This window comes from Stegastes partitus, unplaced genomic scaffold (genome assembly GCF_000690725.1).
Source record: "Stegastes partitus isolate 25-593 unplaced genomic scaffold, Stegastes_partitus-1.0.2 Scaffold66, whole genome shotgun sequence".
NCBI classification, from domain to species: domain Eukaryota; kingdom Metazoa; phylum Chordata; class Actinopteri; family Pomacentridae; genus Stegastes; species Stegastes partitus.
The window spans coordinates 1-144,179 of NW_007577797.1; the positions used below are offsets into that span (position 1 = coordinate 1).

The 144,179-nt window shown below is 39.4% G+C and overlaps 4 protein-coding genes across 9 annotated transcripts in view; 1 reads left to right on the forward strand and 3 right to left on the reverse strand.

Annotated features, from left to right (window-relative positions):
- Positions 1-19,738: 19,738 nt before the first annotated feature.
- Positions 19,739-66,490, reverse strand: LOC103353291 (microtubule-associated serine/threonine-protein kinase 4). Its single transcript, XM_008276190.1, has 4 exons — positions 65,947-66,490; positions 39,165-39,318; positions 29,836-29,969; positions 19,739-19,921 (listed from the first exon to the last, which is right to left on the reverse strand). The coding sequence occupies exons 1-4, from the start codon at positions 66,199-66,201 to the stop codon at positions 19,739-19,741; spliced, it is 726 nt and encodes a 241-aa protein (XP_008274412.1). The 5' UTR covers positions 66,202-66,490.
- A 12,493-nt stretch (positions 66,491-78,983) lies between these two features.
- LOC103353259 (interleukin-31 receptor subunit alpha) lies at positions 78,984-87,122 on the forward strand. The gene is made up of 16 exons (XM_008276138.1): positions 78,984-79,159; positions 79,308-79,361; positions 79,642-79,698; positions 79,796-79,913; positions 80,004-80,155; positions 80,278-80,423; positions 82,291-82,432; positions 82,607-82,695; positions 82,804-83,005; positions 83,115-83,300; positions 84,041-84,172; positions 84,282-84,443; positions 85,677-85,820; positions 85,915-85,996; positions 86,076-86,157; positions 86,335-87,122. The coding sequence occupies exons 1-16, from the start codon at positions 79,078-79,080 to the stop codon at positions 86,791-86,793; spliced, it is 2,289 nt and encodes a 762-aa protein (XP_008274360.1). The 5' UTR covers positions 78,984-79,077; the 3' UTR covers positions 86,794-87,122.
- A 1,477-nt stretch (positions 87,123-88,599) lies between these two features.
- Positions 88,600-102,689, reverse strand: srek1 (splicing regulatory glutamine/lysine-rich protein 1). 4 transcript variants are annotated; one of them, XR_519995.1, is made up of 12 exons: positions 102,417-102,689; positions 102,151-102,284; positions 99,880-99,995; positions 99,636-99,776; positions 96,406-96,584; positions 96,159-96,289; positions 95,964-96,063; positions 95,768-95,872; positions 94,174-94,245; positions 93,959-94,073; positions 91,716-91,942; positions 88,600-91,440 (listed from the first exon to the last, which is right to left on the reverse strand). XR_519995.1 is itself a non-coding variant. In XM_008276139.1 (11 exons), the coding sequence occupies exons 1-11, from the start codon at positions 102,551-102,553 to the stop codon at positions 91,775-91,777; spliced, it is 1,398 nt and encodes a 465-aa protein (XP_008274361.1). In that variant the 5' UTR covers positions 102,554-102,689; the 3' UTR covers positions 88,600-91,774. The 4 variants fall into 4 exon arrangements, 3 of the variants coding, with proteins under 3 accessions (XP_008274361.1, XP_008274363.1, XP_008274362.1); XM_008276139.1 differs by having other exon boundaries at positions 88,600-91,942; XM_008276141.1 differs by lacking the exons at positions 102,151-102,284; positions 102,417-102,689 and adding exons at positions 100,381-100,502; positions 101,002-101,497 and having other exon boundaries at positions 88,600-91,942.
- A 1,624-nt stretch (positions 102,690-104,313) lies between these two features.
- The window catches only part of erbin (erbb2 interacting protein), a 57,859-nt gene continuing 17,993 nt past the window's right edge, over positions 104,314-144,179 (reverse strand). Inside the window, exons 3-27 of one of the 3 annotated variants that reach the window (XM_008276143.1) lie at positions 134,596-134,790; positions 134,280-134,397; positions 131,155-131,233; positions 130,906-130,995; positions 129,413-129,469; positions 127,019-127,082; positions 126,062-126,136; positions 125,140-125,284; positions 124,268-124,340; positions 121,889-122,018; positions 121,672-121,787; positions 120,798-120,867; positions 117,864-117,963; positions 116,129-116,250; positions 115,341-115,514; positions 114,994-115,176; positions 114,761-114,863; positions 114,472-114,655; positions 112,831-114,358; positions 111,036-111,179; positions 109,069-109,125; positions 108,730-108,897; positions 107,722-107,814; positions 107,537-107,611; positions 104,314-107,445 (exon numbers count right to left, since the gene is read on the reverse strand). In XM_008276143.1, the coding sequence (XP_008274365.1) occupies positions 107,338-107,445; positions 107,537-107,611; positions 107,722-107,814; positions 108,730-108,897; positions 109,069-109,125; positions 111,036-111,179; positions 112,831-114,358; positions 114,472-114,655; positions 114,761-114,863; positions 114,994-115,176; positions 115,341-115,514; positions 116,129-116,250; positions 117,864-117,963; positions 120,798-120,867; positions 121,672-121,787; positions 121,889-122,018; positions 124,268-124,340; positions 125,140-125,284; positions 126,062-126,136; positions 127,019-127,082; positions 129,413-129,469; positions 130,906-130,995; positions 131,155-131,233; positions 134,280-134,397; positions 134,596-134,781 (4,242 nt within the window). In that variant the 5' untranslated portion in view covers positions 134,782-134,790 and the 3' untranslated portion in view covers positions 104,314-107,337. Of the gene's footprint in view, positions 107,446-107,536; positions 107,612-107,721; positions 107,815-108,729; positions 108,898-109,068; positions 109,126-111,035; positions 111,180-112,830; positions 114,359-114,471; positions 114,656-114,745; positions 114,864-114,993; positions 115,177-115,340; positions 115,515-116,128; positions 116,251-117,863; positions 117,964-120,797; positions 120,868-121,671; positions 121,788-121,888; positions 122,019-124,267; positions 124,341-125,139; positions 125,285-126,061; positions 126,137-127,018; positions 127,083-129,412; positions 129,470-130,905; positions 130,996-131,154; positions 131,234-134,279; positions 134,398-134,595; positions 134,791-144,179 lie in introns of all 3 variants that reach the window. The other 2 variants (XM_008276142.1, XM_008276144.1) reach the window with 2 other exon arrangements.

A 144,179-nucleotide genomic window follows, 5' to 3' on the forward strand; every position in this document is an offset into this window, starting at 1 on the left:
AGGTTTGACCTTACAAAAATACACATGAAAAACCCCAAAAATTCAAGGACTCCCTGGATCCCCTATGAGCTTTGTTTTAATTTTTACTTTATGGGATTGTTTTGTGTAATGAAAGGAATTAAAACTGATTATATGATTTGCGCATTGTTGTTTTCATCTTTTTAAAACTCTCACTGGTACAGAAATAAAGTGAAATGATTAATTGTTGTTTACTAGATTTATGCAAATGTATGGAAAGGCCTTTTGTTCTGTATTGAAGCAGGGATGTCATGAGAACCAATGCTTTGGCACCCAGTTGATGCTAAAATTCTGAACACTTTATGGTACTTGTTCTTCTATGGTGTTGTAGGTACTGTAGATGCAGCAAGCACTGGACATCAACAACAACATGGAGTGCCATCAGCAGCGCAGGTACAGTAACAGGTGCATGGGTCAAGAGTGTTGTGTGGACCTGAACTGCATTTGAGTTGGATGATGGAGGAAAATTATATTTGACCAAAAGCCAGTATGCAAACTGTGTCATGGTGCATTTAGAATGGAGCTAAGACACTTCAACACCTGTTTAGGCATCTAGATCTGTGCACAGAATTCAAAGTAAGAAAGTTTCCATGTTTAACTGTATATTAACAACGTTACAGTTTGTGAGTTGAGACAGCTGCATCTGCTGCAGCAGTGCTCAACAAAAGACATTCACAAAGGCTCCGGTCATCTTGTTGGGCTAACATAGCAGAACTCAAAACAGGAGCTGGTGCAATTCGTGTTGATACATGAATACATTAATTTAATTGATTCATTACATGTGGATTTGAATTTGGTAATAAGAGGGACATTTAAGTGGTATTGTTGTGGTATGGTGACATGTGACATCCCTGGACTGACCCCTGCTGTTAACCCTCTGAACACCCAAACGTTTTGAAAGGCAGGTTGTCATTAAACAAAAGTTCAAAATCACAAAATTTACCAAAGCCAAAAACGGAACAAAAACAGAAAGAATCACGATTGACCTTCAAACTGTTATCGAACTCCTAAAGATTCTGTAAATCAAACCACAAGGCTGAACTGCAGGCTGTGTCATTTTTTTTCCAGTATTGGTAAAACCTATGGACAAATGTTGTTTTTGCAATTTTTGTACAGAAATTGTCAACAAAATGCAACTTTGTTTTTTCCTTTTTGTGATTTATGGCGTTATAACTGTATCATACAGCACAAACAACAGTTTTGACTCCTCCTTTCTATAGAGGTGCAGGACTTTATGCTGCAGTGGAAAATGAGCCACAGTGAGAAAAATTTGCTGGGTCAAAAAACACCCAGAACCTGCTCGAGGATCAGAGGTTAAATCGAACCTTCGTCTAGACAGACTGAAACTAAACTAAGAAATAAAGCATACATGCAAGATACAGCCGACTATTGCTTGTAATTTTTATCTCTTGTTCAGTTCAGAAACCTTTTGACTTTGGTTGACTTGTGCTGCAAGCTATGAGACTCAGGTTACACTATTAGCACTCAGTAATTTGATGAATATAACTATATTCATAGAGAGAGTGAAACTGGGTAAGAAGTGCTTGTGTTGTTGCGCCTAACATCACCTTTACTGTATGAATCTGTAGTACATTCAGTCCCTACAAATGCATTGTTCAGCTTTTTCTTTACAGACATGAAATGACATATTTCATTATAATGCTCCACAGAGCATATTTCTCTGAGAGCTGCCAGGAACAAATAAGTAAAACACATCAGACCACAAATGATGCCGCTGCTGCTACAGCATCTGTTGATGTGCCAGCGCCACATGAATAGCCATGCAAGTCAAGGACTAACATCAGCCACAATGACAGACGAGCACACTGCGTACAGATCACTATAGCCTCCTTAGACTCAACAGTACTCTTTGTTTAATTACATTCGACTCTTGAGGAAGTGTTTTTCACATTCAGAACAGTTCCCTGTGCTCAGTGTTGTGAGACAAATAAAAAAAATAAAAAAACAACAACTCTGCAGCTCTGATTATTTCAAATCCCTCCCTACTGATCAGTCCTTCTGCCGTACAACAGCCCTGATGAATAACCAGGCTTTGGATCCGTATTGTTTTGTGACTACAAATCCCACCAATCTGATCATTACATGTTTCATTGTCTAATAATTACCTGATAAGAGCAAGGCCCTTTGTCTCAAACAGTGTAGGACACAGAGTTGATGTGTATTGGCTGCTACAGTCAGCAGAAAAAGTGCTAAGCCCCACTCCCCCTTAGCTATCAATTAGGGCTTAATGTCTGGCTTCCCGTGCTGCCTACAGAAGACCAAGGGCACAGAGTTTCCTTGAGAGACATGACCGCAGCTAACACAACACTAATTACCAAGCAGCGAATGACTTACGCTGATGGAATATCCACCAATCACAGCACACCAAATCACAGTGTGAAATCTATAGTATAAATACACGTATCCATGGGAAACCAATTCACACCTCACACAAATATTTACATCAAGTGACATAAATGTCTTCTGACGACTTGTCTATTCATGCTTTTGCTGCTTGATGCTTTTGACACATTTCTGAGTAAGCAAAGCCTGTGCAGAGAGAGAGAGAGAGAGGTCTTTTACTGACAGCAAAGGTATTCAGATTGCACTGCGTGACATGATTTTAATGAAACCGAGTGGTGAGAAACATGCAGCTCTACCTCTAACTAATGTTTGGTTTTGTCTTTGTCTCAAAATTAGGTTTCCTTGTGTAAATAAAGCAGTCCTGACCTAACACACACTGGGAAAACAAATGAAGGCACTTATTCCGCAAACAATGCTCTCTTTCAGAAGATTATGCAAAACCGTAACACCAGAAACTCTGAGCTTACAAGAAATAATCACAATTTCCTAATAAGGTAAAAAGAATTCAACATATAGGGAAGATAACTCCAGTTAACAACCACCCACCACTGTACTTGCTGCTGTTACTCTCAAACTCTTTAAATTGCAATTCTAAGCTTTTTATTACATCAAATACCAATTTTCCGACGGTTTATGTTTAACATTTTTCAGCAATAGTAATTGTATCCAAATGAGACGCTGTATACGAGTTTTATTAAGATACTGCTTGCAAATGCAAACAAAACAAGTCCCACTGCTGTTATCTCACATTAAATGCGTTAAACTGTGGAAACACGGAATGCAGAAGCATGCAGGAAACACAATGTACTGCTCACTTTGTGACAATGGATCAGGTTTAATACATCAGTGTTGTGATAGAATCTGAAGAAGAAGAAGCTAAAGTGAGTTGCTGGATGAAAAGTTGCAGGTGACAAACTCTTCAGCAAAGGAACTAATTCCTCATACTGTGTGTCCTGCTGTTGTGTAGGAAACCAACTGCAGTATGTGTAGCATGAAACCACGTTGCTCATCTCATGATGGGACAAGACCAATTACTGCCTTGCTTGTTTGTTCAAACTATGGAACATTATTTGGGCTCACGGCAAACATACATACTGTACAGTTACTGTTTTGTTGTATTTCTTTGCTTCTTGGGGAATAATATATTGATAGTATTAAGCCACACTGCATTTTCTCATCCAGACTTGTTCAGTCTTGTGGGGGTTTTTCCCACTGAATCTCACACAAAAGTCTTAGAGCTACAGCAAGTTGTTGCACCGCAGTCTTCATTATTTTTCCATGTGCTTATCTATAGGATCATGTTAGGTGTTGCCCTGCTCCCTGACTGCTCCTTCTGGCCTCATAATCCTAATAATGTCCTGTTGAGTGTTCTTGTGAATCTTGTAGTATGCATGTATATTTGGGAAGTTTCTCCCTGGAAATGTGACACAGCTAGATTCAAAAAATTTGAAAACTATATTGTGGGTCTTGCTTTACGTTTTGTCCAACTACATATCATAAACGACCCATCAAATGTTTCAAACAGCAGAGTTACATTCACTACAGCAGAAAATAGAGGAAAGACTTTTGCAATTACAACAGTGTTTTCCTGAGAAAATGGAAGAGAAAACTATTAACTACTTAAAGGGTAGCGGCGGTCAGTTCTCTTTTGCTTTTACACTGTATTTTACAAACTGGGAAGGATCAGATGTACATAACTGAAAATGCAAAACGAACAGCAAAAAGTCCCCTTGATGGACACACAGAAGTGAAGTGTTGATTATGGCTCCAATGGAAACAAAACCTTTAGTTCCTTTAGGACTATTCATTCCTAATGTGTTAAAGCTCAGCACTTCTGCTAAAACATCCATCACACTATAACTATGTACAACAGGTTACTGCAGTCTCTCAGAATTCTTTCTTGTTCTCCGCAACAAACCTCAAATTATGAATCATGTTTTTCTCTTTGTTGTCATTTGTACCACTGGTGAGCAGATGTCAGTGATGGTTACCATGGGAACTGGCTCTTTGTTTAGCCTGAGGGCAACTTGGGTAACTTGTTTGGATTAAAATTAGTCATTTTTTAAACACATCTAAGGGGCAAAATTAAGACTGGACTAAGTCCAAGGCGGTCTAACATAATCAAGCTTGGAATACTAAGGATTGATGCTTTAGAAGAAAATTGGAAACATTTTTCTTTTCTTACTTTATCACAGTGTCAGTGGACTTGACCTCTTGGTTCACTTTGCCTTACAGACATTTCTCTTGATGTGGTCAGAGTCAGACGGGAGCCTGAGCTGTGTCTTAATGTCACGGTCAAACAGTGCTTCAGACGCACACTGCTGCAAAATAAACAGCTCCAAGATCAGGCAGGAGGAATGAATGCACGGAGACACTGTCAGGGGAACTGCATTTCCAGGAGCTATTGCACTTTCATATGGTTCGCATATAAATTTACAAGAAACATTTTCACTTACAATTTTAATGCTGTTAACACTCCATCTTACTTTATAATCTCTGACTAGTTATAAACGTTGTGTGAAATATGACTTACAGCTTGATAACTTCACATTACAAATTTATGAGAGCCACTTCTAAAGCTTTGAGTGATTTTTTTTTCTCTTCAGCTAAAGTACTTCATTGGGTTATTGTTGGTTCAGCAAGTCCTCAGAGAATTCTGACTCTGTTTAAGCAAAACACAAACTTCACATTGATCTTTTAATTTAAATCTCACAGTTACGGTTCAATTGTTTTCGATATTATCTGCAGTATAGCTTTGAGACGTGTTTTGTACACAAACAACAATATAAAACCTAATTTGAAACTTTTTATTAATACTAAACATCTGATTTGGGAAAGCTATAGCCTTGGCATGTCTTTTCAGAAACCTTAACATAAATACAAGTATTTCCATTATATTTTATGATCCTTTATTGGTTGTGGAGCTGTCAAATGGGCAATTCAAACAGAGAGTAATTACATAAAAACCTTTCATCTTTCTAAGTGTCAGTCGGGGTAACAAACCAGCGATGAAAGTAAATCTTGTACATTTAATCATTTGTTTATCCAGTAATCTTTTCAGTGCTTGAGAGATAACAATTGTGACATGATGAACCTGAGAGTGTGTTTTGTTCCACGGGGTAAATGTCAATGAATGCCTTCTAGCAACAACATTTCATCTCCGAGACACTACATCAAAGCGGTGGTATTGCTCTTGTAAAAAGGCCTATGTGTACTGCTTCATTAATAATTCCCCTTGATTTATTTTGGATTTTCCTACATCTTAAGATCAAAAGTGCACTTAGTTTAACTGTAGTTTGCTGCTGACTGGCAAGGAAATTCCCGTTCTCGTGTTAAATCATAATGCCATGAAGCCAGCACCTTGAGTGACATCAGAGAAAGAGAAGGTAGATTCTTCTTATCGTACCTGGATGCTATTATCATTAATTTAGTGTGTGATTACAGAGAAACAATCACTTGACAAGATCTAGTTTGTAATCAACGGCAGTGCTGATTCAGTGTAAGAACACTCAGCAAATTGTGGCCCTAAGCTACAAATTATTTGGGTAATGATGGAGATTGTAAACTAACACTGAAAATGTGAAGGTTGCCTGTAAAAAGTGCTCATGGACGAAGCTGCCATTTTCTATGACTGGCTTGCAACCCTGTTATCAGGAGACAGTGGCAGCATGCACTTTCTTTATTCTTGAAAACAATGAAAGTCTAGAGCCATGCTAGTAGTGGCATGAGGCGGCACTCAGGCACAGCAGTGCTTTGAGCTGAATGCTAATGCAGCGTGCTAATGTAGTCACAGCGACAATGCTACCAGCTGGTGATACGAAGGTGTGACATTAACATTTGCTAAGTAGCACTAAGCACAAAGTGTAACTGATGCTGATGGGAGGTTTTGCAGGTATCTGGTCATTAGCTAAAGCAGTGGACAAATTAAAACCTTAAACCTAATGATGGTGCAAGATCAAAGTCAAGGGATCACAAATCATTACAGCTCATCTTGAAGAAAAGTCAGAGCAAAGGAAAGTAAGTCAGTGAACTCATTAAGATTTTTACTCTTTGCACCATGAATGCCTCTCCAAGATGTAAGGATGTTCCATCAAACATAGAGACAGAACACATCGTCTTCACTGTGTGGCTTGTGCAACAGATCTGCTGCTTTCTGTCGTCACTGTCTCACTCTGCTCACCTAAAATAAACTCTACTGGATGAAATGCAACTTCATGATGTTATAGGGATAGACTGATATCAGTTTGGGAAAATAATGGACCCAATATTCAGTAATTTTTTGATTATCTGTAGCTTCAAGTTGTTGTTTTTAACCTACTCCTGATAAAATTAATTTTCAAATGCTTTGTTGTCTGTCACAACACTATGTGCTTAGCTCCACATCACATTTAACACTTTAACACAGAAGGAATGAATGTTGAAAAGTGTTCTTTTAATTAAACACATGCAAAGTAAAACTAAAATATGGCTGTTTAGCAAACTGCCTTGTTTTGCAGGTTGTGTTTTTTCTAAATTCTGACACTAAAATTGTATTTTTCCTGCAAACATGCATTGGTTTTATCTGTCAGTTGTCGGTCTCCTTGATTTCTAAGGACATTACTGTTGGCACTGGGGGAAAAAAAAACATGTCTCATGGCATTCTATTTTCAGTTTCTATATTTTTTCTCTTTTTGTCTTTTTCACAGTGTACATCAGGGCTCAGAACGGGCCTTTGGGAGGGCAAGCATGACTGGTCCACATACAGTAGAGTCAATGAGTCTGTGCCACCATATCTGACAGAAATCCATTCATTTTCCTTGTTATTTGTGACCAGCGGAGAAACAATATTTTGATAGGTTAAGAGACCTTTATTATATCTTTATTTTTTCGCTTTATTGTACTTTTTGTGATTCTTGTCCTACATCTTTCATACCTGTAACCAGCTGCTGTAATATTTATATTTCCCCAGTAAGGGATCAATAAAGTTAATCTTATCTTAGGTGATTCATTTTTTGAGTTATTTTTAATGCAAAAACAATCTGAACTATCTGCTGGTGTAATATGTAACATCTATCGCTTGTCTTACACTAGTTTTGCAATGTTGGTTGAACAAACCAGTCAGATTGAGGATGCCACTTTGGGCTCTTGGAAGTGTTCTTTTAATATTTAAAAATCTTTGAGGGTAAATCTATGTAATCAGTTGCAGGCTGAGAGCGTGGCCACTCACTCGTCAGTGCCTTAAAAACAACAAACGTTCAAAGAAAACAATAAAACTCTAAGATTGATTGTTATTGTTAAGTGGGGCCATTATTTGGTCAGTGGAGCTGTTTGTGGGTACATCACACAAAAGTTATCAGATATATGACTGAATTAGTCTTTAGAATGAGACAAGAAAAAGACTTCATCTCACCTAAACACTGTTAAAGTCAGAGACGCCAAGTGTATGTGGAGATTAGGGAAGGTCAAAGTGATCAATGAAGCCAGTTATCTGCTCCAACCACATGTGTAGTTTAGGAAGCAGACTACACATTATATAGAACCGATGGAAGATCGTCTTAAAGTGCATACATTGACCTTAGGTAGCAAACAAAGTAGACTGGACAATTCAGTGAGCTGAATTTTGATTATATAGAAAGAAACGTGTGAGCGGTTGACTTTTATTAACGACGACAGCTTCATCGGTAAACCCAAACCTACTGTCTGAAGTGATCTTTTCCACCATTATGCCCAGCTCAATCTGAAAGATATTGATTTCTGCACCAGCAGGAAGAGATTCAAACAGCTAGGCACACAGACACAGTTAGAAAGCTTTGCTGATTAAATCTGTCGGCATCCTCACTTTTCTGCTTGTAGCAGGATGTTAGGCGTCATAAATGCTTAATCCACTGCCTCGTCCAGTGTTGTCGGAGGGAAACGATTTATTACAAGACCGGCACCGAGCACAATGTTCTTCTAATTTGATGGTCTCTCTTCTTTCATGAGAAGCTACTGTTGATTTTATGCTGATGGCACCTTAAACACCAAAATGACGACATTTAATGATATATATGTAACTGGAGTTCCAACTTTGCTGGAAGGAGGCGCCGCTACAGCACTGACAGGCCGACTCTGGTAAAACACACACTGTGAGAAAGTGGAGGAAAGTTTTATTTCACCTGGAGGAATAAAGAAAACAAACAGCTGATACTTGGCTGGTTTTCAGTGACTATGTTGAAACAGTCAATTGATCTGCACTGTAATAAAAAAAAAAAAAAAAAACATTCCGTTAAAAAAATCTGAAAAAATTTGGCAGGACGGGTGCCAGAATTATTTTTTACAAAAAGGTAAATACTATAAAGTCTTAAAACTATAAAAACTGTGAAAAATAAATGGAAAATAATAATATATTTTGCTAATTTAAATACATTAAAAAATTGTGTGATTTTACTGTTAAACACTGTAAAAGAACAAATAACCATTTATAAAAACATACATTATTGACACGAATATTATTTACAGTTTGGCCTGTTTTTTTTTTGTTGTTGTTTTATAATGTCAACATCCATCATCCATACACCGCTTAATCCTCACTAGGGTCATGGGGGGCTGGAGTCTATCCCAGCCGACTTAGGGTGAAGGCAGGGGACACCCTGGACAGGTCACCAGTCTATCACAGGGCTACACTTAGAGACAGACAACCAAGCACACTCACATTCACACCTACGGACAATTTAGAATCACCAATTAACCTCAACATGTTTTTGGACTGTGTGGGAGGAAGCTCAGCACTCTTACATTTGCTTTGCAGTAAAAATGTAAGAGTGCTGAGTAAGTCGCCAATATCGCAGATATACAACTTTATTTAAGGTGTATATCTGTCTAAGTAAAAGTACATAGCACGGACCAACACCACATACCACAGCATTTTTCATTTAATTTAAATTAATTTTATTCTATTTTATAGCAATGTATTAATTGTTTTAGTATTATTTACTATTTATTGTAATTGCTGCATTTTATTGATTGCTTTGCTGTAATGTGTACAGCACCTTGGTGAACCCTGGTTGTTTTAAATGTGCTCTATAAATAAAGTTTGAGTTGAGTTGAGCATTTACAGCCTGAGCTACTTTACAATCCCTGTCTGTAGATGGCTTTAAAATCTCGACAAACTGCACAAAACACACACAATGCATAAAGTGAAACAATAAAATTAGCATAAAGCACAAAATCATTCAGGACTGCATGACTGATCCCACTTCAAAAACTGTTTCAGCTTGAATTTAAATTGATGTCAGTCAGACGTTTCATTTTGTGCGGGTAAAGACGAACACGTATCGATCCCAGAAAGAGCTGGTCCACACAAGGATTTGCAGAAGGGCACCTTACACTTTCCAGTGGATGCATCTGAGTTACTGAACTAGAAAAGCTGAGAGGTTTTAGCCGGGAACAAGAGAAACACATCAGAGTGTCTACAAGTGGGAAATGTTGAGAAAAATGTTACTGGTTTATCATCATAAGGCGACTCTGACCGTCGCTTTTATTGCTTAAAATGACAAATGTTGCAGGCGTTGTATCAGCTGTAGCTCATTATCTTTAGTTCTGTTATGACTAAACAGAAGCTTTTGGCTGTTTTCTGGGTAATATGTGCTCTGCAAATGACTGTCTGAGTGAAAAGACATCACTTTGTGAGGAGGCGATGAACAGTTTTATATCCTCAGCTGCTCATCTCATTTTTAGTTTGTAGTTACACTCTGCAAACAGAAAATAGACTGGAACTAAAACCTATAGTGTTCAGTGTAGGTGTTACACATGTTAGGTTTCCTAGTTTTTTTATAGTTCAGTTCTAAACATATTCCACACACAAAATTGCTGGTTGGTGGTCAATTGAACATTAAACATTTTCAGGGTTTTGCTGGCCCTGATGGGCCTTTAGGAGGGCGACTACAGACGGCAGTGAAAGCAGTAAAAGCAACGAGTCTGTGCTACTTCATCAGACAGAATATGGGGATTGTCCATATATCTCTGACCATTTGCCATATGAAAACTTCTGTTACTTAATGCTTAATTACATAAAACCTCAATTTAAAAAAATGTGATTAAAAATAAATAAATAGTGAATTGCTATTTTATTACTTATAATTTTGCTGTGCTGCCTGAAACCAGTTTGGATGATGAAAAAAAAAATCCTCTTTGCAGAAAAGCTCTAACTTGAAAACTTTCAGAACCAACTTTACTTATAAAAGTTGACAAAGACATTCACCCGTCCAACAATATGGAGATCTGTTTTTGTCACAATGTGTTGTTTACAGCCTAATTGTATAACGTACACAACTGTATGGTGATATATGACTATTTCTGTGTTTCCACAGTTGCTGCTGAACATCATGTTGCTATTTGATAATTACCATTGTTAATGAGGTTCTGTTGATTAATATGCCAAATGTGTTGATGTCATGGCATATTAGTAACTGGCATTTGCATTTAACTGACGGCTTCACTCATTGTTTAATGTGGACTGGTGTCTGTTGATGTTTGACAGGAGCAAATGCGAATGACAGAAGTGATGTACGAACTCAGGCAACAGACGGCATGAACAGCTGGAGATGACAGAGGACTGGCAAACAAAGATGACAAAAGACATCAGCCCAGTTGGAACAGTAGGTACTGTAAGGACATAGGAAGGATGTTAACGCCGGTAAAAAGCGGTGCGATGGCAAGGAAGGCAAGCCATCAATGAATAATGCTACAAAATCCTAAAAACCAACTTCTCTGACAAATGTTGCCATGAAAAATTCACTTTGAATAATCCAAGTTTGTCAGATGGGCATTTTTACATTCCTGGGATACAATGAAAACTTGTAGTTTACCAGGAGAAAAATAAATTATCTTGTTAAATTACTGTACAGTATTCTGACTGCAGCAATAAGCCTGAATAGCAAACATTTAAAATGGCCAATAACACGGTCAGAAGTGTACAAAGGGGAACAGAAATGGAGATTGTTCGATTGAGAATCAAAATGTACACAAAAAGATTACTGTGATGTCGACAGAAAACAAATAACCTTTACAGGCAGCCAACTGTAAGTACACTCCTTTTGCAGGTCACAACAAACACAGATGAATCAATATTCGTTCTACAACTTCAGACGAGGGGCAGCTCCGGGGACGCTCACCAGAGGCTGCTATTGTATTCAGTCGTACCCACAATTACTAACACTTTAGTTCATGTTCTGTAATAAATTTTAATCATGCTGAGATATTTACTGCAGCAAATAAAATTCCTCAACCATTTATTCAAATTACATACAAATATCAAATTCAAAATATGCAGAAATGTTCACTTGAACTTGTCCTTTTGTAATCCTCAAAATCCCAAAAGAAATACTATACTTTGATCAGTGTGTTCGACTGCTGTATCTGGTACGTACCAATTCAATTTCCCAGTGATGACAAATGCTTTCTTTTGTGATTATTCTTCCTCAAGGAGAAATTTACCAATTAATCTGGCCCCTTTCAAAGCACCAAGGAAGGACCGCTGGAGTTGATAGAAACTCAGTGTCTGGCACAAGGACACTTGAGCGGAGAAGCTGTTGGCCTCTTCTAGCTAAAGAAAGCTTGTCCTATTCATTTGTCCCTCCCAGACGAGAGCTTTTCTTGGGTGCTTCAGTAAAGTAGCTTTTCTGTTGTCAAATTAGCACAAAAAACAAAACCTCAATGGCTGCCACCCTCATGAGAATATAATTCCTACCTTCTGTTGTGTTTATATAAACAGGATTTATGGGTCAGCTCTAGAAAAAAATGCTCAAATGAAAAAGCAAATGGCCTTTCTGGTGCTGCACCATCATGTTTTCCCAGCCAGGCTGCATCTCACCAGCTGGCTCACACCACTTCACACAAACGGCTCTTTGGAGGCGCACAATGTCACCGCACTCGTTTGGAAACCTACCTTTCATTATGAGGCGGTGTCAGATGGATGTCAAAAGTACAGTAAAGCTCGCATTGCAATGCGGTAGCTTCTGACAGGCTGCTCCTAATTAAGATGAAGGACACGTGTGGCTGCTATAGGCATCATTAAAATCTATATAAATCCCACAAATTTTATGTAATGAGGGAACATGGCAGCTATACACCCAGACTGCGAACCTCGTGAGAGTAGAGACGCAACGACAAAAGCTCAAACTAAAACGGGAACAGAGGTGCTTGTTACACGGCGAGTAAAATGCCCTCACACATGACAGCATCGTTAATTGCTGTAGATGTACTGAGACATGTCGAAGTTAAAGTGACTTCAAAAGAACACAAGCATGCATAACTGGACAAATCTGAAATACAAAACGGTGATAATCTTTAAAATGATTTTAGATTACAAATAACAATAATGTCTGCAAATCCAGCAACACCAACATATAAGACATACTGCAAAATGAAACCATGAAAGTATTCTCTTGTAAGTTTTAAAGTTATTCCTTTGTTTTATAAAGAAACCGACTGCACCCTGCTAGTGCGCCACTCATTCTTCTTTAGCAGAACTACGTATAAATTTAAAGTGAACTGCACAAAAGACACTTAGGGATCAGCATTCTGCAGTATTCATTAACGCCATAAAGACCATATAACCTCACTTTATCTTTACTAGTCTAGACACAAACAAACAATATATTCACAGACATTCATGCTGAACTGAGCTGAACAACACACTTTGGATGAGCAATTTATTTAGAGAACTCATTAATGGGTCTGATAGTGGGAAACAGTAATCCTCCTGCGTATTGTTGCTTAGTCGCGGTTGTTTTCAAAAAGCCTAAAAATAAATGCTGATAAACACGGTCATATTCATTAGGCACCAACATGCACATGGAAGCTTTCTCCTGTTGTTCTTCATCACTGAAGATCAAGTCAAAAAATAATAATGTACACAGTGGTAAACTGAGCTCCTTTTCATTCCTTTCAGTAGCAGCTAAGGTGATGAATGGTAATTGCAGGTGTGTTTTGAACCTCCCTTCTACCTTCAAGGTCACCACACACAAATAGAGAACGGCCTAATGTCTTCTCGGACAGGGAAAAACGCAGCAGAGGAAAAAACTACACTGTTAAAAAACAAACCAAAAAAAAATCCATCTCATTAAAATACAATAATTTTCCACAATTAAAACACATTTTCAAGCCCAGATTTTTGGCTTTGTGTCTAATGAAGGATTCTGACATGAATAAAAACATCTAAATTACACATGTTAATAGATAGATACATAGATAGAAATATTACATAATGACAAATATTTTGACTTATCACTGTTTCTTATTGACAAAATAAAGCAATGAAAATGCATTCAACATTTTGTGTTTGTTGTGACAACTTCTGCAAATCATAAGCTACACTCATTCAACAAACAAATCTATGTAAAATTACAAAGCCAGTACTTTACAGTATTTAACTTGAATTGTACAGTTTTATATTTTAAATACAAAGAAAATATTTGTAAGATAACAATAAATCTGCAAGTGAATTTTATTTTATTTTTTAAAAACACATTTTATGACTAACTTCAAAGTTTCAGGTTATTCATGTTAGTCTACATTAGACATGTGAATTGTAATTTAACTGATAGTTTAGTGTATTTCAAAATTATGGCCAGATCCATTAGGTGGAAAAAGAAAAAAGTCTTAAATTACCAACAAAAAAATCTTTAAAAAAAAAAAAAACTTTTTACAGTGGTGGACCACGCGTCCACAAGCTAACCAGATGCATTATTTTTACCAGACAAATAAGAGATTGGTAGGAATCTTCCCATCTAACTCCCTGCAGGAAAAGAAGTGAAGACTTGAATTTGTACAAGTGAAGAAAATGAGCAGAAATAACACTCAAGCCTTCAGTGCAGAACTTCTGTCTGCCCCCTCTGGCAGTAAGCGTAATTATACAAATACTATTCACATTCACACTTTGTTTTTTTAGAGTGTAATCCTTCCTCTGAATGCTGAGTTTGCTCATCTGGAGAACCAGAAACCTTTCTTTGATGACTTTTTTTTGTTGTTTTTCGGCAACATGTTCTGTAATATTCCTAGTTGCTACAGTCTGCTCTGATTTCGTTGTAGGTCTCTTCTGCACCTGGTTGATGCAGAATGCATCCCTACCGGTGCACCAGTATGGGACACTAGATTTAAAATTTAGTTTACTGCAAAATACAGAGAGATTTAACTGTCATTGATAGACTTAATACTAGGGATGCACGATATATCGGCGACCACATTGGTATCAGCCAATATTTTTTTAAATGTTTTTTCCCATATATCGGTATCGGTCCAATAAACAGATTTAGCCGATGTAAAAAATCGATGATTGTCTAACATTAGCACCTTCGTCTCTACATTTGATATTGCTGCTATTTCACAGATGTCTTAATTTAAATGGTCCTGGACTTGAACGTTGAATATGTTTAAATATGTTTTACTTTTGTTATGTAATAAAGAAGACTATGTGCTCTAACTTGGTATGGGCTTCTTTTGAATAGTTTTCACGTTCTCACAGTGCCTACTTAGACCCATTTTTCGGTGTGAACAAAAATTGAATATCAACATCGGTAATACTGATTATCAGTGATATCAGAAATCTTAATATCGGATATATGATATCGGCCAAAAATTTTAATATCATGCATCACTACTTAATACCAGTGTTCCTACTCACTTAGTCAGGGCTGTAATTTACCAGATGTTAAAAATAAAAGTTAATGTTTTGATTTTAATCCAAAAAAAAAAAAAAAAACTATAATGAATTATTTTGTGGACCAACAAGTTTGACTGAGACTAAGTTGAAGCTATTACATGCTGTTCCTCCGAATAACTTTAAAACTGTACATATTTTATATACTGACTGTAGTACGAAAGCAGTAAGTTTGCTGAGATAAATGTGACATCTGACACCCTCCATACTGTAAATAGCTCAGTTGTAACAGCCACTCAACAAAAACAAGGTCTGACACGAATGATGTCATCCCTTCCTGTTCTGGGAATGAATGGGAAACTGTGGAGCTGAACCAGTTATATTCATTTGCCTGTCAAAGTAACTTCCGTGTTTCCTTTTGAATGTGAAAGTTAGAGCGCCACGGCAGCCCAACCACAGGAGCGTCCGTTGTGTTTGGTTTGGGGAACATAAAGAGGTCTTGTGTGGAAGAAGGCGAGGAAGGGAGGAGGTGGTGCTCAACAAAGGAATGGAGAGATTAAGGCAACTGTGCACAAAATTACTATTTGGAAGCTTTTGATAAATGCAATTACAAAAAAGAGGTTATTGGTTCCCCCAGAAAAAAAAAAAGTCATTAAGACCATCAAGAAAAAAATTCCAGGAGCATAAATTAAATGTCAGCATTTCTGCCGTCTAATTTTCACAAAGATTCCTAATCACAGAGGAACACATTGACACCAAATTTGTGAACATGAAAGTCAAATGTTACCGCTTCATTCTAAAATGTGCTCAACAGCTGAATAAATAAAACACGACAGTAGGAAAATAAGTTCTCAAACAAGCCAATCTTACCTTTGTTGAAATGAACGTGAGAAAAGCAGCTTTATTGGCTTAATTCCACAGCCACAGTGCAGCCTAATTACAATGGATCGCAGGGAGTTTGTAAATCAAAACACACGCAGGAGTTTGAGCTGAATTTAAAAGAGGCTTCCTTTTAAACACGTTTATCAATTACTCTGCGCGTGGCCCTAACTAGAGTAAGCAAAATTATAAATCAAGTCTAATTTATGCTTTGCAATAGCAGCTACTGCGGAGTGTGGGCTCGGCTGGAGAAAATGATTAATGTCTGAAGGGTCTTGGATTAAAAATGATATGACGTGTGCTATAAAATACACGCAATTTCATATTTCAGGACACTCTGTCCTCCCTTTACACTTTCATTTATAGCATGTGTTGTGGCAGAGTGACGGCAACGATAATTTGATTAAGTACATCGTTTGTTATGACTTGTCCTAAACTCCGCTCATATCTCAATCATGATATCTGACAGAAAGGAAAAAGCCTCACTATGCCCTCAGTTATCATAAAAAGTCAATAAAGCACAAGAAAGCCCTTCTCTCAACATACAGTAATCAATCTTGCCCCATGAATACAGAGCTCTGGTTCCCCCTGCCAGCAGCTAACATAAATGAAATGTGAAAAATGACTGGATCTGCCGTTTAAAAAGTAACACTGGACACAAATCTATGGCCATGTGAACTATTATTTACAAATCTTTGCAGAGAAAAAAAAAAAAAAAAGTACAAAGGATTTCTAACTGTTACTGCCAGCACAGTTCTGCCAAGAGATTGTCTCACATGCGGGACACAAGCACACATCAATACACTGTGCTGCCAAGTAACACAGAAAGGTCTCAAAGTCCTCACTGTGCTCTGTTACAAGAGCAGTCAATGCAGGAGCCTCTCCGACCACGCATGCACACAGCACAGAGTCACCCTGCAGACACAGCTCCAAACACGGCTGTATTTGCTTTCCTACCTGTAGCCCTCGTCTCCTCAGAATGCTGGACTCGTCCATGGTACAGAGCCCCGACTTATCATGCCTCCTCACCGGTGCAGAGCCATGCTGCACTGCCTCGCTCCTGCCTCCTGCTCCCTCCCTCCCTCAGGCTAAATCTGATCTTAGCAGCTGCTAAACACTTCCATCAGAACTTATCTGATTGGAGGGGGGCAGTCAGCTGACGCCTCCTCTTGTTCCTCTCCTCTGTAACTTCAGGAGTGAAGGAGAGAGATGGAACGGGGGAGAGCGAGAGCGAGAAGATAGGCAGTTCTAATTTAGCGTAGCAACGGGTGGGGATGAATGGGAGGTGTGGTGGGGGGGAGCCGGGGACAAGTGGGAGCCCCAAGACTCATTTCTCTGAGCAGCCACGCTTTTTGGACACCCTAGATGACCATGAAAATGAGAGGATATCCTTTCCAGCATTGTTCTGCTCCAACCTCAACAATGAATCTGGCATCCTGTCTGCGGCAGGCAGAGCTAACAGACCTCAGTGGTCTTATTGCAGTCAATGAGTCACATGAAGACTACAAAATACGCTCCTGAAGGTTGGGCCACTGACAGAAATGTGATGGCTGAGACTCCAAAAAAAAAAAAAAAAGTGTAGGAGAATGGGAGAGAAATGCATTGCATACAGAAGCAAAAGAAAAAAAAAAAAAAAAAGGAAAATAGCAAGACTTGCCGTTAATATATAAACTGTTGTTACTCAAGACCTTTCAAACCTGCTGTGAAAATGTCACATGAGCTGTCGTGAGCCAATTTATACGTAGGAGACGCTTCCCTCATTCCAAACACCGCGACCCTGAACCTTTATCGTGCTGAAATCAACCAGCACAACCTGTTATGTATATCCTGTGTCAATTTCCAACAATTTCATGCACCGCTACAGCGCCACAGAAATGAGTTTTGAGGCGATCCACAGATCTTCACACTTACTAACTCAATGTCCCCACACCACATGAATTATTAGCATTTGTAAAATAAGTTGTTTCCATGTGCCATGCTGCCAATTCCATCCTGCAATTTCGCATTCTGTTTCAGTCTGTGTTTTTCTTTGCCCCCCCCCCACCCTCCACCCCCTTCTCTTTTTTCACCCTCTCTCACTCATTTCCATTCACTGTGGTACTGCTCTGTGAATATTAAGTGGGCCCCTTCCATTCTCCTCATCTCCAACCAAGCTCAAATGATTTCTCCTGCTAACCGCTACTACGGCTGGTGGAGGAGGTGTGCACGATTGTCAGACAGGTGACCGCTACATCAACTTCTCTCATTTTGAAACCTGTACAACAAAAAGCTGATGGAGGGTTGCAGTGGCTGGGGCCACAGCCATTTGTGTTGCTGTGCTGATAAGAGGGCTGAGAGGAGAAAGCCCAGGTCTGTGCTCGGGTAATCTGGCTGTTTTTGAATAAACCCCTTAAAACCTCAGAGGACAAGGATTACAGTAGTCAACTTTTTCAGCTTGAACAATGCCCTCCAGATTACCTGAGGGAATTAAAGAATCCTGTTATGTTCTACTGACTGGTCTCGAGCCACTGCTCCGTCTGTGGCTGCTTAAAGAACAATTAAGAAAATTCCGCACCGGACAGACAATGAAGATGAAGAGCTGCAGAAACACAAGGGAGGCGTCATTTGTCTTCTTTAATACAGAAAGTCCCCATTTCTCTATGGTGCACTGTGGTTGTAACAAGCACCACAGCTAATGTTAAAACAATGAGTGGAGTAATTGATTAGCTGAAAGACAATCAATTGGAAACAATTACGGTTGTCACATAATTGTCTAAATCATTTATCCAGCAAAAGCACCACACATCTACTGACTCAAGAAGTAATCGAAAATTAATCACAATTTTCGTTTCTCACAAATAAAGGAACATGATCAAGTCCAACACTGACGTTTTAAAATGTGAGTTCTGCTTTAAACTTGGATTTGATCAACCAAAGGGGGACATCATTGGAACATTGAATATCCAGTGATTCATCTTATGCTGCCAGGTTTTTGCCATTCAGAAGTCTTATTAATCAAAATAATTATGCAACATAACCCTACTAAATAGTTCTCTTGAGTAGGGGGAAAACACAAAGGGATTTACTGACATTTTATATAGCAGAAATAATTAGGAGTGATGAGTATTTCCTCGATTCATCAATTTATTACTTTGTTTATAAAATGTCAACAACTCGTAAAAGATGTCTGAAATAATATCCCACAACCTAAAGTGATGCATCCAGTTTGCTTCTGTTTTAAGAAAAACAGTCCGAACACAAATATGTTCAGCTGGACAACAAGGAGAAAAGATCCTCACAATTCAGAAGCCAGAACAGTGAATGTTTAGAATTTTATTATTTATTATAATTAGAAATAGAATTTTTATTAGAACTTTTCTATCAGTTATTTCAGTAATCTATCCATTGCTGTACCTGACAGTTCAGCATATATAAAATATATATTTGACCAACGCCAAAGGAAATGACCAGCTGTGAAATAATGAAAACTGAGAATAGACATAAAGTTTTGTTTACTCAAGCATAACTACCACTTTTTTTGGTAGATTTCTATGAAATAAGGTAGCACAGACTCATTAGCTTTAGTGTACATGGGCTAATGAAGCTTACTTTTATGCCTTGTTGCCCCCAAAGGTCCATTCTGAGCAGAAAAAAACCCTGAAATGATCAGAAGCACTTAGCTGTTTAAACTTTCATTGTTGGAAAAAAAAATAAAAAATAAAAAACTGTTTTTAGAGAGATGTTTTTAGAAAGAAAACAGACAGCATAGAGCTGCTTTGAGGTGGGTTTTGGGGCAGCCATGAAGGCAGACAGTTTGAGCCAATGGCCTTGGAGCTGGGCCACAGAAAAGCCTCTGGGAAAAGTCCAGGGGTTGTCTGTGACTCATTTCCTCCTGGCAGGTGGGCAGCTGAGGTTGTTTCCACAGCCTTTGGAGAAAAAAGGGAGCGCTGGAACAGAAAGCATGCAGAGAGTGTTGATTGAGTGACCCACAGCCTCTGCTCTGCCTGAGCTTATCAGACCAAGAGGTAACCTGCAGATGTGAGGCAGGCAGAGGAGGGACACGGCCTGTGAAGAGAGCAGTAAGGAAAGAAAGAGTCAATTCCCTCCATACAAAGCAGTGCAAAAATCCATCTATCCAAAGCCAAAGGAGTGAGAATATCCATCCATGATAAAGCCCTGTAGAGCCAACCTCCCAACGGACGAGGCCAGTCTTAAACCTTGACAACAAGTGCAAAGATAGTAACGGAGAAGGACCAATAGCTGCAACGCATCACTCTCAACTCCTCTCTGGTTTTGAGTAAATTGGAGCAGGCATGTAAATATATGCATTCATAAGATGAAAATGATGTGAGCTTGAGTCCACTTGGAAAATCCACAAGGCTTTCTTCTCAATTCATTTTTGTCAGTCTCAAAGAAACACAAAGTCACTTTGTGCATAACACTGCCACATTTGAATTTCACAACAGAGAAAATTGTATCTCAAACAGAGCAGATGACAGGGGTTGAATGTCTCAGCTGCAACTACTTCATCTAGAGTGACAGTTTCATTTATATCACACCCAGATGTTTGCAGTAACACGCTGCACGGTTTGTAATTTGTGGATGTGTGGGGTCAATGTATTCCCACAGATATTCTGTGAAACATAAACAGGGCACGTGAAAAAAAAAACAGAGATGAAAGCAGCGCATGAACACGACACGGAAAGTCTTCATGTGGTAAACTTGTATTCTTTTCCTTCGTGTTGAAAAATACCAATATACAGTCTCTTCTACCTGAATACCTCCCGCAGTGAGGGTGTTCACAGGTTATATATCTGTTTGACGGGCTAAATCATCCAAACAGACTTTCTTTTTTTGTGTGTGTGTGACATCCATCTCTGTGAGGACCAATTTGAGTTTTACACCTTTGGAGTGAGAACTGCTGCTCTGTACTTTTAAACATCCATATCTTTGTGTAATATACACAGCGGAGACTATTTACCTTGTTAAGAGGTTTGTGATATACTTGGATTTCCTTTGGAGCAGTTTGTACTACTCACTTAATAACATTCGCTTTCCTCTCATGAAAAGTTTTTTTTTTTCTTTATTGTGTTTTGGTTTCCAGTTTAACCATTTTGCTATTTAATATGTGAACATTTGTTTACATTCCATACTATCCTGCATTATCCAATGGCAGTTTGTCAAAATAAAATAAATTTAAAAAAATATATATTTTGAATATAAAAAGTCATTTTGGTTTTCAGGGAACTTAATTATTTAGATTAACTGAGTTATCGATAAAATGGTATGATGTGAACTGTTTTGCTTTCATCAAAAAATTGAATTACATACGTGGATTACGACGCAGCCGTACAATAAATACACATTTTTGGCAGGAAGCCGGTAACACTAATTACTCGTGAAATTTAAAACTCTAGAAAGATCTGCTCATGAAGTAATTAAAATATAATACCAAAACAATATGCTGCATATGCAAATTATGGGTTTACATTTAAGAAAGGTCTATGCAATCAAAGTGAAGCTCACATAGCCATACAGGCAGTGGAGGACAAAGACAGACAGCGCAGACAAACGGATCAATAAGGTGCACCTTGCCAACTTATTTTTTACTTTTTTTCTTTTGTGAGTGAGTTGCTATTGTGGCTTGATAATAGCATTTTTTTCCATTAGAGGTGGGCTTTATTAAAAATGAGACGGGTTGTTCAGTGTTGACTGAAAAATCTATGGCATTTGTGAAAAGGTTTATGGCACCACTATACGTTGTGTTTCTCCACAGACGGCAGTTCCTTCCTTTGCAAACAGAAGCTACTCCAACAACAACGATATCAGTAAAGGACATCACTGACTGACAATTACGAGGAAAAATGAGAGTCCACAAAGGCACAACATCAGGATTATGACAGTCTTATCTCCATATCACACCAGAAGTGAAGTATTGATTTTCTGCCAAAGAGCATCACAGTCAAGAGAGATGTGCCATGCTAGTCAAGGAGCCATGCACACCCAGGGGCATGATGGAGGAGCACAGAGGAGGGAGGGGGGGGAGGCAAAAAGCAATAACAGGAGTCCGGTGAGGCAAACATGAGGGTAAAACACTGCTGAAAGAAGCAGCACTTAAACCTGCAGTAAAGGTTCAGGCGAGTAGAAGGAAAGTGAGGGGTAAAAAGAAATACAGCAACATTCATGTGGTCAGATTTCTGACCCGAAGCCAATTCTTAAGGATTTTATGAAAGTTATATTAGGAGTGTCTCTTGTGAATATTCAGGAATATTTAGGATGTACTTTTGCACCTCGTCCTAAATTTAGGATATCAATAACAGACAAAACCATCTTTAAAAATAAAAGACTCAAACTATGTAAATGGTAAATGGATAGCGCTTTCTACCTCAGTGGCACTCAAAGCACTTTACACTGTTTTCTCATTCACCCATTCACACACCAATGACGACAGAGGTGCTGCCCGCCATTGGGAGCAACTTCAGGTTCACTGTTTTGCCCAAGGACACTTCAAATGTGGGGGATCGAACCACCAACCTTACGATCAGAGGACAACCGCTGTACCACCTGAGCCACAGCCGCCCTCGTCCAAACCATGAGCTTTCACCTTACAAGTTGTCATTGTTTTGAAAAAGTATCTGTCCGTACTTACACACCTGAAAATGCAACTCCAGGTCTATGAACACGCAGGAAAATGAGTTATTTTAGTCTATATGGTGAATTCTATGTGGTTGATGGGATTGTTTGAGATGCGAAGACTGCTACTAGACGATTACATCAAGAGTGCAAAAAATGAAAATAAAAAAGGCACTTGTCCTCTCCAAATGCAACTAACAGCATTAAGCCCCACACAGCAGATCTTTCAGGGACACTGAGAAGTACCTCCCCTGGAGTAAACGTTGTTTTTTTCCTTCCCTGAAAACAGCCTTGAAAGAAGTTCTACAGGCAGTTTTTGCAGAATTAACATGCACAAAGGTTAGGGACACCTTACAATCACCTGCAAGTTCCTGCAGTGGAAAACAACCTGCAGTAACTACATAATAATTTGCACGAGTCTCTATTTCAGGGGTCCTAAAACACAGGAGAAGTGCATGCTAGTTAGCAGAGGTTTCAAAATGAAAGCGTATTATTGTGGACGCAGCCCAGAGTCCACAGCCTTGCTCAAGGCTCTGTGAAGCTGCTCTTAGGCTCGGCAGGGTTTTTTTGCCGTCATAAACATGCTCAAAATAACAACGCTAACAAGCTGATGTTTTGCAGGTATAATGTTCAACATGCTCCTCATCTTAATTTAGCATGTCGGCATACTAGTATTTGGCAACTTAAAAGATACACTTACAGTGCAAGACTGAACATGCTGTTGAATATCTGCACATTTGTTTAAAAGAGAGGAGGAACATCTGTGCTAAAATTGGAGTCATTTTAGAAGAGATGTCCCTCCTACATTGTCTGAATGCACATATTACTAATTGAAGCATGTGCCAAATTCCACAGCGATTCGTCCAGCAGTTGCTGCAGTCAAACAACAAATATCATCCTGCTGCTGGTTGTAATGAAAAGCCAGAAGATCACCAAAATCCTGATCCTCTGGAGATTATAATGTTGATACAAAATGCCATGACAATCCATGTATTTAAAGTAAATCCAACAAAGACATTTACTAAAACAAACGATCATTCCGTGCTGTCATTGAGCTTCCTTGGGAGCAGGAGTCTATTTTTCAGCAGCTCACTAAATAAAAAACATTTAACCAGGAGCAGCTTTGAGAAACACATTTTCTACAGTTCATTTAACTACAGAACCCTTCTGGCTTCTTAAGCAAAAGTGTGAAAAAATGTAAAGGGAAATATGAAAATAAGAGCAGAATTAAGCTTTATGTTCTCCTGGAAGCCTTTGCAATCCATCATTTTAAAATATTGTCAATTTTGCTAGCCTTTCTTTAAAAATAATAATAAAAACGTCACACAGCTTGCGCCTTAACCGACTACATTTCAGAGCTGCCCATTTGAAACTGAATGAGGAGTAAACCAAATCCAACAGCCAATTACAGTAAATCTATTCAGACATGAATACAGCCGCCAAATCTGACTGGTTAGAAGTGACAACAATAACATGCTGTAACACAGTCTGCATGCTGGCAGACCTCCATTCAGTCATAGTCACTGAGGCCAGGCGCTGGTGTGCTTCCCAGTCATATAGCCATCATTATGACAAATGCCAGCTCGCCTGTACAAGTGACAGGCATCATCTTTCCTTGTTTAAGTACACGGTTGATGATGACGCCTGGATTTTATAGTACAAAATAATCCCTCCAAAACAGAAAGCAATTTTCAAACCAATAATTAAAACTCTAAAAGGGAAAACAAAGAAAAGCATCACGTTTCATTCAGCGGCTGGAAACTGTGGTGCTCGTCTCTTTTGCTCCCCTCCCAAGGTCAGCCAATTCACCATCCGTTCTGAGCTCATTCTGAAGGCGGGATAATACGGTGGCTGTGGACGAACCCCTGAGGTGTCGGTGCAGCCGACTCCAAAAGATACCATTAAGATGTAGCAACGCATCAGCCATTCAGCCTGTGTCTACAAGACAGTATCTGAGCAGCAGTCACAAACACTTCATTTTCTCATGGTGTTGACCACAGAGTCACCGGGGACATGCAAATATGGTTAAGAATAAGAATAGGCAGATGATTACATTAGAGTTGCAGCCTGAGGAAACGTCAAGCTGATATCCTGTCGTGTATTGTATACATAAGAAAGACCGGTGGGCTGTTAGGAGGCACTTTATTCAATGAAAATTCTATGTTAGAAATGGTGAGTTAGAAAATAGCGCTCTGGTTTAACACAGTTATTAAAATATTCGTCTGAACTTGAACATTTTAGGATTGAAAGCTTTAATTACCCCTCTTAACCCCCAAAACCTACCAGCAGGTTCAAAATAGTTTATTTTATTTATTTATTTTTCTTCTTTTAAACAATCACCAAACTTCTGCAACTTTTTGGCTGAACTGCAGGCTGTGTTTACATGACTCGTAGAGAAGGAAGTATGGAAAAAAAATAAAAATGTTTTGTAGAGGCATTTGAAATATGTTGCAATTGTCAGTTTTTTTCCAATTTTGACAAATAAACAAGCTAAGAAATTCAACGTTAGTATTTCTTTTCTCTTCTTTTACTATTAGGGAAATGTAAGCGTGACATATTGCACAAATGCATATCTGAGTTCTTTATGCTTCTAGCCATGTCTGTGTTGTTTCCATACAAGCGCAGGACTTTATATTGCAGTGAAAAAATGTGCCCACAGTAAGTAAAAATATAACAGGAGCAAAGAAACACCTAAAAGCTGTTTGGGGTTCAGAGAGTGAATCGGTAAACATGAAATCTCCATTTTATTTCATGATATTGTGCAAATAAACCTGAAACATTACAACTGTGTCGTAGTCGTTCTGTGCAAAACACTTTGACAATGACATCATGAAGTCTGTAGTAGACTGATTACTGGACGTATAACAAGTAAAATTGACAACATTCCTTAATATTCCCAATGATGGATGCACCCCTCACTGAACTGTTCAGTCCAGTCTCCTACAAAGTCTGTTCGTCAGAGACTGATGTTTATGTAGCGTACAGAAGTCATGGGGAACAGGATGTGGTGGATGTTTTGCGTATAAAGCACACGGCTTTGACACCAGATGCCAGGATTTGCATCCAGATTCCCGTCTATGGTTAGATTTAGGCAGCAAAACTGTGTTTGATTACAGGTTGGAAAGATGGTAGTTTTCATTAAATGTTAATAAACATTTAATCTGTAAAATATTAGAAAAAGTTACTTTGCAATATTTGATTTTTTACGGGATATATATTGGGAAAAAAATAAAACAGGAAAGGACTATTTGGGAATGCATCTGCGTTAACTGATGTTGCGTGTCTTTTTTAAACTTCCTTGTCAGTGTTTCTCTCCTCTTCGTCCCTCATTTGCTGCACAAACAAGGAAGCTACACGTCACTCTGCAACTTGTGAACAAAGTTTGAAAATACCTTTGCATAGCCCTAATAAACATGCGTCTATTGCCAGAAGTTTCGCAGACTGTTTCTGTCTGTCTTTCACTAACTGTAGTCCTGTGAGTGCCTAAACATAGCAAAAAGTTCAATCATGCTACAGTTGCTCCCAGCGGATACTGTTTTGTAGTGCCTAACTAGAATCCCACATGGGCGCTCTCTGGCCCTCACTGTTCTCCCCCAGCAGCAGGTTGAATTTCAACCATGTACCTGTGCTCTCTTTTACAGAGACTGATGAAAAAAATGTATTTGAGGCTCCTGGGACCTCATGATCTCACAGACTCACCTGTGAGGCAACTGCTCAGTCCTCTCCATTAACTTTTCACTTAATCTGCACTCCGATATCCACAACTCAACTTTTACATAAAATAATGCAAACAGTCCTCTGCCTCTATCACAGTTTATTCTTTCTTTTGCAGGTGGAGAAATTGTGACAGTCTAACGTCTTTCCTGCTGCAGTGTTCTTAAGCAAATATCTGATCTCCTGCCCCAACCTTTCTGTGATGTTTGTCAGAGAATAAAGCATATCTTAGAATTCTGGCAAAGTCAGTGGTGTTAAAGATTCTCTCAGGTCATCAAGCTGTAAAACTTAAATTGAATCAACACCAGAGCTGAAGGACTTAACCACTGGAGGACAATTATGTTAAAGCAAATCATGTGGCCATTCACACTGCAGGGCACAAGAACCAAAGGGATTAATTTGTGCCTAATACAAGCACAGGGAGGCATGTGTTTAGGTTCTGACTACTGAAAAGGCTCTAGCGCCCCCAAGTGTAGGGAATTAGTCCAGATATTACTGTAGTGTATGAGACTAAATGAATTTGATATACACATTAAAGCAGCAGACAATTTATGGTCTGAGTTTAAGTAGCTGCAATGCTATAAGGGTACTTTTCATAAATTCTGCATCTCTGAATCAGTCACCACGATGACGTACTGTCGCAGCAGCATTATGTAAACAGTGTAATCAGGTTCACCATGATGTCATGAATCATGTGAAAAACAGCTAGACCCCTTCTAGTTTAGGTTACAGTGCCTTTTTCTAGGCCGGCCCACACAGATCACTGAGGATGGAAGTGTCAGTTAGCCAACACATTCTCTCACAGTTACTCTGAAAGCACCCACATATCTATTTGTGTGCACACACAAACACAAACCTCACATGCTTTTTATTACATTAACCTTCTCTAAAAACCGATACCGAGCGAGCAGGGAATGACTCATAGCTTAACAGCATTGGATTAGCCTCTGCTTTTGATTGCATCTCACTCCTGAGACAATAAGATCACGATGGAGCACACGGTATCTGTCAATCTGAAAGAACTGAGCAAAACCACACTGAAGGTCATTTCTGTCCTTGTGACAGAGTCTGGTTCAGCGCAGAAATGCGCTTGGACCTCTACAAAACAGGTCATTTTATTTTTTTATTCGTTGTCTGTTTTAATAATTTCTACTTTCAATTTTTAAGCACTTCGATTTGTAATCATGCAAGAATTTAAAATGGTCTTTCTGAAAATAGCCAATTATCCTTGATAAGTGTGAACACCGGTGTTACACGGCCTGTCATGTTTTGTATCTACAGAAATATTTATAGAACATTTTTTAACAGGTTTTTACCTAAAGGCAGAAGTGCCAGATAAGAGACATTCATTAACCCTCTGATCCTCAAGCAGTTCCTGCCTGCTTTTTGTTCCTGTCACATTTCCATTTACTGTAGGCTTATTTTTTTGTACTAAATATATAAAGTTTTGCACCTCTATGGAAACAGCCCAACCATGACTAGACGTAAAAGAGAGGAAGCAAACATGCCTCTTGATCAGTAAGACAAAGCTATAAACCATTAATCATTAAGAAAGAGAAAAAAAACTCAATTTGAATTTCTTTTAAAAATATTATTAAAACCTGGAGTTCATATCTGCAACGTTTTCCCAACATCACACAGATGTTACCAACACTGGAAAATACTGGTCAATCTTCATACTATATTTAATGTACTCCTTACATTTTTTTTTGATTTCTTTCCACACTTGTCTCCTGTCTGCTCTTTGGAAACACAGCCTGCAGTTCAGCCTATGGACTTTTGTCACATGACTGTTGGTCATACAAACAGCTTCAGGTTGTTGCTGTTTAAACCAGAAATGTCCCATTAAGTGACTTTAATGTACCGTAATTTCCAGACTATACGCAGCTACTTTTTACGCACGCTTTGAACACTGCGGTCTAAACAATGATGCGTCTAATTTATGGATTTTTACAAATTTGCCGCAAGACAAAAGTAACATTGAGAGCAACAACGAAAGAGAGACTGAGGAAGTGTGAGATGAAACAATTCTGAGGCTGTTCAATTCTGACACTGAAGAAGACGACTTTAGTGGTTTTGTGAGCAGGAGGAAGATGAAGATAGCGATCAATGACTTTTCCTGGTAGGCTATTGTATTTTTTTTTTTTTTTACCAGCCGTGTTACAGGCCCTGTTCGGAAAAAAGCATTTAGGGTACATATTTGTGTCTGTCACCGGTACGTATTTAATTAAAAGCTGTGTAACATCTTTCTGTGTTAATATCTCAGTTACAACTTGGACACCTGCAGCTTACTGACAAGTACAGCCTATATATGTACAAATTTGTTTTTCTTTTTAAAGTTAGTGGGTGCAGCTTATATTCAGGTGCCCTCAATAGTCCGAAAATTACGTTAATATTTTAAATTTAAACTTAGACTTGATCCATTTTCACTTTAGAACCGCATGTTACACTTGATTAGTTCAAGAATCATTTGAAAGCTGTGAATNTTGATTAGTTCAAGAATCATTTGAAAGCTGTGAATCTGGCTCTGATAAATGGTGCTACTTTGGTGCTATTTCAAAGATAACATTCCTTTCAGTCCCACCAGCAGGTCTTTGGGTGTGGGGACCAATTTCAAATAGTCTTTCTGAATACAGTAAAATATCTTTGACAAATGTGAACACTGATGTGGCATGGCTTGGCATGTTTTATCCCCATAGAAATAAAGTAATTACAAAACACAACCGCCAGCACTGACAGATAAGATCCATTAACAAAACATACTGGTCATTCATTATTCAGTTACTGCAGAGACTACACAGCATGAGCCAGTGGATGCAGCAGATTGGTCTGAATATATATGTGCATGATTGATTTAACTTATTTATATGTTGATGAACTTGTGCTATAAAATACATTTTTTATTTTTTTTTAATTAACTATATGTTTGTATTATGATCTCAATGATCAATAAACTAACAATCTAACTAGTAGTTTGCTCGCTTTAGTATTAACAGCCATAGTGTTTGATTATTGTTATTTGGTTATTTCATCTACAATTGTTCAATTAAATCAGAAAACTTCCCAGAATTGTCCTGACCTTGCAGAGGCTTCATGTGTAATTCAGAAACTGTTTCACTATAATGAGCTGATGTGCTTGGTGTCATTTTTCAAAAATTTTCAAGAAAAATTTGGCACAATTAGAATATTATTGTAACTAATGCCTAGTCCCTTGATTTGTTTTTCATTTTTTTAAGCAATTTCAGCATTGCCACAGATACATTTTATATTCCACCAAAATGCAAAATTTAGGTTCAAATAACCTTTAATACTTTTTTCAACAGTAGTTTACGTTAAGTCTTTTTAACAATGCACACTGTACTTAAAGTAGGATTTAAGTAGGGTTGGTTCATAGAAATATCTAATGAAAAGAATACGTACACGTACTGTATTTAAGTATGTTACATTTATTTCACATTCATTTAAATCCTTTTGTGGAAAATGATCTGTCAGGAAAAGTCCCATATTATTAAACGTAGGTGGTTATGTGAAATTCACATCTAGCTTCTTTTATTTTGATCAAACTCTGAGATGATTATGTCTCTACCTGGGTGCATGATATCGCAGTGTTGTAAAAGTTAGGAATTACTCACCGGGCTGGAGGTGAGCGAAGGGTCCGACTTTCCAAGATTCAGCGAACGCATGCGGACCAGGTTGGAGTTCTCAGATGACGGCTGCCATGCTGTCTGGGCCTGCTGGAGGTTGGTGGGCAGCAGGAGGTACTTTCCTGCAGAAAAACAGTAAAAACACAAAACAGTGTTAAAAAAAAAATAAAAGCACTGGTTTGACTAGCAATGTGTTTCAGTAATGTTTTTAGACTTTTAATGGACTTTTTTTCAGTTTACTTAATGGAAATACATTTTCAAGGTGAAATTTGAGGCGAAATGATTCATTCTTTTGATACAAACTTGAAAGATTACGGGATGTGCAATGGACGAACAGTCGGGGCACGTACCACATGGCACAAGTTGCTCATTCGACTACCAGCTGGGGAGCATTTGCTGCATGTCATTACATACTTTGAAATAAAGACATACACATAAAGACATCTTTTCTTTAAACAATAATCATGACATGACTTCAAAGATTTCTCCTTGCTGCCTGTTGAAGGTAGTGGAGAGTCACCATGAAACGCCAAATTGTGTAAAAGTAGTTCGAACAAGCTCCATCTAAACCACCTGAATCAGTTTTACCGATCAAACGATGAGGTACACAATAATATATCAGTCACTTTTCAGCATTGTAAGTATTTTAACTTGTAATACATGAACCCTCTCAATGTCAAAACCTGGTGGCAGGTTTGAAAGGCATGTTATCTTTAAAAGAATAATAATACTAAATTACACAAATTATCAGCAAGAAACTGTACAAACAGAAAGGATCACTAGAATTTCAAACATTTACCTGTAATGCATTGCTTCATTAGGAAAACTCTAAGTTTAAAAACGTGATATTTTATCAAATTCCCTTTATTCTACATGCCTTGTCTAAAAATGTAGGAAAAATAAACCATTGACTGAATCAGTCAAAGAATCCTGCACTCTTCAGTGCGACTGGGAAGCCACCAGTGACTCACTTGCAACCAGTCACATGAGAAAAACTGAGTTTGAGAAAAGACGAGTTTTTGGCTGAACTGGGCTGAACTGCAGGCTGTGTTTCCACAGAGCAGAGAGGAGACAAGTGTGGAAACAAATTAAAAAATCCAAACAGTTCAATGTAGATAGCATGTAGAGCCACCGCTCTTTCCCCTCGATTTGTTAGCACTATTAGCTACTTGGAAAAATGCTGTACATTCCAGGGTTTTTCAATTTTTGTCAAATAAATAATCGACAAACAACTAGATTTTGATTGTTTTTTCCCCCCCCATTTTTAATTGTTAGGGTTACAAAAAACATATTTGAGTTCTCTCTACTTCTACTATGGTTGTGTTTTTTCAGTAGAAAAATGAGCCCACAGACAGTAAACCGTGACCAGAGCAGAGAACGCCAAGAAACTGGTTTGGGTTCAGACGGTTAAGTACATACTACATGCATACATAGTACTTATGTAATTTGACGTAGGTAGGAGTTTGACAGCAGTCCTTTCATATACTAAACATATATATATTTTTACATTCATGTGATGGTACTTTTATGTAAGTTGTTAACAAGCTTTGAAGCACAACTGTGAATTCAAACTACTGAGTGTCATAACAGCCTCTCAGTCAGCAAACACAGGGAGCCAGTGTTGAGACAGTTGAGGTCAATTGACATACCAGTAACATGAGAAAATCCAAGCTGTCTGCTCTCGTTAGGAGTGTTAAGTTGAAGCTCCTCACACTGTGCAGCCAGGCAGGATGTCAAAGGGTTAAACTGGGCCAGAAGGGGGGAAAAGCCCATTAAGAGATCACTGACAATCCTGACGTTACATAACCACAGCAGCACACTCTGCTGTAAGGAAGCACACGGGTGCACCTACAGGTTTTAATAACAACAGGAGATTTATATAAGAATATTTAATGCAAAAATCCACTTCTGTCTCCCAGAGCTGGCAGCTAGATGGCACTAACCGCTGCTTCTACTATTCATCACCTTTTATCTGCCCTTTAATATCTGTAAACCTCAACACACAAAGGCAGAGAAAAGATTAAAACATAAACAGCCTCTGTATCTGAATTTTACTGTCCCGCTTGCTGTCCATGAATTGAAAAATTATCTGTAAACATCGTTTTTCATCTACATGATGTGTATGTTTCTGTCACCTGTATCAGTAAACACACCAGGACAAACTGTGGAGGGTTCACTGTTCTGTCATTGAGAAGGAAGGAAAGATAAGGAGGCTGTGCTCAAAACAGAAAAAGGATATCTCAAGTTCATGTGGTCTGAAGCATTTACCTCCTTTTATCAGATATGTGGAGCCTTGATAAGCTGCAGAAGGCAGCTTTATAAATTCACTGACCTGCCAACAGAAACTCAACTGTGCAAAGACAAATTTCAAACATCATGCTGTTTCAGACTCATGTTAGTCTATCATCAATGCATTTTGCTGACAGTGGATGATTTAAAAAGGATGGTGGTGACAAAGCCAGTCTACTTAACCTATACAGTATTTTACATGGGCCCTTTCACTGCGCCAGTATGTTCTAGCTTCGATGTAAACGGTTACTTTGGGTGTTTCGTTATGTAAAGTGTCCGTCCCATCAGTGTGACTTCCAGTTAACATGAAATCAACAACAAAAAACATTTAGAAGTTTTGTTCAGTTTAGAGTTGTTTCGATCGGCAATAACTGGTCAACTGATTGTTCGATATTAGTCGAATTACAATAACCATCCTATCCAGAATTGACCGTTGACTTTCAGGACATAAAATGTCATCACTTCATTATTTTATTCTCTTAGGCATTTGTCTGTAATTGTACCATATTTAGTATATTAATTCAGTTATGCGACAACCAAAGACAAATAAGTTCATCTCAGAGTCAAAGTAAATGTTTGTGGTAAATTCCCTTCATGCATTTCTATTATATTGTTCCTGGAAAAGACATGAGTCACAGTAGTCTTGACCTTTGATAACCAAAATCAGTTCATCCTGAGTCCAAGTGCCTCCCTGCCCACTTCCACTCAGTCTGCTTGTTGTTGAACGGAGCGTTCGCCACATTAAGTGTCATTCCAGACCAACTAACAGGGGAAGTGGCTCATAAAACCCTCCGACAGCAAGTCTGCATCGATGCCGACTTACTTAAAATAATGGAATGCCGTAATTACACTATTTTGTAATGTAATGGAAAACACTCAATGAAATGTACGACTGTGTGTAAGTTACTTGTTCATATATATTTATAAAAATCCAACAGCTTAACAGAATCAAACCAGAAAATGGCCCAAAATGCTCCCCCAACAGTAACAATTAAACACTTAATAGCTGCAGCAGTTTTCATATGTAATTTTAAAAAAAAACCTGTTATGAATTTAGCAATTATCCATAAAACATACTTTGTTCTACAACATTGTCAAAGTGTCTGAAAACACGTAACAATTGAAGCCTGTTTGTATTGATACAAGTATTGATTGCAATAAGGCAATACGCTTTGCATTAAAAGCATTTTATCTGATGTGCAATTAAAAAACATTATTCCTCCTAAACAATTATCAAATGTCCATTTATTTTAAAGACTAACTGATCAAATAAGTATTTCTATTTCATTTACCATCAAATATCTGCACATTAAATTACTGTTGAACATTTTCAAAGCATTGCATTGTGCTTCAGATCTCTGAATGTCTTTTCCTGCCATTTACCAGCTTCCCTGTAGATCTCACTGTGAAGGTCAATCTGCTGACTTCATACTTTCCTTACAGTAGATACAGCGTCACGTTGAGTTTTGATGTTGTTAAACAATAAAGATACTGAGCCTCACATCACCGTTATCTTATCTGGCGATTTTTATCTGAATTAAAACGCTCTGTTTATTTGTCTTGTGTTCTTTCTCACAACTTCTTTCTTGCACGTGTACATCACAGAAATGCAATAACATCTCATGAAAAAGTTATCTGAGCTACTGTTTTGTAGTTTCAGTTTTCATTTCCACTGCAGACAAATGATGATAATTAGTTTTGGGCCTAAGCCAGACAACCTCAACGTGATAAATAATTCTATTTGCACATTTCTGCCTGCTCTGCTGCAGCTATCCTCAAAGTTGCACTGTGATCACTGCAGTGAAACCAAGAGAAGTGAAGGGAGACCAAACAGGATGTGGAGGGAAAACTGAGGTCCTTCCTTCCTTACCGGCAAACGTTTTCATCACTAGAGCCCATCACATCCCAGCATAAAGGAAATCTTTCGTCACACATTAGTCAACACTTTTAGAAAGGGGGGCATCAGGAGACATGGGCAGGTTTTACATTTAGCACAGGTATTTGCAAGGTCAGTTCCCAACTTTCAGCAGATGTTACCCTGTTGCAAGCTCCCCTCTCTTACACAAATGATGAAATGAAAGGTTGTAATTTTAAAAAAATCTCCACACACACTGTGCAACTGTTTAGTGGGACATTCTGTTGAAGCATCTGCACCTGACGCATTTTTTGGCTGTTAATTGTTCCTGTCACATTTCTCACTGCAATATAAAGCCCTGCACCTCTATGGAAACAACACAACCATGACCCGAAGAAGACAGAACTCACAAATGTCTTCTAGTGCAGCATAGCAAAGTTATAATGCCACAATTTAAAAATAATAATGTCGTTTTTTTTGTTGTTTTTTTTTTTTTTTTTTTTTTTTTAATAAAGCAAAAGCAGAAATTCTTATGTTTTTCAAAAAAGTCCTAAGAGTAGAATGAACATGTCCCACAGTTGTTACCAACACTGGGGAAGAATGGCAGCTCAATATGCCAGAGACATTATAATACTTAACTCCTATCAGCTCTGTGTAAACACAGCCTGCCGTTCAGCCGAGTTCAGCCATAAAGTCCCTGAATTTTTAACTGCATGTATCTTGGTCACAACTGAGTCACTAATGGCTTCTGGGTTGTGCTGAGGATTGTAATTTTTTGTATTGATTGTAATTTTAGCAGAATTTTTAAAGGAGACACGTAAATGAAAATGATTTTTAAGAAATATCACAATTTCAAGCTTAGACTTTGTTCATCTTCCAAACGATGGCAAAAGTTATACATGACAAGTTCAAAGACTGTTGGAAAGTTGAAAAAAAGGTCATTTATAAAATGTTTTTGCAGCTTCTGGCTGAGAAACTATGTAATTTTGGTTAGTTAAAAAAAAAAAAAAGACTTAAATGCATAAATGTAAAGCTCTATCTTTCAAAGAAGGTAGTGTTTACTTTTATGTTGTCACACAATTATCCTATTACAGAGAGAGAAACACTCCTCATTCCTCAGGGGATATGAAACAGAAGCGCTCTTGTATTAAGTTTATTTAAAGGAAGTTTATTGTTGTAACATAAAGATTTGACTATATTGGCCTGCGTCATCTGGATTTTTCCTGAGGACCACAATTTGAAAGGAACAGAGCTTTATGTCCTAACCACAGAATATTAGGTCTGGAGTTATACTGCACTTTTCTGGTGCATGAGCAAGTTTATTTATAGAGCACCTAATCATACAGAGAGGTCATTCAAAGTGCTTCAGCTCCGAAGGTGTTTAAAGACATTGAAAAAACATGTAAAAGATAAAATAAAAATGCAGAAGAATAAAATGTTTAGTTTTCGAATTTTAAGTTTTATATTTGAATAATGAATCTGTCATACACAACACTAGAGCTTATGTAAAGGTATCAGCAGAAGTTTGCACAAAGCACTAATGTGCTCGCTGTAAATAAAAACTAGCTACAGGCTTAGAACATATTCAGCAACTGGAAGAAACTCAATCTCTAAGAAACAAAGACATCGCACTCATATTGATTTAACGGCACAATCAATTCAGTCAGAGCTGACGTGCTTTAGGTTAATGCTTATTTATCCATCATGGTTTTATGTGGACCAGTTAGTAAAGGGCAGTGCATTCAGTCAAAGCTGCGCTTGGTGAAACCACAATCTTTCATTGACTGGAAAGGTCAACATTTTAATCAGTGAGGTGAAGTCCTCCATATCTCGCAAGGGAAAAACATAAGCTGTTCGAAGCCATGAAACAGACCATCAGTCTGAGGTCTTCCAATTTACTGAATGAAAGCAAACAAGGCCAGCAGGCACAAACAAAGCGCCGCATATCAGCAACTGTCCAGAGGGAGGAATGTATCTGTGCTCATGTGAGGCCGACTGAAACTTGTGCTGTTATATCTTAAAATCAGCAACGCTCTTCTCTTTCCCAATTTGTCCTGCCGATAGAAATTCATTCTTACTGGAAACTGGGTATAAACTGGATGTACTGTGTGATTTTTTTTAGAAATCCTATTCAACTGGATTTTACATTTCCAAGACGACAGCTCTCTGAATCTACACATTACAGCAACACGTCATGTTATAACACAGGAGCAAACACAAAACGCAGCACAGCAAAACCAAGTCAAATATAAGCTTGAGAGTGCAGCTCTGTGCAGGACGGTTTTCTGCATGCAGCTCCCGCCCGCTCCCACTGGATTTCTGACCATTCACCGCCCGCTCCCACAATGTGAGTCCACTCCCACCTACACCCACAGACATTCTGAGCAATCACGCCTGCACAATATAGAGAGATCACTGGTTTTGTGTCCTGCAGGGAAAATATGTTCTTTTAATGTGTAGTATGAATAAAGAGACATATTCTGCATTCAACAGAATTATAGTTATTGTAGTGCAGTAAGTACACGTTTCACATATATATCAATAGTATCCTGTTTAACCCTCTGAACTCCAAGCAGTTTAAGGGCGTTTTTCTTGCTCATGTCACATTTTCACTCACTGTGCGCTCATTTTTCACTACAGTTTTAAAAACCTGGGATCAATCAAGTGCCCACAGGTGGGACTACTTATGTTTTTGTTTCTATACTTGGCTTCTACCTACATCCTGCAGTTCAGCTGAAAAGTCTCTGAATCTTTTGTCGCATGGCTGTTGGCTGCATCTGAGTTAGTCAAAGTTTCAGAATCTGGTGGTTTACTTTTAACAAATGGCTTAAAGAAAACATAGGTTTGGTCAATTTTGCAGTGAAACTGAACGTTGGCTGAAGTGTCAGAAAGTTTAAAAAATCCCAGAATTTTTAAATCTTTCTTACACAACAGATTGTGGCTTTGATAAATAAAAAAAGTATTTTTGGTCATTTCAAAGACAGCATGTTTTTTTAAACCTTCCAGCAGGTTTTATGGTTCAGAGCATTCATATGTGCTGAAAGAAAAGCTTTATCTTTGAGGACGAGCTTTTTTGACCTGGCAGATCAGAGCCGGTAAGTTGCCTCGACCCAGCGATGTCAGATTTGCACCCCTGAATCATAACACTGTGCGGTTGTCAAAACTAACAAAGTCAGACTCTTTTCAGTGTTTGTCAGTACCAACATAGAAATCTGACCTCATGTCAGACTTGCCTTGCTTTGCTTTTGTAACTGTAAAATCCTCTTCAATCTTTTTTTCAACTCTATTTGTTGACCCCATTCGTGTGATTAGCTCTGATTCTGCAGTTTATTTTTGGAACACCAAAAACCGACAAGTTAAAACCATCAGTTCATGCAGGAGTTCCGTTGGGTTCCGTCCGACTCACAGGATTCAAGTCAACCCAATGCAGTCCTCTACTTGTGAGCACATGTATTATTCTGTGTTTATGACTCAGCTTGAAAACCTAATGGAAATTTTCAACCACTCTTCACGCTTCAGTCATTCATGTATCGACCACAGTAAATAGCTGCAAGACTTTTTAAAAGAGCATAGAGGGGGCACCAACTAAAACCACTGGGCGATGCTGTACAGATAAACATCGACTACGCCGAGTGTTGCTGTGGGAGTTCACTGCTCTGAACTGCCTTGTGAAATTCTTTTCTTGGATCTTGTGAAAACTTTTTTTTTTTTTAAGTTTATCATCGTTCAAAACAGATCTGAATAAAAAGCACTTTAAGTTTGGGAAACATCTTAAGGTATTATGTATTGGGAGTTGCAACCAACGTGCGTGCTGAAACTCCCCAACTGTCAGAGTTAATTTTTTAAATCCTGATGGGTGCTCTGAAGTTTGTGACGTCACCCTTTTCCCCTGCTGTGCCCCACCCTTCTGCAAACCAGAGAGAGGAGCAAAGGCAGAACAGCATGAAAATACCCCACTGTTCATAGTGAGAAGCTGAAAATATCTTTTTCAGGGTCTTTTAATCCATAGCTGATATGTATAATCTTTAAATGACACTTTGACATTTCAAACATTTGGAGAGTGTCCAGTCTGGAGACATTTGGGTCACCTCTGTGCTGTCTGCAGATGGTGATGTAATCATTTTGGCTTCAGCAACTCACTTCTGATGCACTTTTAAATGGTTTCCTGCCAAGTGTGACACCGTCATTGTTGAATTCCTTTAACAAACCTCTCATTTCAGAGCCAACTTTAAGTGACAGATGGCCACTGTTTATCACTACTTGCTGCATCTGAAAACAGTCATACATTTAAAGTCAAGTTTTCACTTTAAAGCATTTCTTTGAGAACTAGTCTCTCCCAGCAAAGCCAGGTCACACTGAAAACTGTTCACAGCTGGATCTGTGGATAATCCTGATTAGCAGCTTTTGGAAATACATTTCTAAAGTCATTTTTCAATGCTCTTAAATCCATAAATGAAATTCCACTGGCCTGTACTGAGAAGTCCTTGAGATCTCAAAGTCATGAGTAAATAAAAGCAGAAATTTCTCCAGAGCTGGTAATCTCTGAATATAAGAGGTAAAACATGGTTGTGATTCATATGAAATGACACTTTAGACCTATTAAGGAACATTAATTCCCATTACGAAGCAGCCACGTGTATCTAAAATGATAGATGGTGATAGGTTTGTGGGCATTAATGTGATAACGATTAACATAAATTGTTCCTCTCCCTCTGGGGTCGACCGCTACAAATACATTTTCAAGCTGTGGGAGGCAGTGAAAATAACGTGTGAAGAAGAGTGAGCTTCAGGAGGGAGGGGAACATGATGAAGTGATTTCATGGTTGTTTATTCAGCATTTGTTTTCTTAATGTCTTAGTGTCTGTCTTACATAGAGGCAGATTAGCAACAGTAAAGAGAAACCGGGCTGCATAGAAATACACAAGTGGTTTCATAAACACTGTGTCATACATTTTGTCATGTCTGTGCCAAGACTCTGAGTCATAATTTCATGGGAAATTAGGACACATGGACCAAGAAAAAAGGCAGCTGTTAAACTAACAACTTTTCAAACCTCCCACTAAACAAATACATGCTGTTGTGTGGTAGGAGTTTTGTCAATCTGGCTTTTAACCAGACTTGTATCAGCCTAAAATGAAAAACCATAAACAAAAAAAAAAAGAAATAAATGTACCTGTGAGGCCACCACCCAGGCTCCTTCTGCGAACATGTTTTCCATCCTCGCTGAGGTGTCGTTTAAGTTTGAGAGCAGGACTTAATCCATGAGTCAGCTCAGGGTTGCTGGACTTTCTGAGGTAAGTGGCTGGTGGGTAGAGGATGTTGTCCAACTAGGGAAAAAGGAAAAACATGGGTAAGATACACATTAAGAGTTGAAAGAAGCCACATTCCTCATATAAAACGTTTCTTCAAAAAGCATGTTATAGTATGTAGAGCCACTTTTTGTTTTTCCAGTGTTGTTAACGCTTGTGGACAAGGAAAAATGCTGTACATGCTATATAAGTTTAATCTGTTCACTGTTTCAGCTGTAGGCACATTCACTCACTTCTTTCTAGAAATTCAAACTATTATCATATATTGTCATATGTACGAGTTTTTAGACAAATGGATAACATCCATACTAAAAACATTTGTTTACAAGTGATCAGGAAAACTCACAAAGACATTTACAGGAGCTCATCTTGAAGGGGGCATGCACAGAAGCATGAGAAATATAAAGCTGCAAATTTAAAACATTCAGGCAACCCTTAGAGCAAAATTCCACTTCTCAAATGACCTAAGAAGGGGATTCCCAGGGCGTTCTCCAAATGATCTCAGCATAAGGAACAAAATGTAGCTGAATCTGAGTCAGTTCCACAGGCCAAGACTTTTGAGTGTGAATTAGACACAGGCTAGAGGACAGGTTAAGTAACAGGCCAGTACGAAGAGGGATTTTATTGTCACTGTCTGAGATGTAAAAACCACATTGGCTAATAATTCACATGGGATAAGTAAATAAAATCAAAATTAAAAGAAAACATACGGAACTGCCTAAATGAAGGACAATGATGGGTTAGAAATCCATTAGAAATGATTCACTGTACACCACAACACGCTATACCGGCCTATTGTATTCTAAGAAGATAATACCTTGCATAAAGCTCAGACCACATAACAAAGCTCAGTGTGAGGAAGAGGCCCTCCCTGAGAATACAAAGATATACATGGCTGAGAGCAGTCTGTGGAAAGGAAATGCCCTCTGCCTCTCGGTGGGATGATTCATGATCCCAGCACTATTAAGTATAACTAAACCCAGACCTGTGTAGGGTGGCTTGACCTTACAATGAATGCAGACATCCAGAGGAAGAGTGAAATAGTACAGACTCAGAACAAAAAGTACAAGTCAAGGAAAGGACTGCATCAGTCAGTCCGTACACGAGCAACACTGTTACAGCATGGCTTTAATATTACAGGAGATGTGTATTTGTTTGGCTTTTAAAGATTTAATGAAGGATAAGTGTCACTAATTGTATCTTTAATTTTAGAATAGCTGTTTTATCTGGTAAATAAAAAAGAAAAAAAATTGCAGATGCATTTTAACTTTCTTTTTATTGTCAAAAAATGTCATTTAAATAAAAATTGTAATGTCATGGCTATCTATGATTACAGATCATTATTTACAGCATACATGTAAATTCAGCCTGTTTTGATGATTTTATTGACATTTTACGCATTAAAAATACAAAAAAAAAAAACATTCAGATCTATAAAATAAAAATTATAAATGTAAAAACACAGATGTGTTGTTTTTTTTACAGTGAATAACGAGCATCACTCAAATGGTCAACTGATGCCTTTCAGTTCAATCATAAGCACAAACAAATACTGCAGTAACATCTCATGACCCTGATATGCCAGAGCTCTACAACAGCGATGTTCAATGTCTGAAACTTACTCTACATTCATGCCCAGGGCAGATCACTGTGCACATCTGCAACAGCGAGCCGCTAGCAGCACAGTGGAACATGCATTACTTCTCATCCCCATCTAAACACACATCAACTGTATTTACACTGTATGTGTACACTGAGGCGGTACATACAGTCCAGTTCATGGTCACATTGTATGTGGAACGGAGGGTTTAAATGCAACACATATATTAACGAAATACATTTGTTCTGTTATATAATCGCATGCTGTGCTCAAGGTACAAGAAAACAGAAAACTAACAAAGACTTTCCATCTGTGTAGATGTGCTCCAATATTGTCAGAAACCATGAGGGCACCAAAAAAACTTTTCAGTGAGAAGGAAGTGAAAAGGCCATTTTTAAATCGGTTGCTTCCTCTGTAGTAGACTTTTTTTAAAATACAGACAGCATTGCAAGATTCTCGTACAGCATAGAAAACTGGACACCATTGTAAGCTGTGCTGTTAGTCCCTGACATTGACCCTTATACATATTCACTACATGTCTACTGAAATGTTATATTTTTCCCTTTGTATGTGAAAAACAACAACAAACAGAAGCTCGACTAGAATAGGTTTACATGCTTTCATGTTCAAAAACACAGAATTTTTAAGCGCCTCCAGTTATCTTCTGTCTGAAACACTCTGTTATAGGTCTTCTCTCTTTAAGGCCGGCAGCCTAAAAAGCCCAGTCTGCTCTGACTGCAAGGCAGGGCCTAACCAGCCAAAAGGCAGCTGTTATGCAAATAGATTGATAGATAGAAGTTTATTGTAAATGTGTTACACGGTGACACTGATAAGGAATTGAGGAAAAGTCTGGTCTTCACACGAGACATTTCAGGCAGGTAAGGAGCAGTTGTTTCTGTGGGAGAGAATCAGGCCTGTTTACAAGTAGCAAAAACAGTGATATTTCAATGCGTTTGGGCCTTTGGTTTACACGTAAACTAAGCTACAAGTCACAGAAAACGATCATATCTGAAAACTCCAGCCACAGCGGAGATTTGGAAAAACTCCGTCTTCACGTTTGCATGTAGACAGGAGGAGACGGAGTTGGACATCACAGTATGCAACAAAAGCGTCATCAGTGTCATATGTGTGCGACCATGTTTACAGTTTGGCTACTGTCATAGAAATGGACGCTGTTAAAGCAGTGCCTGTTTCTATGTTTATGCAAATGCTTTTGGCCTGTTTGCATTTTAACACCACATTTAGGAGTAGGTACACTTCTCTGTCAGTCCAAACAAACCACCGTCCCACCATTATCGTTGAATTAACAGGAAGTAATTTGTGCCATTCGTTGTTGTGTTTTTTCCAGGATTCTGATTGGCTGGCATGGCTTAATGCTTCCCGTTAAACTGCCCCCTACAGGTTTGGCATGCTCATAGCAGCTCTTAACGGCGTGTTGATGCGGGTTTGTGTAAACAAAGATTTTTTTGAAAACAATCTGGTGTGAACAACGTTATTTTTAAAAACGTAGATCCATTTTTGTAAATACTCAGTTATGTGTAAAAATGGCCTCAGTCTCTTTGGCGTACGCAGTGGGCTTTTCAAGTTTGGAGACTTTTTACATAGATAAAAAAGCAGCTATAGAACTCACTGAAGGAAAGTGAAAATCCCTCCTGAACTAAAAAACATAACAAATAAAACACAAAACGACAATAATCACGACCTATATCAGGTCATGATGGGATGTACTTAGTCATCACCATAACATTCCTACTTGCAAAAACCCCACTCTGACTATGAGATTGAATTCATCGTGTAACAGCAATGCACTCTTTCTTGAATGCTGCACTGTATCTAGTTAAGCCCAATAAAAACAAACACCACCATACACCCACCACCTAATATCCAGCCAGTAAACACTGCTCAGGCAGAGATGAAGAGCTGTGATATCTTTTATTACAGATTCTCAGCTTGAATCTGAGTCTTCAGAAAAGAAACTTTAACTCCATAAATGTCTGCACTACATCGCAAAACATATGAACATTTAGGAATCATGTCGCTGCCTTGGCTGCCTCAGTGTTTATCTACAGGTGTAACTACATAACCATTTAATCCTCTGCGGTGCAAATGCTTTCATGTGATCTGTTTGCTGAAACCATTGGTTTCCTGTTATCCAAAGAGTGAGAGCAGACATTCAGTCATATGTAGGGCACAGGATTTGGTTGCACCTGGTTGGGTTATAAAACCTTTGTTAGGTTCTTAGAAAGTTCAAGCTATATCATACGAAAAACAAAAGAAATGCCTTAAGTGATGTGCAAATCATTTGCTAAGAAACCATCTGCTTCTCAATGGGAAGCACCGTGCAATCAAAAGCAATCAGCCCAAGCAAACAGGAACTATTAGTGTATACTGTGCAGAGTTTTTAGTTTTTTTAACATCTGGTGATTGCAAGTGGTTTTTTAGTGAATATCACAATGAGATACAACTATTTTAAGATTATATTTGGATAATTTCGCAGAAGAAACATCACATCACAGATGAGCAATTCAAGGACCGCCAGAAAGTTGAAAATTTGCCATTTTTTCTGTTTTTACAGTTTCTAGCTCTAATAAAAGCTGTAATTTTGGTAATTTATTCAAAGTTAACATGCCACTGAAACCAGTCAGCAGGAGTTGGGTTTTATTGATTTAAAATATTTGCTTTGTTTCAATTGATTTGAAGTTTGACTAACGCTCTTTTGCTTACATCATCTTCTTGAGAATTGTCTCCATTCACCACAATAGTGACGTTTCTAATTTTGTGAGAATTTTGTTCAAATTTAAGACACATTTGGATGGAAACCTGACAATCGAACTTAGCCAGCTGGCTCAGTTAGTTGTGTAACATTCCCACCCAGCAGTTTGTGTGTGGAAATACTTAATTAAACCTAATCTTTGTCGGAGCTCGGTTGTGCGATGCAACCGATGCTAATGTGTCAATCTCCAGTATTGTGTAAAACTCACGCGATGAGTAAGCAAAGCTCGACCTTCCAAACAGCTGGTGCAATGGTGTCCAGGTGTTTAAAGGCAAATATATTCAAGATTAATCACAAATGAAACAAGGAATAGACAGACAGTTATGTAATTTTAAAGCAAACAGATGATAACCAAACATCGTCTCTAAGCAGCTTAGAGTTCTGCTGTGAAACAATCAGCGGTGAACTCCTGCAGCACTTAGTCACATTATGAAGAGCCACAAGTATCTGAAAAGGTCAGGATGACTTTAATGTGATGATAAGTGGTGCATGTGCGATGACTTCATGGAAGCCCCTCACTCTAATGCATGACCATATGACTGCAGTGTTTCAACTTTCTACATCTAAAAGGAAGTCATTTTGTAGAAGTAGTATGTTTCTCAACACTTCTTAGCTTCCGGTGCTTTTCATCATCCTCTTTCCTTCAGGGCTGTTTTTTCTTTTTCCAATTAAAGTCTTTTGAATTTGAATTACGGCACACTTGTAGCAATGACATAAGGCAAAGAAGCAATGTAATGTTTCTCCTTTGTTGGTTTGTTTATTTTACAGGCAGATAAAACCATATAACCATCACCAGCAGATTACCTTAAAGTCATAAAAGAAGGTATGATTATCTACGCTGTGTTTTATTATCTGTGCACTGGGTCAAAGTCTAAAGTTGAGAGGCAATATATTTGAGTCTGACAGCTGCTTTTATAGCTTCACTATGCAAACGTAAAGAAAAACAGGGCTATATGAGGAGAAGCCTATTTGAGGAGAAGAATATTCCTACTGTCTGCTTAGACTGCAGCATATTGTACAATCTGACAATTTCAAACCCAACACACAGCAAGAAAAGCTTAACTATATGACTTGTACTTCTCTCAACCTTTTGCCTTCATGTTCCTGATGCACCATAACAGAAAACTGAGCCAGTGAAAACTGTGGAGGGCTGCCAATGCCGGCCAGAGTTTCATCTGAGTTTTTGTTCGGCTGAGCTTGGACATAATTATCGGCCAATCATGCCAATCATGACTCATCTGGGTAATCAGTAAACCCAGATTTGCATTCCAAGCATATCTGAATTTAAGCAACTGACAGTAAGCTCTCTTATTAACGTATGTTAGTGAAATATCTCTCTTTCCAAAACATCTGCATTGATTTTAAGAGTGGGTGTCAGCCTTTTAAATGCCTATTCGATTACACAGAAAGCACAGCAGTCGGTTTAGTTTGTGTGTGCACAGCAAGTAGCACGCAGGCTTCAGTTTTGGCAGCAGCCGGTGCCCTTTCACCCACCATTCCTCTGTACCTGCAGCAGAGAGCCACACAGAGCGCCGAGAGCAAGATCAAACCTGACCTGCCCCTCCTTCCTCCATCCTCTTTTCCACCCTCAGCCTCACACACAGTGGACAGTACCAACAACCCTTTGTTGCCAAAGCAGACAGCAAACAGCTGAAACAAAGGAGGTGGGCTGCACAACACACAAAGACAGTTGTGTTTACCAACTGAAAAATGAGGTAATCTTAACCTGCATGCACGGAGACTTTATTTCTACTGTATATTAGCATGTTTTCATATATCTGCTGTCATATCCTCGTTTCTATTTAAAATACTGACTAACATTTACAAAACAACCTTGTAGCTTTGGTGGAACAAGACATTGCACGATGCAGCATTCTGATGCCCCTATGAGCTACAGCACCACGTTAACCACAGCATCCGTTTAACTCAAAACCAACACCATCCCTCTCTTTTAATATTTCCTGTCAGTCAAAAGCACATGAAAATATTATGTCACACAAATCACTAACAGATGCATTAATTGTAAAGTTGTAAACACTGCACACTGGCATTTTCAAATTAAATGGTGAACTTCATAGTAAACTGATCTACTCACACATGGTGCACTTGCAGACCAGCGGGAGAATTCATTTAGACTTTGTTTTCTGACCACCTGGTGAATTTAAGCCCATTATTTACTTTCTTTTAGCTCTGTTTGTTGGTCCGTATCAACTCCTGGAGGACATATCAGGCTCTATAGCTGCTAAATGCTCCACTATGTTCACCAGCTAGTCCCTAACTGAGTCGGTCTGCAGTTCTGAGCTGAGCCAGGAGGGTACAGAGTATTGTCAGGGCTTAAGAGTTCAACGAAAAAGCAAAGCTGTGGGTTGTACAGCTAAACAATGAGTGGAAACTTGCTATAAAACTCTGATCATTTTTTACATTGTCAACATACAGTCATTGTAATAATTTTGATTATAGCCACATTAATAATCAATGCCTTGTAGAGCTGCTGCGATTGGTTTGGGAAATTATTTTTGAATTTTTATCAAAAGTCTTTAATTCATAGTAACAAATGAGTCATTTTTGGCTAAAAATCACTGGTCTGCAGTAGTCAGCGCTGCACTTTGAGATAATTGCTGTGGCAGAGTCCAACTCAGTTCAGTCTAATAGCTTCCAAAGACCAAAGACTTCAACAGCATAGAAGTAATGATCGCAGAAGAAAAAGATGATTTGTAAACTGTTCAGAGTTTCAATTGCTGACAACAGCAGCGCAACATAATGCACAAATACTTCACATCCATTTGCTTCTCTCTTGCTCCCTGTGCTCACATATACTGTGTTTTAATACACCTAAATTCCTAATAAAGCTTTTCGCATTTACATATGTTTCTGTTGCTATTGTCAGACAATGAAATGATTATGAAGTAGTGACTGAAACATGGCTCATGAAGACGACATGTTAACCAGCAGTTACTTCCAAGCAGCTGCTCTGCACCGTTAAAGTTCTGATTCTAAACCAAGATGTCGTCTGACAAACTAATCCTACACATGAGTTAAAGCTAATGGCTGTGCTGTGAATTGCTTTTTCACATTCTTATGTGGTTTTACAAAAACTTTGATTTCTTTTGATGTTGCGTTACGAACATATAGTAAGCACTCTTTTTTAATACATTTTTATCATGTTAGAGTTTTCAGTTCAATGCAACGGTTTTGCCCTATTATGTAAACCTCTGCTTGCATTTCATACTCTGCTGCATTATACATTGACATACAATTTGTCAGCTTAAGTGAAGTAGTGGAAAAAGAATCATTGAGATTATTCTGCAAAATAGTTGAAAGATTAATTGACAGAAGAACAGTAATGAGTGGTCGCCCTACCACCTTGACATAAGCTTAGCTGCCCAGTGAGCCACCAAATGCTTCAAAGACAACAAAAGGCTGTTAAAAATCAGTGGAAAAAAGGGAAAGGTTAAAAGCCAAGGACAGAAAAAAATTAATTAAGTCACGAAATGTGTAAACAAACAGTCAGGAATCCCCATGCAACCAGTGAGGAGATAGAACAGTTCCAGCATACAGTACATATGGCTGACAGAGCAGAAAGCAGAGCAAACACTGAGTAGAGCTTCTTCGCCTGGTGTCGACCTTTACCAGCCGAGAGTACAAAGAAGGTGAAGGAGACACTCAGCTACAAAGAGAGACACTTTTTCTATACACAAACACACACAGCTACCCAAACAAACGGACAGAGTGGCAGGAAAAGGTGCATATACTGCACGGACAAACGCAAGGATGTCAGAACAAGGCTGTACACAGGAACACTGTCCCTGAGGTTGAGTAATAAATACCCCAACAGTCCAGGCCAAGGAAAGCTCTGTGGTCTTCACGTGCTTGTATGTGGTCTGCTGCGAGACCACAAGGCTTAGCTACAAAAACAAGGCAAAGCAAATAAGCACCACTTTGAGTGTTTTTCCTGCTACTCTTCTCAACAGCTCATTAGACGTTTTCTAGCACGTTTCTGCATTACAAAGGTGTCGTGGGTTCAGTCATGTTTTCCACATTAAGAATTATCTAGAGCAGTTGTACAAAGAGAGGATTGGCAAACATATTCACACCACAGGATATTACTTCCCTTTGAAGGCTTTGTGGTGAAGTGTTGTTTATCATTTCACTGAGATGGATGAAAGGAACCTTTTAAAAGTGGGAACAAATTGTTATTGGTGTCCTCCATTGGTTGCTAAGACACAACGAGTGCACCTTTACAGTAAAGCAGGAAAAGAGACCCCATACATCAGGAGGCATTACACCGTACCACTTTCCAGTCATCGCCATCCTTTGTTTCGCTCATCGCTCTGCCTGCTATTGTTTATCCATCATATCCTTTTCTAGGCAGCAGCTGAGAACAAAGTACATCACTAATGATCAAATCTAATGCTGCAGTTAAACACACATTTAGCGGAGCACTGCTGCTGGGGAACAGCTTGAAGAAGAATTTCCTTTTCCATCAGTTAGTGTTGGTTTTATTGAGAAATATAATTTTGCAGAAACTATGTGTTCATTTTTTACTGCAATATAAAGTCTTGCACCTCTGTGGAACTGGCACAACCATGACTAGAAGTAGAGTGAACAGAATATCTGTTGTACATTGCAGCAAAGATATAATGCCATAAAGCTTAAAAAAATTATTATTATTATTATTTTACAAAAATTTTATATGTATGCCGTTTTTTCCAAGTGTCCACATGGATTACCAATACGGAAAATATGGTGGCTTTAAATACTGTAAGATAAGTAACTACTTATTTTTTAATTTGTTTCCATACTTGTCTACTATCTGCTTTGTGTAAACACTGCCTGCAGTTCAGTCCAGCTGAACACCTTGAATTTTTGTCACACGACTGTTGATCACAGATGAGTCACCAGATGGCTTCATGAATGCAACAAGCAGTGCAGAACTTTTAGTGTTTTAACAGATTACGGCGAGTGCAAACCGTTGATTTTTTGCAAATTTTTGTATAGAATAGAATAGAACTTTATTGATATGGGACAGTGATTGGGATGAAATATCACGTTAGGATTGGATTTGTTCAGGCTGCCTGATAAAACACCACATCACTGATGAGTGAGACCATCTACAAGTTGAAAATCCAACTATTTTTTCTGTTTTTACAACTGGTAGTTCTAATGAACGGTGTCATTTGGAGGATTTTTTTTTTTAGAGTTTACATGGCTTTCAGATGCAGTGACGGGTAATGGGGCACAGACGGTTAAAAGCACTTCTCTGTATTTCCGACAAAAGTAATGAGTCTCACAATAAATTTTAATTATGCTCCAGTCTACAATAACATTATCTTGTGAAGCCTTTGTCCTTACAAAGTTGTTTCTTTAGATTTGTAGCAGTGCCCATTAATAATGATTCATGCAAATCCTTTTAATTAGTTACTGTGAAATTACAATAAGCTTGCAGAAGATTAAAGGACCTGGTGTTACTTTATGGTTCACAGAAGAGAATCTCTGTCTAAATAGCTGGCCTCGCCACCACTGATGAATTTGACACAAACTATTTTGAAATCCATCATTTTGTGCGACACAATAGTCTGTCCAAAGCAGTTTTTGTACTAAGTTTTATTTGGTGAAACGAAGAGAGAGTGAGAGAAAGATTCTGATCACAACTCTCTGAGTGCATCAAAAGGGAAAAATACAAAATGTGCCAAGAACAAGAAAACGCAACTAAATTTGAAAAAAATCCATTCAGGCCAATGGAGACAAAAGCAGGTCTCTCATTTTGAGCTGGCGATCATCAGAATGACAGCTGTTAGACACGAGTTACATGGACTGTTTGGAGGCTCTATCTCTGCTGTTTTGGCTTCACTTATGGAGAGCTGTCCTGCAGCTGCAAACACAATATGCAGCAGCAGTAAATGCAAAAATTTCCTGGATTTTGTGACTTTATTCCAGAGTAGAAGAATGATATGCAGCAGAGAGAAACCAAAAGTCTGAAGCAAAAGGTAAAGAACTAGTATTTTCAATTTAGAGGAAGTGATGCTAAGAAAGAACGAGTTATATACAAAGAGAGCACAAAACCTAAAGTCTGTGCTGCAGCACAATTAATTTGTCCAGCCACCGAAAAACACAACAAACTGCAGTCCAATGAACGCATGAGGGCCAAACAAAAAGAACAATGTCGCTAATGTTGCCGTACTGAACCCACATCCTTGTCTGGCATTAACTCAGATAACAGCGATGTAGTAGAGTGACTCCCCATATTGCACAATGTGAAAGTGAAAGCAGCTCTGCTGATATAGTTTAGTGTACCTTTAGTTAGGTACAATTGTTTATAATATTTTGATCCAGGAGATGCATTACTAAGTAGGAACAGTCTTAATTGAATGTGAAAGTGCAATAAAGATATTCTGTCCCTTAAATCAATCGTGATAAATAATCATTGATATTGATCAAAATAATTGTGATGATCATTTTATCTACAATCATGCAGCACCCGCTACACACACCCACTGCTTAGCCAAACATCCTGTTTTCAGATGTGTTATCACTTTTGAAATCACAAAAAAAAAAAGTCTTAAAGGTCAGAACTAAACAACGTGTCTTACAAATGTAACAGTATCTCAGTAATGAGTTTGGCTGTGGTTGTATGATGTAAACATCTCAAATCCAATAAGGAGCGGGACAGAACTACCCACCTAAACTCACAGAGCTGCCAAGACTCACTTTCACAGTAGAGAAATACTACACAGAAGACGTGACGAGTTAACATTTGCAGCTTACCCAAGAGAAAATAAGACAGCGGTAAATCTATTCCTTACACTTCACATTGTGTCTCTTTGCTTTTGGAAAAGCAAAGCAAATGACTATCCTGTAACTCTTGACATGCTGCTCCTACTACACCCCCAAGCTCCTGAAGCGAGTTTTGGATGATAAAGGACAAACACAGCTTGGGGGAACTGTTTAGTACATTGAAGAAACGTATAAGAGCAGGATTGCTGTTGTTGTTTATGCAAACAGAAAACCACGACCTCTTTTCCTCTCCTGTTTTCAGTAGCCTACACGACTCCTGGAAAAAACACATGCTCTAATTATATAATTCAGTGTTCATGCAATGCGTACATGTGAACTTTACTCTTGAACATGTACATCTGCCTTTTTTCTCAGGGTCAACTGCAGTAGAGCCAACTCTGCTCTGGTCGACCTTGTCACCCAACATCTGTCATATTCAACTCTCCCCGAATTCCAGTCCTGCCCGACTCTTTCTTCCCTTCTCTGCACTGAGGATCTTTGTGTTTACTTTTGAGATTAACAGCTCTGTAAAGTCTTGCAGCTAAAATCTAAATAACCGTGTGATAGACACTCTTCACATTTCAGTCACCCGACGAACACTACAGTGACACTCTGTCCCTTCATTAGCTAAAAAAAGCTAGAGTATTTGAACTTTGTATGCGCTCACATGGGAATTCAGTTTCCTGTGTTGACAAGATCTAAAGTTAGAAAGCTGCAGCAGTCCATTCCTTCTCCCATTTCATACAATCATAAATGTTAAGATTTATTACCGTCAGAACTGTGAACGGTAAACTGTATTAAACCCATGCATTACTTCTTCCACCAAGGAAGTCATGCTGTCCTGCAGAGTTCCTCAGAAACTCACTGTATGCATTCCATAAAATCTGGTGTACCGAGAAACTGATTATGTTTGATCATGATGTGCAACTGGGATTTCCTCCACTAGAAGTTGAGTGACCAACAGAAATCCCTAAAGAGCTGCATGACAATAACTGTTCATATGCACACAATGTTCCGGTCTTTGCCCTTATTCTGAAATATTCCGATATTAAGCTGTTTCCCTATTATTTGTTTACATGCAATCACATGTGCTCACATTAGTATAAGTAACATGCTGAAAAAGTGAAACTGGGGCTGTCAGGACTAGCCAGCACAATCAATGATGCTGCCAGTGAAAATGCACAGAGGTTCACGTTAGTTAAGAAAGGCACGGAGTCAGGGCGTCACAAGGCCCTTTCTGTCCAATCATTCATTGCTTAAGTCCAGCCCACCCACTTAGCATGCTTTATAACTGAGGCAGCGTTCATTCATTCTGCTCGCTCCACACTCACCACATTGCTGCTACACCAGCCTCTGCAGATTGACAAATCTCCTCCTCCTCCCCAACCACCACAGTTCAATTTAATAACCATCTATTAAATAACCAATCATTCTCACCCAACTGGTTGAGGCAGATGGATGCCTTTCCTGAGCCTGGTTCTGCCAGAGGTGTTTTTTTCTTACCCCCTCCCTTTGAGGGGGGGGCTTTTTGGTTCTTTCTCACCGTTGCCAACCGCTTGCTCAAAGGCAACTTTGGACTGCTGGGTTCTCTGGTTAAATTTGTAAGGTCTTCATCTTACCATGTTAAGTGCTATGTGATGACATATGTTGTAAACAGCGCTATAAAAATAAAATTGAATTGAATTTCATTGAATAACCCTGGTTGTTTCCCATATCGTGGCAATGTCGGATGCAGATGGTTCATTATTGTACCCTGGAACTATGTAATCTGGATTCTGTAAAGTGAGGACCATTTAGTTGGTCTCCTTGTTCTTGTGTTTATACTGTATAGTGTATTTGAATATTGTACATTTAAGGCTCTGCCGGGGGGTTGTGATCTCAGGGACTGTCTGTGTCATGCTTGCTCAGATTGTTCCAGAGCATCACTCGAGCAGAGTCCTCGCCAAACTCAAATGCATGTGATCCCAAATAAATGCACCCAATATTCTTATTTCGTATTACTCTTTTCCAAAGATCCAAGGTTTCAAAAACTATGGAAGTACTTCAAATGATCACAGTGCAAAAAGGTGGCATTCACACTGTAAAGATCTGAAGACAGACTACGGCAGCAGCACGGCGCAAACACAAGCACCTGATGAGAAAACACCCAAGAGCTATTGTGGAAGATGCACCTCTAGTTACTGCAGTCCTGCAAAGTGTCGGCTAGTTGGCTTAAGTATAACACAAACTGCGGTTAAGAGCTGTGATGCACACTCTGAATGCAAAGAATGCACACAACACCCAAATCATATTGGCATGTCTTACATGTCTAAACTGAAAAAATGCTACATTCTAAACAAGGCCTAACTTGGAACGTCCAAGCAGAATATCCAGTTTCCATGAACCCTAACAAATACTGAATACTGTCACATTCAGAGTGATCGTAGTGTGCATGTAAACGTAGGGAATGTGACCACTAGGTCTGATCGTAAGCAGGGTTTCCAGAAGCTTAAATTTGTCACTAACGTGCATCTTGAAGCAGCGGAGAGTACTTTCTCTTTTAGTAACAGGAATATTTGCAGGAAAGAGCGAAAGGTTTTGCTGTTTTGTATATTTGTAAGAAAAGCCTCTGCTTTTCTGGTGACAATGTGTGACTGGAAGTCTGTATAATAGACTGGCAGTTTAAACTTGGTTTCATCATCGTCACGTTTTACTTTTGCTTTAGTGCCAAGAGTTTTACACAGTGCTGCAGATTAACACTTTACCAGAACTATAAACACTGATAAAATGTTTATAACACAATATAACAGCTGAAAGCACATGCAAGAACATTTAGATACATCACATCATAGAATTACAATTGTGTTAAAGTCTATTGTTGTTTGTCATGTGTTTATACACCAACCGTGGCAGCATGATAGTCATTGACACATCCAATAATAAAAACTTACATCTGCTTACAGATAGAGTGTCACAAACCATTTGAAACAGGATTGCATAATGTATTGTTTAGCGTAGTTTGGATCAGTTTAATAGATACCACGGGCTTCAGAGTTGATTCGTTGAAAGAGGGTATCTTAGGTTAAAGGGATAAAATCAATATCACAAAGGTGACTAAGATAAAACAAACAAACAAAAAACATTACAGGATGCATTAGAGGAACTATACATGTATCCTTCCTAATCTAATCTGCATTGTCAGCTCTTGGAGTTTCTTACCTTGCTTCCCTCTGATGATGTACACGGACATGCAGGTAAAATCCGACCCAAAGACATTTTGTTTGGACACCAACAAACTTGAGCGTTGTCAGTTATCACCAACAACGTGGATTAAATCAGACACACGCGCGTACAAAGGTCAAGAAAGAGGATTCAAAAATCAAAAATGGACCCTGAAAAGATTCTGCCCATCGAAGAGTGAAAAGCGTCTTAACCAGATTGTGTTAATCCTCTTAGTCTGTGAGCATGGAATGACACTGGATGTCCCTCTAATAGCCCTGACTGGTTGCCTGCTTAGATAAATGGCTGCTTACTTAGGGGCACACCACCGGGTTCGATCCGTTGCACAGAGAGTTAAACATTGTCAAACAGAAGCAAATACTGATACACGAGCAAGACCTGATGCAATGTCTGACATTTGCCCCTTCAGCTTCAGGGAAGAGGCCCTAACAGAAGAAACTGATAACCCAAACAGATTATGTCAGAACAAGATGGTACGGTAGAAAGAGATGAAGATGAAGACTCTCAAAATTGGGAATTAAATTAGAATTTCCAGTGTATTAATGATTTGACATCATTAATTTAAATGGGTATGTCGCATGTATTCTTCCACTGCTGCTACATCAGTGTGCAAAGAAGACTGCAAGACACAACCTTAAGATGAAAACACACAACAAGAATCGACATCAGTGTGTTCCAGCTGAATCATTGATTTCTTATAGTGAGCAACCTAACCCAGCTCCAAGTACAGCTCATCCAAATGTTTGTACATGTCTGTTCTTGTCCATAAAATACTCTAAATGTCTCCAATAAATCCCAAGTTTGAACGCGCTCTCAGCAGCGCAGAAACATTTTACCAAAGGAAACAATAATGCGACCAGTCAACAAGTGCTTTAGTCTTTACAGACAATTTTAGCACCCTTAAAATGTGCTAGCTGTTTAAAATGTGTGACTTGTTGCAGGCTAATGTTCCATCATTACATCAATAAAACCATAAATTCCTTTGAGAGTCTGGTAAAGCCACAGACATTATCAGTTTATATCATCAGTCTGTTATTGTTGCACAATCTGTTGCACAAGATTAACGAAGCAGCCGCATCTGACCTTGAAACTCTTTACTATGTCCAATGAGGCAATCTGGAGCAGAATAAGACTGATCTGATCCTAAAAGTAGAGGGTGCAATCCTGGAAAAAGACTGATGACATTCAGCCAGTTTGAATATTTAGATAGTTAGCATTTGCCAGATTTAGCATCCACCTTGCTCCAACTGGGCGGCTGTGGCTCAGGTGGCAGAGCAGATGTCCTCTGATCGTAAGGTTGCCGCCCCTCCACAGTCAAAGTGTCCTTGGGCAAGACACTGAACCCAAAGTTGCTCCCAATGGCAGGCAGCACCTTGCATGTCAGCTGCCTGCCATTGGTGTATGAATGTGTGCGAGTGGGTGAATGAGAAAACATTGTAAAGCGCTTTGAATGCCGCTAAGGTAGAAGAGTGCTATATAAGTGCAGTCCATTTACCATAACTGCCCTCAGCACTTCTTTTTCCACTTGTTGCTGGAACTGTGTTGTGTGGATCAGTCCAAGCCACTTTGTTTCCCATTTACAGAGGCCAGGCTACATAAAAACACAGACAGCTAATGATCTTCCGAAGATATTTGAAGAATACGACAAAAAAAAAGGTAGGTGAGACAGAAGGTCAGGCAGCACAAAATAAGATTGTATCCCCAAAAACCTTGCTTATATGCTGCTTCGTAGCATCTCTAATTAGACCCCAATCACTCAATAACCATCAACATTTTTTAAACTCCACGCCTCCAGTTTGCAACAAAGGATTTCTGTTGGAAGTTTGAAGTCCAAGTGAGACACCTTAAATAACCTAATTAAATTTTGGAAAGTTTCCTCCAAAGACACATAAAAAAAATTACCCACAGACAGATAACACAGCCTAAAAGACACTCCTCATGATGGAGAGCAGTGTTCCGTTAACAGCCTCTTTTTGAACAAGCCAGTTAACAACAGAAACAAATGGCTGGAAACACTTACGTAGTCCTATGTGGACCTTAAACACACATCTTAGCTCACACAAAAACAGGATTTCAGCATCAGTGTGCATGAAAAACGATCATATGCATGTTCCAGCACAGAAAGAAACATTTCATTCATCTCTACACCAGAAAGCTTTCTCCACTCAAAGTGTGTAAGAAGAACTGGACTTTTCAGTCATGATGATTCAAATCTTGGCAAGCTGCTGTCTTAAACCAGCACTGCAAAGAATCACTGTTCCAACATAAAAAAAAAAAAAAGTGGAGGAGTTTGGCAGTGTGGCTCCTTCCTGTGATGCTCCATAACAAATCTGTACAAGCTTGTCACGAACCTGACTCTGAACTCCAGAATCTGCCGGCAGAGAACTGAGAAATAGATGAAGGAAGACAGAGGATTGAATTGAACTAGAGCTGCAACTAATTATTTTCATCACTGAGTAATTTGACAATTATGTTTCCTTCTTAATTAAGTTATGCGGCTGATAAAATGTCAGTAACCTGTGAAAAATGCTCATCAGAGCTCCTGAAAACACAAACTGAATATATCACACTACAACTCTAGAGCACAATATCAGTAAATATCCCTCTGCTTAAAGTAGCAAATTGTCATAAAGTAGAGACTGTAAAAATAAAAATAATAATCTGTAAAAAAAAAAAATTTTTTAATTGAAAAGTTGTGACAATCTGGCAGCAGGAGTGTTAAAAAAAAAAAACAGTATACTGTAATGTTAAAAAAAAAAAAAAGGTAAAACCTATGAAAAATAGCTGCAAATATCTTTAAAATTATTATATTTTTGCTAATTTATATACAATAAAACTGTGTAGTTTATGGTCACACATTGTAAAAAAAAAACTATAATTTGACATTTATAAAAATACTGATTTTATATTAGAGATTATTTATAATTTGATGAAACAGGGAAAATCTATAAAATTACAGTACGCTGTTAAATATTACAGCTATAACAGCTAATTTTACATTAGTTTTAAATGCTATATATATATATTTTTTTTTTTCTTCTTATCTTTACGGTGTAGGAAAAACTTAGCATTTAAGTTCAAGAATGACTTAATCACTTACAAAAGTCGCTGCAGATTGATTTTTTTGCTAAATTTTTAGCACTAAAATGACTTCATCAGACTGTAACGCCCCTGCAGGAGGAAGTTACATTAGTAGACAGACGTACAGCAGAAAATACGTCACACAGAGAGAGTGAGCTCAAACTCTGAACAGATCATAAAGTATAACAAGTATTCCACACATGCCTGAATGTTTGCCATCCTTTACTTACAACATTTTTTCTTTATCATTCAGACATTTTTCACTCTCTCTCCAGAAGCGACCCCTGTAAACTAAACAGAGTCTAAATGATCTCTGCATGAGATGAATGGGTGTCCTGCAAACCTAAACAAAGCAAAACTCTCAAGTCTCACACGTGGCTAGTCCTCGTTTGAACCCATTGCTGAATGCAAAAAAGTGGAAACTGCTGCACAGCGAAGAGCTGAGGACTTTTTATTGTAGTAGAGACATTTTCTTTTTTCTCATCTCAATATGTGAGTGGTTTGTTTTTTTATGGACGTCTAACAATGTTGACTTTACTTTTAGGGAAGTAATTTCTATTTGGCCAGTGCAATCCAAACTATATGACTGGTACCCAACAATACATCAGTCAGCGTAACCAACATGTATGGACAAACATGGCACTGAATCTGTTAGCCGTCTGCTGGGTGACAGATGAACATTTATGAATGTAAAATTGGTTTAACAAATTCAGTGTTACTGAAGGGAAAACAAGAAGTTACCTTATGAGGCAGCTGGATTCTGGCGAGATTCACAAATTTACTATCAGCGTCCTATGAGAAACAACTTGCAGCTATCGTGGCAACACTTAATCAGTTGGGTAATCAGTGAATTGTTTTTTGAGGGAAAAAAGACCATGTTCCTGATTTCAGCTTCTTCAGTGTGAATGTTTTCTAGTGTCTGTACTCGTCTATGACAGTACACTGAATATCGTGGCTTGTGGACAAAACAAGACATTTGATAAGGTTGTTGTAGGTATTTTCTGTCATTTTTCAGACAAAATAACAAAACGATTAATGGAGAAAACAGCTGAGAAAGTGTCAATGAAAATGATTGTTAGTTGCAGCCCTCCTGGCAGCAGTTTTAGGTGTGAGTTCAGCCATTATAGACTGTGACAGATGGTTCAGCCAATCACCTGCCCAGTTTTATTTGAAAGTGTGTCCGTCTTTCCGAGCAGTTTCCAAGGATGATTTTCAAATGGTTCTGGGTAGCAAACCATCTGTCATGGGCATACACATCTTAGGTTATAGGAAAAGAGGGTCAAACAATTTTAGTAGGGATGCACGATATATCAGCAACCACATCGGTATTGGCCAGTACCAGTGTTTTTTCCCCAGATATCGGTATCGGTCCAATGAGCCAATGTGTGCCTTCGTCTCTACATTTGATATTGCTGCTATTTCACAGATGTTTTTACTTAAATGGTCCTGGACTTGAACATTAAATATGTTAAAATGTTGAAATATGTTTTGCTTTTGTTACATAATAAAGAAGACTATGTGGTCTAGTTTGGTATGGGCTTCTTCTGAATAGTTTTCACGTTCTCACAGTGCTTAATTACACACATTTTTCAGTGTGAACAAAAATTGAATATCAACATCGGTAATAACGGCTATCTGTGATATCAGAAATCTTAATATCCGTATCAGCCAAAAATTTTAATATCGTACATCACTACATTTTAATATACAATAAATTCAATGGAAAGACCTTGTTACATGTTGAAAATTTGTTTTAACCCTCAGAAGCCCAAAAACCGCCAAGGGTTTGAAAAGAACATGGCATCTTAAAGTGCCATTTATCTTAAAGTAAATAAATAAGCTTACACCATTGATCAGAGCCAGAAACTGCAAAAACACAGAGAATCTTTGGATGTTCAACTTTCCCACTTGCCTTTTTTCAATTTTATTAAGTAAACATAAAAAAAAATCAACTGTTTTTTTTGTCTTCTTTTTTTTAATGACTTATGGGATTTTAACTGTGTGATATTGCACAGAAAACAAGTTTGAGTTCTCCCCTTCTAACTATGGTTGTAATGTTTCCACAGAGGTGCAGGACTTCACATTGTCGTGAAAAAAGAGCCCACAGCGAGGGACAGGAGTAAACAAACAAACACCTAAAAACTGCTTCAGAGTTCAGAGGGTTAATGTCAACATATGCTGGAAGTTAGTTCTGGATAAAACATTGACATATCTTTTCCTTCCAGGCTAATATGGAGCTCTTGTTAGCAAACATTTGCTTATTTCCTTATCCATCAGTTACATAACTAACATTATCAGTTTTTGGTTTCCCGAGGGCTCTACAGCTGCTAAATGGTCTGTTCACCGGCTAGTTATTTAAAGCTGAACAGGTACAATACAGTGCATTTTTACCAATCAAAACATCTGCATGCTGTGGGGAAAAAAACAACACTATTAAAGCAATGAGAGTGAAACCAGAATAGCTCAGCTCCAGGCTAGTCAGCTGAATAATGACCTGAAATTTGCTATAAAAGTCTAGATACAGATTGCCAAAGTGGGGCTACAGATTCAGCGATAACTGTCTGTGCAGCAGCTTTCACAATGTCACATTGTTTTCACACTGTCACTTCACATATCGTTCTTCTGAAACAAATCGATGATAGCCACTCTGCTTAACCACTAAGTAGAACTGTTTTCTTTAATGGAGCTGGAAGGCAGTGCATGACGCATCTCACCCCGCTACTGAGGAAGCCGTTCGGTTTATGTTGGTGCTCACTCTGTGTGCTGAAGATAATCCGCCTAATTGTCAAGTTACTGCTACAAAAACATCTGCAGTCATTATCAAGATAGAAAGTGCAGACCTGGTGTGTGGGAAGAATAGGAAACACTCCTCTCTTGAGAATAACAGAATCATAACAAGAAGAAGAATCATTTTTGTTGTTCATGTATCCACACCATGGTGATCTACCTACATCAGACATGAGGGAATACTGGTTGCAAGTATCATAGATTGCTTAAAGTATTACATTAAAGGGCTGAACTCCACAGGATAAGAAATCCTTAGTGATCCTCTGCAGGATTTTCCTTGCAGAAGCAAATAAACATTTAAGAAAATCAAATAGGAAATGGTGGGATTAAGCATTAAACGACTGGAAATACCCATACTCTGCTGTCTAAGCATAACGGGCAGAAATGAGAAAGTGCCGGACACGGGGTTTATGATTATGAAGGGATATAAAAGCAGGAGGATATATAAAGACAATGATTAACAAGCGGACAGATTGTGTACTTTGGAAAGCAGCGTGTCAGAACAGTGTGGACAGTAGCATTGGGTATCTATGATTTGTGACAGCTCTACACGCAGCTAAAGTGCAGACATTTTTCAGAATTTCCAGATATTTTATAGACCAAACAACTGACCAAATGAGAAAATAATGAAGTGATTAATCAACAATGAAAATAGTTGCTAGTCCCAGCCCTCCTTAAATGGGTGTTATAATTCACAGTTAAGCATTTTTGATTAAATCTGTCTATGTTAGGCTGTGCTGCAACAGTTAGTCAACGCAGTCATCAAACAAAAGAGAATAAATTCACCAGTATGGATTAATGCTTCCTTAGATAATAGATAATTTAAATATTAGCAGGATTTTTCCTACACAGAGGAAACCCCAAAGAAGTTTTATGTGTTCTCCCTTACTGTTTGTACCAAGAAGTAAAGGAACTCACCTGGGCCTAAGAATTGAGAGCCAGTTTAGTCAAATGGGTTTTACTCACTTAAGCAAACTAGATATTTATAAAATGGTCAGAACTAACAGGAAAATGCATAGATTCCTGTCAGATAAAGAAAGACAGATTTCATTGTCTTTACTGTCTGCACAGCAACAATAATTACTGCTGTTCATAACCCCCTTAAGGCTCATTCTAAGTCAGGAAAAACCCTAAATAGTGCGATGTAGCCCTAAAGCAAAGTGATGGGAACCTAAAAAGGCAATGCTGACAGCAGCACACTTCTGATAAACAGGTCAACATGCAGCGGAACTGACCATATAACATACAGAATGACACAGATATTTAAGTCAAATGTAATATCCTGATAGATATATAAATATATCCTGATGTGTACCCTGATATTATGACAGTGAAAAGCAGGTGCAGCTACAACTGACACTCCTAATCTCAAACTTACTGACAGTAATTGACACTGACAGGTCACATTCAGTACGCCTGAGACTAAATCTGTTTATAAATCTAAACTGTATGCCACCAGTTTTAATCTATTTTGGTTATCTTGTCTTGTGCATGAAAGAAAGGATTATGCGTGGGATAATCTCGTCCTGACTGGAGATAATGTTCTCTGTCACTGCCCACAACTCTGGACAGATTTAGATGTCTGGAATGGACAAAGATGCACAGATTTTTTAAAGACAGGCCTCATAGAAACACTGGGAAAAAAACTCAGTGACGAACCGCCATAGTTAGCGTGCCGCACAGCGCTGCGAGTGGAAACTGAGGAGCAACTGAGCTGCTCAGCATGAAGCAATGATGTCATGAGTTCTCAGAAGACTTTCCTTCTTTAACTCCACAGCAGCGAGGCACAGGTCGGAGGTCAGGGCTCTCTGATTAACTCTACGCTAATACCACTGGAAGGCTTCTCTGTACCGGCAGGTTATCCGACCTGTTTGTAGTGTTTTGGTCAGTGACGTGTCTATTTGGATCAGTATGACAGCTCAAATTACAGAGCTCTCTTCTTCGGTGGCCTGCACAGGAGAGGTCACTGGTTTTAAATGAACCTCAAACTGGCATTTCAAAGGGAGCAGGAGAGAAGGGCGCAGGGTTCACACTGCTCTGGTTCAAAATTAGGGCAGATTGTTTCTATACTGTAAATGTGGTTTAACCATCTTAACTCAAAGTAGTTTCTGGGTGTTTTCAGCTCCTTTAACATGTTTATCCACTGTGGGTTCAGTTTTCACTGCAATATAAATTTCTGCACTTCTATGGTAATATCATAAACCACAGCTAGAAGTAGAGTGAATTTATTTTTAGAAAAATGAAAAAATAAAAAACTGAAATCAACATGTGTATGATTGTTTTTAGTGCCCGCAGGTGTTACAGGTAAAACAACGGTGACTCTACGTGCTATAGATATTTTACTGACTACATTTTTTATTTGTTTCAATACTTGTCTCCTCTCTGTTGGGTAGAAACACTACCTGTAGTTCAAGAGGTTCCCAAATTCTGTTACTCAACTGTTGGTCACAACTGAGTCACTAATAGCTTTACAGTTGTGCCAAAAAGCAAACTTTTCTTTGTGTATTTTTGGCAAATTCCTATATGAAACACGTAGAATAAAGTGATCTTGATAACACATCAAAGTTAGATTTGGTCAAATTTCCCAATCGAATGGTACACCACAGATGAGCAGTTTTAAGTCTAAAATCCATTCTCTCTGTTTTTACAACTTCTTGCTCTATCACATGGTGTAATTGTGGCATTTTCTTTTAAAACAAAACACCTTTCAAAGCCGTGGTCTGGTTTTGGGTTCAACGTAGTAAAGATGAATTTGGGAAAAATAGAACATTCAACACTGGAACTATATCGCAACATCTTTCCAAAAAACATTTAGTAGCGGTGAACAGCTCACATTGCTAGAAAATGAAACAAGAGACCAGTCTCAGTCTTGCCCTTCGTCTGCGATATCTCAGCTCTATTAGGATAATGGATTGTCAAACTGTTATTAAGCCAAATTAAATTAGCTGAGCAGCACTGTTAGCAAACATGACACCACCCTGGGGGTGTATCATCCAGGAGATGTCGGTGTGTGTGTGAGTCGGTTGTGCTGACAAATACTGATTCAAGAGTTTTAAAAACAAAGGCATGAGTGTTAATAAAAGCACAGTCACGTTCTACAGTACACAATAAAAACAATTTGAATGCCGTCTGACTATCTGTTCATTTCCTGCTTCCTGCACAGCCATGAGAAATTGTCTCCAAAACTTTTTAAGGCCAAAAACGTGGAGCAACAGATGGAGAGTGTTGCACAATTTGTACATTTCCCCATCACTAATGTTGGTCATCACAAGGGGTGACAGTGAGCCACACCTATGGCCTGAAGACGTGTAGCATGATATGATTTAAAAAAGGTTTATAGGTCAGGCGAGAGCTTGAAATCTGACACACACCCATCAGGCTGCCGAGTTCATTAGATCCAGTCAAACCAGTCTGCAGCAGTGTCCCTGTAAAATGTTGTGTATGTTTAAAAGGCTGAGACAAGAAATTTGCCTTCCTCATTTTCCCCATCTGTTTCCTGAATAAACACCACAAAAACTACGTTCTCCTCTAAAGACATTATTGTTAGGCTAGTCTCAGTTTTTGCCTGTGTCAAGTGTTGCCATCACATTCGATATACAGAGCGACGCATTGGATTTTCCAAAACAACATTCTACAATCCCTGAAATCTGTCCTAAAGACATTTCTCAACCGCATTTCCTAATCCAGGCAGCCACAAATGACAAATGTCAAAAAAAACTTTATTAATTACACATATTTAAAGTAATGCAGCCTATAATGACATCCCTGTAATTATCTATGTGTTCATATAGATTGTAATGTTTAGTTTTTGTTAAAAATGTGTCAGAGAGGTGCTGAATCAAAGGCATGATCACTTTAGAGGACACAGATTGTGGTGCTGCTGAACTCCACATCATTATAACAAAAGTGTTTCTGTTGAGTAGCCGTCCCTCAGTGATAAACACCAACCAGCCACAACACAAAAACAACAGACAGGTTAAGTGAGTTACATTGATCATCTCGTTACGATGCAGTGTTTCAAGACAGTGTGGAGCATAGTAAAGGACATCTAGGATTTGTAGCAGCTCATATGTGCTTTTTTAAAAAGCTTTCATGTACAGCTGCAATGATTAATTAGAAGAAGGAAAAAAAGGTCTAAATCCTCTGATTCCAGTTTCTTAAATGTGAATATTTTCTGGTTTCTTGCCTCCTCTATGACAATAAACTGAATATCTTTGGGTTGTGGACAAAACAAGACATTTGTCCTTCTGGTCTTTGAGAAACAGTGAAAGATATTCTCACCATTTTCTGACATTTTTGAGTCCAAACAACTAATCAGTTAATGAAGAAAATAATCAAGAGATTACCGGACTAGCCGTGTGTGAAACTTTTCCCCCAGCACGACTTTTCCTCACTGCAAAAACTTTCAGGAACAGCTCAAGGAACAAGACAAAAAGCCCAAAGTGTTCATGCAGTCTGCAAACCCCAGACTCCAGTCTGACTGAGCATCCACAGGATGCACCGAAACAGACCCAAGGGACCACACAACACACAGGATGCGCTGCCAGCCCCTCAGCACCAGAAACCACAAACACCCCCAGAGGTCCTGTGTCCAGAACGACAAAGGTCAGAGCTGTTTAAGCAGCATAAGAGGGACCCACACAGTATAATTAGGCAGCTGGTTTGAGTGGTTTGAGTGTTGTGGCTGACAGCATAAAACATTTCCAGCTACCAACTTTAGGAAATGAAGTGTAACTTGGGACAGCTGATGACGAGAATTGTCTTTGAGGATTGTGAAAACACCTTCAGAACAGTGGTGGGAGCTGTTCAATAAACTTGTGAGCTTTTCAAAGATTGAAAGGCCAACTAGACAGGACTCATACTTAAAACATGGTCAAATCACATACAGCGTGGAAGAATGCACGATGACTATGACTTGTAAATGCAGGCAATGAAGTCAAAGAAGCTCACAGCATGAAATATACTTAGACCTTGTGCTGCCTGCTGACTTCATAACAACCCAACAAACATGAGCTCGGCCAAGAAGTGGCTGTTTGCAAATATTTTGACAGCAGGGACAAAATTAATCAGTTTACTGACTTCACAAGTGTTTTGCTTTCTGCCTGCGGGTGTTAAAGGGATTACTGACACACCTCAACTTAACTCTGCGTAGCCTAGATGTGTGCTCTCTTCATTCATCACAGTGTTGGCTTGTGTGTATTCAATTGACATGCTGCTGAGTCTGTTCTTGAATCACTGATTACTTCCTTTTATATGTAAAAAAACGAAGAAAAAGACTCAAGGTAATATCTCCAGTTGGTTTGTTTAGTCTGATCAATAGTCCAAAATCCAAATACTTGCGTTTCACTGTCATGTATGGGAAAGCATAAAATCCTCACATTTTTCCAAATGTTTTGGCGTTTAGCCTTAGCCAGAGTTTGTCTTTGAACATTGCTGAAATAAAATGAATGAAATGCAAAATGCTCATTTGCACCTTCACAGCACTGCAAAAAATCCTGTAACAATATGGAACACTGTGATGTTTAAAAATTGTAAAAAATAGTGGCAAATATCTGCAAAAATAATGACATTTATCTGCTTTAAATACAATAAAACAATTTTACATAACACAGTGAAGAGCAATTTAATGCTTGTAAAAATACTGACTTTTGACGTAGACATTCTGTACACCTTTGTCCTGTTTTTCTTGCCGATTTTTTAATATTCAGAATGTAAATTAACACCATGTAGATATGATATACACTTTACCAAAACAGGAAAAAAAGAAAAATAGAAGAAAAGAAGAAGAAAAAAAGTAAAGTAACAGTTTAAAAACGTGGTTGCTCTTTATCAATCCTGAATATAAACCTTTCTTTTTCTTTCAAATAACACCAAATACTTGTTAATTTTTTGCTGATTTAAATACGATAAAAAAAAATGAAAAAAGAGTTTTAAAAAGAATTTTATGATCAATGGAAAATGTTATGTAAAAGAAGAAATGACTGTTTATAAAAAGATTTTTTCATAATGTTAATTATAGTTTTGGCCTGTGTTTTTTTTTTTTTGCTTTTTTAGCAACAAAAAGACTTTTTTGTTTCCACAGTTTGTGTGCTTTCTTTATTTACTACAGTCTTCGGTGGTTTGTAGCCAGTTATCCTGTTAATTATTTTTATGATGACGTGTTTTTATGTGCCAAAAACGGAGAGAAAAGCTCAAGGTAGCATCCTCAGATGACTTGTTGAGTCTGATCAATAGTCCAAAACCCATGGACTTTAGTCATTTGTGGCAAAGCAAAGCATAAGATCCTCACATTTCTGCAAACATTTCTAACATTTATGCTTTGAAAACTGCTGAAACTGAAGGACAGTTTGCTCATTTGCATATTCACTGTGCAGCGTCACCTCAGGTTACTTCAGGTGATGAGTGTGTTTACCTTGTCGTCCTCTTCATCATCTTCATCATCATCATCTTCTTCGTGTCCTGGCGTCTCCTTGTCGTATCCTGCGCTTCTCTCGTCCTCAGCTTCGTCCACACATGTAAACTCCAGGCTGCAACCAGGCTCCTCTCCATCCCCGCAAACTTTCCCGTCCAGCGCAGCCGTCGTTTCTTCTCCCTCGGACAAGGTGTGTGAACCCGACGACGACTGACTGCGTCCGCTTCCAGACGTCGCACACCGTCGGTGCTCCATGACGGACACAACAGAGGCTAATGAACAGAGCCGCTAATTAACCTGCCAGCACACCTGTCCTGCTCATGGTCCCCCCGAGCCGCCGCACCGACACACGGCGACTCTTCTTCTTCTGGGGGTTTGGGTTGTTTTTGTTTTTTTCCTTGTCCAACTAAAAACAAAAAGTCACGACGCCGCCGAAAGTTACTGCTACCGGTTGAAAACGTGTACCGACCGTGTTTGTTGTGAAGGTGACCGGCGGGCAGAGGGCTCGGCTGCGGTAAAAGTTGCCCGTGTGCGGGTTCAGCGTCTCCGGACTGAGTCCATGCTGCCGTCAGTCTGCGGCCCCAGCGAAGCCCCGCCCACAACGTGCGAGGGCGACCAATCAGCGCAGAGCAGAGACCAAACCCAGCTCAGAGGTTCAGGCTCTGCAGGCTGCTGGGTCCAGATAAGCGTCTGCTCTGAGCTGATGTGGTGGGCACAGTCATTTGGTTCTGTGAGAGCCTGCTGCAGAGAAGGCTGCTGTTTCAGGACACTTGTTTACACCAAAGGAGAGTTTGCTTGTCTAATCCACAGACACTGGCAATAAAATGTACATTTTTGAGTGGAATAGACCTTTAAACCCATACCTGTTGGTTAGAGACTAATATTTTGGTGGAATAAACCCTTAAAACTAAAATAATTTTGACAGAAAGTAGCACTTTTGGGTGGGAAAAAAATTCAAAAACAAAAAGAGTACTTTCAGTGGAATAAATCTTTAAAACTATGAATAGTATATTAAGCAGAATAAACCTTAAAACCACAAGTTGTTAGCTAGGGACTACTTTTTGGATGGAATAAACCCTTAAAATTATACGAATTTGAACAGAAAGTAGGACTTTTGGGTGGAATAAAATTTCCAAAATAAAAATTGTATTTTGGGTGAAAAAAATCTTTAAAACTATGAATAATATTTTTTAGATGGAATTAACCTTTAAAATCAAAAATTCTTAGTTAGAAATATTTTTTGGTTGGAATAAACCTTTAAAACTATAAGTACTTGGACCAAAAGCAGTATTGTGTGTGGAATAAAATTTCAAAAACAAAAATAGTGCTTTGGGTGGAATAAATCTTTAAACGTATGAATAGTATTTTAGGTGGAATAAACCTTTAAAAGCATGGGTTGGTAGTTAGACAATACTACATAGGTGAAATAAACTTTTAAAACCATAAGTTGTCAGATAGAGACTATTTTTGGGTGGAATGAACCTTTAAATCTATAAGAATTTGAACAGAACATGCTACTTGGGGGGGATAAAATTTAAAAAAATAAAAATTGTATTCCTTGGTGGAAAAAATCCTTTAAACTAAGAATAATATTTTAGGTGGAATTAACCTTTAAAACCATAACTTCTCAGTTAGAAAGTCTTTTTTGGGTGGAATAAACCTTTAAAACTAAGTAGTATTTTGTGTGGAACAAGCCTTGGTAAGTCATGTACTTTAACATTCATCCAGTTCAGCAGGTGGCGCTGTCAGTACAGACAAGGGTCCTAGAAGTGGAGGCCTGAAACAGCAGCTCCTCTGCTGCAGACATATAATGGATTATTTGGGAGTCCCCCAGGAAATGATGAGTATCAAACCCCAGAGTTCTTGCATGGTGAAGTTTTGTGCCTTTCTGGATGATTTCATGATGGAAATGTCTTTATCTGTGCAAAGACAGACACAGTTCTGGCTCATCAAGTCAGGTCAAGTCAGGTCAAGCCAGGTGGCCATTTTTTATACAGCACCCTATCGTGTTATTTTATCTAATTCATTTACTTATTAGAATTAAACCCTACAAAAATTACATAAAATACAACTTTACTTGACTATCATACATAATAAGGTCTTATTAATTACACAGCTTGACCGAACTATTTTAAATCTTAAGGCTAAGACCCTACAGTAGAAATGATTATAGATAACCTGACAAATTTAGAACTGAAGTTGTGACTCCTCAAAAATATACACGAAAACTCATGTACATTGTTTACTTATTTACTTTTTTTTGTTGTTTGTTCTATTTAAATTTTTTATTGCATTGTATTGTATATTATTATTTTAATGTTTTTTGTTTGCAACAGTGGAGAGGAACGACTTCCTTCAGCAAAAGACCTTCATATTTGTTTAGTCGTAGTGTACTGTTTTTCCAAATTACAGGACAAAACAAACAAACAAATGAAAATCAAATGCATTTTTACCCCAAAACAAGAATGACTGTTAATAGCAGGCTATTGTGAAAACTGACAGTGTGAAGTGAACAAAACATTTTTAGTGTAGAGATGTGATTTAGGCAGGCAAGAATAATGATGAGAACTTGACACTAATGCCTTGAGTTGAGCCAACTTACATGATCTTTCCTTGAAAATATATTTAATATGCTAGAATTTGGCGCATATTGCTTCCTATCCTTCACTGTTTTAGGTGTTTTAGTGCTATACGCACTTTGAAATTTAAACAGAGCTTATAGATTCTAGATTATAACCATTAAAGACACATTTTTATTCATGGTTTATGTCTGCTGTTTAGTGTGTTGTTATTTAAAGGTAAAAACAGTTTCAGTTGATTACAGTCACAACATTGTCGGAATACAGTATATTATGGGGAAGTCTGGTGACAGCACCAACCAGTAAACCTCAGATTCTACTGCATCCATTATAAAATAATTAACTCTTTAAACAAATTACAATTAACACTGTAAAAATACAGTAAAATAGAGCTGCCAGTAATTTACTGTAATGCTACACGGACATTTATTACAATATAAAGGTGAAAGCCCTAATTTCAAATTTTGCATCAGTTAGACAGATAACAAATGGGAACCCAACCAACCAAAAAAATGTCTCTGCAGAACAAAAACACAACTACAGGTCAGAAAAAAAACAATTTTAGGCTCTAAATTAGTCCATTTAATTCTCTTTTAAAACTTCAAAGTCAACATTTTCATCTAAAAGATTTTCTTCAAACAAGTATCAAATTTAAAAAACTGTATTTCTTGTAAAGTCAGCTCGAGTTATAATCACCTATGAGGCTGTAATAGACCAATTTAATACAGAAAACATACATCAAACATTGACTGCAACAATAGTTTTAAATAAATTCTCTCACAATGAATAAAGACACAGAGATCAAAAGCCAGGATGTAGCAGGATATTCCACATACACGTCGTATTGTCCTCTCAAGCAGCTGAGGTGACCTTGAACAAAACAATCAAGCTCCTGGGAAGCAGCTCCAAGAGTCATGAGCCACTTCCAGAGATGGATGTGTAACACTGTACAGATGTAGAAAACCGTATCCAGGTGCAAAAATAAAATGTGGTGTGTCAGTCAGAACAGATCATTCTCTGACCTGTTTCCTACCAGAGACTTTTCTTTATTTGTGGTAAAGTCCTAACTGTTATTAACTAGAATAGAAACAGCTCTGACATATTTGTTTAACTATTTGGTGTTTTTACTGCATCCCTCTGCATTCTGTGCTGTCTCTGTATACCACAGCTTTATTTATTTACCCACATGCAGCAGCAGCAGCAGATGGGCAGCAGGGGCCACTAGAGGGCCTACTTACACAAATATCTGCAAATACTGCAAATAAAAATGAATATTGTTCAATCATATTGGGGTTATTTCAAACAACAGCATAACCGACCTTTAAACCATAGGTCACAAAGATCATGCATGCCAAACACAGGGTGAAGCAACAAGAGAAAAAATCTTAATCTGCTTTAATCTCCTTTCAATCAAAATTTACAATTTCACAAAGTCATACTTTACCAATCTCCTCTTTCTGGACTCTGAGGCTTGACATGGTTTGGCCTAAATAATCAAAATTTTTACTTTTTTACAATTTTTAGTTTCTCTAAAAAAGAAAGTACTATTGAGCATCATTCTAAGATGAAGGAAAGAAATTTTATGCACCAACTTGTACCTTTTCTGCATCAATTTATTGCATAAATGTCTTTATTTGTGGAAGGAAAGACACACATTTTATGCACCAGTGTACATTTTAAAATATATAGGATTATAATGGTAGGAAGATACCAGATACCTTCAGTCCTCTTTTGAGTCTTCTGTCTTAGAAGCAACCTCTTTACGTGTGGTACCTTTTCATGTCAGCGATCAATTAATTAATTTGTATTATATCATAAAACTCTTTGACATTAATTGTGGGGATGTGTTTCAGCAAGATTTCTGCCCATGTTCAAAGTTTTTTCATATCCCCTGCATCCCTTCAATTATAAAACCTATAATGCACTTCCAGTCAGAGTTTTATTTGGTTTTGCTGCTTTGATGGATGTACAGTCGTCCTCAGATGTGTTCATATCCTTCCATTAAAGAAAAGGAAAAATTCACAACAGTCACTCAAATAACTAGAAACTGAAAAAAGTAATAATAAATGTTTAAAAAATTGCTAAATTATAATTTCGTGAAATAAGACATTGCTTTTGAATTGTGGTTGAAAAGAATAATAAAAAAAAAAAAACAAATCAGTCCTGGACAAATTAGAGCACTTTACTGATGAGCAGTGGGCCAAAATTTAAAATACCTGTCAACAGGTGAAGAAGTCTGATTGAGAGTTATAGAAAACACTTGATTGCAGTGATTGGCTCAAAGGGTTGTTCAACAAAATATTAGTTTACAGGCTCCATCATGCTTGTTTTTTTTGTTTTTTGTTTTCTGTTTTTTAATATTTCCATTGAACCACAATTCAAAAGCAATGTCATGATTTTCATTATTTTTTTTATTTATTATTACTTTTGTCAATTTCAACTTATTTCAGTGACAGCAGTTGTTTTCCTTCTTTAATGGGAGGGTATAAATACATTTGTGGACGACTGTATGTAGTCATCGTGTCACACACTCTTCTGAAAGACAAGCACACAGTAGAGCTGAAAATCCAAAACTGTCCCATTCACACACACGTTGCCTAAACTGATCCACATTTAAACAGATCAACTTTACAGTCACCAGCTCATGCTGCCCTCTAGCTTCACAGTAAAGCCTGAGCTTCCCATGCAGTGAACCTAACCACGTTTCCTTCTTCATAATCCTCATCTCCTGCATTATGTCACGGTACACTGAGCTCCACAGAGTAAACACACTTGGGAGTGTTGAGCCATTAAACCCTGTGAGTTGTTGATCCAGCGCTGACGGAGTGACATGTCAACACCAGAGAAAGTGTTGACATTCACACAGATCTGGTGTAAATTGCCGGCCAGCGTGTCTGCTCACTGTTCTTAACAACGCTGCAATCTGAATGGCCAAATTTCTTGGAACTGACAGCATCTGTCCAAGTATTTCTGTTCCCTATCACACAAACAAGGCTTTTGAGGATCCATGAAATCAGGATGAGTGGTGTAATTATACGTCCCATTGAATAAACCAGCCCTGTGTGTTTAAACCATCAGAGGAGCTCAGGGGATGGACGTGTTCACAGTGAAACTTGGTTCAGATGATCTCAAGAGGATAAATGCAAATGAGAGTGGTGATCCCCTGACTTTTTTTTTAAAGTGTCATCAGGTCAAAGGTTTCAGTTAATATGTGAAATATGTCAGCATTTACTGGATTTATCAGGACAGACTTTTGGTTCCCAGCATATAAATCCTCCTGACTTTTCCTGTAGGGCCACTATCTTAGTGTTTTTGATTGTAAAGTCAAGTCATCACTATTAATATAGCACATTACATATAATGGATGCTGAGCCAAAGAGCTCAAAATAATTATAATAATAATAGTTCTAAATTTAACTAACAAGTTTAAATAAAATGTTGTTTATTGTGCACATTTACTTGAATAATTGAAATATGAAGGTTAGGAATCTTCACTCTCAACTTATTTAAAAGCATGGCTACAAGATAAAACAATCAAAAAAACAAATGTATTGATTAGATAAACCTTTTAAGTTGCAAACATTATTTTGATAGATTGAAAGTTAAGTTGATGATGAAATTAGTTTAAAAACTTAATTTCCTTCACCTTGAGTTCTGGATTTTAAGTCCTCTTCTCTATGTTAACATGCCTGGACAGTTTCAGAGGGTTCAGACCCGTATGTGAAAATACCCTTTTGACTGGAGGGGAAAGGCTCATTTGTTTATTGGTTGAACATGATTGCATTAAAAATTGTCTTAACTCAAAATGATTGATCCTTTTTATTCGTTGAGGCCAAAAATCATGTGTTTTTGAGCATACAATATTATATACTAAAGCAAATCAGCTGACTAATTTAAACCTTGTTGTTTAGACCCTTCAGAGATTATACAAAAACCTAATAAAGCCGCAGATTCCCGTCAAGCAACACCTGAAGACAAGCACTGGACAGAATATCATACACTGCAAAAAAAAGTCAACTTGTATTTTTTGGCCTAAAACAGTCATTTTTGTTGGTAAAACTTGAAAACATAAATTAGTGCTGCTTGGAGGAGCTGGAGAGCTGCTGCCTCGGGCTGAAGTCTGCACGGGTACGTTTTAAACAACCTTTAATTTAACTTATTTTAACATTAAACCATATGGGAATTTTATTTTGAGTTGTGTCATAATGGTGAAAGCAACCTACACATTTTCAACATTTAAACACAAGGTTTTTTTCCGTCCTTAGCGGTTAGCGGCTAATTGATGCTAGCAGGGCTGCAGCAGTTAAGCCAGTAACATTAGCGTGTCTGGGCCAATCCTATTGAAACATGACAACATGTTGTCTTCTCACTTGTTGGTGTTGTATTACAGTAATTCATGCTCAACTCAAAATTGTGGTCGCAACGTTAGCCGACATTTTATTTAATCAACAATACCAATTAAAAGTTGTTACAATGTAAAATGATAAGTTAGTCCAACTTAGGAGAAAGTTAGCTGAAGTAAGGATTAACAGGTTCACAAGTTAGTGGAACTTGCCACTGAGTTGATAAAAATCAAAATTCAGAGTTGAGCAAACCTTAGAAGCAAAACTTAAAATATTTAGTTTAATTGTCCAACTCAAAATTTTATCGAAATTTGTTGCCTTGAAATTTTGAGTTGACCCAACTTTTCTTTTTTTGCAGTGTAGCTTACACAGAATGAACTGAACAATCATCGCAAAGGCAAAATTTGAATGTGTCCAATTCTTATTTTATCCCCAAATGCCTGCAAAACTAATGACATCGCCGTCAGCCTCAGCTTTACTTTGTGTTTAGCGATTATGTGAAAATGTCCTCTAAGAAGTTGAACACGGTAAACATCTACTGAACATCAGTACATGAAAAGGTTTCACATCCCTTATTGTGGTCTGGTACAGCTCGGCAGGTTTCTTCCTCGGTCAGAAGCCTCGTCAATGGAGATAATTAGTTTGCAGTTGACTGGATCAACTGAATGACTGATGAGTAAAGTCTGGCAGTGAAATTCCTCCAGTGAATCAGACTTTCTTTCTTTCTTTCTTTCTCTGGCACCTGTTTGAAATAAATCAGCTTGACGTTTAGAAGATGGCGAAGTGGCGTTCATTTAAAAGGTAAAGTACAGAAACGTATGCCGTCCCACTTGGTATTTTCTGCACTAATGCGTTGCTGTAAGCTGACTTTGAGAGGCTAAAACTGGATGATGCAAATATAATCTCATCAGCGTGACAACCACAGGTCACCTCTGCCTTTACTAACTTTGAGTACAAAAAATACTGCACTCATCCATCATCACCACAACATCTATTTGTGTTTCCTTGTTGATGCTTCCAAGTACCTGCAAGACTAACATAATTATCCTTATCTTTTCTGTTTGGGGCCACTAAAAAGTCAGCATGCTCGTATGAGGTGTAAATGGTAAAGGCTATGTAGGTTAAACTCTCTGACGTGAGGATTTAGCTCAAAGTGTCGATGTACAGTTACACAGAGATACTAATCACGTAACATCACTGAAATATCTACTTGCAAACTTTTATATGACCTCATTATTTTTTCAGTTTTACAAACGATGCATGCTTTAGTTAAATTATTCGCTTTGTTTTAAAGACTATATCTGATATAAATAAATAAAAATTAAACTTTTTTCCCCCTTTATTAAGCTGCACTAAGCAGAATTCTGGAAGAGGCAAAAAAAAATTACTAATTTTTAAAAATGTTTCCAGTCTCCGGCTTGATTTTCTTAAATTTTTGCCAAATGATGCCAAACAAATAGAGCCAGCCTCATCTTTAATGTGTCATATGTCCTTCTTCTGCATTAAGGAGGACGTATCGTGAGCGAATTAAGCAGTCGACGACACGGCTGAGCATTTCCACCAACTGCAGTGCATCGATGACGGTCTCAAAATAAGAACCCAGACTTCCAGGGTGTCACAGATAACAAACATAAGAAACACATCATGTCATCTAGCAGGGTGAAGCTTTCTGTATTAAGATTTGGTGTCATTTGTGGCTCCAGTTAGTTTGTCCCAGTTAGTTCGTTTGTTGGAGATAAAGTGAGGGATGCCATTTTTTAGTTTAGATTAGCTTTTAAGAACTTATTCCGTGATTGGAAAGCGGCTTCCAGGAATAAGAGGATCACGCCACTACACAGATTCTCACACCGCTATTGTCATCAGCAAACTTTTGTTGTGATTATCTTGAGTTTCAATCACACTTTTCAAGGAAGACAGGCGATGTGAACTGCTGCTCCAGGTATGACTGCTGCTGTTGTGTCAAGACCAGTTCATGAAAATCTTCCTTGAAATAAACAGAGGCACAGTGTAAATGTACTGCTGCTCGTGTGTCACTGTCCTCTCTCCAATAACGTTTCTTACCAGTCAGTTGACACAGCGTCACCACAGGAGGGACCTGTTTGCTGATGCTGATGAAACGAGCAGGAATAGCAGCTGACTTCATGAGCAACCGCTAGTGAAAACACAACATGAAAAATGTCCACAGCTGCTGACATTATGAAGTTGATGAATCCCTTGAAACACGAGGCCAGAAAGTCACACAACAGACTCCAAGTGGTTACTATTATTAACCCCTGGTTTCTTCTGAGAGGAAACTCATGGGAGTTCACTTCATAAAAGCTTGAAATAGATACAGATAATAGATAGGGTGATACTGAAAATGCAAAACACAAACTACAAACTGGTCTATGTTAGAGCTATGTTTAGTGTGCAGCCATTACAAAATGAGTAGTGCTTGTCTAGTGGGCAAAAGTGGAACTTTTAAATGATTTGCACAGATGTAAGGACACTTTCTGCATTCAAACAATGCACAGTCTGTGAAAGATTCATCTCCTATCCAGTGCATATATATATAATCAAAAAGCAAACAGTGTCATTTTTATGCAGATTAAACCATCAGGAATAAACCAGCTTATGGAAAACCCCTCAACAGACGTCTATATTGTTTTTGTGCTTGTGGAAACTACAAAGTTATTCATAAACATTGTACAGATGCATTCCAAAACATAACATTTCATCGGCCTTGCATGAAAACAAATACCAACAAGTTTACTGGAGAAGTGACAACTAAATCCCATACTGACTGGTAGGATGCTCAAAGTCAGAACAGAAAAACACTAAAGGATTGTGATCAAAGCAAACGCTGTGAACCCACACGGTGTTTCAGCTTCTGTAGCCCACAAGTAAGTTACAGCACATCGCTGATCTTAGAGGAGATAAGAGTCAAGGTGGGGAAATTTACATACAAAAAAACACATGAGTAGGCAGACATTGACATGTTAAGCAGAAATAAATTTCCTGTGAAGGAGATCTTTCAATGTCCTTTTCTAGTTTTAATCATTTGATTCAGAAACTTCATGCAATCAGTTTTGACTTCAGCGCAGCTTCGGTTAAAAACACAGACAGACACCCTGCAGGGCTGAACCCTGCACACAACAACAACCATGTTTCAGACTTTGCTCTGCAACACCTTAACACTCAGATTAGGATCACACTGCTGACGTTCTCTCTACGCACTAAATTAAGTCAGTGAAGTGTGAAGTGTGCACTTCCTGCACGATTACAGTTCAGCTCTGAAGGAGGAACATGCAGCAAAAAGTACATCAGTTTTGTCTTTTTCTGCATTTCTGCTTTCTAAAGCATTCAGATGAAAACACAAGAAGGCACTCGTACATATTTCGCTCCTGAAGCAGCAGCCATTTCTCACCTTCCTCCTTATGAAATGAATGAAATGAAATGAAAAATACTTTATTTATCCCAGAAGGGAAATTCAATTATGCATCAAATGGAAAAATACTCATTCACGATGACATTAAAAATACCCCTTTAACCAATATTGAAGAAAATTTCAGTTATGTGACACAGTTATGTAAAATAAGGAACTTGAATTCAGTTCAAAATTTACTGAAAAGGTTTGCAATAGAGGAACTAACACCAAGTTTTTATTATATTTACAATTAGACACACTTTGACAGGAATAACCATTTTACAGCAACTTTAGAATTTGTAGAAAATCATCTGCTCCTTCACTTTCATTCAATAATCTTTGAGCATGAAAATATTTTTTGCTTAAGCATGAAAAAATAAGTTTGCCTCGTTAAACGAGGAGCAGCACGTTAAACAACATTCAGTTATGTGACACTCTTTTAAAACAAGGAACTTGGATTGAGTTCCAAACGTATTGACAATGTTTGCAATAGAAGAACTAAGTAGAAAAAAAGTGTAATAGGTTTTAATAGCTAGACTTTATTTATAAGTTATTAAAGTTTTCTACTGAGGCAGCCCTGTAGATATGTTTTAGATCATGACTGAACAGACTGAACAACTGCTCCAGTGAATCGCTCAACACGACTCAGCAGCTCACCTGCATCTGAAGGACACAAGACCACATTTAGTGACAGCAATGTTCACAATCTGCAGAGAGAAGACAGATGCTTTGAGAAAAGACTCAAGAAGGCATTTGTGTTAAACTACAACAGCCATCTTGAGATTGACAGTTTAGACCCTGACAGGTTGACCACCCATTCACACCTCGAGGCATGTGAGTCCCTAACAGGCCACTAGAAACGTGATTTGGGTTGAGAATAAATATCTGGGACTCCCCATCAGTCAGTTAGAGCTGAGGAAGCCTCTTGGATTAGAGATGAAGCATCAAGAGTCTTAAAAATTCCTCTAGTCCTACTAAAATAACAAATCTTTGAATATGCAAATATTGTTTGTTTTAAACCTTTAACAGCTGGAGAAAAGATGCCTCCTACTTCCCTAAAGAGTCCGGGTGTATGTATATGAGAATGTACACATCTGCCTTGTTCGTGTTACAAGCCGAACAACATCAGCTACCGTCCAAACCAGTTGTGATGTTACAGGTTAAACTGAGGTTTAAGGTGAGGACAGACAGGCGTTCTACCTTCCTCAGATCAATGTGAAAACAGACCTTGTGGGAAACAACAATAACATCTATGAGCAGTGAAGGGCTTCAGATTTCCTCAAATTGGGTTTCCTGAATCTTTCAATAAAACGTGTTTCAAATAAGTGCTACCAGTTTGAGACGAAACCATGTGGAGAGGAAACATCTCCACAGGAAAACTGACTAATTGAGGCTCTTTTCATGAGTTGCTTTCTCACTGTAAACACTTAGGTGAGCTTTCAGAATGTCAGCAAGCAGAGGGAATGTTTGAGTCAGCAGACGTCTCACGTGGTGCGTGGCACTGATCAGATGCGGCATCATTTTTACACACTAATCTACGTTGTTCATCTCTTGTCATTTAACATATGACTTGAATAAAATCCCCCGCCACATAAAAATGTGTCCTTCTTACTTCTTTTAGACGTTTAAGCTTTACTGTGCAGACCGACGAACTTTAAACTTTTACAACAGCAGATATTTCCATGGGAGGGCGAAGAAGTCGTTGGACTTTCTGGTAACCTTCATCCTCAATGTGTCATTTTCATTCGATTTCAGGGACAATCCTCATTTTACAAGCACATGCAAAAGATGGAGAAACACAAAGTCAAACAGCGATAGAAGGCGAATACATGACATCACATAAATAAACAAAAAAAACACAGCAATGCTAAAAATTGCTGGAATTGACATTTAGACAAACAAATGGAACAAAAATAATGAAAAGTATTCAAAAATATAAAGCAGTGACCGTTAAAATCAATAAAAGATGCCGTAAAATCTTGGAATTGTCTATTAAAGAGGCCAACGTATTCTTTTTAATTTGAATTTTTTTCATTTACGATTTTAAAAAAGTAAAAATATAAAGAGAAAAGCACAAAAGTTTGGCTGTTTAAAAGCCTACTGACTGTGTATGTGTTGCATTATGTGCAGCTCTTTAACTCACATTTACATTTTCCTGCTATAGTTCCTTAAAACTGATGGCAGCAGGTCTCATCTCAAAAATGAAACACTCAGACTAACTGTCCTTTTAGTTAGAATGACAAACATAGTGAGTTGCAGATGCGTAATCTGAGTTTTTTTTTTTCACTGAAAATCGCATTCAGTTCTTTGAAAGCAAAATGAGCGCCAAGAGCTCCTGAAGTCACAACATGCAAAGTCAGTTGTGTTCCTATTTTGAGTCACAATGAACCTTAGAGAGCCTGTCTTCATTACTGGCACAGACAAAAGACTAAATATTCAAATTTAATTCATTGCTGGGCCACTCTTGCGTTTCAGAGTGAGTTCGTGCAGTTCGACCTCTCGTGTTGATCAACTCTATTTGTGGAAAGAAGAAGTTCAAGCAAGGCGGCTATTTCTGCAAACTCCAGGGGACATACCGTTTTCTTCTTGATGTGTGTGAGTCCTATGAACTGTGTCAAAATGTGAGCCCGCCCCTCCACGCTGACTGCAAAACTCCCCAAAATATTTCCTTCTCTTTGACTCTCAGGAGAGCCGCCACTGTGTGTGTGTGTGATGGCAGTGAACAGCAGCAGGTTGTGGGTGTGAGATTGTCCTCAAACCTTCTTTTTTTTTGGTTTCAGTCACGCAGTCAGCCTCAGGCGACATGGTTGGCTGCGGAGTTCACACTGACTTCTTAGGCACAAAAAGGTTTGCTCATGTGAGCCTTTCACATTTTCTGCTCTTTGGTAAGTGGCTTTTCTGTTTCTACTTGACAAATATTCACAATTAACTGTTTAAGGAGAAAATTCCAAGTCGGTCGTCACCATTGTTTTTGTACAGTTTTCTTTCTTTTAGGAAATAATTCAATCTCTCATTCTGTTATCCCCACTCCAGGTTTTATGCTTTCTTATTTCACTCCACTCTCCCTGCATGCTCAAGTACGTCCAGGTAGGCTCACGTCACATTTTGTCACAACATTTTTTTGCTTGTTCATCAACATATTGCAACTCAAATATCAATGTTTTCTTCATATTGCGTCTAATAAAAAGTTTCCTCAGATGAAAAAAGCTTATTTTTGTGTTTAAAAAAAAGGACACAAATAAGACAAAAAGTAGCAGAGTTGGAGTTGGGTTTTTTCCATAGTGAGAGAATTCTTGTGAAAATGAAATATGCAATCTGAGCTTATTGATCTACTTTCACACGTCGTCCTTTTCGTATCATGTTCCAGTGAGGTGCAAGCCAAAGAACATCTCTGCCCAATATCAGCATTGTGGCAATCACTCGGGTAATAAATGCACGTTTGAGTCATACTGAGTTGAATCATCAGGTTTAAAATCAGATTAGAGGCAGTGAGACGTTCTGGTGTTATTCCTCTCTTACAGATGGAGTCCATGACTTAGACTGTTTCAGTAAACATAATTCACTTGGTAATATAAACTGTGTTTGGAAACCTGGCAAGCACATGTCCAAAAAGACATACACACTCATCATCCAGCAACAGTAAGAGAGTTGATGTTTTTCTTTTTCTTGCTTTACAAAACTAAGAAAAATGGTGATTTTATGATAACCGTGTAATTTGTCTCCTCCCAGGAGCAAAAATTACTGCAGAATTTGCCGCAACATGACTGAATTGTCTAAAGCCATCACAATATATAAAGATCAAAACCTGACCGCGGAGGTTTTTGAAAACAGGTCAGGAAACTGCACAAAAGCAGTGTTCAGAGGTTCACCAGAGCACTTGTGTAAGTCCACAGAAATATTTCTATGAGCACATTTTTATTTTATTTGTTTTTTTGTCATTAAAAATTTCTAATTAATATGAACATTGGATTTAAAAAAAACAACAACATAAAAACTATTTCAGTGCGATGTGGTCCTCCAAGTCGTGTGTCCTTCAGCCGTCACTCTGGAAGACTAGATGTGAACGTGGGCTGGAAACCGGAGGACGCAGAAGCCGTCAAGAATTACTCTGTGAGGTATAAAGCGGTGAGCAGCCCATCATGGAACAAGGTCAGTGTTAGATGCCTGTTTCATCAGCATGCATGGTTTTCAGTCCAGCTAATGTTTTCTTTTTCCATTAGTCTTCATGGGGTTAAAAAAAACAAAAAAACCAGCAACCAAGTAAAATCAAAGACTCAATTAAAAAAAACAAAAAAAACAAGGTAATGCAGGTAATTAGCCTTAAACCAAAGTGTTGCATGAAAGGTTAGTCTATTCAACAGTTGCTGGGATATTTCAGTGTGGACTGAAGTGGTGCAGCAACAGGCCAACACTGCCATCGCTACTCTGGGAAAGAAAAGGAAAAGATCTAGCAGCAATAGGGAAATACTGCAATGGTCAAAAACTGCAAAAAAATTGTCCAAATAACAGCAAGTATCTGGAAAATAATTATATTATTAGTTGATTTAAATACAGCAAAACAGAATAATTTTACGGTCACATGTCATGAAAGAACAAATAATTATCTGGAAAAATATAGTTTTTTAAGGTGGAAATTCTGTACACTTTTGCTCTGTTTTATTTACTTATTTACATTTAATTTATACTTTTACTTACTTTTGTACTATTTCACTTTGATTTTACTACATACCATCTGTCTTTAAGCAAAAACAGAGAACATCTGCAAAGTATCGGTTTAAAAAATATTTGCTATTTTTCAGTCCCTAATATTCATGTTTTTTTTTTCTTTCAAATAACATTAAATATCTGCAAAATAACCTATTTTGCTGTTTTAAATACGGTTTAAAAAAGGTGTAATTTTATAATCAAATGGTATAAAATAATAAATTATCATTTGCCAAAACAAACACACAGTTAACACGGAAATTAAGGTTTTTGTTTTTTGTGATTTTACTTGATGTTATTTGTAATTTAACAAAACAGGAAAATCTATAGAGTAGTAGTAAATTGTTCAAAATCTTTGACTAAAAACAGTAAAAATAAATAGATAATCACTTTTTACAGTGTAAACCCATGATGCTAACAAGTAAATACTGGACAGTACAAATTTACAGCGAAATAGTAGCATCTGTAGTTGGTCCTTCCTTTGTCTGTAAAATGAGTTCATCAACAACCCACAGGCCTTCTGTCAACTTCTAATCTCCATCAACTCAAAACACTTCTTTCTCAACCTTTACAGTTTGAATAACAGTAACAGGCCGATACATCAGGCTGATTAAATGCCAGTTTCAGGTAATCAGCATCGACTGATCACCACCTCATGAGGCTGGTAAACAAAAAAAATGTCTGCAGACCTGAAATAGCACATTGACGATACATGAAGTCTAAAATCAGCGGGGAACTTTGCAAAACAAAGCATACGTCACGAATCGAAATTAGCTGCTGCACAGAAACGTGTTATCAGATGATTCCATATACAGCAGCACAGGACACTGCAACACCAGATGTCAGCAGGTTCACCACATCAGTACAATGCTTGATTTTTAATTCATTCATTCATTAGTTGCTGCAGTTTTTAATTCAAGTAAGTGCACCGCAGACAGAGTGTAGATTTATTTAAGCCAACAGACAATATAACTGCTTATTTAAGTTCAGAAAATTTGTAGATGTTACTATTATTATCAATAAATTGTTGTATTTACAATATGATGTTGGCATTATACATCATCGGACATCCTGTTCTCTAACTGTCAGCATCAACAAACCCAAAACGGTTGATCGCTACTGAATATTAGTCATCATGAACTGACCTTTATGTGTGAAAGTGGAGGGCCCCTATCAGGCTGGGATGTTTTTAGATGCTGTCATCTGTGGCTTTGTGTATGTCTCTGCTCTCAGCTGCAGATGGATCAGCTGATTAAACAAAGATCATATAAATAAAACATTAATCTTGCTTCAATTTCTGTTCCGTTCACAGACAAATGCGACATCCAAAAATGAAAGCAGCTGTAGCGTGGACGATCTAAACTCCTCACTGGTCTACATCGTCCAGATTCAGTGCAACAGAAATAAAAAGTGCTCACAGTGCCCATGGAGTGAAGCCTACAGCGTCCCATCAGGTCAGCATGCTCTCGTGTGGTTTGGTTTGAGCTAAAAATAGTAATAATGAAGGCATAAATAAAGCTTCTATGTATTCGGTTAATAGTAGAAATGTGCTTCACTGAAAGGCTACAAGAACAGAAAAACATCAAATCAGAAGCTGAAAAGTGAAAAACATAAATGTCTCCTTTCAGAACTGACAACGCGTCCTGTTATTGTCAACCTTGAAGTTACTGACATCACAGAGAAAGAAGGCCGCCGGCGGGTTTCTATAACCTGGAGGGTAAATCTTCCTTTTAAGTGTCCCTAAACAGGAAGTATAGTGGGGGATAGATATCCTGGGTAGCCATAATTGATGAATTTATGACACTAAAATAACCCTGTTTGGTAGTTTCCAGCCAAAGAGCAGAGTGACGACTACTATGTGACCATCGAGAAGGCGTCAGGAGAGGCTCCACGTCAGCAGATGAAAACCTCTCAGCCTGAGATCACACTGATTCTCTCCTATTCGGCTTATCAGCTCGACATCAGCGCTGCCAACAATGCCAGCATCTCTCCAGCTGTAAGCCAGATAATACCACAGCGTGAAGACGGTCCGTACCCACCGGTTTCTCATTTCATCCAATATTTATTATCGCAGTGCAGACCTGACACTGTCTCCAGCCCAGAGTTATGAGATCTGAACAAAGTTTACGTCTGCAGGTATGAGAGAGGAGAAGCTGAACGTGACAGTCCACCACAACACGTCCTTCACTGTCTATTGGAAAGATGATCTCATCAGAACCTTTGTGTGCTACTCTGTGGAGTGGAGGGAAGAGGGGGAAAAGACAGTGTACATGTCTTTTTATCAGGATGCACAAAACAGCAGGACCTTGTTTCCTTTACCAGGTACGTCACTAGTCACACTGTTTCGCCAAGGATCTTTTGAAGGACTGACAAAATTGTGTTCCGAAGTAAGATTTCAGTAAAATTTTCATCCTGGAGCCTGTAGTGACATCCAGGTTGTGGTTAAGTTTAGCCAATAAGAGCACTTTAGTTAAAGGTAGGGAAAGATTAAAGAGCCCCTCCTGAGAAAATCAAGTTGTATTATTACCCCGTTAACATGTCCATATGGTGTTTTATGGTATGTATGGTGCTAGAAGGTATATCATGACTGAAATAAGCAGTTAACACCATGGCCGAACATTTTCACCTTAAAGCTGCAGTGTACCGATGACTAGCCAACTAGCTGGGTGGAGCTTTCTGTATCATTATTCTTCAGCAAAATCGAATTCTGGTGCAAACATTTATGGCTGAATTACTCCAACTCGGCACTGTGTAGCCTACAGTAGCTTTACAGTGTTTGAGCAGTCATAGGTGAGCTGGTATGCTCGAGCTGCAGCAGGCGGCATAAGGGTGGTTGGATAAAGAGGTGGGGACTTCATAGATCTGTTTTTGTGTAATTACTCTCACTGCCAGACGGGGCAGACAAACGTTCCACTCGGGAGTTTGCATACCAGTGATAAAAACTGTAATTCAGATGGCGTTATGTTTCCTGCAAAACGTATTTGCTGTTGGAGAGTTGCGTTAGCATGCAAAGATAATGTCGCGATTAATAATCATCCATCTTGGTTATTTCAATCTCCCAGAACCCCTGAAGCCTTACAAGAGATACAGCATCACTCTGCACACGCGACCGAACAAGGACACCTGCAACATGAAGCACATCAACAACAGTGAGAGCACCTACGGGAGCACACAGTTTTATTTCATGGAAGGACGTAAGTCTCTCTCTTCTCCAACATTTACAACACACATATCCTACCATCCACTAACACAACAGTTGGACTTCTTGGTATCATAAAGAACTCTGTCTTGATTTTCCCACAGCTCCTGCCAGGGCTCCCTCCAACATCAGCAGCTACAACAAGACGCTGAAGTCAATGGTGTTGCAGTGGTCGTCCATCCCAGAGGAGTACATCAGAGGATTCCTGCTGGGTTACATAATCCACTACACCGAGTACCACCAGCGGGGGACGAGCACTGAGAACAGTAAGTATCACACACTAATAACTGGAGGTAAACAGCTGCTTTGTTTTCTCTCGGTCTCCAGAAGTTCATGAACAACACAGTCTGCAGTCTTCACACTGAAAATTTCCAATGAGGTGTTAGAATCTGACACAGTAACACAGCTGTGAAATGTTGTTGTCATAAACATCTAAAAACTTGTTAGTTTGTCTGCTCAACAGTGTAATGTTATTCCTCTTAATATGACTGATCACACAGTCTTCATGCTAGCGTGCTGCTTGATTAGCAGTTATGGTACAAACATTAAAGGTAACCACGTTCACCATCTAAGTTGAGCCTCATTTAATAACAATCAGTCCAGTGTTTGTTGTTGTGTTTCTGTCTGGACCAACTGATCGACCAACAAATGATGTTGCATTTGTCACTTTAGTGCAACTTTAAAGCAGATTTGTCAAAGTGGTCGAGCTGCTCAATTCACCACATATGAATCTTTATGATGATTTTAACTTCCATCCATCCATTATCTATATACACCGCTTAATCCTCATTAGGGTCACGGGGGGCTGGAGTCTATCCCAGCTAACTTAAGGCGAAGGCAGGAGACATCCTGGACAGGTCACCAGTATATCACAGGGCTACACTTAGAGACAGACAACCAAGCACACTCACATTCACACCTACGGACAATTTAGAATCACCAATTAACCTCAACATGTTTTTGGACCTTGTGGGAGGAAGCCGGAGAACCTGAAGAGAACCCACGCTGCATGAGGAAAACATGCAAACTCCACGCAGAAAGATCCCAAAAGATCCTTGCAGCCCTATGATTTTAACTTCCCACAGTTAATAGGCATGATAGTGATCCTTAAAACTCTCTGCTAATGAAAACTGAACCTGCAGCATCTGTGCAAAACTTTTCTGGATGTCTCGGCTTGCATCCAGAGTAGAAGAGTGATATTCAGCAGCAGTGCAAAAACAAATGACGTTCAGCAGGAACAGATCATATGCAAAGAGAGCATGAGACAAGTAACACAACTAGCATTTAAAACATCACAACCTGCAGTATCCAGGACAGCAATGTAATACAGTGCGTCACTGATTGCACATAAAAGTGAAAGCAGCGCTCTGGATGACTAATAAACAATCGTGATCTCAATATTGGTCAAAATACTTGTGATTATCATTGTGACCATAATCATGCAGCTCTACGAAGAAGTATGTTTAGTTTTGCTGAGAACTTTCTCTCTTTGTGTGCAGATGTTACAGTGGATCCTGAGTTTAACAGCTATGAACTGTCAGATCTGAAAAGTGGCACAGCATACAAAGTCCAGATAGCAGGCTTCACCTCTGCAGGAGCAGGACTACGAAGCCCAGCAAGAATCTTCAAAACAGATGATGACGGTAAAGTCGTTCAACAACTTTAAAACTGTCACCAGATGGATTTTCTGATACTTCTAATTGACATTAAATTCTTTTTCTGGATTTTCTTTCACAGCAAATTTCAACGTCAGCAGCATGATCGCAGTCTTTGCAGTGATGGCAATCGTGCTAATATTTGGAACGCCGTTAATAAAAAGGTACGGCAGCCACCAACTCAAATTGATTGCGGACATCATGTGTAGATATCTATATATGGTTTATATCCACTCTGTTTAGAGCAAAAGCCGTCCTGTGGCCAAGCATCCCAAACCCTGGAAACAGCAATGCAATGCAGAAAATAGACGGACCCTGTGAACTGGTAAGTGCCGGTTTGTGCTTTCAGTACCTACTGTTGTGGAAACCTCAAGCTGCCAGCAGGACTATAAAGAGAATTTGTCTTCTGCAAACTTCTAGCTGCAGGTAAAGTTGTGACAGCACACACGAGAAGCCACGCTGTATAATGTAGAATGAGTATACTGTGCTATTTTTCCCTCAGGAGCTCCTTGAGGCCATTAACACTCTACAGGTGGAAGAATGGGACACAAACAGTCTTCAGATCGTTGAGAAAGAAGCTGTGATTCCTGCCAGCACGTTGCCATCAGCGTTACTCTGTGCTGCAGAAGACGAGGAAGATTCACCAGAAATGATTTGTGACTGGTTCCAAATGGACACAGACAGCGCAGCGGGAGAGATCTCACCTGAAGATACCACAGACACATTGTTAGAAACACAACAGACAAACATCCAAAACGCTCCTTTGGTCTTCTCAAGTGGATATACCACCATGGAGATGTTTCAGCAGGGGATGCCGCAGGGTTTACCGGTGAATACAGCCGCAACTGAAGCTGTGGAAAGCCAACCGGAGGACATGACTGTGTCAAAGTCAGGGATGGACTATCTAAGACAGTTCAGTACCAGACTTGTCCAAACTTGGCCAGTGAGCAGTCATCCATGATTTTGTGATAAAAGTTGGACTGCAGAGCGTGAAGAGCCATGATCACTACATGAAAGACTTCACAGAACCATTGTCGGTTACTCACGATGATGAGCAGTGCTGCTGTTTGGCTGTTGCAGGTCAACAAGGTTGATTTAGGCTTATACCATGAATAGCAATAACAAAACTGTGTTTAGTTCATGTAAATGTGAAAAATTCATCTGAAAACTTGGCATGCATGATGTTGAATTTTAGATACTGGATTTGGATATCTGGTGAGATTGTTATTTCTAACCAAGAGATTTTGGCAGATGGCAAATACCAATAAATGCACATATTTTTCTACCTAATTACAGAGAACATCAGGTCTCTTCTGTAGAGGAGCTAACATATCATTATGTACGGTGGCCAAATGACGTGCATATACACAAACGAGCTGCATGTACATGAATGCATTGCATAAACAGAAACGCGCTGCAAAAAGAAAACGCTGCATATCCACTCACACAACGGAAGTGCCCCAGGCCTCTAGGGGCAGTAGTGAGCTTTTCACCTGAGAGGCAGACAACGGTGAGCGAGACAGGTAACGTTAATTGAGGGAAAAGCCAACCCAGTCTCAAGGCAGCTCGTGAAATAGTCACGAAACTTAATATTATTATTATTATTATTAACAATATTATTATTATTATTTTTATTGCTTCGTGTCCTGGGACCTGATTTGCCCAACTTTCCGTGTTCCCCAGCATGAATTTCAAACCATTACATTTCAATTGGAATTAACTTTCGTCTCTGGGATATGTTTTTTACCTGCTAGACAGCACATTAGCTGTGATGTTTTTGTTGTTCTTTTCTTCCGACAGTCAGGCATTAACCAGTTTTACTGTTCTGGCCCGTCCACACTAATAACTATACAGATGTGTGCGCCCACACTGACCAACGTTAGTGTGGTCTGAAAAGAAGGACGCATGCAGGAAAACGCCAACCGGAAGATGTACTGTGATCGCAGCAAGTGTAAAGTGTAAGAGTACATCATATTGTGGCATTTTTTGTGTTTTTGTTACACCGGCAGTGTTTGGGGGAAATTTGTGCTCGTGCTAAGGCAACCCTGTTAGTGTCGACGCACAGCCTCGTCGAAGACCCAGAAGAGATCCATCCTACAGAGTCTGTAATGTTTTTGTGTGCACAGTATTACTGGGTTGGCTTTTCCCTCAACTAACAGTCCTTGTCTTGCTCGCAGTTATCTGCATCTCAGGTGAAAAGCTCAGTACTGCCCCTAGAGGCCTGGGGCATTTTTGTTGTGGGGCACTTACGTTGTGTGAGTGGATATGCAGGGTTTTCTTTTTGCAGCGCATTTCTGTTTATGCAATGCATTCATGTATATGCATGTCATTTGCCCCCGTCGGCCACCGTAATTATGCCTACTCTTGCTGTGATGGCCCACTGGCAGACAGAAAATACAACAAACATTTGCTAGACTAAACTTAAACGCCAAACATGGCACATTCAGAAGCATCACAATCATGAGATTGGGACAGATGGACGTGCGGGAAACTCAAAAACAAAATGCATCCAAGCTTGTCTTTTGCTGGCATGGAAGAATAAAAAAGTTTGGAGGCAGTTCGTGAGTTTGGTCAGACTTTCTTCAAAGTATATTCAGGCCCCCGGCACAAACAATACATCGTATTCACAGTTGAGTGTCATCAGCAAAGTGATGAACATTATTGCATTATTCTGACTTTCTGTCCCCCAAGTATAGATGCAGAATTTTACTGGAGCTTTATGGAACGCCAGAGTCCACATTAAAACAAAAAGCAAAGACTTCAGCAATTAAAGAAAATAACTGAATGAAAAGCTTCTTTATTGAATGTTTTTGGAAACAGATCAGATGTGTAGTTAGAGTCAAACTGAGGGGGATCATGTAGAATACATCCAAGCTCTTCAAAGACATTTTTACCAAACCTTTACATCGAGTCCCAAATGCAGTATCAAGCAGCCAATCACCCCGAAGCAAACCATCACACATCTCTGCAGTATCTACCAGGATACACAGATATATATATATAAAAACAAAATACAGTTCCTCACATACCGTCTGAATGCTTTTCACTAAACTTTCACCACGAGTTCACCACCAACTGAAGCCTTTTGTACGTAAAAGAGCAGGAAACTCAAATAAAAGCAACAATAAAATCAGTGGAATTTGGCAAAGATCGCCATAAAGTCTCTTTTTAAAAGTAAAACTTTTAAAACATAAGTCTCCACAGACATTTAAAAAAAACAAACATTGATCTCTGGGACCAGTTTGCAGACATTTTATAACTGAATCACGATACTGCAAACTGCAACATCAAAATTGACAGAAACAAAAGTCAAACCAGAAAACAAAGTCCAATGAATGTTTCGTCTATTCTGCTATTAATTACTAAGGACAGCTTACAATACTTTAATATAACATCTCATTAGACTTATCTATTCCACATCCTAAACAAATCTCCGTATTTTATTAGAATATTCTGTACAATCTTAGTCTAGGCACTTTTTGACCCTTCTGTGCTTGCATGCAGTTTGTTGACCTGTGACATTTCATGTTCAGCTTCATCCAGACTGCGAACAGCGTGAGCTTCTCACTTTCTCCAGTAAAATGAGCCGACAAACATTTTTCCAAACCGCTCATAGTTTTACAGTATAGGCCTGTGTCGATTGTGTATATAAAACAGTAAATAGTTTTTGTCTCACAGCATTACAACAATAGCAGGACAATGGAACATGAAACACTGTGATCTTGTCGCAACCACCAGCTGGAAATATAAAAAAAATAAAACAAAGTAAAATACATGTACACCCATACAAACAAAAAACAGGAACAAAAGCAATGTGTCCATCACGTCGACCAAATGAGAATTATTTATACAACACAGCAAGAACGTAATCTGCAGTCTCATAATTACAAGTCATACAAGTCAACTTCAAGTCATAAAATCACTGTAGATTTTGCAAAACGCCGCAGTTCCCATGTGATGAAGAAACATGGTGCAAAACAGGGAATAAAAGACACTTCACAGACCGCAAACATTCCTTCAACACACACACACAAAAAGGGCAAATGAGCATTTCAGCATCAGCAGAAGCCTCTTTTACTTAATCCCAACACTGAGGGCTCAACAGGAGGGACCCTGCATGTCTTGAAATTTGTATTAACTATGTAATGCTGCTTCGCTCAGTCAACGAGCAAACTAAATACGAGAAGTTGCTGTTAGAGTCACACAACAGACAGAGCAGGTTACACCCTACAAGGCTTCACGCCGACAGAAACTAATGTTACTGCACAAGATGAGAACTTAAAACATCCTGCATTAGGTAAAATGACACTGGCCTCCTAAGACTTGCAGGGTTTTTAGTTTTTGGTGTGATCAGACAGCAGGATGATCGGTGCACACATCCAACAGGCGCAGAAGCAAAACACAAAAAAACAACCCAGCAATGTTTAAATTCTTTGCTTCTCAGCCGAGATACAATAAGTCCAGATGTTTATATATATTACAATTATTATTAAATTCATGTTCGATGTATTCACAAACGTAGCTGACAAAATACACAGCATGAAGCACTTTCGAACTTAAAATTGAAGTCCTCTGTTTTTATATTCAGGCTACATCTACACGAATACGTTTTCCTTTTAAATTAGCTTTTTAAAATGAAACCGATCTCGATCCTGACTTTAGCACCATTTCTGAAATAATCTGTGTGCATACCAGTGTGTCTGAGAAAGCATTTCATGTGACCGTTCATGTCCACAGGGCATGTGGCTCCTGGTGTAAACATGAAGCAGGGGGCTGTTTGCTTAGTTATTACACTGAAATGGAAAGACCAGAGATTTCCTTCACTGCACAGCAGCTGCGAGTGGACAACAAGGTCAGCAACACCTGTAGTCTAATTAGTAACGTTCAAATAACCACCGATGTTCAAGGATGAAAACCGGTCAGGTGACAGGAGTGTGACGAATCATAAGCTCAACTAGGAGGTAAACATGGGGGTCTCAGTTTCTGACACTACGATGCAGCGCTGCAGTTTTAAAACTAAACCAGGGTTGTCAGTGTTTCCAAGTCGTTGCTTTAGGGGTCTTAAAATGTGAACGTAGCACAAGTTATGCATTTTAAATTAAAAAAGTATATTAGTATGGACGTAGCCTCAGTTAATAGCTGCAGACACAGATTGTCTTTAGAGGAGATTACATTTTTAGTTTGATTTAGAATAGTCGTACTTGCTATTTTTAACATTTTGCATTAAATGCTGCCTGAGGAAGTGTGCAAAGTTGAAAATCAGCAGTCCAGAGAAGCTTCCATTCGCAGCCTTTTTACATACATGGTGAAGACAAATGCCGCTAATGTTGGAGAAATAAAAGGCTTTCTGAACTAATAAAGTTCAAGGTTCATGTAAGTCAAGGGTGAAACCACAGTGAAATCCAGCTTCGAACTGATGGAGAAATGAATATAAACTTGGTTCTTCTTATGGGATTTCTGCCTGAAAGTGAGTCTCAGAGGATCTGTCGCTGATTCAGGCGTATGTTTCCAGTCTGTTGCGGCAGTCGTCTAGTATCTACACAGAGAGGACATCCGGGCCTGGGTTCTTCAAGCCAGAAGCATAAACTGGAGGAGAACACTGCAGGATCTGTACAAGATTACAAGTTCATTATGTAATCCAATTCAGCTGCCTTAAAACAAACACTGCTTTTTTTTCTCAATGTGTTTCGCTACTCTACAGTAGTTTCTGGGCTTGTAGTGTTCTGTGTAACTGAGTGCTCACTTGCCCTTTAGGCGGGACACTGAACTCGTGCTGAATTACAGGATCTGTGTTGCCAAGAATGTATCGCAAAGGAGAAACTCAGGAGATGACGATGAGAGAATTGTTAAGTGGTTATTCAGTGTTTATGCATGTATACGCACATGATGGGCGTTAGGGTTCTTTGCTGGAACAGGGAGTAGTTTCCACGGTGCTGTAACAGTCACTTGGTGCTGTGTGAATCCATGGAGACCTCCTCCTCGTGGTGAGTCTTGTAGCTGCCGTTGTGCTGAGCGCAGGGCGACGCCGTCATGTCCTCGCTCGGTGTGATCGAGTCTTCTCTGTCGCTTTCATACTCTTCCTTTTCTTCTCTGTCATAGTCCACCTCCACCTGAAATACCAACAAACAATAATTCCCTTATGGTTGAAAGTTTTTAATGCCTGGAAATACATCAGGATATTATTCACAACTGATGCTGATATACAGACAAACACTGAACTCCTACAGCATCCTACATGGTAGACTCATATTTTAATGCCCTGTGACCTCTGTTTGTAATTCATTTCTATAAAGCCTGGCCCACTGCAGAGCATTTCTCCTGCAGAGTGCTGATGCCACCAAACAGCACTCGGTTCAACACTGGTTTATGTAAATTTGCAGCATTAAGCTCCACAATTAAATGTGTCGAAGCAGTAACCACAGATGAGTCGTGCTCTTCTATGTTAGCTGCTGTCTGTTTACATAACCATTCCCTGTTTCAGTACAGTTCACTTCGTAGTCAGGGAGGCTTGAGACAACGTGTAAACTGTTGATGTTTATAACCTGCTATGGTGTTATTCTGAATTACTGTGTGTAAAACACAGCTAAAGTTTCAATGACAATATGTGAGTCAACTCGAGGACTTCTCCGCCAATTATTTCAATCATCTATCTTCCGAAAATCAGTACTGAAACTATCTTTCAATCTAGTTAATCAGTAACCACCTCGATGTCTAATCATCTGTACGGGGCTGATCTGAGGTGCATGCTGCGTCATGTCGTGTACATCCATCAGTTGTCAGTTATTTCAATGACACACAGAAAAGAAGCTTTGTTCTTCATCATTTAGAGACATTGTTGGGTTGATGCTCCATCTGCTGAACGCTGCTCTGCAAATGTTCTTCCTGCTGAGACTCTGGATGGAAGTCTGTGAGTCTAATAAGCCAAGTGCTGAACCATATGCAAGTTAGTCTGTACGGATGTAGCGCTGTGTGCACATATGTGCAGAGTTTAGAGGCATGCTAAGACCGGCCTATGCCAAAAACATGGACTGCACTGCACTTACATAGTGCTGATCCAAAACGCGCTTTACAGTGCTTCTCATTCTCCCTTTCACACACACCGATGTCAGCAAAGCTGCCATGCAAACTGCTCGCCTGCCATCGAAATCAACCTCAGTGTCTTGCCCAAGGACACGTCGGCATGCGGAGGAGCTGCACATTCAACTGCCAACCCTGCAATTAGTAGACAACCAGCTCTACCTCCTGAGTCACAGTCTTATGTCTGGGGAAGATATCTTCATTCACATAAATGAAAACACAAGCACACATGCAAAGAATTTGAGAGATATCTTTTGTTGAAAACAGGACCAGATTTCAGATTCAGAGAATTCCTGAATTCAGACATCTCAAGTTCAGGTAGTCAGTGTTCATGGAAGTTGCTTGAAACAGGTAGAGAACCTGGTTAACTAACGAGGGAGGAATGCTTGACTACAACGACAGCATTCAGTCATGTCTTGGTTAACATTCTTGTTCAGAACACTGGCCATAGGGAGGGAAGGCAGAGAAGTTCATTATGCAGCATCGGGATGTTTCTATCAAAGTTTTGAGACATTTTTAACAGCTGCAGGTCTGCAGTAAGTAAATACAAATGAAGCTCACAGGGAGAAGTTTGCTTTTAGAACGTGTTTTGCTGGCAGTATCACTTGAGAAAGCTGTGAATAAAGTGACAGAATTGACGGAAATCTTCAGCGTAACTACAACAAACAGAATTTTGCAAGATGCGAGCGGTTTTTGAGGAGAACATTTGCTCAGCTGTCGTTTGTCTAACAAATGTTCCGATTGTTATCAACAGTAAAGATGAAGCGGGACAAGTCTAAAATGTGTCACCTTTTATCTCTCAGCTATCATTTGGGGAGATCTCTGTAGTACTCGTTCAGAAGTAGGGCATTTGTGGTTGGACATTCACGTTGGGGAGGAGTGGAAACATTCAGCAAAGAAACAAGGTTACTTCGGGGAAATGTGTTGAGGGCATTTAGTAGACACATAGCTATTGCCTCTTTAATGCTTTTCTTCACAAATTTGATCAATTTTTAAGTATTTTTCTTCCAAACCATTATTATTTGTGACTGAAGCGTGAGATTTGTCACCTTCGTTGGCTTGGCTTTGCTCTTCATCCTGTCCTCGTCTTTGCGGCTCCTCTTCCTCGATGTGGACCGTTCCTTTCTGTCCCTGCTGCCCGCCCTCCTCTTCTCCCTCTTACCTCTGGAAGAAGTCGATAAAAACTAAACCACTGATATTTGCCATGCACACATATCCACTGACAGACACAGGACTTTGGTGGGATAGGATGTGATAGATTTACCTTTTTGGTGAAGGTGACCTGGCTTTCCTTCGAGGGCTCCTGGACCGATCTTTACTCCTCCTTTTGTGGCCTCTGAAAACAAACACATTAACCTGATTAAGTGCGTTCGCTGAAACAACAAGAGCCAAAATCCTGAGCTATGTTACAGGTAACAGCCTGCTGTTTTAAAAAGTTTATAAAATAGGATCAGTTTATCATTTTTCTCCACAATACTGACCCCTACTGCCAAAGACAAGAACAACAAGATGCTATTACAGTTCACAGGGCTCCAGACTGCGACCAAAACAATCCTTTTTTTTAAGGGTGTGCAAGTTAAAATTTCAGGCGGTCACATTGGTGCGAGTGCATAACGGTCATTAACCTGTATTAGTGTCGCTGTAACTGGCACAGGAAGCTACTGTGTTAACCACAGTGGTAGAAAATAGTACTTTTATTTAACTTTGGTGTCCTGCTGTATTTAAGCTTAAAAATGGGGTTTTCTCGTGAAAAACGGAGCCCACCTGCATTAGCTGTTTTTCCCGCTCATAGAAAAGGGCGCATGTTAAAAACATCACTCTGTTTCATTTTGGACAAATCTGACATTAGAACTCCCTCGTTTACTCTTTATTTTTAGGCGCACATCGGTCTGAGCACTGCAGACACCAGCAACATCTCCCACAGCCTGCTATGTGGGGTGTTTAAGAAACATCAGTAAATTGTAGTGTCTATCAATAAGAAAACATTCAGCAAGTCCTATGTTTTGCCTGTGACAAGGTGGGAGGTGCAACCAAATGAGAAAGTTAGTCTGGAGCCCTGGTTTATCAGCCACCTGCTGTATTAAAAGGAATGTTATCTTTAAAACAAACAAACCCAAAACCAAAAAAACCCAAAACTATTTATCACAGCCAGAAACTGTAAAACAAAACAAAAAAAAAAAAAACTGAAAGATTTATTTGATATTCAGCTTTCTAGCAGTCCAGAATTGCACATCATGACATGTCAAATCTAAAATTAACTAATGAACCATTTGCACCAGAAAAAAAAAAAAAAACTGTCACGAAAATTCAGGAACTTTTGAGCTCAACTGCAGGCTGTGTTTACACAGAGCAGACAGGAAGAAGGAAGGAAACATTAAAAATCTAAGTAGTAAAATATCTATAGTATGTAGAGTCACTATCAGTAACATGATTGAAATTTGTAGAAAATAACAAAACAAAAATGTTTTTTGGGATTTTTATTATGATTGATGTCATTTTAACTGTGTCACACTGCACACAAGATATTTTAGAGTTTTCTCTCCTTTTGGCCATAGTTGTGCTGTTTCCACAGAGGTGCAGGACTTTATAACACAATGAAAAATGAACCCACAGTGAGAAAAATGTGACAAAATTTGCCATAAGAAACTGCTTCAGTGGGTTAAAATATGGTTGGTCTTTTCCTGAATTCTGTTGATCTCTTAGATGCAAAATATAGAAACAACTGCAGCTGCTAATGTCTACTAGTGTCTGTCACAGTAACACAACAGGAGCAGCCTTCAAATGAACCCTTGAAATGTCGTGGGCCATCAATGATAGACCTTCTCCATCTTCTACATATAGTCTTTGGTCCGTCATACCTCGAGCGACTCCGGCTGCGTCTCCTGTCTCTGGAGCGAGAGCGCCTCCTGTGAGTGCCTCGGGAACCGTGGGAGTCAGTCGCCGGCCACGACCTCTGAGACGCTCTGTTCCAACAAGACGGAGAAGCTGTTACTGTCTGAACACCATCACCATCACAACATCAAAAACATGAACTCCAGAGGATGAGTGGGGCACCTGTGTTTCGAACGAGATCTTTTCCTCCTTGTTCTCGAGTGTGATCGTGAGCGTGACCTCCGCGATCTCCTCGACCGACTGGATGAGCGCTTCTTCGTTTCTGTCGGAGCACGAGCAGTCTCAGTGTTAAAATGCAGCACAACTTCAGGTGTGTCACAGAAACCTTCCTACATGCAGCAAGTCAACCTGTTGTACCTGGTTCTATGGCAGCAGCGATGGTAGACTGGGCTTCCCTCACCCTCTTCATCACACTTTCTAGCTCTTTCGCAGCAGCCTGCGGTGTCAGCTCTGGTGGTTTTACTATGGCATTATTGGAATGATTAACCCTGAAAGACAGTAAACAATCCATCGATTCACACAAAGCACCCAACAGTATTATGTTCTCTTTACTTATTCAGGACTAGTATGAGTAAAAAATGAACTTTTAAGAACAAGCACGTACTTTAGGGGCCTGTCTCCAAACATGACTCCGTTGAAGGTCAGGGCTCTGGCCACGGACTCCTGCTCAACAAACTCTACGAAGGCGAAACGTGTTGGCTGGGTCTCATCTCCAGCCATACGCACAAACTTTACATCTCCCACCTGTTTAAAGAACTCCAACAGCTGCTCTGCAGTGGTGGTCTGTGGAAGAAAGATCAACTAAATCAGAAGAGAGCTAAAAGTCCTGAGGTCCAAAACCACAACGGGGCTGTTCAAATGAAAGATGTCAAACACAATAAATATTTGTTTCATGATTACACTGGCGAAGAAAACCGTGCATCACCTGTATCAATCAATATATACCATTTGTGTGCATTATGGCTGTTCATAACAATACAGTAACTGAAATAACTACCAACACCAGTTTTCTGTTGTGCAAAAACAGAAGGTCACAAGGAAAATATTAAATTTTCCGATGATTAGTCTGTAATCTCCTTCCTAGTGTATTTACTATTTAATCCTTTACAACCATATAAAGTTTGCCAAGAGTGATGCTGGAATCACAGCCGCCGTCGATGCCTACGTGTTGGAAAGATGTATAATGGACACACTATAGCCTACAGCAGACAAGAGAAAACACCTAAGAGAAAACTGAATTCAGTGTTTGTTAAGTATGTTCAGGACCTGCAGATACACGGTTTATTTCAGTGACTGACAGGGCATGGTGTACTCCTCTGCACTTGAAGGTGTCATTAATCTTCTTTTACGGTCACACAGAGCTTAAGAACAAATAGTTCCCCACACGCATTACTAGGTGTGTAATTTGGTTGCATCTGTCCTCAATAATTACAGTCAGCTAGACAGACGAGTGGAACAAGGAAGCCGGCACGATCTAATGAATGAAGGAAATGCTTGTTGGAAAAATGATGACGATGGTTGCTACAGAAAACACAGGGCGGGTCTACATATTCAATCACATGAAAAAAGACCAAAACCAACAATGAACTGATCTTACTAGGGGTGTGCATCTCTATCTTAAGAGGCGATCCGATATGAATCTAGATACATGGGTTACGATACGATTCACTAACGGTACATTTTAATACGTTACGATTCGATGCGATGCAGCTTGAATCGATTTGTGTGGTGAAAGAAATTAAAGAGAAATTTATCAGGTCAGAACAATGTCATTGTTTGTTTTTCAAATACACACAGACAAGACAGACTGTTGCTGTATTAAACATGAGAGAATATTCACATTGACCTCTTCAGTATATTGCAATCCATAAACGTTGCAAGCTGCAAACATTTAACGTGGCCTCAATTTGTTCTGATGCATTTTATCAAACCAAACTAATGTTCTGCTCTGTGTGTGTTTCAGTGAACAAACCCAAGTTAAGCTTCAAGTTCTGCACTGGATCTCTGACACTGAATGCACAGACTAACACACAACACAACACAACACAACACAACACAACACGCTTGTATGTTGTGGGTTTTGCTTGGTCAGACAATAATATGTTTTGTGTGTTGTTATTAAACAGGCAGCATGTGTCTGTGTTAAGTTGTGACTATCAGCAGTTGATCTGGGCGTGTTTCCTGAATAACCATCAGGTGGTTAACAGCTGGCAGAATGGAAAAGATCAATAGGAATGAAGATGATCCTAGTCGAGCTGATCAATAGCACAATACGCAGAACATCAGACTCATATTTTCACCACTGGTCTACATGGTTTCAAATCCTCTCAACGAACTTGACAAATATGTTTTTTATTTTGGCCAGCCATTTGGTTTTGCTGTCTGTAGATGATACTGACATGTATAGAGACTTCATTAATGTTTGCGTTTTTTGGCGAATTCTTCTTCATGTATTATCTTTATCTTCACACACAGGCAGGTCTGGTCGAGACGAACATGTGGACGGAACATCTGGAGCCTAAATACAGCAAGCATCGCTAGTTAACGTGGAACACCGGTGCTGTTGGCCATGCTGTTGTGTTGCTGTTGCTAGCAAACACGTTAAGTGAACGTTAATTTCATCACAGCAGAAGTCTTGCGAAACTGGAGCAGCCATATTTAGCAGCAGAGCTCCAATCAACCGACTCATAACTTTACAACCAGACATTGACCACTCCACCGCAGATACAGATCAATCCAGACGTCCGCAAATCGATGTATTTATATCGTGAAAGTTAAAATTGATTTCCCGTTCGTATCTGTGAATCTTTACACCCCAAGATCTTACAAGTAGGCAGTTTGTCGATTTAAAGGCTGACAGCTCCTTCCTCTGTGCCACAGAGTTTCACATTATCCAAAAATTATTAAAAATGATGCTTTTAGGGTCGGTTGGTTGTGAGTGTAAAAGGTCTGAAAACGTTCAAAAGTCAAAGCTTATGTGTTTTTGAACACTGAAGCACGCAACCATATTCTAGACGACCCTAAAAGTGTAATATGACCCCTTTCAAAGCACATGAATGAGCAACGTTGTGAGCATAATCACTGGAATTCATTTTGAGTCGATCCCACGTAAGCAGTTCTGCTGTGTAAATATCGACTGGAGCATCAAACCCAGGGCATAAAACAGTCCCTACTATATAGACTATTTACTTCTATTTGAGTAACGCACGCTTAAAAACAACAACGATCAACAGTTTGAATACAACTTGTTACAGCCCTCAGTGCTGAATTTGTATGTAGGTAGATTGTGAGGTTATTTTTTTTTCCTCTTTTCAGGTGACGCCCTGAAAAGCAGCAGGAGTGGCCAAGTCCATCTGTGGCCACTCTGCTGTCAGCGGGCCTGACCAGCAGCTGGTGAGCTGTGTGGTGTCGGTGCCTTTGTCTTGCCTTAGCCAGGCGTGTGTGGTGCGCATCAACCTTTGGATCGGCTTCATCACTGTTATTAAGAAGCTTGCTTTAAATTAATCTGTTATTGCTTTAATTGCAAATATTTTTTTTGTTACCGAGTCAGTTTCCTCTGAGGGAGGGTTGGAAATCAGTCTGGTATTGGTAGAGAGGGACCAAAAAATTAATCTTCAGCCTCATCTTTCAGCTTAGACTTTTTTGTAAAATAGAACATTCAGACTATATGGCATATATAAAACTAAAGCACGAGAGAGATTTCAAATCTTTGTACTTAATGCAGTGTTGCTGTGAATACTAAGTATGTATTCTGGAAGACGAAACAGCAGATCGCTTCCCTCATCCTTACCAGCACGTCAATCAGGCTAGGTATATGATCAGACATTATGTTACCTGTGAGTTCAAGTTGCCGACATAAACCGTCCTCCTGATCTCATCGATTTTTGAGGGATCCACATTTCCGATGAGGGGGGGCTGGGAGGATGCTGTCGAGTCGAGAGCAGCTGGCATCCGATTCACTAAGGGAAGGTTCAGCTGCAGGTGTAAAACACACACAGACACACACACACACACACAAGGGGTGTTTAACTTGCATGACTTTAGGAGAAGACAAGAGAAGGACCAGATGCTGACTCACATTCTGCAGTGGAGCTGGAGTAGGTATTGGCAGCAATCCCCCGCCAGGAATCAGACTGGGTACCGGGGCAGCAGGTGCCAAAAGTGACAAAGCCTTGGCCTCTTCTGGGATTTTCCCTGCAGGACAACAGCAGATATTAGCGAAGGCAATAGAAGGACTCTTCCCTCTGTCTCCTCTATGTCTGCACAATTAGCCCACTGTATTCTAGAGAGAAAGAGAGCATACACTTCCCCATACAGCCTACAAGTGTTCTACTGTCTACTCATGGTATACTGGAGACCGAGCATCCTTACTTTGCTTGTTATTAAATTCTCAGTCAATCAGAATTATTATTTTCAATCAAGTGCAAATTTTTTTTTAAACTTAAGTCACAAACAAAAGAACAGTGATTTTTTTTTTTTTGTCCTTGGTCTCTTTTCATAGATCAAAAAAAAAGAAGAAGAAGAAGAAAAAAAAAAACACAATGCAGAGAATGAGTCAACACTTTGATGTATGGGTCACCTGTACTGGAAACATATTGGTCATGAACCATACGATATCAAGCATGGGCGCTTTTCCGTGGGGCGATCGTTTCGCAGTGTTGGAAAGGTGTGCAACACAAGACAACCCCAATGGCTGCATCACTAATAGCACACAGAACATCAGATACAGAAAAGAACAACAATTTTAAGAACTGTAGGAAAGGTTAGCCAAAAACTTAGCTATTTATAAAAAAAAAACAACGAATTAGGAATTTTGCTCATTCCACTCTGGATTCTAATCTGCTTCTTTGCTGGAGAAGAAGTTAACACTTATAAAAGACACAAAACAGCTACAAATCCATTTCATTACAGCTGTAGGGACTGTGCATGTATTACAGTTGTTTAACACGACAGGTTTCCTTCTAGTGCTAGGAAATATATTTCAAAACACAGCATTCACGACGCAAATGGATGTCACCAAGAGAAAATGATGCTAATCTGTGTCATTACTAAATACAAAACATCCATATCAGAGGCGTAGTGTAGTAATGTGAGGGAAATGATGCCTTCTACTACAGACTTGAGTACAGATCAGAAGAGCAAACATAAGTCTAAAGATTTTATGTTCAAATGAGATAAAGGTTTCATTACTGGGTCTCACTTTTTCGCAAAGACTAGCCCCTCACTACGGTGTGGGAGACAAGAGAGTAAAAGTGTTAGTGATCCTCCTAACATCCCATGTGTGATACACATCCCACCGGTATGCCGTAGCAACCTGGACAGAATTCAATCACACACAAGCTGCAGCTGTAGCAGAAAGAGAGAGGGGGGAGGGGGTTGGACAATAATCAAAACAACAAACCAAAATAACAAATATAAACACAACGCTAGAGATAAGCAATACTGCAGTTTCTTTTTTTCTTTTTTTTTCTAGATAGAGACAGTAGAGAGTGGACAACATGGGAAAGTATGAAAGGAAACAAACCAAAAGAAAAGAAAAATAAATAAAAGAGACAAGGTGTCCATCTTGGAAGGTTCAGCGGGCTATTCTCCTGGTCACATTCCCCCCTTGAAGGCTGCGTTGGCCCGATCGGGGATAGTGGCTTGGAAAACAATGCCTGACTCAGGCTAGTGTAGTGTAACAGCTGGGCCAGTCTAGTCATCTGATATGCACACATAATCACACAGAAAAAACATACAAAACCAAATTAATAAACTCAGTAGCCATCCAGCACCAAGTCACGTGGACAAAAAAGCATCAAGTTAGAGGTGATATCATTTTGACTGTACAGAGGCACTAAAGGGGAGGGGGTTTTAAAGAAAAGGAGCACCAAAAATGAAAGAGAGAAAGTAGGGAGGATAGGGGGGGCATGGACATATTGAGTAATTTCCAAACAGTAATGAAAAACCTACTAGTTCCAGTGTTTACAGTGAGGTGAGCCTACATAATGCAGCTTCTAAAACATTCATGTTATCAGTAGAAACCACCTTGTGACACCAAACAGAAACCTGGACTGGGTGCTTTGGGATTTTTTTTTTTATCTATCTAGGGTTGCAGTGAGGCGATACAACCCATCACCTGTAGCAAATACTAGTGACAGGAAAAAAAAATGGCTGAGATCAGAACTAACCAGTGGCACAACTTGCCAATTTTTCCATGTGAATGAGAGAGGAAAAAAACAAAAACAACAACAACCCAGAATTCAACCCAAAAAAATACCAAACGACTGAATTCAAAAGGAGCAGGCCATACATAGCAAAACTGAGACATGTCATTGTTATTTGTTTGAACGAAACGGGCTGCACTCACCTTCCGCACATGGCACTACTATCAGAGCTCTGTCAATAAAAACAGTATTGGTGAGATGTTGCGCCACACCAACACTGGAAGGCTCTCGGTACTTTATGTAACACACTTTGGACGAGAAAGACAGAGGAGCATTGCTGCGGAAGAGGGAAAAAAGGCAGAGAAAAAAAAGCAGGTTAGTTATTTATTACGCCATTTAGTCATGTTGGTAATAGGCCGCACATCCGCGGTTTTGCCTAGTGAGTCATGCCGCGACAGGTTTCTCTTACTCGGGCGGGTAGAGCCGCAGCTCCTCGATGTCTCCCAGGAAACCGAACAGAGTGCGCATCTGCTCGCTGCTCACGGCCGAGGACAGGTTGGTGACCTGGACGACGGCGGTCCCCGGTATCCCGCTCATTGTGCACATTAGTGAGTACGACGACAATCTCTGAGTGTGGTATTTGTACAGTATTTATTTTTCGGTGACCCTACTCGGTGCAGTACTCATGGCGGCCGAGCGAGGAGCTTCACGGTCTTCCTCTCGCTTCATGACAGGCTTTCACTGTTGGGGTGGAGGTGCACTACCGCCCCCTGCCGCATCACACTGTGCATTACAAACACCCCGGACCAAACCACAGCTCACAGGAAAAGAAGGAAGAAATATAGAAAAATAAGGAAAAAAAGAGAAAAACAGACATTAAGGAGATTATTGTACATAATTACTCAAAAAGTATAAATATTAAGCTTAGGTATCGTTTATTATAATATTATTTATTGCTTACCAGAGTCATTTAAAAATTAAGCTTAAGATGCTACAATATATTATCCAAATTTGCCAAACAAGTTTAAATATTAGGATTGAGATTCAACAACATTTTTTATGATACAAATTTATGCTACAGGTTCGAATAGATAGATAAGATAGAACTTTATTGATCCCTTTGGTTGGGTACCTCAGGGAAATTGTTGAAATAGTGTGTTTAAGGTTAAGACTATACAATAATATTTATTAGACAAAATCACCAAAGTAATTTAAATGTTATGGTAAGACCATACTATGAGCAAAAAATAAATGTATATTTGATTCATTTTTATTTGAATTTGTATTACTAAGTTTGAACAATTGAAATAAAATTAGAATTTCTCAAACTTAATGGTGACAAAAGTTTGAGTATGAATCACATTATTTGAATTTTTACTGACTAAATTAAAACTGTATTCTAATATTCTTAAAGCCGAATGTATTATTTGGAAATTTATTTCACTTGCTCTGAATTTGAGTTTGATCCTCACTGAAAATTAAACTTCTTACATTCAGTTTTTACAGTCAAAATTCAGTTTCCTGAAATTCAGAAATTTCCAATTCTAACTCAGGATTCAAATAAAATTTTTGATTATAATTATTCAAGCTGAGCAATCCAAATTCAAATATAAATGATTCCAACTCAGTTTTTGGGGGCACAAATTTCTGTCCATACCCTGCATATTTACTTATACACATTTACCTGACTGCTTCATATATTAGGATTACAAACCTACAACATATTATTTTATACACATTCACCTGAATTATTTAAATATTAAGATTATAACTCAACAATAATATCCATCCATCATCTATACACCACTTAATCACACAGCTGGAGTCTATCCCAGGTGACTCAGGGTGAAGGCAGAACCAAGCACACTCACATTCACACCTACAGACAATTTAGAATCACCAGTTAATGTCAACATGTTTTTGGACTGTGGGAGGAAGCTGGAGACCCTGGTCAGAACCAACAATAATATATCCATCCATCCATTATCTATACACTGCTTAATCCTCACTAGGGTCGCGGGGGGGCTGGAGTCTATCCCAGCCGACACCCTGGACAGGTCACAATAATATATAAAATACAAATTTGCCTGACTAATTTAAATGTTTGGGCTAATACCTTATCATATACAGAAACTCAACAAATTCAAAGAGTGCGGAGAGAAGGAACTCCCTCTCATCAGGAAGAAACCTCGAGCAGAACCAGACTCAGGGAGAGCTGCCATCTTCCTCGACACAGACCTGCTGAAAGTTACATCATCGCGTCTGTAAAAAGAAACAAAACTACTGAAAAGGAGTGACATGTTGGCCTGAGGGTGGCATCAGAGGTGAGGATATGTCATTACAAAAATAGAATAAAGACAGAAGGATCAGTGTTAAACAGCATTAGTTTATTTTCCACAGGTTACTTCAGAAACAGGTAATTATGTACAAAATCTGGAATGTTGGATAAATGCATATCAATCATCATCTCACTGTGACTGTTTCCAGAGAAACCTTAGAAATACTAGCTATACATTAAAATGGGTGCCTCTGCATTGCAATTTATTGCTGGTTTTACAATCGCAAGTCACTAATGCCATTATTAACTCTTTTCTCAAACTTTTTGGAGTATTTACAGTTTGATTAGTAAGGTCTAAAATTTCACAGAAGACTGCTAAATAAATAAGAACAATATGGGAGCTTAAGAAACAAACCAACGTGGATGAAGAAAGTGTGAAACCATGTTTTATCTCCCTAGATTGTCTACAATGTCCGACTTTTTTTTTCTTTTTTTTGTTTTTTTTTTTCAATTTGCCATGAATATAAAGTGACCATTACCCCAGAAATCATTTCCCCTAAATCTTAAAAGTTAACAAAAAAATCACCAACAAAATTAAAACAAATACAATCAACAATTTCATCTGTGTAAAATACAATATGCTGTGTGAAAAATTTGGGAAATGCACATTATTATGTTGTCATTTGCCTGTAAATAAAACATTAGAATGAGTTTAAAAACTAATGGTACAGCTTGATTTAGAACAGCTACCTTTAAACAGTACAACTATTATCATTATTTATTATTATTATTAATATTATTATTATTAAAGGGATAAAAATTTAGTCAATTTCCACAGTGTTATCATTTTGGTTTGCCAGTGCCACGAGCATAAAATACAGATCCAACTCGTTACATACAAGAAGAGTACAGCAGACGACACAATCTACTGTCAACAAGTCGAGGGAATGCTATTTGTTAAAACACTGTAGGATTAAAACGCTATCATATATTGTACAAACAATTCAGTGGTCACAAATATAATGCTGGAAATTAGGGGGCCGTTACTTAGCGCGTGAGTTTTATCATTTCCGCTTCTTCTGGAAACACGTCTCACTGAATAATTAATCACTGTACCATTGAATGAATATTAACAGGCTGAGGAGTTAAAATTTGATGACACCACCTTAAAAAAAAACAGTTTTCCTTCTGACACAGTTCTTTGATGAACAGTTCAAATGTTTTGAGATGCAGCTTTGACTAGTTTTTTTTTTCTCAACAGTGGATTATTTCGCACATGTGAACATCAGGAGATACTGTATTCTACACAACAGACAGTAAAAAGTCTCAGGCAAAGTGACAAACTTTTACACAATGCAGAGATATCTTTTTTTTGTTTTTAGCACTACCGTGTATATTTCCTGTGCTGTTTCGTTACAAAACAAAAAAAAAAAAAAGAGAGAGAGACTCTTTTCACAATATAAAAATCATGTAAAATCATCAGGGATTACTAAAAGGTTTGTGTTTTGCTTCAAAAAAAATGATATTTTGTGAATCAAAATAAAGGCTTTGAATATTGCTTTGAAGCCATTATGCTGCAAATGTACTCAGAAGGTTGTGAATATGTGAGTATTGCTTGGATTCTGGGGTCAAAGGTCCTCCCCTGTTCAAACAGTTCAAGGTCTATGGCACTTGACAACTTGCTTCTCCCAACTTTGTTCTCTGTACAGCAAAGAAACAAACAAAAAAAAGGATTGCTCCAAAGTGATGAGTACAAAGCATGATAAAACATTTTCATAGACATAAAAGGCAACCTGTGGTCTTCTCCCATGTGTGTAAAACAAAACAAAAAAAAAACTGCCACAAGAAGAAGCCCTTGAAAATAAAAACACGAGTGAAACATCAACCTTATCCCAGCATCCTTCTCAAGGTGTCTCCTGCTTTTACTTTCTATTCACAATTACTGAACTTGCTTTGGTTAACTAGCATAACCTCCACGTCAATCTCTGTTTACAATAGCTGTGACATTTTGGGAAAAACGCATATCTGATAGCTTAGTTTAGCCCAAAGTCTGACACCGGGAGGACACAGCTCGTCTCCCTCCAGCTCCAGCCCTTCGATTAAACTCTGCCTTAAAGCAAATATGTACATTTCCCAAAATATTTACTTTAGACTTGAAACAAAAAAAAAGTGTAAAAACTGGCAAAACAGAATTAAGGCCGAGCAAACCCACACTACATTTCATATTCCCCCAAAATGTGATTTTCCACTCCGTTTTCCTGTCTCCTTATGTGACCACATGCAGAGCGCATTTCTTCCAAGAGACTGTGATCCATTTGTATTGCAAAAGGTGCGCACGGGCGTGGTTACGTGATATGTCGACATCGAGGATGACCTAAAGACAGGACAGTTTGTAAGCTGGAGGATGTTGGCAGGTTTGTGGAAGCAGGGGCGGACGACTTCGTCTTCTTCTTCTCGACTCTTTCATCTTGCCGGAGGAGAGGAGGGGGAAAAAAAAATCCTCTCCGTTAAACAAAATCCAAACGCTTCCATGATCTACTTTCGTCTCCACATGACAAGCACGTAACACAGTCCTCCAGATAAGATCGCACGGCTGACTGAAAAACCCTTTTCAAGTCCAAGAAAAAAACAAAAAAAGAAAAGAAAGGCAAACTGGATGACAGACAGGGACCCCTGTCCTCTAGTGGTCAGATTCATGTCCATCTGCGCAAATTAAACCTAATTCATGATTGATGAGTTGATGGAGTTTTGGAGTTAAAAAAAAAAAAAAAAGGATGATCTGTACAGAGACCACAGTAAGTTATTTGCATCAAAGCACGTCATATCTTCAGCTTCTTTTGTATAAAAATATATATATACCACAGTGATGGCCTTTTGAGGACACGTACTTGTAGATGTTTGCTGCTGTCTCACTTCGATCCACTACATTCAGTGGTTTTCCCCGTTTAATCAAGGCTATGAAGACCTCTGCAGATCTCTTACTATAAATAGTCCCAACAGGTATGAACAGATCAGTCTCTCTGTGTATAAAAATATGACAGTCAACATAAATTTCTCTGTTTGTCTCTCATGTGCCCCTCCACCCCCGCTTGGAGGTCGGTTTCAGTTGAGTCTATGCTTGCATTTCTCTTATGATAGTCATATCCACAGTGTTTGGAAACGTCTTCAGGAGGGACACTGCATTCCCATGATCAATATTCACAAAGCTGTATCCGTTTGCCTGTGAAAAAAAGACAGATTAACATACTGAAATAACCGGGAGGCTTTTAACCAATCACGCATCACTTCAACTTGTTCAGACAGCACAATACCTGGATAATTTTATCCCCAGGCTGAAGGATCTTGGATGCTGGTCCTTCAGGTTGAACCCTTGTCACAAATATACCCTGAAATAACAAGATATGAAAGATAGAATTACTCACACAGAATTCACAAAGTGATGTATTCTTAATGCAGCGCAGAGGACAAACAGAAAAGATCAACAGTGTGACTTTACATTGTCATCAGGACGAAACGGGTTTCCCCGGCCTCCCACTCCTCCTGATATACTGAAACCCAGCTCTGGATTCTTCTCCACTTTCACACGGATCTGAAACACACCCACATACTTTCATTAGCTATTTTTTCACAGACATTCACGGTTAATTACACAATTTTACTGAATTAGGAGGAAAACCACAGCAGGAAGTTACAGGGTATTTATGGAACCGCCGGTCTGGCGACTAACGAGTGTTTAAAGAAGAACAACATCAGATTCTTACCTCCAAAGACTCAAAATCCTAAAACTCCCTGAAAGGAATAGTCTCATTTCAGAGTTAAATGAGAGGTTTTACTAAGTGTAGGCTCATTTTTTACTAATTTATAAAGTCCTGCACCTCTATGGAAACAGAACAATAATGGCTATAAGTAGATAGAACTCAGAAATGTCTTTCGTGCAGTAAGAAACAGCTATGATGTAAAAGATCACCAAAAATTTGAAAGATTCATTTGTTTGATTTGTTTTACAAAAAGGGTTGAACATGAAGCTGTTGCCAGCAGAGGATTAGCTTAGTTTAGCATAACGACTAAAACCAAGAGGAAATGTGAGCCTGGCTGTGTTCTCAGTTCGTAACATCCACCTTCCAGCACCTCGAAAGCTCACGAACTAAAACCTCAACAACAAACTGAAGCTGTACAGCCGGTTATGGGCTGGGCCCTCAGCTTCTTCAGCTCAGAGTGCACCAGGTTCAGACTTGCATCCTTGGGAGTTTGGACTAGTTGAACTTGGAGCAGCAGCGCAAGTTGAATATAAACTGGGTGGTGTCAATAAATTCACCCAGCTGGTCTCATCGCTCTGAAAGAGCTGAGACAACCACAGTGATGCATGACAGCTCAACTAATGGGAAGAGGCTCCTCCAGGATGTTGTATCACTGTCTGAATGTTGCAGAGCAGCACAAACTGGACACACAACACTTCAAATCTCAGCATTTCTACAAGTAATTCAATACAAACACTGCCGTTCACCTCCTGCTGCAGAGTGTCGTGTGGAATACGTGGAGGCCCCGGGGGCTGCTGGGAGACTTTGAGCATCAGGTAATCAATGAGCTGCTCTCTGGACGGGTGACGGGCCATGGATGCCTGGCTCATCTGAGGACGAACTGAGGGGCCCATCTGACCGTTCATCAAAGGCACCTCGAAACAAACACACAATGATGGATAGACGTTTTGATTATTTTGAACTTAATACACCTGTGAAACTAACCACCATCTTTAAAGAAGTAATCAGATTCAGCAGGATTTTCTCTACTTAAAAACACAATATGCTACATCATGGTGACTGCAGTTGGTGTGCATTAAACCTACTTTTCTGTGGGGGTCCACTGTGTAGCTTTGTGGCCCTTGGGGAGCAAAAACATCATCCTGAAAGGAAAGGCGGTGATGATTACTAACACTGCAGTCAAACCTCGCTAAACTAAAACCCATGTACAACCAGGAATAACAGACAAGACAGACCATCAAAAGGCTGACATGAACACATTTCATGTCTGCTGATGACATAAAGCAGTGAGATGTTGATTTAGTATAGAGAAAAGGGATAAACATCTGATTAGGATCATGAAAAACTGAGATTAAACTGTGCTTTGGTTCTATTCAGGCTCTAAGTAGCATGTAATTTTGAATATTAGCCTCCTGGAGATACAGGAGATTTAAAATGTTAAGCAGGGAAGGGGTTACACAACACTCTCAGACAGCTTTAGCTTTATTATTCCACATTCTAAAACACAGTTTCTAAATCATTTAGACACACACTTAGACCACTTACCTTTGACAAACATCCCCACACACAAAGTGAGAGGTTAGGAAGTGATTCTGAAGTGATCAAACGTCAGAGTGAAGATGATGAATGAGCAAAATAAGGATTTAAAGTATAGTGAAAGGAGAAGAAAATTATGGTTTCTGAGATGCATCGCAATCACAGGATGATTTAAGTGGGGTAAGGTGGGAAGATAACATACAGGGGATATTGATTATGATGTTAAAGAGTCTGGCAGGTTTAAAAGGGGTTGTTTTGCTCCATTTGTTAACACTTATATTGCTGAAAAGCTCATGAACAAGTCAAGTTATGTTTTCCTTTCAGAGAAAGTGAGTAAAAACAAGCCAGTGGCCTCACAGTTCAGGGTGACGCCGTTGTTGTCAGATGGATTCTAAGTGAACAGATTTTCTGTCATTAGAAATAAACGTCCACAGCACAAAAAAAAAAAAGAAAAAAAAAGTTTTGCACATGCGGCCTCCAATTTTTGTGAGAAAATAGTTGCAGGACATTTTTAAGAATTTCAAAATCAGTTTAATCCTCTGAATCCTAAAACCCACTGATGGGTTTGAAAGGCATGTTATCTTTACAAAACCGCCACAATTACACTATTTATCAGAAAGAATGATCGGATTTTGAACATTTCATGATCCTGAACCAGTCATCTGTGACATGCTGCTCAGATGAGTAAACTTAACCAATCTAATGTTTAGATGGTGATATTCATCGACTGCATGTCAAACTAAAATAAAACACACAAAAAAGCTCCTACTTGATTCTGCAAAAAAAAAAAAAAAAACTAATTTACCATTCGTGAATCAGCTGCTACCAATAGTCACATGACAAAATTCAAGGACTTTTCAGTTGAATTGGGTTGAACTGCAGGCTGTGTTTATTTACACAGAGCAGATACGTATCAAAGCAACAGATTAAAAATGTAAAGAGTAAAATATCTAGTGTATGAAGAATCACTGCTTTCTGAAGTATTGGCAACTCTCTAGAAAAAGCGTTGTACATGTTCGTTCCAGTTTGTTGTTTTCCTCTACTTGTAGCCACGGTTGTGCTGTTTCCATACAGATATAGGACTTTATATTGCAGTGAAAAATGAGCTCACACCCTGAAAATGCTTGAGGTTCAGAGGGTTAAGTGCCAATCAACATTTTGTCATATTACATAAACCAATTTGATGACAGTACATAAAAGGAGACCCCTTTTAAAGAGCTGTACATCAATTACATTATTCAGCGCTACAAAAACTAGAATCCATCCATTTTTCTGACAAAGCACAAGACAGGGTTTGTGGTCGTGACAAATCCGATGTTGAGAAACGTTACACTTTCATTTGTCTACAAAAGGACAAGTGAAAGATGGTTTCTGATGGTCTGTGCTCACTTCTCAACATCGAGGAGAGAAGGAAACAGACACTTCCTTATCTTCAAAAGGATGTGAAACTAGCAGGAACTGGAGGCCCTGGCTTGGTATAAGCTGCAGGAGCTAGCTACAAGTTCACAGTACTCACACAGAAGCCCAGAGCTCCGTAGGGCTGTCCCTCCCTGGCACTAAAGACCAGGGACCCTTGGCTGGCATGCATATCCCTACAGCTGCCGTAGTGAGACCAGCTCAGCGGAGCGGTATTGGAATTATAGGAGCGAGACAGCGCATTCTGACGACATGGAACAACCAGCACCAACGGACATGTCAGAGGTGGCCATGCAATCCACCAAATGAGTGATGACATAAAAAGACACAACAGAAAGGTTTACAGCATATACAGGCAAACATGCAGTGAATCAGAGATACTTTGCTTAAAGCTGGGTTAGTAGGCTGTGGTATACTGAAAGTGTCGCTTCACTCGAATATCCTCAGTGGACAGTTTTGGTTTTATTTGCACAGGTCTTGAGATAACCCCACTGTGGGGATGGATTCTAATGGCCATTCCCATTTTAAATCCCCTTTCAAGTTGTTAAAATATCAGGATTTCTCAAGATCTGCCATCAAATCTCTTAGCAAATTTTTCCTCTGAGAACATCTCTTTCCCTTGTTCCTGACACTACAAGTATCTGCAGAAACTGAGATTGTATTCAGAAGCAACAACAGAAACAGACTCCCATTAATCGGACTAATTCAGTGACAACCGTGACACCATCCACACTATTAAGTTTTTGTCCTAAAAGGAAAACAATCTCTATCTAGACAAGAGTTCAGAAATAATTTTCATTCATGCAAACTAACAAGCGTGAAAATGCATCTCACATGACCCTTTGTGTACACTGGGCATGCGGGCATCAAAGTGAAAATGAAGCAAAGCTGCATAGTTGTACAAAAAACTAAGAAGCAGAACAGCATTGGCAACCTGAGATTCACAATAGCTGCTAGTATGGAAAATGAGGTCAGCAATGCCTGCAGCCTAATGTGTTGTCTATTACTATTTTTTTTGCTTTCTTCTGAAAAAACGGTTCTGTGACAGAAACATGATGAATCAGGGAAGAGCACATAATCACAATTAAAACGAAACCAGGAAGCAAACATGAGTGTCTGCGCCCTAGTTCCCAAAAGTACTACTTTTTCCCCCTGACCAAACTAAAACGTAACCTCGGAGTTTTCAACTTAAAACACGTCAGCAACATTTCAGAAGTCACTGTTTTAGGGATTCCCCAGAGCAGTGTGGATGGTCAGCGTCAAAGTAGCAGAAGTTCTTTATATTGGTGTGGATGTAGCCGGAAACTATTTCTTTGCTAGACAATATTAAAACTGTTCACACTGAGGCCTGCTGATTATTCAGACTGACTAACTAAAATGTTCCTGAAAGATGCATCGCTGTTGAATGTTTCTTGTGTATTTCTTCACTGCTGTGAGCACCACAAACTAAATTACTTTAACCTTTGTGGTTGGTGGCTGGCGGCAGAAATTCCACAGAAAGATATCTCAAAACCAGGACAAAGAAAACCAAAGACATGTACACAGCTCGATATCAGCGGTAATATGAGTGAACTAACCTTTACAGTTTCTAAACAAAAGCTTTATTTGCTCCGTCATCTGCCATATTTTAACAACTGAGGAAGGTAACCCAACTCTGTAGCAGGTTTATGAAATGAAATTCCACTTTTTTGTTGAGCTGGCTTGTAAGGATGAACATTCTTAAACTGTATGTCCCATGAATCAAAGGAACAAAAACATTGGTTAAACTCAAATTGAACCCTAAAACATTAATAATGAATAATGAGAGGACAAAAATCAGACGCAGACAATGAAACATTTTTCTGACGGGCAGTACATTTCATCATAGTAGTACTAGAAAGGTCACTAAAGTTTACCTTTTCCATTTTCTTGGCCTCGATGTGTCGCATCACCTGGTCTCTCCAGTCTGCTGGCACCCTTCCTGCTCCCACTCCTCCCGGCACCTGTCCTGGCCCGTCCAGGAGCGAGTGCTCAGACTTCACTCTGGTGTTGGGCCTCTTGCTGGGGCTGCTGTGCTGGTAGTTGAAGTCACTGACAGACATGGTCCTTTCTGGAAGCTCATGGGGCTGCGGCCTGCCACTAATTGGCCTGGAGGTTCCAGGCACGTCAATGCTGTAAGTGCGAGCGGAGAGGGGCCTCTGCATGGCTTGGCTCATTGCCAGCGGCCCTCTGGCGAGGGTGTGAATGTCCCTGTACGTCATGTATTCCCCGTCGGGCACCTGTATGCGCCTTGGGTCGCCCATGGAAGCAGTGGAGGCGGTGCTGCTTTGCCTCTGCAGAGTGCTGCTTCGAGGCTGGCTACCAGTAGTATGAAGTCTCTCCTTCGCCCACATGTCCCCTGAAGGCTTGGAAGCCATGGGAGGCCCCCTCTGCTGAGACTGCAGAGGGTAGGGAGGCGCTTGATTACGGTTTGAGTAATTGGTGTTGGCTAGTGAGTGTGGAGGAGGAGGGAGGTAGCCTTGGTGCTCTGGAGGCATGGTCGTCCTCTGGGCCCAGAGGCCGTCTTTAGGCATGGCACTGCTCGTGTATTGTACATTGTACTGAGGAGGAGGGATTCCCATGGCCATGCTGGAGGAGACTGGATATCTGCTGGTGCTGGCAGGTGGCTTAGAAGAAGAGAGCAGGTCTGAGGAAGATGCAGAGGAGCTGGGGTAGACCATGAGAGTCTGGTCATTGAGCAGTTGACTGGCTGACTTGCTCCTGACGATGCTCTGGCCCTGAGATCCTGGCCCCGGACCAGCGCCTACCATTCTAGTCATTGTTGCTGCGTCGTAGGAGTCATCATCCCCATCGAAGGAGTACAGCTTCATACCCCCCGTTTCTATGTTGCTGATGCTGTGAGACTTCATCACCTGTGGGGGATGGCACCTTTTCTCTGGAGACAGTTCCTCTGTGCTGCGAGACAGAGACATGTCACTGCTGGCTGTCACGCCTGTCGAGGCCACATGCACAGCAGATGTCTCTACCCTCATCGCCTGGCTTTTGTTTCCCAGACTGTTGATGCAGTCACTGGCCTGTTGGTTTCCGTTCTGTAAATGATCCATGTTGTCATTGCCGTAACCCTGCTTGCCGTCCAAGTCCTCCTGGGCAACCGAACCATTCTTGGTTTTGTCCAACCCGTCCAGCTGAACCATGTTGTCGGTCGGCAGCTTCGTCACGTTCATGTTGATCTGGTCCCACTTGGTGTAGGTGTCTCCCATGCCGTTGTTTATTCCCTTTTCAATGAAGGCCAGTCTGGCTTCCATGGAAAGGTCATAGTCTCCCAGCTTTTCTGGCGGTGTCTGCTGAGTTTTCAAGAGGGCCTGAAGGGACGTTTCAGAGCCGTTACCATTATGGAGGAGAGGGGTGGTGTCTTTAGGCTGGTTCATATTCTCATCTTCTTGCCTGAAACAAGAACAAGTAAAGCCAGAAGAGAAACACATCAGCTTTTGCAGCAACAGCAGGAGGAAGACTCTCCTGTTTACTGTACATTAAACATGTCACAAGACTGTACTAACCGGGTTTTTGGCAGGAAAGGCATCTTTGCCTCTCTCTCGGGTGTGCACAGAGAATTATCCTGACTGCTGTCTGTGGTCAGAGACACGGAGTCAGACATGCGTGATGGTGACGAACAGTTACTGTTGTTCTGGTTGCTGTTGGCCACTGTGTCATCCAGCAAAGAGTCTGCGTCTTTCCCATCATCTGTTAGGCAGAAAAAACACCGTCAGTGTTCTGTATGCAGACGTTTCAGTTTCGTTTTCCACTTAAGATCCCTTTTTGTAATAATGTTACCTTTTTTGTCCTTACTTAAAGTCACTACTTTAGGTTGGTTGATGGAAATCTCAATAAGAGGGGGTCTCATCTCAGCAATTTTCATTTCCTCTTCTTCATCTGATAACTCCTCAGAATCCTGAAGACAAAGACATTACTTTTCTTAATGCTGCTTTTTTCATTTAACCATCAGCATGTACTTGCTGTAGTTCTTGTTTGTTACACTGTGAGAACTCATAAAAATTTAGGGTGCTGCATGTTTGAACTACCTCTAGTGTGTCCTCGTGGTTCATCATAGAGCCCTCGGAAGATTTGAGAGGGATTTTCTGGGAGCTGTAGGACTCGGAAGTGTCCTTTGATTCAGTTGCAGAGGGATTTTGGACATAAGTATTGGTAGATACTTGGGGCTCCATGTCTGATGCCACACCGTTGGGACAGGGGGCCTCGATCACCTACACAAACAAGTGCTCAGTTAGGCATTAAATACGGTCTTTTACATGCATGTACACTGTGTAGTTTGTTATAGGGGAACTAGCGCGAGGTTAACAAAATGACACAAGAAATGAGAGAGGCTGATATATTTCCAAGTAAGAGATTTCCTTGAGCTGACGCTGACCTTAACTCCCACGTCCTGCACTCCAATGTGGTTTCTCTCAATTGGTTTTGCATCTTTCCCCGATTCGTCACTCGACTCATCCTCCTTCAGCCTGTGAGCCACTGACTGGGCTGTCTTTACCATGTTCTTCAGCTCGTCTGGGTATGGCGTTGGGTACCGCTTCAGGTTTCCCTCCTGGAATAGTACAAAAACACACACAAGATTAAATTCCTCAATAAATCGAATAACAGAAAGTGCATGTGTGATGTGGGATTCTCACAGTGTCCTATTAAGAATCACCAAATTTAAGCAAGAGAGGGATTGTGGTGGGTTTTGTAAATGTGTCATCACCGTCACTGTCTTGCTTGAAGAGAATATTTCTAAAATTTGACTCTCTACTTAGCAGGCAGTCGACTTGACGCCAGAACAGCAGAGATGTGATCACACAGTCGATTCTACAGTTTTCCTTCAGCATTCTGAAACACTCGCAGGCAATAATGCACGTGCAATGTCCTAATTCCCTGTAAGTGTTTTTGCACTGAGGGTGCAAATTGCAGAAATCCATCAGGTGTAACAAGGTTTCTGCTCACAGCCATCTATCAGCTGAGACTACAATTTCTCCACTACTTTCAATTACAAAAGTTGCAGAAAATGGTAGCTGAGGGACCTTGTACAAGACAAAGTAAAGATTTGTTGCCAAGAAACACTTGTAATTACAACAATGGCCTTGCGGTTGTGCTAAATCATGTCACTGCCGTTGTTTTTCCCTTTCCCAATTATACGAACAGTAACAAATGTGTGCTACTAACCCTCGGGGGTGTTTCTCTCTCATCTTTGTCCTCGTCACACTCAAAGGCCACCTGAGCTCGGTGCTTGCGTTGTTCCTCCCAGAGAGCTGGATTGAAGCTCTCAGAGTCAGAGTTGGGAATGTCTGAAAAAAACAAGAACAAAACAAAAGAAGCCAGGGAGCGGATTATTTATTTGTTTTTTAATGCTCTGTAAGTTATCTCCACTGTGGTTAGTTCACACATGTCTGACTTTGACCACAAGGTGGCGCAAAGACAACATGAGGCATGCCAAGAAACTGAAAGAGCTGTGGAGGAACTTCAAAAATCAAGAGTTAACCCCTTAAACTCTCCCCCAAAAAAAACACCAATATTAAATAGCTGATACTTGGAATTGCTGCTGCAATAAATTCTTTTCCTATGATAGCATCTTAACAAACTAGCAGAATGTCAAAACACTGTACTCTGTGTTTCAGTTTGATTCTACAGCTCATGTCAAAGTCTGACAACAAAAGCAGCTCAATTTTTAAATACAGGAGGGCAAGTTTGTTGCTCTGAACACATTTAGTATTGAACACAGTATCACTGTTGTGGTGACGCTCCTGTATGACTCCTGCGTGTTGTCAAGAGGGACAAATGATCATGATTGCTATAAAAAGGGTGTCATGGCAGTGCTGGATGTTGTGACGCTGCTTTCCTGAAACTCAGCATTAGCATCTTGTACTGGCCTTCTGCTTTTTGTTGCATCCGTCTGTCAATATCAGAAAAAATAGTACCAAACTGGAGACTCTAGATATGCACACAACGATAATTTAAAGCTGTCATTTACACTTTGAGGTGTGAATCAGTCAGTGTGGTTTCCTGTGTTAAAAAGCTCTTCGCTCTCGATTTGGCGACACATATGTAGATTCTTGATGTATGCAGACTGCTAGCTACTGTGGTGCTACATTCTGACAAGGAAATCCTTTGGTTGATTCTTAGTCAACATCAGCTGAGGGCAGATCATGATAAGAACTCTGGTTCAACTTAACACACAATCCCAGAGCGTGAATGCACAGTGGATAATATGAGTCACCTGGTGTGTACTCTCCATATCAACAAGTTGTAAAGCATAATAACTGCAGTCGGGTCATGACTAGTTTCAGCTTCCCAGGAAACAGACAAAGCTGTTCAGGAAAAAGTCCCAGTAGATACAGTAAATATGGATAATGGTATAAAGCAGGTAATTAGCATGTGGCAAATACAGGACAGAACCTTGGTAGACAAATTGCTAATATTGTTTTAAAATAAATAAACAAACATTTTTCAAAAAATCAAGCTGTGGACTCACAACCAGCACGTATATGTTAAACCACTAATTACTCTGAAGCTCAGATGCAACAGGGTCAGTGCAAGCTGTCTGGTGTAATAGGAAACCAAACCAAACAAACAGATGCTTGACAAGAAGACGTCGACTAGTGTTACTTCTGCGGCCTCAGTCTTAGGTAACACTATCTGTTATAAAAGATGCATTTAGGGATCCTTGTAGGTCACCTATAAGCTTGTGACAATAAAGATGGTGGGTGGAGTCCTGTGACCTCAAAATACATTGAATATACCGGAAAACTGGGGTTTTATTTTTTATAAAATGTGTTATTTAAACAAATAAGACTGTATGTGTTATGGAGTGTTTGATTAGTGATGCGGTTCGATGATCTGCCAGATAAAGAGCAGAAAACAAAAGAGAAACTGAGAAAGGCGTGGGGTGCACAGTACTCACAGTCCTCTGTCCTGGTTTGCTGAGGGAACATGTAGTTGGTCAGCACGGTTTTGTGAGTCTCTGGGTCCTCCTCTTTCTGGAGCGGGATCAGGGGCTTCGACTGTGGGAGACAGAAAGTAGGTTTGAGTGTGCTATCTGAAATCAACAGCTCTTTGTCAAACACTCAATGCTCGCAGAATGTCCCGGAGTTCTCGGTTTCTTGCTTTAGCAAGACAGCTACACAGAACCAAAATATAAATGCAGCCTGCAAATTGGGCTTTTTTTTCTAACTTAGAGAAAAAACTAAAAATCTAATGCCTATTGCCATGGTTAGAAAAGAGTTAAATCCAGCCAACTGTGCACATAAAGTTTTGGAGCTATTGAACTGGTGACACCTCAGTCAATCCATAGTCTTGTCAGGTGTGGCTTTAAAGGACCGTGATCAGATAGTGTGACAGCTACAACAGACACTCCTTTGACCAGTGACTATGAAAGGTCACCTCAAAATGCAGCTTTGTTGAAATAGCACAAAGCCACAGATGACAAGAGAAAGATGAGAACTGATTGCTGGATGTCAGTTAGGGCCACAGCCAGGCACCTGAATGTCCACGACTCCACCAAGAAATCGTTTCAGACAGCACAGTAGACGGACAATCTGCCACATGACTGCAGACCATGTGTCACTGCCTGAACCGTCACACCCGACTTACCCATCTACAGAAGTGCCTGTGATTGGCTACAGAGACTTCTGGTGAAGCTGTTGGCGCACAAAACCTGAAGTATATCTGCTCAAGCTGTGACTGATTTGCGATCTAGCCGCCCACACCAAGGTCTTACACAGCTAAACAGTGTTGTAATCAGTTCCAGTGGAGGACTGCTCACGTTTGTTGGACACCAGCAAAATGACGGACGGTCCGTTTCACTGATCGATCTTGTTTTCAGTTTTACAGAGCACACGGCAGATGTCATGTTTGGCATCGTACAGAGAAAGGCTCCACAGATGTCACTGTCAAAAGAAGTGGCCCACGGAAGCAGAGGAGTGATGGTAGGGGCAGCGATACGCCATGAAAACAGGACATGTCTGCATTTCATTTATGGCAATCTCAATGCCAAACCATATCGAGATGTCATCATTTCACCCTCCCAGTCATTTGCTGCCATCACTTAACATTTCAACGAGACGATGTGCGTCCTCGTGTTGCCAAAATATGTCTTTCTATTGCATTTTAAAATGTTCCAGTCCTGCCAAAGCCTGCATACTCTCCACACGTCACCCATCGAAAATCTGTGGGATGATCTGGATGGACGAGTTTGACAACACGACCCTGTCCCCGAAAATGTCCGCCAAATTTTCCAAAGCCCTTCAGGAAGTGTGGGACAACACTCCACAAGCAGCATCAACAACCTCATTAACTCTATGTGTCGCAGTTATGCAACTTGTGATTTCTTCTCTATGACCTCACTCTTCTTTCTCTTCTTTCTATTTCTAATATAGACGTACTTGTGTCATCCACTCTGTCGCAGAGATGCTCTGTGTGGAAATGACACATACTTATTTCCCCTTTGCTCATAAGAACGGAGATAATTTAATAAAATATTGTGTTTCATTTTTGTTCAGTGTAAATCGTGCTGCATCATCAGTACATGAAAAGGCTTCAATCTGCAGAAAAAAACAGAACCGTGGGGGGAAAATAACACGTCATAAGATGAATTCAGTTTGTCCTCCCCAAATGCTGCGCAGATATTTCAAGCTGAGTTTCTCTGCTTCTAATCTGCTTCGATCACTCGAGGACATCTGGGTGCCTCTTCCTGTCATCCATTTCTTGATGGAGCTGCCTTTAAGTCGATCAATCTCCCCCAGGCCCCGTCACCACTGTTGCACCTGTCCAACTATATTCATGTGTCTTGGTGCTGACGTGCCTGCTGGACTGTCTGTCTGTCCGGTGTTCTGTTAAGAACTCACAAATCTCAGAAGGAGAGTGATTGAGGTGCGCCTTGTAAATGACAGAAAACTTCTCATCCCTTTTTAGTAGGCAGCGATTTGAGGCCAGGACGGCAGAGAGACGGGGGCTCTACGGCTGACTCTACACTTTCTCTGCAGCATTCTGAAACAGCTGCAGTTTCCCAGCGACAATTTGTCAAGGCATTTGAACAGAGCCTTGGAATAGTCCAGCCAGGAGGAGAAAAACGCATGAATAATTGATTTTAGAGTGCGGTAAGAGTCAGACAGTAATTTGGAAATATTTATAAGTTGGACAAAGCAAACACACTGAATCAGTACAGCTCTGCCCAGACTTCTCCAACCTTACTTTGCCTTTGCATACTGAGACCCTTCTGCTGGGCTTGATACGAGTAGTTCAAGTATTTCTTTACGACACAAAGCCACACTGCCATGACTAAGTGGGATTCCAAGCCACTTACTCACACGTGAGCTACCCAGTCTGAAATGTTTCCCCCTCTGAAAGATCGTCTTCTGTCAAGTCTCAAGGAAGAAGTCCAAATTCCAAGCACCACAACTTGATTGGTAACCTCAATCTATGATTTACCTCGGGTGAACTGTCACTGGCTTATCTCACAACCCGAATACTTGTCATTTAGATTTACACATATTACTGTTCAAGGTTGTCGACAGACTTGTCTGGATTACCGCTCTGTCACCCTAAACATGCATTAAGGTAAGGATAACCTCTTCTGACATAAGGATCCTCCTACATTTTAAAGACAGAGAGTTTAGGATATCACCCGGTCTGACCTGCTCTGCTATTTGGCACTTTAGATCAAATGTCCTGGAAGCGGCTTAGTGCATTTTATATGTGTTTTCCTGTGAGCTACTTAATTTACAGCTGAATTTTTACTGCGAGTCACGTACGCTGCTGCCATTACAGTCCCCATCTGACAGCTCTGAACCCAGAAGCGCCTTCAGTGACAGTCTCCTACTTCACACACAATACCTACCTGATTTTCAGACAGCCACATCGCAGTCATCTCGTTCAGTTTAGTGAAACTGTAGGGGAGATTCTTCAACCTGCAGGGGAGCAAAAACAACACAGGTGCTCAGTCATCGTGCACCAAAAACCTAAAATAATCCCAATGCATATCAGATTTATTGTGTAAGGTGAATTTGATCTACGAGGGCAGACTATAAAGTCAGTCTGCAGCCAAATTTAACAGCGCTGTGGGTTTGTGGCCAAAATTATTTAGTGTATTTGGCACAGAGCTGACACTAGGAATGGAAAACATTATTAAAACCTCAATCAGGCTTTCGCTTCCAAACCAACCTATTTTCATTCTGGCCAGAATTAAGATCCTTTGATCACAATACCATAATTAGCAGGTTAGATTTCAGACTGCATGTGTGCTCTTTTAAGAATTAAACCAAGAAATGTGTTGTGTTTTTTGTGTTGTCATTGATTTAGGTTATCCATAGTGAAGCATTTACTGCGAAGAAACTTTTACAGAAACTAGGGCAGATTACTTTTCATGTTATCAACTGATCTGCTGATTATATTCTTGATTAATGAATGACTGTTAAAGCAATAAAATGTAGCAATAAAACTTTAATCCTCATACTGACACCATTAAGTTGATTTCTTTTGTCTGAGCAAACTACAAAATCCCAAAATGACTCAATTTATAATCAAACAAAACAGAAAAAAACAGCCAATCCTCCAAGATGAGAATTTGAAGAAAATTGGATCCAATTTTACTTTTAGACACCAATAATCAAAAATAAACAGAATTCACTGGATTAATAAACTGCATGACTGAAATTACTTTCATCCTTTAACATCACCGTTATTATGCATGAGCATCGTCAGCCCAGACTCACTTGTTATTGCTGAGATTGATGACTTTTAGCCTCTGCATGTCACCCATTTCTTCAGGCAAAGACTCCAGCTTGTTGGAATGTAGAAACAGCACAGTTGCATTCTTCCAGTTGCCCATCTATCAGGGGAACAAACCAGGGCCTCAGTCATGAGCCAACAATGCTAGCTGTTGTAGATGAGCAGACAGACAAATATTTATATACCAATGTGCACACTCACCTCAGGAGGAAGCTGGGTCAGGAAGTTGTGATCTGCAGCAAAGGTGCGAATGCTGGTACACTGGCCAACGGAGGAGGGCAAGGCTTCAATCTCATTGAAACTGCAGTCCAGCTCATCTATTGATGTCAGCCTAAAACAGAGAGACGAAGGAGGATTTCAAACATGTCGTTTAAGTATAAACGGTCTGAACCCCAAATTACAAAAGAGGTCATCACAATCAGAAACTGTTAAAAGAAGAAAGAATTGTCTGATTTTCAACAATGCACTTAACAAAATCCAAATTTAAAATTGGAATATTTCATCAAAATCACTGTATTCCAAGTCAACTTAACAAAACAAAACAAAAAAAAGTCACCAAATATTTACAGTTTTCCCTACTTTTCGGCTACAGTGCACAGAAGTCATTCCTGGTTTTCTCTACTTCCAGCCATGGTTGTGCTGTTTCTTTAGAGTTGCAAGACTTTATTTGCACTGAAAAATAACTCCAGTAAAGTCCAGACACTGCTTGGCATTCAGAGTATTAATATACTGTACAATATATAAACAAATATATGTTTAAACTTATGGAAGGTTAGACAACTGAAACAAGTCTTTTCTCAGGCCACATCAAAAAAACTCACAGCAAACAAATGAATGAAGGCCCAAAAAACTAAACACATGGCAGCAGTTCGAGGTCTTTGCATTGTGTAACATGTCAAACAAGATCCACTTATCATGCAGCCCTATTTTGGTAAAGCTATACAGTGCATTGCATTCAAAACTTGTGCATATTGAAACTAGGCATGTGCATATGATGAAAATGGCAATTACAAAAAAATTCCCAACAATAAAGAACTTTGCTCTGCTATTGCACTGAACAATATCTGCAGACTGAAAACTATCCTTTGCAATGAGCCTTTCTGCTCCATGTGCACAAATACGATCCTGGGAACACGGCTTTGACAAGCGTGAGCTTAACCGTCCCTACAACTGCTCAACACTTGCATGGTATTCAAGTTGACTTCTGAGACTTTGGCGGTATGGAGAGTGGGTGATGTCTTGGCTCATTTGAGGGTTGAGTGAGTACTCGTGACAGTCCAGTACTCACGGGACCACATTTGTGCATACGGAGCAGAAATTCTCCCTCATCAAGATGGTTTTCTACGTGCAGATACTGTTCTGTGTGTTCGTATAAGGTGCATGTGTCACGTTTTCTATGTGCACAGGTTTTGAGACTAACTTAACACCATAACAGAGACAGATCTTATAAATATTCAAACATTTTCAACAAGAACTGAAAACACATTTGGCCCAGAGAGGGTGACAGTACACTACAGTAACAGTAAAACACTTGAATACATTTACTATGACATTGATGCACCGCAAAAGCTTCATGGGACATGATTTAAATATAGACACACTTCAAACCAAACCTCCGTTGCCACAGAAGTGCAATGCGACCAGGGATTTCTGCTAGATGGAAAATACAAATGAACTCTGGGGATTCATGTGAATGAAAAGGGAGTTCGACCCGCAGGAGAGCTACTGTGTTGCAGAACCACCAAACTCAGAAACACTGGATTTGACCTGTCCTTGGCAAATACAAACCAGAGGAAAAGAACACAGTGCACCAGCAATGCACTGAATAAAATCAGCTACGTATAAATGAAAAAAAATCAGCTTGCTTAAGCTAAAATCCTTGCATGGGATTAAGCTAAACCATAGGCTTTGTAACATAATCTGTGTCAAAGTACACAAGGAGACACATACTAACATAAGGGATGATTGATAGTGTTTGGAAACAATAAATAAAAAAACAAAACTGTACAGCTGCAGTAGTATTTGTCGGTTGATGTAGATTTGTCTCTCTCACGCATGTTGGACTAAACTGTTTTATTTTAAATCACAGATGGATTAAACAGAGAGTAATCTTTGTGCTGGACCACAATGATTCAGAGTAGCTGGAGGGTCAGCATGTGGACCTGTCTTGCTCAGCAGCTGTCGACTGCTGGGTTTACCTGCCTGCTGCAGACCGCTGGAGAAAGGATATGGCTGATTTAATCTATCAGTATTGTATCTGAGGGTCATCTGGCCACAGATTACCAGCAACCCCTCCAGAATTATGCAAACCTCTATAAATCAGTGAGGCAGACTCATAACCATGATCTTCAATTATTGTCATTCAGTCTTCATAATCATGGCCTATACCAAGTTACCCAACATCATCAGCATTAGAGCAAAACAAATAAAGCGTAGGAACACATTATGTTTAATAGGAATATCTGATTCATCCAGACAGACGTTTTATGAGATCAGCGGTCGGCAGATAAAAACAGCACAATAATCCACTGATCTCAAGGTTTATTCCACCAGTACTAAAGCTACTGATGTAACACTCACCCTCCAATGGAGTCTGGCAAGTACATCAGCTGGTTTTCATCCACTTTCAGTGCAGTCAGTTTCTTCAGGGAGCCTGAACAAAGAGAAAAAGCAGAAAATAGAAAGATCACTTTAGAGAGAAGCATACAACAGCTCAGAGCAGTTATTGATTATCACTTGCTGTTGCACCACAAACAGGAATATCCATTACAGCGGCTAATTACATTCAATCATACTGTCATCGATAATAATAGGTTTAGTAGTAATCAACTCTGATATTGACCAACGGGTGCATTTGGTCTCAACTGATATTATTAGTCTGGTTTTAACTTGTAAAAACACTGTTTGGTCAAAGGGACTAAATAATCCTTCAAATCACATGGATTTTTAGGACATTGTTTTTGTCAGCTTGGTCAGATGCAAATGTAATCCAAGTTTCATTTACTCATTCCCAATTTCCATTTGTCCATGAAGACAAATGAAACTAAAAGGGGAAGGAAAAAAAGAAAGAAGAAGAAGCAGCAGCAGTTAGGAGACACATTCATTTTTCCTTGTGTTTTATAACCATACCTGTGACATAACTGAGCATCAGACGCTACTATACTGTGGACTACTTAAGACTGTACTGTGAGTGGCAAAACATCCAACTGCTTCTTAGTCAGTGAGGATTTTTTATTTATTTATTTTTTTTAAAGAAAGATTTTAAAAGATGTTGCACCTTCAGTGTTATGAAAATGTATTTTAGCTACACGGGAATTAGATCACCACAACACGAAGGCAGGAACGAACCCAGAAATTAAAAATAAATTGGCAGCAGCTAAAAGAAAGTTGAGGTGTTTCATAACGGATTCTGTTAAATTAAGACGTGTCTGTGTATGAGCTGTAATCTTCACCGATAGAGCCAGGAAGCTGTGTGAGGGCGTTGTTGGACAGCAGCAGGTCCTGCAAACTCTCACAGCCACAGATTTGTTCATCCACCATCTCCAAGTTGTTCTTTGACACATCCAAATATACCAGTTGCTTTAGCATCCCCAGCATCTGAACAGGTAAAAGGAGACACAACAAAATGACACTCAGATATCCCATCAGCCATGCTCACATTTAGTTGCATGAACAAACAGACAGCGGGTTAACACAATCCCAGAAACATCCTAAGCAGGCAGGTAAAATAAAATCTTTAGGGTCTGCAGATGCATCCTTGACATGGTATTATCCCGAAGTAGGTCACATCATTGCATTTTTTTACAACTGAAAAAACACGTTTTACATGAAGAAAAACAGTTGCAGTAACTAGTTTGGTTTATGTGCTTGATGAACGTCATTGCTTATAAAAGGCCAGACTGTGATTACAGCTGATGCTGTTGAAATGCTGGCAGCTGAACTAATGCTTTAATTATGACCCAGTTACAAACAAGCTGGTCATTTGGATGAAAAAGAATCTCATGTAACAAATTCTGACCATAAACACATCATTATAAATTAATTATGTTTAACGAAAATAATTGCTTCACAGCTGCAGATTTTTTTCTCGTTACTATTGGGACATCTGCAAACCCAAAAGTCTGTTTTTCTTTTCTGATGAATTTTTTTTAGGCTAACTGTCTTCATCCAGCTAGAGAATCATTTCCAAACTGCAGTAACGTCTCTGCTGGTTTTTCGAGAGCTAAAAGTCTGATCTAAACTGACTGGAGTTCACTCTGATGAAGATTTAAGTGGACACATAGTGTGAAAAATCAAGAGAAATAATCTCAAGATGGTGTTTTAGGGCACAGCAATCACTGAACGAGTACATATAAGAATGACTGTAAATTATACCCCAGGTAAAAATGTCAGTCTGTTCCCGTCCATCCACAGTTCCTTGATTCCAGTCAGCTGCTCCAACACCTCAGGCTGCAGATGTAGAGAGGAGAAAGAAGGTTAAGTGATAGAAATATGTACAGTATGTGAGAGTGTTTGTGTGTGTGTGTGTGTGTGCCTGCTGGGCAGAGATAAGATCGAGAGGTTAACACATAAAGATAAAATTAATTATCAGGCAATTCACTTATTCCACTGAGATGATCTGGTAACTGACACACAGAGATGAGTAATAAGGGCTTTAGATCAAAGGTTGATGTTGATGATTTTTTTTCTATGAAAATTAGGCCCTTCCTGCTTTATACTGACTTATATCGATAAGTCTATACCAATGCCTCCCTTAGAATATATGGATCTACAAAGTCCCTGCCTCTCTATCGCTGCAGCTTGAACACACCAGCTCACCTTTAACTCTGCTCAAACACTGTAAAGCTACTCCATGCTACATAATGGCATATTTCAGCCATACATGTTCGAACTGGAAACTGATTCTGACACAGGAAGCCCCACGCTACATGGTAGCAGGATAGGTTACGAGGTTTGTTATGTGTGAAATCCTGGAAGTCTGAATCCACGTTTTCGAGACTCATCAGTACACTGCAGTTTCAAGGCATAAATGCTCAGCCACTGTGTTTACTGCTTATTTCATTCATGATATGCCTTCCAGCATAAAGCAAAACACCATACGGACATGCTAACAAGGTGAAAAACTAGATTGTCACCAGAGGAGGTCTTTAATGAATGTTTTCATGTACTGGTGAAAACAAATGACTTTCTGTATGAGCGCTTAAAAACAACAGGGCTTTCTTTCCAAACATGAAGGACACGGAGAGGGAACAAATTAAAGAAGGAGGCGGTGGGGTCGACATAACAGAGGTAGAGCCCTGGGCACTGACAGACATACTGACAGATACTCACCACTTCAGTGAACTCATTACTCCCCAGGTCCAACCTCTCCAGCTGTGTGAGCTTCTGCATGCTTCTGTAGACACACAAGGATACAAAAAAAAAAAAAACATAAAAAATCAGTACAGGTTTTAACAACTGGGAAAGCGTGTGCTGGAATTTGAAAATCAATTGAAAAAGCACTGAACTGCTCCCCTGTGATTTGTGGACCATGCGCTTCAAAAAGCAAGCCAAAAGCAACTTCTTTTTCCCCCCTTTGTTAAGATTATCAGTCAATTTTCATGTTATATTTTAAATAGCACACATGCTCTGGCTTTGCTCCTTTCACTGAATAATTTTATGTGGAAATAAATACCATTTAGAACTCAGGCGTGACAGAAATATGCTTTAAATAATGGAAAATGTGACGTATGCTAGCCCTAAGCCTTGCTCCAGAATTTCCTCTCCACATTCAGGTCACAGGCGCGCATTCTCTGCTACACTGTAAACAAGCGGATAAAAACCAGGACTATTCAACGGCTTCCATCGCAGTTTTGACTACATTTAAGTGAGCAGTAATAGAATCAATAATAGAAAAAAATGCAGCTGTAATATATATATATATATGTTTTGTTTTTGTTTTTTTTTAATCAAAATCTGATTATACAACATCTTTCAGGGCATTAAACCCCCAACGACAAAATGTTGAGATCACAAAACCTACAGTTTCCTTCTTCTGAATCAACTTCATTTGCACAAAACAAAGTCAATCTCAAAAAGTGGGAGAAAGACCTACAGGAGTAAAACACAATACACGGCGCACTTGATCTTTTCTCGCCTCGGTTTGAAATGCATCCCTCTGAGCTGCTCAGAAAATTCCCTGGAGTCAAGTGTTTAAGCTGTGCTAGTCTAGCAAGATAAAGAATTGCGATAAACAAATCAACTCTGAGCTAGTTAAATGCGGATTTTGTTTCAAAGTAGTGAAGTTAAATAAAATGATTCCACATTATAACCGAAGCAAGAGACCATGAAAGGAGATGAAATGGAGATGCACTATGGACTGTTTGGGAACACATATGACGACTCTCTCACAGCAGGAACGAACTGTGTTTCCCTAAAACATGAGTGCAGGGATGGAAAGCTGAGGCCCACCGACCACTGTGTTTTGGTTTTCAGGTGCCTCTCGTAAAATAAGAATGTCAGACATACGGCACGAATAATAAATATGATTTAGGTCCTTCTGTGATTTAGTGCAATATGAAAACATTCATTACGTCTGTAAAACTGAGCATTAGCCAGTTTTGTCACACTGTTACATAAAAGTTGGCACCAACACCAGAGACCCCCATGTGAGCTGAAAGGGGTAAGACTGAGCTGTGCTGGCTCATCTAGAAAGTAAATTCACCAGTGCTAGGAAAAAGAAAAAAAAAAAAAACCTGTCTGAGGCTTATGACCCCAAGTTGTGAGGAACACAGCAGCCGTCTTTAAAACACAGAGAAACATTTGGTTTATGCATGTGCTCGGTGTGTGAGAGAAAAGAGGCCGCACTTTTTCTATATGGAAGCCCTGAAAAGACTTCTGCTGCGCCTCTTTGTGCATGCTCACATTTGTTTACATCTCTGAAATGCTTGTGTGTTGCTCTGGCAACCTTCCCGATCATTAGTCCTTTTCTTTGTCAGCGCTCCAGCCTTTAACAGGTCTGGCCTCTGTCACATAAACACAGCGAGAAAAGAGGATCTGCTCTGAGCTCCTGCACTCCACTTCACACAGCGGCAGCCCCGTCAGTCAGAGAAAAATAATTTTAAAAAACAGAAAGCGAGTGAGATAACAAAAAGGAAACCGAGCCAGAGGGAGGAAGGACAAAAAGGCAAGTAGGGAAATGCAGCTTTGCAGAGGAAATGGAAGGACATAAAACGATACAGCAAGCGAAGCATGAAGGAAAGAGAGAGAAGAAACAACTCAAGACAAAAAATAACTTCCCCCACAGTCACCTGGAGCTTTCTCTAATATTTGTGGGACGTTTAGTCTCCCAGTGGCTCTGCTTCCTCCTCAAGCGGTGAAATAACCCTCACCACTGTCTCAGCAGAGGATTATAAAACCTGTCACAGCAAGTGGCCAAGTAAAGGGGGCTCTTATGCAACACAGTGGAATTTAATACTACGGTTAGAGGTGTGGAGAGAGAATCTACAGTAAAAAAGAAACAGAAAAAAAAAAAAACAACAGACAGGAAGGAGGACACAGCAGAGACACTGCAGGGGGTGTAGGAGGAAGGAAACGGCAAGGAAGCAGGTTAAAAAAAAAAGTCTTGACACGCTTCATGACACAAGCATGAATCTCACTGTGACATGGCTCCCTTGTTTTGTAATAAACATGAACGTTCTGTACATCTGATGTTTCGGACATTTGTGAAGTAAACAAACCACCTACTTTGGCAACATCTTTAACTGGTTCTCCCTCAGCTCCAAGATCTGTAGCTTGGCCAACCTGCAACCACGAAAAAGTCAACGTCATTACTGTTTAGTACTTTAAATGATGATGTAGTAATCTTGACAGTCCTACAGGAACGCTGTATGAAATGCTTTTGAAGTTTAGTGGCCATGACTTTCTCATTCGGCTTAACTCCTATTAAACAGCTGTGATGAGCAGCTACATGACAGTTTTTTTTTCTTCTCTTGATTTAACTCAACAAAAAAAAAAAGCACAAGAGGTGTGTTCATAAGCGGAAACAGGAGGATTGGGGCTAACACCCACGTGGGCATCTCACGTCACATGTTTTGTGTAATCAAGAGGCTCAACACTAACTGTTGTGTAAACTACGAACAATAAAAGCCATGACTAATCCTGCTGGTCTGATGAATCGATGAGTTTAGCCTTTGTGTAAAATGAAACATCTTAAAAATCTGTTCAATAGTTGTGATTCAAAATCAGGAAATGAGATAAAAGGAGCACACTAACACAGTCATTTCACATCACATCAATTATTAACAGCTGATAGAATCTAATCATCCGGTTAAACATGTATTTAAGCTGTGTGGTCCTCAAATATGTGTGTACACTATAGATTGATTGCAAAAAGCGCTTAGTGACAATGACAAGTGGGAATTTATTTGATCCATGTCAAAGTACTTCATCACATCAATATCATCACTATAATGTGCAGATGACATAAGCTTGTCTTGTGTCATATTCACTATTTGGTCCACATGGCAACCAGCTCCACTGCAGACTGTACAGTGCACATGAATCCGTCTTCATCTCATCAAGCCAGCATCATTAATTTAATTATGTGACATGTTTTGGCATTTCTGACCTTTACTGCAGGAAGTTAAAGTCCATGTTTTTTGATTTGGAGCCAAGATTTTATTGGATGCTTTTATAAGATTTGAATTCTACAGAAGTTATACACAGTTAATACCAGGGATGGGTGATATAGAACAAAACAATTGTTGTGATAAAATGTTTAATTTCAGTAGATATTGAGCATTTGTAATTATTCTAATAAATATTATGTGTCAAGAGGAGTAGAAGAAAGATTTAATTTGAACCACCATTATCAAGGTAGGACAGACAGTTTATGAGCTGCTCCGGATTTGTTCATGCAATCAAACTTTACATTTCGTTATGTGCTTTCATGGTAATTTTCAACTAATAGATTCATGTAAAACTACTGAATGTTATATGGAGCAATTTTCTTACTGCTACTGATAAAGTGTCAATCACTGATACATGTAGTTATTGTTTTATTGCTAAGGCCTGAATTATACTCACAATCACATACACCTCATGTTATCACAGTCATGTTAGCGTCACGGCTTCACACAACACAAAAATGTAACACCATGGTCAACATCAAAGAGTAGAGCCTGAACGCACAGCAGAGCATTTTTGCAGAAACTGTTTTTTTTCTCATCTGAACTGACCTGCCAAAGCTGGCTGGTAGGAACTCCAGGAAGGCATCGTTCAGGTAGAGCTGCGTCAGACTTAGAAGCTGAGTGAAGCCTTCAGGGAGCCTGATAACACATACAGTACAAGAGCATGAATCACACACAAAGCCTCATAAAACTGCTGCAGTGCCAGACTGCTCAAACTCAGAATCCATGTGCAGCATTAAGCCCAAATGTAGCTAATTAGGACTGAAAAGCTTTTATGTGAGGGTGAGTTATACTTACTTGGAAATGGGATTCACACTGGCTTCTACAATAGCTAGGACTTTGCAATTCTTGATGTTTTCTGGAAACTCCTGGATACCTACAAAAAAAAAAACAACAACAACCCCAAAATTAGCATCAGTGGTTTAGAAATACGATAACTAAACATCTGCATGCTGTATCTCAACTGTTTTATTACCACCGACAGAAAACAAATGTCTCCTGTCCAATGAAGAAGATTGAGGATAACGCGAGGCAGCTTGATGGCGTTTAGTACCAGAAGCTTTGTGAATGTTAAACACAGGTGGATGGTGAGTAGAAGCAGGGAGGCTTTCTGCCTGAATCGTGAGTGCTCGAGCTACATTAAGAGTGGCTCTGCACCTTCCCTCTGTAAACAACCACGGAGAGGAGCACTCTGAGGGACACAATAAAAAAGTAAGAAAGGAAGAGAAAAAAAAAAAGAAGAGCGACAGTCCTCAAGTTCTTACTTCTACAGTGTGTGAACTGCAAGAAAGAGGACGTGACCAAGTCTCAAGGTTTATTTCTACCCACTTTGTTTTGTGTCCAAAACACTTAGCCTGGAGTGCTCTGAGTCGAAGGATAAGCTGCTTTTAATGTAAACATGGCACAAGCAGCTGTGGTTCACGAAAACACCACTACATCCTTCAACATCTGTTTAATCTAGGCCGCTACTGCACTCATTCATTTATATTAGAACCACCTTTTTAACCTTTCTTTATACACGAAAGGGTTTTGCTGAGCAGGCATTCTCTGTTTCTGCTCTGCTTCACTTTGAGGTTGTATGGTGATGACAACCTATCTTAACGGATCTTAACCTGCAGTGTAGCACCTGTCATTTAGTTTACAGAGATTACCATTGCTTTTATGGAGGCACGAAGATGATGTTGGATTGTTGAGGTTAATGTTGCGCTGTGACAGTGTGTTTGATATCTAATTAGTCTTAAAACCTGTGGACATGAAATCCAGACACGTGCACGTGATACGAGCTCACAGAACAGTATCCGTGAGTGGAAAACCATCCTCACGAGGGAGCATTTCTGCTCTGCTTGCACAAATGCGATCCTGAAAGCACGGGGCTATGACAAGCCTGAGTTCAACTGTCCCAGTGCGCTCGCAACGGCTCAACACTCAGTCGCTCTTCAAAATGGCTGAAGACTTTGGAGATGGGACAGTGGCTGATAGCTGTACATCTTTGATTAGTCACTTTCAGCACCCACAGTCTCCGGCCTGTCTCCTAACGTCCGACAGAGGTGGAAGAAGTACTCAGATCTTGTAGTTAAATAAAATCAACAATATCACAGTATGGAAATATGTAATCAACAAATACATTACGATGTATTATTGTTGGAAAGTCCTGCAGTGACGCCTTACTATTAGATAAGGAAACTTCATTGGCCCCAAAGGGGAAATTTAAAAACCATGCAGCAGGAAATATTCAAATCAGCTTCTGTTTTACCAGCGGCAACATAAAAGTGATGAACACATTAATGCATCAATAATTAAAATCCAATAATATAATATACATTATTCAGAAATGGACCATTCTGCATAGGGGCCAATTCATGCTTTCCACGTCCGTTTGCAAAGACTAATAAGCGGACAGCAGACAGGCATGTGCTGGTCTGTAAAGAGGGTTGCATTGCCTCTAATGTCGAACATAGAAAACACAGGGGGCAGCTTTCACAGGATATAGCAGCTAGTTACAGACTGAGCTATAGCAACATTACAGGAGAATTTAGCACTTCCCACTCTGGGCTCCATCAGTGGAAAGCACGTACAAATCAAAGCTCCTCTAGAATCCTGCAGCGACAACTTCAGCTACAACTCTGTTAATGATGAATTATAAAACAGTGTGAGAATCTCCTCATACCAAACAACTGTTTCAAGACCCACTTGTTTTCCCAGCACATGCCCAGTCGGTGCCTTTGTTCTGCAGACAGTTCCCTTGTGGATTTGGGTGGATGACTAAATTTATGCCACAAGTACCCTTGCAAACACAGAAAGCATGAGCAGACCTTGATATGTATTTTTTAATGTATTTGATGCTGATACTTTTACTCAAGTAAAAATCTGACTGCATGCCTTTCACAGAGTATTTGTCCACTGTGGTATTGCTACTTTTACATACTAAAGTCTCAAAAGTGAACTTGACAAGCAAGCTTGTGTTGAGAAGTTACGAGCATGTAGTGATGATTTAGCTCACGTTCATTGCAGCCCTGTGCTTCCAGGATAACGTATATGAATGTGGAGCAGAAATACTCCCTCGAGAGGATGGGTTTTTTTTTTTCCCTTAAGATACTATTCTGTGCACGTGTCCTGTTTTCATGTGCATGGATTGCAGACTAACTAAACACCATAGTTTGAATCAAAACCCTTTCTAAAGAATATGCAACAGAATGTTAACAACACTGAAATCACCTTCATGATTCTATGTGCAGCTGGTTACTGGAACAGAAAACTGTCAGACAACTTTTCTCTACAGCTGTTTGCTGTTCCAAACATCAGACTAGAACAGCACTGACAGAAGAAGGTTTTCATTAAACAGGCATTATTCCTTAAAGCAATAAAATACTGTCACTTCCTACTCTATAAAACTGCTGACAAGACACTTTTAGTTGAGCACCTTGCACACAAAATGTGTGAGAACCAGCAACGGCTCTTCATTTGCAGGAGTTGTTCTGTTTTATCCCTGCTGCTATGCTGTGCTATGGAGATAGCGTGTAAGATATTGCAGGTCTGGGCTTGTTTACTTTATCCATCACATCAGAGGATTTGAGGCATGCAGTTCTGTGACGTAACATGTGGTAAGTGAAACATTCAGTGGCATTTTACCTGAGAATATCACTGAAGAAATCTGAATATGGTATTAATTATGAAACTGTCTGGTAATTTTTTTTCCTCAAAATGTCAACAGCAGTCGTGACAACTGGGGCAGTTACACATTTGAACTTCACAGTTCACTGAAGCGCTAGCTGCGGTCAGTTTTCAGACTTTAGCAACTTGATCTGATACCACAGTTTTATATGACTCATTTAATGTGCCCTTCAAAACAGACATCGAACCTAAGTAACATTTCTTAGGAAAGGATTAAGACAAAATCACAAAGAAAAAGTCATTTTGCTTACTGTTTTTGCTGACATCAAGCTCCCTGAGATTGATGAGGTTTGCGATCGCTGCCGGCAACACTGTTAGGTCATTATCTGGCATGCTCAGTCGGTTGAGTAACTGGCAGTTAAACAGTTGCTGGCAGAGAGAGACAAACACAGTAAGTTAAACAGCAAGTTAATTTACAGTCGTGTAAGGTTGACATATCATATATAGTGTAATGTTAGATGTTGAAGTGTCCTGATTTTATAAAATGTTGAACGGCGTTATCCTAAAGCTTTTAGAAACAAAGCAGTGGGCATTAAAAGTTTCTATACGTCTCTATGTGTGCCTTACTTTAGGCAGCTCCTCGATCTGGTTGGCATCGAGGTAGAGTTCCTGCAGGGTCTTCTCAAAGCTAAAGATCTCCTTAGGAACAGTCTCCAGGCTGCAGTGGGAGTAGTCCAGCGATGTTACCGTCTCCTCCTCGCCCCGCAAGCAGCGGCACGGCACCAGGCGAACAAACAAGCTCCGCTTGGACATCCTTAGGCACTGGAGAGGGAAAACAGAGAGATATGTAAAGGGAGTAGAGTATTGGGAGGCCAGAAGGAGGTAGACATATGATATAGGTGTTTGGATTCTGTTTCTTTTTTTTTTTCCATTCCTCCTATGTAACACATATTTAATGTTTGTAATACAGTGCAATAATGAACACCAATTTAAACACACACAAACTCGTTTTTAAATGTCTCTTCATAGGACAGATCAATTTAAGATATCAGTGTCTAAAACACATGTACAGAAATGGTTTAAGCTCTGTTTGGACAAAAATGATAAACTCACACATTTAATTTGAATTGAACAGGTGAAAATAAAACATGACTAAGCGGTCATCTGTGGAGATTTAAAAGGACACATGACCCAGTACGTCACCTTAGTGTGGGAGAGCCCAATACAGTAGGAATGGGATCTGAGTCAACCGTTGTGACAAGTCCTTTATATGCGTGCATTGAGAAATCCCTCAGGCCATTCAATAAAAGGGAAATCCCAATGTTTACCAACTTGGGGCTTATTCTGTTTATGTCCAACAGCATTATTAGTCATGACAAGATTTTACTTGTCAGCTCAAATTGTTGTTGAGATTTGTGAAGCACAGACCACAGATGGAGGAGGAGTAGTGGCTAATTGCTCGACACCTGCAATTCAGTTTCTTTTAACAGGTTGACATCTGATAAATTCAAATTTCCTGGAAGGCGGTAGGAGGGCTCCCGTCTTGCCCTGATCAACACTGCTCTTCCCTTAGTCTGCATTTCATATCTCCAGTGTGGTGAGAAAACTGTCATAAAGAACAAAAATACACAAAGTTGAGTAATACTACCGTTTCCCTTTAATATCGCAACTCTCATTTTTGGGAACTACATTTATAAATAAATAGGCAATTCAGAAACTGGTCTGAAGGACACCGTGGTGTCCCAGCAGCATCAGCAGATTTATAACAGCTCTGTAGTGCAGAGACACTTCTGTAGAAGGACCTCTCAAAACAGCCGTGAGCTGCATCACCTACAGTAAATCCCATTAAATTTTCCAAGGTATTGCGCTGCCAGTGTGTTCTCAAATATGTGTGTTCTCAAACAGCTGATCAGTGACAATGAGTCACCACTCAGTGAATCAATACTTACTAAAAAACAGACAGATGATTTGTACTTTCTTTTTAAGTTTTTACCCAATATTCCAGAGAATGTCAACATTATTTTTCTTGTGGGAGAAAAACCTGTTTTCAGATTCTAACATTCCCATAGGTGTGCAAAATGAGTAGCTGTTCAACACTATGGGTTTGCTGCATCCCCATTTGGGTTGTAGCTGAGGATAAAAATGCACAAGGAAAAAAATCTAGGCCATGAATCAGCCATTATCTTGGAAATCCATGTCCTTGACTAGTTTTATCCAAAACTCTCTCCGCAGCAAAAAGAAGAGATGCAAGAGCCAGAAAATCTCTTCAGGCCTCATTCTGGATGGGAAGAGATTATAAAGTGAAAGGGAATAGAGTTGTAAACTGCTGTAGGCATGTGTACGAGTACGTATGTGTACATTTTGAGAGTCTCAGGTTAACAGAGGTTTTCACCAAGTACAGTACACACTATGGAATGTGCCCTGGTCAACAGAGGCTTTGTTCTTTGGAGCATGGCGAGAATGTGACTTTTCCTTCCCCTTGTCTTAATCTGAGTGCTGCCACAGCACATAATCTCAGAGTCCAGTCACTGCGTATCTTGACAGCGCAACTGAGTTGTAAAATTGTGACAGCTTTCACCTCAACAGTGCAGTCTATGGATGAGTGAAAGAACATGTTTGTGGTAGACAGTGCTACCAGGAGCAATGTCAATATATTATTTTTTTCCTCTGTGAAATATAGTAAACTGATTGTAGTCTATTGTATTCTCTCACGTGCACATATTCTTGCATGTGTGACCATATATGCATTTTCTGGATGGTGCAAAGGCTATTTTTGGAGGTACTCAAAATATGATTTATTTGCCTACCATGGTAAAGAGAAAAAAAGAAATATTACTCAATGCTTCTTGATTATATAATAATGAAGCAACTCTTCCAGAAGTACCTTTCAAAATCTGTCCAAAGTTGACTAAAATGAGGAGCGGTCAGCTATCTGAAACTCATTAAAATAATGGGTGCATGTATGCACACGCCCACACTCACATGAGGTATGCACAACCAAGCGGCTGTCAGCCTCCCACACAGTCTCAGCTATAGAAGCAGGCAGCTCATGTATAAATACTCTGAGTAATCTGGTCCATCACCAGAGGGGATGACAGAGAGCTTGGCTCCATTCACCCCGAGTAACGAGAACTGAGAGTATGGGTGACGCATGCTATGCAGGGTGGGAGGCGAGGGAGGATTGTTAAGGAGGGGAGTATGATATGGGTTAACAGAGAGAGGGGGTGGTTTTGGATTATTGTGAGGTATGCGAGGAAATCACAGAGCAAGAACAGAAAGTGTCATGAGAAAAGTTGCAGGGAGGGATGGATATAGCTTAGGAGACTAACAGGAAAGCAGCAAGAGCAAATCGAGGAAGATTAAGAGTGGATGTGCTAAACATATTAAAGCTGGTGGAAGAATTAATTCAGACCTTCAGGATGGGTTCGAAATGACTCCATATAATAATTCTAAAGGACCAAAAAATCTGACGCCTTGGCAACATAGGTAGGAGTCAGACTTTGAAACACTGTGCTTAAACTGTGCTAGATCAGCAAGCTGAGAATGACAATGCTGAAATACTGATGTTTAGCAGGTATTATGCTGATTATCTTTCATTTAGTGCTTCATCGTGCAAAGTAAGCACAGCTGAGGCTGACGGGAATGTTGGTTTTTCAAGCACAAACCAAAGTACTGATTGTACGGTATGACTGGTTACCTGATTTTGTAACCTTGAAAAGCCCCTCTAGTGAGAAAGATTTAATCTTTCTTATGTATGTTTATTCTTCATTAGAATTTGCTTGTGGTTCACACATGTATATATCTTCACATTTTATATTACATCTAAGCCATTTTAGGGCTGAAAAGGATCATTTTCATCGAAAAAAACTCTTAAATCTGCAACTTTGATGCACAGAGATGAGCTTATGGGAGTTTAAACAATGACTGGAGTGAGACATGAAAGGTCTGGCAGTACTGTGTATTTTTACATATCTAAAGCCTGGTATATCACATTATCTTATTGTTCAACTGTCACCCAAAAGCTATTAAAAACTCATCAGTGGGCCACACGAATGTTCTGAGTAACACCTTTCTTTTTTACTGCCAACACTTTATTTTGAGTTGCACACCAAACAAACACCTGACAATAGCCTCCGACAAATGTTCCACTTGCTTCTGTTCAAGCATTGTTTGCTAAAACACATATCCACTGACTAAAAATATTATTCATCCTTTTAAAAATTAAAAACATTAATTAACTGAATGTTTTTCAAGAATTACGTCTTCATACATGAAAACCAAGTTCGCAAATGGGTTTGAGGTTGAGAGCCACCGATGTTGAATATAAGTGAGAGAGCAATGAGAAACTAGAAGGCCATGCAGTCCTCTGCCAAACTTAATGCCCTATCTTGCAAGTTTAAAGGGAGTGATCCGGATCTGCATCAATATTTAATGTGTTCTTCCTCTGGCCATGCTTCACCTTTCCACCAAGCTTTGTGAAATGTGGCAGGGTAGTATTTTTTGCCTTTTTGCATAATCTTGCAGTAAGACAAATAAACAGTACTGAAAACACCTCCACATCGGTTGCTGTCTTGCCAGAGGACTGAACTAACACTTTTTATGGTCTTTTAGGAGCTTTGTTGACAAGAAGATAATAACAGAATATTACTATCCTCATTCCTTAAAAAACAAAAGCATGTTGCACAATGTCGGAGGATAACCGTGTGAGTCAGGTACTATTTGGAAACACAGTCCTTCAAAATAACCATGACAGAAATTGCTTCTTCTGCAATCGATGCAAGTTTCAACATTATTTTCTAAACCATGCATAATCCTGGTTACATTTGCATAATACATAACAGACCGTTAAAGTGTAAAGATTTGAATTCACTGCTGTGCAGCTGAAGGGCTGCTGGGAAAACAGAGCATCTATTTCCTACCTCCTTTGTGACCATGTTGGTTACGGTTTCTGTGCCTCGTTCCTTTGTGCTGTTTTTACTTTCTGCTACAAGAAAAGTTTTTTCCTACATGGGAAATAACGAGAAAGAGAAATGGACTGGATAACTTGCGCTGCTAGGCGAGCTGTCTAGTTGGTCGAAGCACCCCCCCCTCCTCCAGAGTAATCGGGAAGGCAGCACACTAATGAGAACCGCACTGCCTACAACATAGATAGGCTTATCCACTGACCTACATGTTACGGGAATGATGACTGACTACATTCACCCAGCTTTAGCCCATCAAGAGCTTTTGACTTCAGAACTAAGAAAATTCAAGACATGCAATACAGATTTCCAGACATGTTAAGCTCTCGGCTGAGATTTTCTTTCTTAGCCTACTTATTCAAGCAACACATTACTGAGATCATCCTGCTCGTAAGTGCTTTCCCTGACACTGTTAAAATCCTTTAAAAAAAAAAAAATTGTACAGTGTGAGTTTATGCAAACAGTGGCTGTATTTGTTCAGAAATTTCAAAATGTGTGGGCATGTGTGAATGGTGGACATGTGACTCTGCAGCCTGGCAGTGATCCCTGTGGCTTCCTCTGTGCAGCAGTGAATGAAATAGTCCAGAGGGCAGGCCAGTCACAGATTCCCACTTTATTCTCCCACTCAGAGCCAGGAAACCACTTCCCTGTCACAACCCTCTCCTTGTAACTTAAGTGCCTCCTGGGTCAGTGCTGTTGCTATAGAGACTACGGTGAGAGTCATGGGTAGAATCAGCTCTCTGGCCCACAAAGTCATACACTAAACACACAGCTGTGTTCACTTATTAACTACGCATGTGGAGAGCTACTGACTGATAAGAAGCTGTACAGAAGGCTCAACAAGAGGTGGTCATCGCTCGAGAAATGTCATAGAAGAGCTACCATTTCATGCTCGTGTGAGTTTTCCAAAAGGTCACCGGTACCTTCCACTGCGGCCGACGAGGGCTCACTGGCCTACTTCTAGTTAATCATGTGGTGGGAATAAATGCACAGTTTCCAATGTGTCTAAACACCAGTTTCAATTTATGTCAACCCCAATTAGTTGTCCAAAGCCCTTTATCACGTAGAACCTTCTAAAATATTAAACAAAAAAGGTAAAAGCAGCTAAATAGCAAAAAAAGATAGCAAAATTTCTGCTGATGTGTCTGTGTGTGTTTTCGTGTGTGTCATGGGGTTAAGCGGAAACGTAAATGCAGCATTTGACAGTAGCGAGCAGCTTGTGTTATTTATAGTACTCGTCTGGTTGATATGGCAGAATGTGATTAGTACGGGCTAGCTCTTGCCTTATGAAAGGAGCTTTTGATCCAGATTGCACTGGACTGTTACAGGATTGCTGAGCCACAGCTGAAATTTTACATTAGAGATTATGGCAACAAAAACAATGCAGGAGGGGAAAAAAAGGGCAGATAGCAACCTGCAGAGCCTGTGGGACACACTTGAACTGCCTCTGTCTGAGAAGGAAGAGGAAAGAAAAAGCCACTTCCTCAATGTAGGGCGGAGTGCCAGTGGGCTACGGGCTTGTTCTCTTACCCTTCCTATAATGCGGCTTTAACTACTTTTAAATGGGATTCTGCTCTTTACCGTGGAGATCCTCTTTATTCTTCAGTGACAAATCAAAGAGAAAGTTCAGCAGCTCTGTCAGTCTAAGTAGGATTCACACCACGGTCCTTATCTTGTTTAATGCTAAATCCGATGACAGGTCTCACAACTCTTAGGTGCCATGTTTAAGTGACAATCCAAGTATATTTCAACATGAGTACACATGCACATATTGCTTGCATACATATATCAATAGTACCCATACAGAAGGTGTTCACTAACAACGGCAGCCCTATCTAACCAAGAGGTAACAGTGCAAGAGACAGAAACTATATTCATCTAGATCAAATAACACTCGTTGAACTTTAGTTTTATTATCCATAAACTTTTGCTACACAAGGATTTTCCATTTACAAGGAACCTCTTTATTGGCATATCTTAAGAAGAGCTGACAAATGACCTGTTTTATGTAGACATCAGTGAGGAAGGGAACATCTCTTTGCTAAAGAGAAGTGTACAACACAGTCCCCAGCGTTGTCTTTCCTCTGGGCACCTCATTAACAGCATCACATTCAACTCCAGCTGCCACAACAGGAGAAGTGCTGCTTCTCAATAATGCAGTGGGATATTGAGTGAAGAAGACAGCAGTTCATCAGCTAACTAAGACACACAGAGCCACGTTCCTATGCTCCTTACTCTCAAATAAAGCAGTAGCACCACCGCTTTAGACTTATATACATTTTACGTTTCTTGTTTTTTTTTTTTTTTTACAACTACTGACAGTCATCATGCAGACATTTTCTCCACAGTATGGCCTGAGAACACAGGAAGAAATTCATGAATAAAAGAAGGTAAGCAACAGGAAACTGTGGCTGAAAATACAGCTGAAACAGGTAGAAAGACAAGCCTGTTGTTAGTATCTGTGACAGGGAATGCAGCTGAGTGGAACCTGAAGTTCCAGTTTTGTTCTCCCTCTGGTTTTGGTTCTCACTCAATCCTAGGTCTCAGTGGTCTTGCATGACTCCAGAAAACAAAACCATGATTGTTTTCTTTGAATTTGTGGTGAAATGAGGGTAAGTAATCTGATCTGTGACAAAAGAGCTTTTTACAGCATCTTCCCAATTTTCTACTCTGAACACACTGGCTTCTTAGAGGATAAACTCGTCCTAACAGTGAGAGTTACATCTATTTCAATATTCACATGCAACATACACACATTCCTCTGTTTTACAATACATTTATCTCAGGCTCTGTATGTCATCTCTTTGTAAATGTAGGACAACACTGTCTGCTATTGTTCCTGAACAAACTGTAGCTCTAGCAGAAAGCGGGATATGCAGTTTCTTTATCTTTGGGACACTTAGCAGTTGTTTTTTTTCCCGGGTAGCAGCACAAAACTCAACCCATTAAAACAACAGGCAGATCATATATTACACAATGCTGTGACTGCTGCACAAAGCAATGCATGAAAGAAGAATTCTAATATATTCAGTAATCGCAGAGAAAAAAACAAAAATCTGCTCACTCTCTAGCCACTGTCAGCTTCAACCATTGCAACAATACCCAGTATTGACTATCAACACACTATGTTTGAAGATGCAGTCGTCCCACACACTGTGACGCACAACTACACGCCCCCATCGCTGCTAAGTCCATGAGGTTATTTGGTCAGAATGCTAGAGTTTGTGTCAGAGCAAGTCAGGTTTTGTGCTTGTCTCACAAATGTATCTCAAAAGTGCATTTTCCTATTATCGGACTAATTTGACAAATAAAAACATCTATTCTGCTTGAGTCAATGAATCCCAATCTAATCCTCTGAACTCAACGGAGTTTCTGGCTGTTTTTTTTTGCTCCGGTCACATTTTTCATGCAGTGGGCTCAGTTTTTCACTGCAATATAAAGTCCTGCATCTCTATGGAAACAATACAACCATGGCTAGAAGTAGAAGGAACTCAAAAATATCTTACGTGCAGTATGATACAGTTATAATGCCAACAATAATAATTTAAAAAAACAAAAAAACAACAGAGAGTTGAACTGATTATATATTTTCCAAAAGTAAAAAAAAAAAAAAAAAAAAAAACATTTTTCCAAATGGCCACAACTGTTAACAAGACTAGAAAAAAGTAACTACATAATATAGATATTTCACTTAATACATTTTCTTTTTTTAAATATTTATTTCCATACTTGTCTCTTCTCAGTGTAAACACAGCCTGCAGTTCAGCTGAAAAGTTTCACTTGACTGGTCCAGTTTGGTTTTTTGTTTTACTGAAACTGGTCACTGTACGCAGCTTATTTGTTATTTTTGACTAATTCATAAATGAGACGATCAGAATAAAGATTCTGGTTCAATATCCCTATTTCAGGCTTACATTTGACTGGCTTGCTGGCAGGGTTTATTCAATACTTTGGCGCATTAGGCTTTCCATAACATTCTGTATTTACAGATTACGCAACTATTGACAGACATGAAAAAAGGGTAAAAACCAGTTTCTTTAATAAAAAATGCTAATTGCTAAAACTGGATTACCAGTGTGCATAAATACAATGTACTTTAGATAAATGCCTTTGTTGATTTATCCAACAAGTTTGATGAAGGTATTGAAAGTTGCATAGGATAGACATGCAAATCACAATCTGATTTGGTGAAAAGAAGCTGCACTAATGCCAACAAAACTTTCATTCAGTTAGCATGTCTAATTGAAACCAACTTAAGTTGCGCTGGGATACAATTTGTCCTCACTTGCACACACACAGCATGGCTCACAGCACAGAGGATTACAGATATTCTGAATCCAGGGCGTCTTCACTTTGATTCCCTTTGAGATGACTATCATAATTACTCTAATGAATAATTCCCACGTTATTTTTTTTTATTTATTTATTTTTGGACACGGATGAGCCCGGGGCAAATGAGTGCATTCTTATTTTCACTTCATTTGCTCGGGCCTTCACAACACTAAGGTTATGGAGATGTCATGGATCCCCCAGAGAATGATGAAGACTAGTGAAAAAGCGTTCCACTTCCAAAGGTTATGTCCTCTCTGCCACGCACTGGGCTGATTAATTAGCGTGTTTGTCTTCTGGCCTTTTGTGCGAGCTGATAACAGTCTGTCCTGCAATTAAGTTAAGTGTTGAAATGTCAGTATGAAAAAATATGTAAAACGGTGATGGCATTTCCACCAGCACTGTATGAGCAATGTAACTGATTAATACATTTGAATAATTTACCTTTTAATTGATTTGTACATAATTAACAAGGATACTCACCTATTGTTGTCATGCAGTCTTTCATGATATGGCTCAATTGTACCGTGTGTTTAATGAACGCACTATTAAGAGTGGCATCAATAAAATGTGGGCAGAATAGATGTAGAACAGCCGAGTTATGAATGAATGAAACATGAAGAATAGTAAGATGAAACACCTTCTGCAACAGCTCTCAATGCATTTTCTATTGAAGACAACAATCCTGCTGTAAATAATTATAGGATTGTTTATGATGTGTCTATGGAGCACGGGAGAATCATTAGCTATCATCCACAAACATAGAAAAAGGGTCGTTACAGAAGGAAACTGTCAGCTAATCTCACAAGACACCATCATTTAAGCATAACTCACTGTCAAGTGAGGTTTCATGATCAGAACTACAGCCATAGTCTTTCACCAGCTATCTCGTTGTGTCTCTGAAAGCCACTTCCTGGCTAC

Coding starts and splice junctions, on each gene's coding strand:
- LOC103353291 (XM_008276190.1), bottom strand. CDS start 66,201: ATGGAGCACCGACGGTGTGCGACGTCTGGAAGCGGACGCAGTCAGTCG. Junction 39,319..65,946: donor ATGATGAAGAGGACGACAAG/GTAAACACACTC, acceptor CTTTTTCCCTAG/TTGGACAACATCCTCTACCC. Junction 29,970..39,164: donor CCTGGGTGGTGGCCTCACAG/GTACATTTATTT, acceptor GTTTTTCTGCAG/GAAAGTACCTCCTGCTGCCC.
- srek1 (XM_008276139.1), bottom strand. CDS start 102,553: ATGTGCACAATGAGCGGGATACCGGGGACCGCCGTCGTCCAGGTCACC. Junction 95,873..95,963: donor AGATCTCGTTCGAAACACAG/GTGCCCCACTCA, acceptor TTGTTGGAACAG/AGCGTCTCAGAGGTCGTGGC. Junction 94,074..94,173: donor AGGTCACCTTCACCAAAAAG/GTAAATCTATCA, acceptor GACTTCTTCCAG/AGGTAAGAGGGAGAAGAGGA.
- LOC103353259 (XM_008276138.1), top strand. CDS start 79,078: ATGGTTGGCTGCGGAGTTCACACTGACTTCTTAGGCACAAAAAGGTTT. Junction 79,160..79,307: donor TTCACATTTTCTGCTCTTTG/GTAAGTGGCTTT, acceptor TCCCCACTCCAG/GTTTTATGCTTTCTTATTTC. Junction 86,158..86,334: donor TAGACGGACCCTGTGAACTG/GTAAGTGCCGGT, acceptor TTTTTCCCTCAG/GAGCTCCTTGAGGCCATTAA.